Here is a 144,179-nt window from a genome sequence, read left to right as displayed (position 1 = left end):
CCAGAACCACATTGGCTCCTCCAGGTATGTGCAAACATACATTTGTGCAGTACTATATAGGTGTCCAATATTTTAGTCTCTATTTTTAACTCCTAATTCCCAACATACGCTTTGCCTTTTTACCACAATCTGTTGTTGGGCTGAGGTGTTTGTGGTACTGTATGTGTACCCCCAGACCTTGCTGCTGAGTGATGATGGTCAGCCCAGAGCCCCTTACTTTGTATGCGAAGTTCAGATTGTTTATCCTGTTGTACATGTATCTACATTGCTTTTAGCTGCCATTCCATTGCTAGGCATCCCCAGGTCCTCCTACAATCCCAATCTGCCCTCAGTCTCACTACTCTGAACAACTTTATGTCATCATCAAACATTGCCATTGCCCTGTTTACTTTCTTTCCAGGTCACGTATGACCATGCGGAACAGCAGAGCTCCAGCGCACACCCACGTGTAACTCCACCAGCAATCTCACTCTGCCTTCTATTTCTGCCTTTCATTCCTCTCTATTAACCATTAATTTTGTCCTGTGAAGACTTTGTCTCATATGCCATAGCTGTTTAATTCTCTCAGAGACATTTGGAAAGGGACTTTGATAAGACTTCTTTAGAAATCCAAGTAAACTCTATAAATTTAGGTAATGTTGGTACCCAGTCTCCACAGAACTCCCCAAGAGAAGCTAGCGTTATGCTTCCAGCATGGGGCACCCCACTGCCTACAGCCACTTTGCTCTTCCAGCTGCCCCTTTGACTTCTCTGTGTGCCTTGCTCCACTGGTAAGGACACCAAACCTAAGTACGTTACCTCTAAGTACAACCTCTCAGGAAGTTCTGTTGCTTTTGATTAATTATGAACATCAGCAGTTTTCAATGCTGTGTTTCAGGTCAATGGGGGAAAAAAACCCCACCACCAGAGATTGATTGCACTAAGGGGATTTACAAATCTTTTGTCACAAAGCAAGACTGAGCCAATGAGTCAGATAACCAGAAAAGTAGCAAGCACAGAGGCTTATTTTTGTCTTAGCCCTGAAAGCCTCTTTTCTACAGTGGAAGCTTCTATATGATAATGATGAGCCTATAATATCTTGTGATCCAATTTGCTTAGAGTTTGACCTAGAAGAAATCACTGTAACCATGTAGGATATCTTTGCAGTATGGACATGTTTCTTGTCTACAGCTCAGTAGGTCTAGGCTGCATAAGACTGTTTCAATTTTTCATGAAAGACCCCTAGAGATGAAATATTTAACACCTCTTTCTGTGAAGTCCAACTCCCCTTACTACCACTATTAACACTGTGAAGGGCAGCAATACTGCTCATTGCTCTAAGTGTTTTAGAGCAACAGATGAAAAGAAAGGTTTTATTTTAAAAGTTGGATATAGTTTGCAAAGATGGCTAACTTTGAACTGAATCCTTACTTACTAAGGTCAGTGGGAATTTCAATTAATAGGAAGATTTTAATCAAGTGAGAACTGGGCTGAACTTTATTTACTCTTTTTTGAGAGAAATCCTTTAAAATTCAAAAGCCCCCCCCCCCCCCCCAAGATTGCATGGTATATATAGAGAGATTCTTTAAGCCATTTGAAGGGGAAATTAATTGTTGTACAGTCTGCCCAGAGGCAACAACAATTAGAGACAACCTCTTCTTTTGAATAATTTTAAATTTCTCTGTTCATTTCTGGGTCAAATCTTTAAAGAAATCCATCTCTTACAGTGTGCATTTTCCCTCCTGGGAGCTGGAAATGTTTCTGCCGTATAAATGGGAAACTGTAGTTCAGAACAAGAAACTTTAGACAAGGGTTGGCTCCAGTAGAAACCCACAGAAGCTGGTAATCTGTGCGCATTACGGCGCTGGCTGATCAATAGTAATTCAGGGACAGAGTGGCATATTGTCAACTGCGAAGTATTTCAAGGGTTGATTAGTTGTGCTCCTTTTCCATTGGGAATGTAGTGCAAGCTTCATTTATAAAGACATGTGATCTGAAAGCCCGAGGCAGAGCAACCCTTGTTTTCACAGGAGAAGCTTTTCTAGGATGCAAAAGCTTTTACAACCTCATCCTCATTTCTAAAAGCTGTGTCTTCTCCACAAAATTAAAAAAAAAAGAAAAAAAAAAAAGAGTAAGCTTAGGATGGCATCAACATCACAGCCTCTGCGAGGTAAAAGGGCATGTAAAAAAATATTTTGGGCAGTATTTCCTCATGCCTGCTTCATTCTGTCTCTTGTCATCTATGCTTTTCTTGGGGCTTTCATGTTTTCCCACATTGAAGGTAACCGGAAGGTCAATTCAAGTGAAGAATATAGAAAATTTCTGCAGAATCTGTGGTACATCTCCAGAAATTTATCAGGTATGTACTGGAATTTCAAAATGACTTAACTGTACAGAGAGTTACTCATTCTTTTGCTTTTTGAATGAGACTTTTGAAGGCATTCTTCAAAATACTGACAGCTGAACCTGCAAACAGAATTTTCCCTCTGCCTAGCTGATGACTGCTGTTGTTTGCTTGTCTTCCTTAGCTGTGATTTTTGGCTGCAAGCTTCCCTGGTCCCTGTGTTCTTGCCTGCAAAGACTTTTCCTGAGGTGCCTGTGTTCTCCCTTTTGCCCAAGTTCCCTAAGGTCCTTAAAGAGCAGCTGAGATTCCCATGCTATTTCCCACTGACTGCTGGGGACCGACTCCTCTGTCGCAGGTCTGTTCCAGCTCCCTCTTCCCAGCTCCAGGCTTCCCTACCAGCCCTCTGGCGATGGGATGCTCAGAGGGATGCAGGTGCAGTGCTGCGTCCCAGACTCAGTGGTGCTGATGGAGAGGGTAGAGGGGAGGAGAAGGGGTAGAAAACTTCCTGGATCTGTGCTGGGGCTCATACACAGGCTTGGAATTTCACTCAGGTAGCTGTGCTAACACGATGATCTGCCTGGGGCAAGCATCCCTGTAGATAATGTCCCCTCCAGCAGGGTTCAACCATGGGGAGGAGGAAGGAGGGACAGGCTCTGGGATCCACAGCAGGGTGCTGAGCACACCCACCCAAGCAGCTCAGGCTCTGGGATCCACAGCAGGGTGCTGAGCACACCCAACCCAAGCAGCTCGTACCAGTCACCTACCGGCTCTGCATTTCAAGTGTTTTTTGATCAAAAGAAGACTAATCTCCTGGGGAGTCCAAAATAAAACAGGATGTTCAGGCTGGAAGCTGCATATCCAATGTTCCTGCCCTGCTTCTTTATGTTTATCTTTGTGTCATATTTTTACTTTGTTGGAGCATAGCTTGTTTATTTGTTCCTCGTTTTTTTGCTCACCAAAGCCACTGGACTCACCTGATTTGTTCTTGGTGCTGGGGGGTGGGGTGGGGGGTTGGGGCGGGGAGGAGGGGGAGGTGAATATTTTTAGCTTCTAAAAGAGTACGAGCAGATTGTCAGCTGGAGAAAACTTGGCTGGAGCAACAGGCTGGCTGCTCTCTGAGTGGCGGTCTGCAAACACTCACCCTATCTCCTGTTGTTACTGTAACAGATAACATGACAGAAAATGAGGAGATGTTTAAGCAAAAAATCCATAAATTGCTCAGCGAAGCTGAACGAGACTGGTTTGTCAATCCAAAAGAGAAATGGACTTTTTTTGGGTCTCTCTTTTTCTGCTGCACAGTCTTCACAACCGTGGGTAAGTTCAGAGGTAAAGTAACCCCCCTGCAGGATCAAGTGCTATTGCTGCTTTCTGCAATGTATTTCTTCTGGGGAATGAAAAAACCCAAACCAACCAAACACAAACCCCAAATCCTTTTGAATTTTTCTCCTGAGTATTGGTGATGGGTCTGAAGGTGGTTTTGCCAACACAAATGGCAGAGACAAAGCTGAGTCTCCGAAGCAAGTCAGGATCTAGTAACTCATGATAGTAACACTAATTAGCTGCATCATTACATGCATACTATAACATGTACTCATATATGACATGTACACAAAACTATTGTATTAAAGTAAAAAGAAAGCTCCATTTTTCAGTCAAACCTTATCCCTCCTGTTATTGTGCAGTATGTTGGGTAATTTATTATTAAATACCTCTATTATAATAGTAAGTACCTCTTATTAAAGAGGTAATTCATTATGCACATATTGTTTTTCAGTTGTTTCCCTCTTATTTATGTCTAACCCAGCTTTGTAAATCTGTAGCTCTATACTTAACCATGCAGCTGCCATTCACACTTCTCTGGGTTAACAGCACATGGCCATGTTTAAGTCACATTTCTGAAATCTTTCATTCTGACTTCACATTTCAGAAGAGGACCCAGATGAAATAGAAACATCTGCTTTGGTTTTGGCTCCCCCTGCATTGCTAAATACAAGTCCTCGTGCCCATTCCCAAAGCTACTTTTGTCCCTTTGCTAACCTTCCTCAAATGCTGGCAAGTACAGACACTGACTATCTGGATTTTTCAGCATCAAAGCTGGATGGGAAATATTCCCACAGCGTTGTATCAAATTGCAAAGGCATTAGGACATACTCAAAATCCCCGCGTGGATATGCATCTTAATGTAAAAGAAAAACCAAACCTTGAATACTTTATATATTAATAATATATTTAATATAGATCTATTTAATATATATATGGGAGTTAATATACTCCCTTGGAGCTTGTAGGACACGCTTGCGTGCTGTTTAAGTCACGGCGGAGGCTTGGCCCTCAGACTGATGGCTTAGGTGACTGTTCAAACTCAGCTTCTTGCAGCCCCTGAGTTTGAAGACAGAGGCAGAGCCTGGAGGTGCAGACCTGAATCCTCACCCCAGTGAGTATTTCCTAGTATAAACACAACAGCTAGGAACGTTTGGAAGAGGACAATTTACCAGAAAGCTTTGACTTCAGCAAACTGATGGAAAACCATATTGTTGAAAACTTCTTGCTGAGGTATATTTACCCATCTCCCTTAACATGGGACTTTACAAATAAACAGTGACCTAACATATTTATTTCTAAACTGTCATTATTTCTGGCCTTTGTAGCACTGAGCATTAACACAGCTTCCTCAGGTTTTGAGCTGAGTTTTGGGATCAGTTAGAAGCCTGGAATATTTGTTGCTAGTAGGAGGCTATTTACATCGCGGTGGGTTTGCTTTTCTGTTTGTTTGTTATTTGCAGTAATAGGAACTGATAAATCACTTCAGGTTAGAGCCAATTTGGCTACCTTTAATTATCTAGGAGAAGTGAGGCATCTAGTCTGAAGATCAGTTGGCTGAACTGCCGTCTCTTTGCCTGTAGAGGTTGCCTAGTGGTCAGCTGGGCTAGAATTCTGCATGGCTAAATTTAAGCTCAGGATAAATTTTAGCCCTTGAAACTGCACTAGGTATTTTTAGTGCCTGGGAATGGAGGAAAAAACCACCCCAAAACTCCATACAATAACTACAATAATTAATCTTCCCCAATTGCTTCAGCAGTAAGGATCAGCATTCCCAGTTAGCCAGTGGGGAGCAGAGTGACAGGGAATAAATGTTTTTTCAGTGCCTCACAGCAAAGGGGGACTCAGGCTGGATGCAGACCAAAAGCCTATGGCAGCTATTAGTGAAAACAAATATGAATGGACAAAGAAATTGAAGGAAACCATGCCTCAGCATATGAGCTAATAGTCTTACAGGCTAAGTACCTCGCCTGGAAGATCATCTAGAAAAGAAAAATGTTTCTGAAGGGAGAGAAGAAAGGCTTTATGTCTTTTCGGAGCATGAGAAGAAAAATGGTTGTTAAAATTTAATACAATTAATATAATGCTGATGTTTTCTCCCACTGTAATGGAAAAGCACTAATTTACAATTTAAGTTTCATCCGCAGTATGTTAGAGGAAGGAAATACAAACACCCAAATGGAATTTAGGGAAAGGGCATATCTTCTGCTACGTTTTATATATCATAAAGGCCATGTGCCTAGTAGTACCTCCCTATTCATTGTAATTGATATTTGTAAGCTTTAGTACTCTAGAATAAACATGCATTTCCTCATGTGATAAACAACGCTTCCTCACTTGACCCTTTGTTTCTCTAGGTGCATTTAAGAATCTCTGAAAACTATGAAGCTGGTCAAACATGCTGTCAGTACAGCAAGAAATGGCGCTAGAGCTCGGCTTGAGGGACTAGGGGCAATCTCACATTCTGTGACCAGCACACCATGTGCCACAAGTAGTTTGGGCAAAGAAATGAAGTTTGAGGTATGGCTGTCACTGTCCCAGCCTGATCCATAGTTTCAAGATTCAGACGGTCATCTGGATCTGAATCTTCCCAGAGCTCAGGGAGCTTCATTCCCAGAAATCCTCCAGTGGTCCTGTGAGGTCTTGGAGGCTGGCCGGGAGGCGATCCCCCACCTCCTGGTGCACAGCCTTCCCCCAGTGCCAGCTGCTGGTCCAGCTCAGCCCTCAGCTCCACCACATGCAGGGACCCAGGGGCCCAACACCTCTCTTGCTTTCTTGCCTTTTGGATCCTTCTTAACCCAGATCCCCAGGTCAGGAAATCTCCCTGATAATACCGTTCTCTCCGGCAGGACAGAGGCTGCACACCAGGCTTGGGCTGGCCCAAACCTTTGGTTTCTCCTCCCTAAACAGCCTCTTGTTGTCAGATGGTTAAGTCAAATGGTCGGTAAGGTGCAGATAAAGCAGGGAGAGTTAATTCAGCAGGACTGGCAGAATCCAAGCCTCCATGTGCTTGAAGAGGTAGGATGCCTGCATTAGTAACGAGCATTTAAGCCTCCAAAATTTTGCTAACTTCAAAGCAAAGGCAAAAAGAACAGTATGCTCTAGACTAAAAATTTACTTTTACAATTGACAGCAACCAAAAGCTCAGAGGACATGAATACCTAATAAATCACAATGTTCTCTCTCTCCTTTTCTCTTCCTCTTCTTATTTTTGTTCAAGGTTATGGTAACACCTACCCTGTGACACGGACTGGAAAATACCTCTGTATGTTGTATGCTTTATTTGGCATCCCTCTGATGTTCTTGGTCCTGACAGACATGGGAGACATCCTTGCAACTGTCTTATCCAAATCTTACAATGAATTCAGAAAACTACAGTCAAAAATTCTAGCCTCTAAACTCTGTTCTGGATCCACATGTAACAAAGAGGTTGAGCTGAAACCCAGGGCGCAGTCTAAAGTAGTCATCAGTGAGCCCTTGACTATTATGGAGGTGCTGAGAAGTCAGCCAGGTGTTAAAAGAAAGCCAATCAAGTACCACAATGCTGAAATTTTTGAAATGTTAATTGCCAGAGAAAATGAACACACAAAACTGACAAGAAATAAAAGCATTGAGAGATGGAGTTCATGTCCTGAACTAGCCAGGGGAAAGACAATGTCCAGGGTAATTGAGAATTTTGACAAGATAGGGAAACAGTTAGAAAAATTAGATGTGCCAATTGTATTAATGGTGCTAGTTATCTTTGTGTACATCTCCTGTGCAGCTGCTATTCTCCCACACTGGGAAACCAGGTTAGATTTTCAGGAAGCTTTTTATTTCTGCTTTATCACCTTGACAACTATTGGATTTGGAGACACACAACTGGAACACCCCAAGTTTTTCTTGTTTTTTTCCCTCTATATTATTATTGGCATGGAAATTGTCTTCATCGCTTTTAAGCTGGGCCAAGACCGCTTGATTGCTTTGTATAAAAAGGTCATTTCATTTTGTGGGGAGAAAAAGATGCCATCAAAGAAGATATATCCAAAATAAGAGCAATCATTTCTCCTTCGCTTGTAAGCACTGGCCACTGCAATGAGATTAAACTGCTCCTGTGCATTTCTGACTTGGGCTGGCAGGAGGCATATTTTATTCTGATTTCCTCTGAGAATCCACTGTAAAATGGCTGAACACCTCAGGAGACACTTGGTGAAGGCATCTCCAGGGAGTACTTCCCAACAAGGTCCCATCTCCTAAATAAAAGAAGATGACACATGATGAAAAAGCAGAAGGCTTTCCCTGCCAGTGCTCCCTAGCACCTTTTGCAAAGCTCTGACTTTCAGCAGCCTTTCTGTCTTCTCTCCCACAGCAAGCCAGTTTAGGATTTTTTATTTTTTATTTTTTCAGCATTTGTCCAAGCAAGGTCCAGATCACTGCCTTGTTCTACCTTGTCTGCAGCCAGGGACAGCTTGGCTGTGGCTGTTGGTACTGAACAGGGACAGCATGCTACTGCAATATGATACATCATCTGAGAGAGCTGAGGAGGAGGAGCATGAACCCAGCTGCCCTTCCATCATGACTGCATGTATTGCAAAAACAGCACCTTTGTGCAAGCCAAAGGAATTTGAAAATTAAAGGAAGGAACACCAAATTGTCCCCTCTTTCTCTGTCCCCTGTCCAGAAATCGGTCAGATATTTGTTCATCTGTTCAGGGCTGAAGCCACTGCTTTCCCATCGTGATTTATCATATCTGTACTCAGCCCAGAGTCGGTATGCATCTCATCGTGCCCAGCTGGAGAAGTGCTTATGACAAGTTCTGCTCTGGAGATGGCCACCTGGGTGAAGGCACACAGTGACCCTGAAGCTGGGACACCAATCCCACAGTCCTCACTCCTAACCCATGTTTTGCTCTGCACAGACTGCTTGACTTCTTGGAGTTCCTTGATGCACTCACAGAAAGAAAGGCCGACCTGTTTCACTGGGGTGTGGTGAGGATCCTGTATTTTTGGAGCACATTAATATGTGAATAACGCTGTTTCTTCAAGATTTTGCTTATATTATTCATAATCTAATTCAAGCTAGCAGTGATAATTTTTTTCTGTCAAAAAAACCCCGTCTATAAAAGAAACCACTGAGTTTAATTAACCACTTCTTAACTTGCAAATGATATGCATGCCCACTGGATGTGGATGACATCTCTAGATATTAACGCATGCTTGGTTATGACAGCTTGTCATTATTCTCCATAGCAAATTTGCCATTTGAAGCTGAGATTTTATATAGCATCTTACCTCTGTTACACTCCATGTACATGGTAATGTGTGTGCAGTCCTTATTAACAATTAGTTATGATTAAGCACTGATGATATGCAAAATATATAATAAATGATGGTATATAGAAAAGTGTTTAATGAGCATAACAATAAAGAATACAGCAGCTGGAAGGATCTCCGGTTAATTTTTTCATGTTTACCACAACTTTGGCTTCACGTACAAAGTCCCTCTGTACAGACTACTCTCATATTACTATATTTCATGCCTTTGGATTAAAATCAGTGTAGAGCTTTGGATCCATGCCAGAGTTTTAAAAATCAATGAAAGGACTCGGATGATTTAAAGGGCTTTGGATCAGAGAACTTCCTGCTCCTCAGGGTTTTCCCTTGTGATATGCCTGACGCTGCCAGCATCAGTCAGAAATAGTCCTTATATCCTTTGACTTGTTACTCTTATATCAGTGAGAACTCATTTATGGAGAGAGATTAATCCTGAATTCATCCCCTATCGATTTTGCATTGACATGGTACCTTGATACCTTCACATTTACTTTATGGACTTAGGGAATTTTGGCTGGACTTGCAATAAGCATTCTGCACCAAATCATTCTAGTTCTGGCCAAGGGATGGCAGTAAACAGCTTTCCTTCATACAGAACCTGTCAGCTGTGGGGGGTGAAAATGTGTTTTATAGAAGGAGAGAGAACAAATCACATCACCATGACCCTCTGTAAAATGACAATGCACCTGCCTCTTGAATACAATGCACAGCTCTTGTCCTTCACATGCCAAAGAATATGCAAAACTGGAAAAAGTTTATAGGCCAGCGTAAAGGATAAATAAAGATAGGGAGCAACTTCCGTATGAGACACAGAGTAGCTCTCCAGTCTGGAAAGAGGCAAGAGACTGAAGGAGAGATGTGCAACACTAGAAGGGCACAAGGAGGGGAAATAGGGAATGATGGAATGATTGTTAAATGTCTTTCATTTTGAGAGCTAAGGCTGCCAAATGAAACTTGCATGTGGCAGGTTTAAGAAAAGAAACAGAAAGAAGAGAAAATGGTACTTCACGCAACATATAATGCAGCTGTGAGTACTCCCTGGCATGGGAGGATGTTGTGGTTGAAAGTTCACACTAGATCCCATGGGAGATGGGACAAAATCATGAAAGATAAATTTGAAAAGCAATTAAATACAAAGATAACACTTCTGGCTCAATAATCACTGACTCCCAAACTGGCAGATGAGGAGGAAGGCTCTCTACAAACTTTCCTGTCCTTGTGTTCTCCCTTTGCAACCCACCGTCTGCACCGCCTTGTGCTGACCTGATTCCAGTGCCTGTAGTGCGTCACAACAGGTTGTGATACAGCTAACAAAATATTCCGTAAATCTAATTTCTGAAGAGATATTTAATTTCAGATTTGCGTGCAAGGTAGACAAATGAGCACATTCTGATTCTGCAAAACGTATCACCAAAAAAATGCGATTTAGCAACACTACACACCCAGCCTGAAGCAAATATAACGTGGTCATTTGTCTTGTGAACCTAAAGGAGGGTGGATAGCTGGACACACACCCAAGTGTCAGGGATAAGAAGGCATTTATGTCTTCTGCTCAGTTGCACTGAAACATTCATCCCACACAAACAGGAATATCTGGCCCTAATTTTCTTATTCCCGAAGCTGGAAGCCAGTTTCCCAGAGGACAGGGCAGTGTGCCGCAGCCTTGCGCTGACAGCGACAGCAGCGCTTTTGTCTGTGCAGCAGGATCAGTAAATTTATTTAAGTATATTTATTTACTGTAGCTCAACAAATACAGCAACAGAGTTAATGAAAATGAAACAAGGTAGTGAGTAGCAGCTCATTTAGTGAGCCTCAGGCATAAATATTTATGAGTTGACTGCTCTTGTCATGGTCTAAATCCTAGAAGAATTCACCACCTCTGCCCCCAGAAGATTTTATTCAACAAAATTAAGATGGAAATCAGCTTGTTTGCATCAAAGCAGCACAAAATACTGCTTTTCATAAGTTTTTTTCCATCACATGCTGCATGAGGTGGTGGATTAGCTGTGAAGGGTTTCATGGAGGAGCTTTTCTATCAGGAAAGACGTGACTGATGGGGAAAGAGTTGCTTGATGTGTAACCCACAAAGGATATGAGTTATTACAGACCCAGCTGGAGAGCTTTACAGATCAAATGCGCTTGGTGCTGAAGGATGCTGGATCAATCACTCCTGATTGGGCCAAGATGGCAGCTGTCACGAGCACTTGGGAGCAGAGAGGAGGGTATTCCTGGTTTGGGAATTTCAGAGGGAGGGATGGAGGAATGAGTGGAGGGGACAGAAAATCATCTTTGGGCAGAAGGGTTAGAGGGAGAAAATTATAGCAATGGCAGTGGAAGGAGCCATTTACTGTATAGACTTAAATATGGTGAAGAGATGCCTGAAAGACCAAAAAGATGGTGAGGGCTGGTGCCTGTGGCCTGGGGAAGGTTTGTGCAGCCAGCCCACGGTTGGAGAGCCCTTTCTCAAACCAGCACAGTGGTCATGGTTGTTGGGCTCCAGCACAGGTGTCACCATCAGGAGCCACGGGGAGGGCAGAAGCAAGGAAGCCTCCTGAGAGATAAAACAGTGGCAGAAAGAAGATACAGGGACTAGACTGAAAAGCCATTAATGAAACCGTCAGAACTGTTCCTCTTATCCTCTGCTTTGTCGTTTAAAGAATGACAACCCATTCAGAAGCATCTTTTGCACAAGCAATATGTCTGAGGACTCAGGAAATTCTTAATGGGCTTTAGGACTTGTCATCTGTGTGCCAGTAGTTCAGATGTAGTCCAGATTTTAGCGGGCTCAATGTTAATAACATCTGATAGCACTTTGATGGCCTTTATGCTTTTTCAACTCGTTCCAGGTGGAGATGCATCCACATCACAAAAACACTCTCATATAATGAATGCTAATAGCATGCACGGTGGTGGGCTCAGCACAGGCAAAGGCTGAGACTCCAGCTGAGAGGGGTCCCTGCAGCCCCCTCTGCTTCCAGGTTCCAAACATACCTTGTGACCCTAATTCTTAGACCACAGGGTGCATCAAATAGAGCATGTGTGGCTGTTGCATGCAATGTGAGTGTTTTGTGAAGCCAGAATGATGGCTCTTAATATTTTCCCTGGCTTTCACAAACAAAACATTTTTATTTAGTTGTTGTTTTTGTTATTATTATTATTAAGCACTTCCACAGGCTGTAGTCATCTGTTCTACCAGGACGTATTTTATTCTGAAAGCAACTTAAAGTATTTAGTTAGGCTACCTTTCCCTTTCTTCCTTACCTTATGCACCACATACATATAGAAAAAATATTGGTCAAGCCATCCAAAACAATAGCCTGGATTACATGTAAAGCAAGAGAGATCAGGTTGCTTAGGATAAGTTTCCATTATCTTTGTGGAAGTACATAAGAACAGATGGTGACAGAAATACTGGGAATTTGCTCCATCACTCATAGCAAGTAATAGCTGTGTGAAGACAACAGATCTCTCATATATGACTCCAATATTTTTAGGATAGCAGCCTGAGGTCTAAGTGCAAACCTTCACGGACAAGGAAGTCCATGAATGCGCTGTTTGTGCGTGCCAATAGCTGGTTGTCTGCACGTGGTACTCATTACAGAGTTCTAGGAAATGCTTGGACAAATGTTTGCCGGCTTGTGCACTCAGTATTGCATGTGAATCTGAGCTTTTTTTTTCCCTTCTTTTTTTTCCCTTTGAGTTAAAAAGTCAGTCTCTCACTAGATAAAATCTAGTTCTTTTGAGGCTGGTTCAGACTTTGTCAAGCTGATGAAGCTCTCAGAGTCTGGGCACAGCCAGAATCCTCCTGACACAGAACTTGTACATAAAACTCCATGTCTGTGTATTTTCAGGATGTACCAATATCCAGAGGAAGTGGAAAGAAATGGGCAAGATGGAAGGGAAGGGAAAGGAAAGCAAAGCAAGAAGAAAAGAGTAGACATCTGACAGTGAAAAATGAGCTGCTGTGTTAAGCATCTACTGATGAGAAATCAGTGTAACGATGTTGTCTAACAACATTGACTCACTACATTATCTGCTTCTACAAAGTCCTGTGTGAACAGGGGAACTGAGAGAGAGAAGACACCACAAAATCAGCATGTAAAATTGCCAACATACTTGATGCGCTGCTGGAAGAGAGTTACTTGACCTGCAGATTGATGCAGACTGTCATTGTGCTCTCTGATCAGTGCCCTGGGGGGGAAAGCCACCCGTTCACTGTCTTCTGTCACATGTGACGAAAAGATTTGGGAAGCAGTGCCAGAGTTGGAGGCTGGGTCCCTGGGTGTGGGTATAAGATGCTCACATTCTACAGTTTCCCCAGTTTGCACTTTTCCTGAGGCAAGTAATAGAAGTTGTGGCTGCTAAAGGACTTTGGGGGTGTGGGGAATTCAGTGTATATATAAAGCCTTCTGCCCACCAGCTTGATAATACACTCGGGTTTAGGCTATTTTTCCCTGCACACAACTATACAAAGCCTCAGGAGAACGTCGACTGCCTAGATTTCACTGATGCTTAATGGATGGTTTTCCAAATACACTTGCCAGCCACAAGCAGAGGGCTGCCATGCCTCCTGGATGATAGAACTGGCTGATGCCTGGATGAGAACTTCTAATGACACTTAAAAGAAGTTTGAAGAAAACAGAATTTTTGAATAGATCATAGCGGCATTTTCATAAAATGTTTTCAAAGCAAGTCTGAATTTCTAGGAGGATTTTTAGCTGAACTGCAAAACGGTGGGTTTTAGCCATTTCATCTTTGAATGACCCCCTGACATGAACATGTTCACATGAGACAGAAGGGAAGGACCTGAAATATCAAGCTCTTTGTGGTCCCCCCACGCTGTCACTGTAACTCCAGCTTCTCGCACAGAGACGGCAACAGGTCAGGTCACTCTGCTGATGAAAGAGGACTGGCTTTCTCCAGGGCTGATTCCAAGTTTTTTCATATCTCCTGGGAGAACACCAAACTTTGGTATGATCCACTTCAGACCAGGAAATACTTGGTGTTCTTGGTAAAAGATGTTTCTCAAACAGTTTAAATAGTCTTACGTTAAGACAGTTTTGTAGTTACTGGAAAGGGTAAAAAAAGAGCAAATGAAGGTTCATGAACTTTCCTTAGAGTTTAAGAGCAGGACATGATTTGCTGTACTAAGAAGTTTGATTTACTGCCTGGATCTGTAAATAAAAAGTGCATGCTTGGGCTAACATTAGACAGCCAAGAGCACTTTTTTTGTATCTGCTCTGCAAGAAAAGTTATGCTACCAAATGGCTTTTTGCTATGCTGATGAAACAAACACACTTTGTGTTCAAAAAGATTAAAGACTGGCAGGTATACGTGTTTTTACATTATAGAAAAGCCACCTCCAAATGCTACGTAAGAAGCAAAGGGCTGAATGCTGATCTTGAAATCCATGGCAAAGCTGACAACGCCTTTAGCAAAACCAGGTTTGGAAACAAGGGACAAATGAAACATGTTTTGCCATTAATCCCTTTGATCCTGGTTTTAGAAGAGTTGTTTCATGCCTAAACTGCCATCTCATGGAAAAGGTTTTTTCTACACACAAACTAGCTAAATTCCTGGTGGTTGTTGCTTGTCTTTTCTTTTTCTCATGAAAAGGCTGGCTATTTGTCTTTGCTATCAGCAGTGACCTGCAATCAGGATATGATCACAGACTCTGGAGACAGGGAAACTTCTCCATGAAATAAACCCAAGTTCTTCTTGGTCAAAAATAGAAAAGTATTAGGATGCATCTTCTACTTAGATCAAGCACTCTGTGGTTATTAATTTTTTTCTGTGGCCATGTTTTGGGCAGAGCTCCCCATCTCAGTTCCCATCAGTGGCCCAGCACATCCCTGAACCCTCAGGCAGAACCTGAGACATGTGACGTGCCCCATGGGACATCGAGGCTCACCCCATGATGGGGCAAAGGTTGAATTCTTCCTTGGAGAAGCATGGAGATTTCCTGTTAGCCTTGTTTTCCATTAAAAGAGAATAAGGAGACAGAAGCACCAAAATTAGCAATGCTATAAACTCAGCAACTAAGGAAGTAACTCAGTCTCCAGGTGATTTTAAAATAGGGTTTAGGGTGGATGTTCACTGTTCTCAGTATTTCTATTGTTGGGGAAAAGGTGTCACAAATAAACATTAGGAGGTTTGCTCCGGTAAAAGTCTCCAGCCTGCCACTTCAGATGGAAGGATTTGAAGTTGTTGACTTTGGTAAAAGCTCTTTTGATCTACAAATCTCACCTGCTTTTTAGTCTGAAAAGCATCACCGAGGAGCTATGCAACCTTTCAGAGCAGCTCCATTATAAATGAGGTCAAAAGATTTGGGCCCTGATTCTGATTTAACTTTCAGCAGTTTCAGAGGGAAGCACCTCTGTCAAAGTCAGCAAAACCATTAAATTATAAACCCAGAAGGGGATTAGGGTCAGACTCCTTGAATTCTGTTAATAATTATTATGGCTGGTGTTTATTATTTTTATTATGGCAGCTCTTCGGAGCATCTTAGATAAGGACCTTAAGTAACCATACTTTATCGAAGAGTTTCTAGCTGCCTGCCTGCCACAGCATGCATCTCTGTAACTAAAGCAGACCTTATCACTTCCTGCCCGTGCTGGCGAAGCAAGAAAGCAAAAATCTTCGTGGCAAGTGCACAAATATGTGTCACTGGGTGATTGAGTAGATCTGTGAAGCAGCTGCGGTGTATTTCAAAAAGGCAGAAACCTAGTGAAATAGGAGCCGTGAATGCAGAAGCCTCATGCAACACAAATTTCATTACAAGGAAAGTGTGTGCATTGCCTGCTTGTCCTGTTCCAGCTGTGTCACTTCACCCTGCCAGCTGTGTTCCAGCTCATGGGCACTTGACCTGACCAATCAATCAGTCAATGCCTGACCAACATAGTAGTTTAGGATGTTAGTATTTGTAAGTATTTATGGTGATCACTGCATAAACCTCTTGGATGAGGTTTAAAACCTCCTCTGGATATTGGGAAAAGCATGAATTTGTCAGTCTTCAGTAGTTAATTTAACATTCAGCAACGATCTGGATAGCTCTCATTCAAGGTGCTTGCAGCTGCCTGGAAAGCTGGAAGAGTGGGGTCATCAAACACAGCAAGAATTTGACAAGCAAAGAATGAATAAAACACTTCTCACCTCTCCAGAGTGGGGAAAGAGAAATGCGATAGACTTGCAAAATCTCAAATCATCAAGCACATTTTATGTGCTTCATTTTATGAAACTAGACTAGAAGGCATGTATGTCAGACAAGTGTTTATATAGAAGTGTTTATGGTTGTATTATTATATCTTCAAGATTACGTGATTTACAGTAGAAGATTCTGTATTCATGAGTCCATGAGCATCACTTGTTCACAGACAAGAGCTGCCTTTGAACCAAGCTGGAACAGGTGCAGAAAAGAGATCAGTCGGAAGAGCAACCACACTTGAACGCTTGTTATTTGGCGAGAAGGGGCCGAGAGAGACTGGTAGATGCTCAGAGGAAAAGGCATGTTTAAATTCAGAGCCTGCCTGGCTCACTCTCTGAAACATTTGTTGAAACTGGGCAGAAATACACTAAGCTGGGAGACAGCTTCACAGCAAAAAGGGTTTGAAACAACAGGATTTAAAGAAAAGGAAAGGAAAGCAAAGCAGATTGCAATGTCTGAGAGAGAGCTAGGCAAATGCACAAACTGTCTGATGGGTTGTAACTGCCCAGTCTGGCTGGGCAATGAGCTCCTGGGCCTCAGATAGCTCTTACTTCTGCAGTCCCATATAGATCTCTGGAGCACAGCAAGATGTAGCCTGTAGAGGAATGAAGCTGGGTTAATTAGCATTGATAATACACAGCTGTGGGTTGGCTTTAGGGGCAGCGGGTTGGCCGATGTAGACAAGGTGCAGCTGTGGCTGGTTAAGTTAAGTGGTTGAGAGCCAGTGAAGAGAGAGCAGCCGAGGAGGAAGCAAGACAAGGGAGAGTGTGCACTGGATGAGGTGAGGAGAAGGCAGCAGATGGATTGTATGAAGAGTATGACGGTTGAGATGGTGAAAGACCTTGTTGCAGCTGGCTAGCTTGGAGAGTGCTGCGACAGTAGCCTTGCAGTCTGTTAGTTCTACAGAGGTCTCTGGGTCCTTGCAATCTGGAGAATACACCCCAATCCTTCCTGCAAGATTAACGAAGAGATAACCTCTCTGGACTTACTGCCTATTTTAATTTAATTTTTAGTCCCAGTGAGTGAAGGAAAGTTAAACTTGTAGTGCAGCTGGAAAGCCACATACACAAAATATTGCCCACTTGAGTGGAAGTTCTCTTAAAGTCCCAGAGCCTTTTAAACTGAATCTGCTCCTTACTACCTCCTACTTGTACAAGATAAAGAGAAGCCAAAATGCCAATAGAAGAGCAAAACAGAGAAGCTGGCCACAGCCTTAGTCTGCCTGGGCCCTGAGGCACTAACAGGCCATAATGCCCCTGACCAGCCCGCTCGGGGCTTACCCCCACCCTGCCCAGGAGAAGCCCAGGGCCACCAGCAGTTGCCCCAGTGATGGCATATGATGCCAATCTCTGGCTCCCTACAGCCCTGCCCAACCATGGACCTGCTGAGCCAGGCTCCCCAGAGGCTGACATCCCAGCCTGGCTTCTAGTGCTCATGATCTCAGCAATTTCTGTATCTACATGCTAAGTGTATGTTCTACACTCTTGTAGACTTGTGGTCATTATTATATTGGGGGTACTTCCTAATGATTTATCAGCACCCTGTCCTTGTGGGTGCAGGAACTCCTGTCTCTGGTCCATGGAGAAGAAACAGAGGAGCGGAGAGATGAAATGATCTTGCTTAAGGTTTGATGCTAAATGTGGCAGGTGTTCATGCAGGTTTTTCATCATGATGTTCTGAGAGGGGAAGCCTACATGTGTAAATACTCTACAGGAGTATGTGCCTCTGGATCTGGGGTCTTTGATTAGAGGAGGATGCTACTTGCCTGGCGGATGAGTTGCTTCCACACCTTGCCATCACACTCATCTTCATGTGAACTCTGTGAGTCCCCCTGCTTCTGGACATGCAGGGTTTAACTTCTCTGCCCATGGCAATAAAAGCTGAGGTGTCATAATGTACTGTTGATCTATCAAAATATTTCAGCAATGTCAGATTTATTATTCTTTCAGCTGAGAGTCTGTTAGCATGCATGTGCTCTGTTGCCTTTGCTAGGCATAGGGCAGTGTTCAGGACGGTCAGAATAAATAGGTTATGGCAACTAGTTTAAGTGCTTAAATTCCTAGAAAGGCTCTCGAAGTCATTGTGTACTTATGTTTTGGTATGACTCAAAGGCTATTCTGAGTGAAGGCCTATCATTGGCAAAGAATTCCGGCCAGGTGGTTTAGCAGGTCATGTATTTAGCTTGTAAAATAAATGGAGTCATAAATATTAATAAGTACCCTGAGTCCTTACCTAACAACAGTGTGCTAGGAACAATTTTTCTGACTTCAGCTTTTCTTTCTGTTCTGGAGCCAAAGGCCTTTGGCGGAGGCAAACGGCTAGGTGAGGCAGGTAGGCTCTTTGGGGTACCAGGGACCCCGACAGGCTGACAGTGTGCTTGTGTTCATTGGCTACACTTCCAGTCTGATGCCTGGTTCTTGGAAACTCATCTACATGTGGTCATCGTCAAGATGCAAATCACAGCTACTGCATCTGCCCCCTCCCTGCCAAGTTTTTCATATCTAATTGTCCTGAGGGGCATGAACTGTTTCCTAAAGGGTGAAGCTCTATTTTCTATATATGCTACGCTGTCCTGATGGGTGAGTAATTTGTATTTGTGGAAGTATGCAGGCATCCACTAAATATAACCTGGAACTTCACAGCCGAGTGACTGTCTCAATGCTTCCTGGATGCTTTACATCCTCTGACATGATTCAGATGGATCTCTGTGGTGAGAGGACAAGGCACTGCTTGCATAGCTCAAGTAAACTCCCAAACCTGCAGTGACTGACACCAACTGCAAAACTTATTTTCTTCAAACGAAAAGCAAAGACCTTAAATGTGACCCTATCCCTGAATAATGCAGCTCCTGCTATTTTAGTTGCACTGCTAAAGTCCTGGGAGATGCCTCAGTGCATTTCAAAGACAATACCCTCACTCCAGCCAAAGGAAGCATTGACTCAGTAACGCCTGTGGAGTCAAGGCCTTTAATTGCCCTCTTCTCTGTAATTCTGGGTGCAGAAGCTTCCTGGTGATTCCCAGCTGTGGGCACTCCCCACATCTGCCTCAGCATCTATTGCAACAGTAATACGGGAAGTCATTCACTGGGAAAAAATATGTAATGATAATACCCTATATTTCATACAAAGTATAGAAATAATGCTCTATATTTCATGAGTAGATTTCTAAACCTCCTTCTCAGGGCTTGTGCCCATAACAAATCTACATCTTCACTGCTTCTCTTTGGCAGCACTGACATGACAAAGGTGTGAAGCCAGCACTGACATCAGTGAAATACAGAATTTTTTACACTGTGACAGCACATTTGGAATGGGAAAATGCCCTGGATTTGTGCTAGGCACTTGCTTTTTGTGTGGTGTTACAGGGCAAACTGTGCTGACACAAGGTAGCACTGATTAGTGTCATGTTCCCTACACAGCAGCAGACTTTGAAGGAGCAGAGCTGGGAATTTCTAAAATGCCTTGAGGAGCCCATGGGAAAGAGCTTAGCCAGCTAGAACATCTTGTGTAATGGTCAGATTTTCAGACAACCTCACGGTGGGGGTTAAACATCAAAGGGGTGCATGGGGTGCTTCTTCCTATATCACACAAAAACTCATCTCTCTGGCATAGGGCTGGTCCAGACTGCTCCAGTGGTCCCACTGATGCCAGGACCTGTGATGCCATGCTATGACATGTGCCTCTGGCAGGTCATGCTCTGCCTGTCTGAATGCAGTTGAAGGTTTATAGCTCAGCCAGTGAAGCTTGCAGAAATAAGAGTGAAAGGCTCAGACGTATTTACTTCTGGGAATAATTAGGAAAAAAGCCCAAGTTCTTCGATCACAACACAAGCCATCCTGGGTTTGGATTGTGGTTTTCAACATTATGGTTGCCACTGAAAAATAGTAGAAATGTATTTATGGAAAACAATATTTTTCTTTACCGTTTCTTCCTAGAAACATCCCTTTCCATTCTTCACTCAGCAGAAGCGATGAGATACTTGCTCCAGCGCATCCCTTTCATAGCTCTGCCTCTCCCTGGAGAGAAGTAAAGTTGTTCTTAAGCAACTGCAGAGTGAAGGATGTATGATAACGCTTATGGTCTGACCTCCGTGATCTAGATCCTTGAAGTGAGGTTGGACTTCTTATTTTCTTTCTTATGGTTTCCGCTTCTGGTGTTTTTAATGGTGACAGCACGAAATAGAAATTGGAAAAAAAGAGAAAAACTTATGGTTAAAAAATTCTCACTGTATTAGCGTGAAGTTTGTTTTTTGCATTTGCTATATTCCCTGAGAGTTACCAGTAAGTGCAAATGCCTTGCCTTTATTTTTACTCTTCGGGCTGGGTCGCTCGGAGCACGGCAGACCCCTGTCGCTCGGTACCCGAAGCCACTAGATGGCGCCACGGGACCTGGTTCCTGCGGGGCCGGGCGCCAGCAGGCGGCACGGGCAGGCACAGGGATGCGCTCCCCTTCCCAGCTGATCCAGCACGGACGGACGCCTGACAGCGCCTGGGGATGTGGTCCTGCACGGCTAGCGGGCATCGGCTTTGGTAACCAGAGAATGAGTTAGCAAATGTTACGCAGCTGTGGTTAGGAACAAGGTTCTTTGCGTAGGAATAGTGCATTTGTGAGGACTTCAGAAGCAGATGAATAAAGTTTAGAAAGGAAAGAATAACAAAATACGTAAACTTTACATAGAAAACCCCATTTGTTATTACTTTTAAAGCAAGAAGGGACCACAAAGATCGTTTAGTGTGATGCCCTACCTTTACCTACACAAAGAAAGCATAGATTTTTAGGACGCTTCTCAATCAATTGTTATTTTAACCTTTCTTTTAGACAAAAAATACATAGAATGTATGGAAACATCACAAGTTTCTTAACCACAGCCATATGAATGGGTAAATTGAGGCACAGAAGTCTTCAAGCCATACAGCAGCTCAGGGCCAGAGCCAGAAACAGCAGCTGGGTCTGCTGGCTGTGCCGTGGTGCTGTTCCCCTGCCTCTCTCCAGTTCCTCTCTTGGTCCCCAGGAGGTGAAAGAGAGTTTCCTCCAGTGCTGGCTGCACATTACTGCCCAACGCAGGGACAGAGGAGGTGATGAAATGCCAGTCCCTAAGCCAGAGCCACCCAAACCCATAGGGGAGCCAAAGAAGCTTGAGGTCTCTGCGACCCTCGCTCACGTGCAAGTGCAAAGGGGCACAACCCCTGCCTGTGCAGCTGTGTGTGCCGCTAGGCAGGAGCATGGGCTGCTGGCAGGAGACCATAATCTGGAACTGGGCACATTCTGCTCTGTTTTTTATTTTGTTTTGCTTTGGCTGAATGACCTAAAACAAATTACAACTTTCCTTGGCTTCATTTGCCCTCTTCCATTGAAAAAATAATATCTTTGAGGACTGTGGCAAAGCTTAATATGTTGTTTGTTCAGCAGAGGATAAAAGAGTTAATTAATGCCAAAGGAGGGACTGGATTCTGATTCTTTGTTCTCAGAACTGATCTGTACAGGCCTTTCCAGCATTAGAAAATGAACATATGAAACACCCCAGACAGAAACACTGATTTTGAAGTTTTTCAGTCTTAAAATGCAAAAAAATCACTGGTCAAAAAAAAAAAAAAGGATATAAAAAAGGCAAAAAAACCCCATCACCCATCACACTAAAATTAAAATAATGGTCAACACGAACCTTAACCTAATCAGAACAGTGTTGACTTCAGAGTGTGTTGGAAGGCAGGGGAGCTCTTGGGAGTCATGTCACAAAGCAGATCCCATGTGCAACTGGTGGTGGAAGATGGGTAATCACTTTGGGAGTTCAGTGGGAAGTGTTTGTTACCATTTCAGCATTAGGAACAGAGCAAGAAAGAAGAAATAAATCCTTTGATACTTGATTTTCTTTGAGCAATATCTTTCTTAAAATAAAGAAGTTGCAGGAGCTCTCCCTTTCTGCTTTCTGGAAATAGCTGAGCAACAAGAGCAATGTGAGGTGGGTAGGAGTATAGCTACTCCAGGTGTCTGTGGACCAGGAGTGCATTTGGAAGTGAATCTCTTGCTTGTCCCCACTTGCTGCACTTGGATTTGCACTCCAGAGTGGGCACATGGATCCCTGGGAAACTGCAGGGTGCTCACCAGGAATGTGCCCCAAGCACTTCCATTGCTGATGACTGCTGGGTTGACAGGAGCAAACTAGAGCTAATCCAAAGTAAAAACCCCGAAACACAGATGGTGTGGACAGGAGTCCCCGCTGCCAGCTGTGCCACCCTGCAGGTATGCTCTTACTGTGCTGCTTTGCTTGCTAATGTAGATATGTAGTAACTGATACGAAATCCTCTTGGAGGAAAGGTCCAGGAAACTGCTGAAGGTGATTGTAACTGGTGATATTCATCCTACCTAACTGGAGCTGCTGGAGACAGACAGGCATGCAGTCTGAGTCGTATCAAGACCTCCTCTGTGGTGGGAGAAGAGAAACTGGCATTCCCAACCCATCTCTCAGCACTGATGAGGGAGAGAGCCCAGACATCTTCCTTCTTAATGGATGAAGCCACACAAGTTATTTCTGTGCACACATTCTAGCAACCAGCTATGCTAAGACTTAAGTGGTGAGCATTGATATCATGGCACTTATGGTCTTGCCCTTGCCTTCCTTGTCTTTTCCTCCCTTTCCCTTTCTCCCCATGGACCATCCAGCCCATCCATGCCCTATGCTACCCCACACCACTTGTCATGGCACTTCTGCTTGCGTGGCTTTCCTGGGAGCTGGGTTAGGGAACGGATCCCGCTGAGCGATACCCTGCACACACAGATTTTCTTTCCAGGCAGATCAGTTTCCCCCATCCATTTCACATCATGCCCATGAAAACAGCGTGGGGGAGGATGTTCTCACCACCATTCTTTAAGGCTGTTGTTACCACTGAGCACTTCTAAATATCACCTAGCAGCCTGGGGTGAAATCTGTGTCTCCACCCAGATTTCACACCGAAACAGCATCCCTGAGATAGCCCCCTCAATGCACACAGTGCTTTTTTTCTGCTTTGGAGTTCCAGCCTTTGTTGGAAGCCTCCAAACACCGTTTTTGCTTTACGGGTTATCTCTGAAGCAAACTCCGCCATTTCCATCCCACTGCAAGCAGTGATTTTCCTATTCTGTAGCCAGTCAATATTTGAATTGGCAAGAAGGTGGGTGTTTCAAAGGACAGATAATCTTTTGTTTGTTCTCTTCCAACCTTGCTCATACTCAGCCCAGACTTCTGCTTAAATGTCGCCGGTTTCTCTTATTATTGCTATTTTTAGTGGAATTTATGTTGCAATGGTAGAGGCCATGGGGCTTGAATCATTCCAGCTTATAGCCTTGGTAGCATCGCTGATTATAACTGCATGAGGCAGATCTGATGTAAATACGCCAAATGTCAGCTGCTGCACTGCAGCCCCATCCTGGAATAACACCGACCTTACCAGCCCTTTGAATGCTGCTCCAGCCACTGAACTTTCCCTTTCCTGAACACAGGAGGAAATATAATGCATGGGGAAATAGAACGGCTGCCAGCAACAACAATAAACACACTGTGGGTGAATCTGCTGTAACTGGGAAGGAGAAGGAGATGTTAACCACTGGCGACATGCTCCTGAGTGTCATTCCCAGGCCATGGAGCACAGCGTGTGACCTTGGGGTACCTTTCAGCCAGGAGGGGGGCAGCGGGCGCAGATCCTGCTGCCGGCCCCATGCTGCCTCCTTCACCTTCCCCACAGCCCGCCCGTGCCAGGTGCTCGCAGGGGTTTCTCGGTGTTTGCTTTGGAAGGAGGGGAGCGGGCAGATGCTGAGCGTGCAGAGCAAACACAGCAGCCCCCATGCCCTCCCCCTGCACCCGTCCCCCCCCGCCTGCCTTCCCCCCTGTCCCCCCCGCCTTCCCTGGAGCAAATCTCATGGTTCAGACAGAAACCTGGGCGGCAATGGACATTGCTCAGAGCAATGGGGACTTCGGAGAGAGGGAGAGCGGCAGAGACCAGGCAGCATTAGCTGGGTCTGCACCCCAGGCCTGCACAGAAGGGTGGAAACGGACCCAAATTCACCCCCCTGACACAGATTTATCACTGGTCTCCATCACCGGCCCCATTTACATTTGCGCAAGCCGTATCTGTGACTCCATGACTCAGAGCTGCAACAGGCCGTATTTTCCCAGGCGGTGGTTATTGTCAGATAAGGGTAAGAGAAAGCAAAAGTGCAGTTCATACGCAGAGGGATGTGCTGGGTCTGTCTGTACAGAAAATAAGTCCAAGTATTAATTTTGTTATCTGCCCAACGAATGCTGCTTCTTTTATTAGAAAGGAATGACTGGCAATCCCTAAAAAAATGCTCAAGAATTATACTGGAGCAAGCAAATTATTTTGGTGAGTATTTGTTAACATTTGTCAATTAATCTGTTTTGGAGAAACACAGATTTTAAAAAGAGCAAGATCTGTTCCCTAAGGGTACCATCTGAACACCTATCATCAAAGCATTGTGCTTTAAATAATATCATATATCCATAGGAAATTACTGGAAAGACTATGCGACCGAGAATGTAAATGTTTAAGACAAGATATCTTTGCTTCTGTTTATTGATCTCCTCTGTACACTTCAGACCTGGTTCTCTTTCTGATTCCACAAGTTCTGCTTATAGAACTGACAAATAGAAACAGAAACATGTTATCTGTGTAATCTAATAGAATTATACCACACAGGAAACAGTTTCTAATATTACGAGCCATTTACACTGAGTTGCTTGTTGTCTCATAAAGAAATACAAATGAGTTACAACATTTGATAAATACCAAGAAGGTATGCTCTGCTTGTGCAATATCCACAAAGAGAAGTTTCAGCTACAGAATATTGCATCTGCTTTTGTAAAAATTTTAAATTTGGAACTGCTGAATGGTTAATAGAAGTGCTGTTTGGACTTGGGCAGTTGCGTTCAGTCTGCAAAGGAACAAACTGCTCAGCTCGGTGCTAACAGAGGGGTGGTGTTAATAGTAATGATAAATCCCTATTGATGTGTTAGTGTCTGTTTGGAGGCAGCTTGTAGTCCCGGGCCAGGAGTAGAAGCCCTTGATTCTATGCACTGTGTACCTAAATAATATAAAGGTAACGCCTGCCCTGAGTAGCATATAATCTACATCAAAGAGAGGAGAGGCAGGGAGAGCTGCATTACAGAGCACAAAGAGAAAAAAGGCATCACCTAATGATCAATTTCTATGTGCCAGCTGTCCATCTGCTGGCCAAGATTGCTGTACTCTTCATGGGCTGAGGGAGGACAGCAAAATTTCTTTAATTCTCTGGAGAATGCCTTCGGTGTCAAGAATAACAGGAGAAAAAGCACAAGGTATTTTTTAAAAACACAACAGAGTTTGAGCAGTAGCAGCAGCAGAGTGGAAGCATTCTGGTAGCATAGAAGCACCCAAGGACACACCTTCAGGGAGGCTCTGTGTTTATTTGTAGCATCCTGCTTTACTTTGGTATTCATGGACACAGCAACCGCACTTTCCAGCAGGTGCAGTAAGTGCAATTAGTTACTATGGATATTGATCCTGCCTTTAAAGTCTAACTTTGAAGTTATTTTGGGTTATCTAAAAAACAAAGATGTAGCATAATGCTTTGCCTTAACTCTGATTGCGAATTTCTTTTATCCTTGATTCCCCCCTTTATTACTTTGCTTTCTCTGTTTTATTTATCCTTGTGAAGGGAAAGTCTATGCAAATATTATGATTTGAAAACACAGGTGATGGAGGTAGCCTATTGAAAGCCCCTTTCATGTCGATGCAGGCTCTAGCAGAGCTAAATTACAGGTCATTGTTTCCAAAAAGTGGAAGTTGGAGTACCTGATTATTTTTGACAAAAAGAAAGCACATGGAAGCAAAACACAGAGCCTTCAACAATAGGTGAAATCAGAGAAATGTTCAAGCTATGTTTGGATTCAGAATGAGACCGGGATCAGCCCAGAATTCAGAGATGTCCAGCTCATACCAGAAACAAAGGTTATTTACGAGTACCTAGATGTGAGTTTTGAATTTCCAGAACTCCTGAAGGTTACAGGAGCTTGATTCTTAGACCCTTGCCTTGGGTGTCCTCCCTCTGAAAGTACATGGGATCTCCTACAATATACTTACGCAGCAATCTAAGAAGATACAGAAAGAAAACAAAGCTTCTAGATAACAGAGGAGTACTTGTTATGTTAATGGAAGAGGAGATGCAGTGCTCCATGAGACAATTTTGCACTGAACGGCCAGGCCTGCGTTTGAATGACTGCAATCCAAACAAATTTCATTTCACTGTAGCCGGCTGGCTGACAGTGTGTTGTTTAATATTTAACACAAGATATGGCAGAAGGATGTGAGGCCTCTTGCAGTTACAAAAAGGGAAGGAACTTCCAGTGTTTGCTCCAGGCCTGATATATGGTCCTCTAGAAAAAAAGGAAAGCCTCCTCAGAAATTATGCTGCTTCAGGTTTCATCTGATGTACCTCTGTAGGAGTCAATCAGTGGTGTTCAGTAGATAGAAAACGTTTTAAAAATCAATATTTAATTTTGGAAAATTATCAGTTACAGATATACAGTGTTCAACAACTATGTTCTGTTAATATTTTGGTGCTTCTTACTTTTTATCAGAAGCTTCTTCTTATGGTGATTGTTCACAATGTACTATTTCAAGCATCCTTCATTTCCCCAAAAAAGGATTTTTAATAAGACTACCAGGAAAAGTTATTGGGAAATACATCATTATGCAGAAGCCAATTAGCACCTTCATCAGTTCTTCACCTTCTGTACTGGAGGCAATCTAGATAGTTAATTATAATTATAATTACAGTTACAGATACAATATGCAGCCTTCAGCTTTCTAACCTGGATTTGTCATGAAAAAGGCACAGAAAGAGAAGGAAAAAATGAATGAATATATGGACTCCTGTTAAAATCCAGAACCCTTTGTCCCCACGTCGAGGACTTAAATAATGAGCTAGACCAGACTGGGAGAGAAGATATTAATCTGTAGTACAAGTCAGTGTGCTGCTCTGTCCATTTCCATTTAAATCCTGAGTATGCCCTCAAAATGGACAAAATGGGATTTATGCTTTAAATCTGCATACAACTCTGGTGTGAAGTAGCTGTAATGCCTGGATTTCATCCCACTAACTGTAGTAATTTCTGAAAACACAAAGTCTGCTTTCTTTATGTAACAACTTCCTTTGATAATAACCAAAGAAATGCAGCCTCTAAATCTGCAAGGCTATTGTCCATAACTTCACGAATATGATGGGATCCCCTAGAAGCCAAAAATCAAGTGCGTGCAAATATTCACCCATAAAGCTCATTAAAGGGCCTGAAAGTTGAAGAGGTTATGAAAATGATTCTCCCTTAATTTCACCAAATGAAGCAAACAAACCTTTTGAAAATGAAAATGAGGACATCAGATAATGAATAACTATAAAGGCTTATTGGAACTTAGATGTGCTCCCCTCAAATATAATTATGCTTAATATGATTTCATCAAATGTCACTGAAGAGCTGGAAACTCATCATGATGAAACACTTTTCGCTTCTTCTGCCCTTCAGTGAGAAGGTCTCATCGGGCTTTATAAATATTGACAGTGACTGACTGTCCCTGCAGGGAAAATCTGGTGACTAGAGAATGTGGATGCTTAATCTAATACACAGCCCAGCCAGCGTCACACGCCGGGTGCGAGATCGAGCCTCTTGGCCCCGTGCTGCACGGCGCAGCCGTGGTGCCCACGTCCCACACATCTGCAGAAAGCTGCTGCTGCCTGGCTCCTGCTCCATCACCCCACGTCAGCCATAGATGTCTGCAGGTTGACCTGCTATACCTGGCACATGAGGTCCTGGAGCAGAAGAGGGGCAGTGATGCTGCCCTGTGCCTCAGGTAACATGCTGCTGGCAAGCAGTTCAGCAGGTGGGGCCTCTGATGATGCTCAGAGGTGGGAAGGTATGTCACCTCCACTCACATCTCGTGTATCAGGATCCTAAGTGTTTGTTAGATCTGAAGAGCTAACTGTGGAACTTCCCTCCCCTAAAACATCTAAACTTTTCAGCAATGAACTAACCTGTATTGGATCAATATTTCAATTGTAGTGAGTTGCCATGGAAAGCAGAGGAACAAGAGCGATTTGTGAATATTGAAGAGCTGGCCCCACATATTTCATATGTGATTGGCTTTCTTCACACAGAAAAGCTGAAGGAAAAATTATATAAAATTATACAGATTATATAAAGTTATATAAAGCCATTTCATATATGTATATTGTATGACAAAGAAGATATTCCATGTCACAGAATCATGATTTTACATAACTCCTCTCTTTCCTTTTCAGAAAGGTAGAAGTCTTATACAGCAAAAATTTAATACCCTTGACATCATGCACTGAGGAATCCCTTCACCCCCTTTGCAGAAACACTCTCCTACTCACAGGCTCGTCCCTGGATGAAGACAGATGTACTGCAGGTTTTTAAATGCATCATTCAGCAAATCACATTTTTCTATTTCATGGCTTCTGTGGTCTTATCTATTATGTTGCATTCTGCTATATTAAAGGAAAAATCTCTGGTTGCCAAACTGAGCCTTTTTAAGGTTTTGAGGGAAAACTCTTGGGCTCAGCTTAGATTTTACAGTTCATGGCTTCGCAGTTCGAATGAATGCATCTTTTGACTCAGCAGTAGCTCCGTTACTTATAGTTAACTTCTCAGCATAAGAAGGGTGAATCACTCCGTTCCCTGACTCTGTGAAGAAGCTTGGCACCACGCGGCTCCCAATGACTGAATGGGGTCTCTTCTGAGAGATGCTGCAAATTCCCTTCTCCATGAGGCCCCTTCCTCAACTCTTTTCCCACCTGCATTAGGGCTGACAGCATTTTGCTCTCTTGATGCCACCTGCTTCACATCTACACCCCCCTCCTTTCCTACATGCCAGACACAAGTAGTCATGATTCCTTGCCATTATGTCAGTTAATTACTGGTTTGTTAACCATCTGACACCATGCCAGCTCACTTCTCTGTTGTGTTAGTATCAATATTTGAATAAAATGGTAAAAAGAAAGGCATATAAGAAAATACAAGCATAAGAAAGCACTTTATTAAACTGCTTTCCCCTGGAAGATCCATGGAAATCCTCTAGCCCATGTACCACTGAGAGAGCTCATCTCAGGACTCCTGCGGCCCTGAGAAGCTGTCACTGACAGGGGATCTAACACCCTGGGAAAGATATGGTCCTTAAAAGAGGAATCTCACATGAAAACGTGCTGCAAGTTCACCAACAGCCAGAACTTTCTTTACTGCTTGGAACCTTCTGGCTCATATTTCCTTCCTCTTTTCCTGACTGCATTTAACATAGCTTCTGCTCAGTCAGAATCAGAGTCCATTAATACTTTTGCTATTTGTGTCCCCATAGAGAATATCAATAAAGACATCAGGGGAAGCTCAGTCCAATATGCTCCAACAGAAATATGCAGTTGCAGAGCACACATATAAGGCTTCACATCTCTTTGTTAAGTAGGGTTGAAAATAAAACTACAGAGCACACCTGAAGTATCTAATGTACCCACACATACACATACCTATGTTTACATATAAATGTGACATTACATGTCCATGCTCATGGACTCCTGCATGTACAAGGCAAAATTACCTCCCACGTTCAGACTGCACAAGGCTTCCAAAAGCTCAAAACACTGACAGAAAATAGGAAGCAGCACAGCCGATTTTGATGGCTTCCAACATGAAATGACAACCTTTGTTCATGAGTATGGGCAAGCCCTGCTATAGCTAATGGAAATACATCCATTAGCAGCACCGATTTATTCTCTTTTCATTTTTTGGTTCTACCAAGCAAAATAAAATAAGAAGCAAAGCAGGCTTTATGCTAAGGGAAATGCAATTTTGAATTTGAATGCATGGAATACATTTTGGGTACTGATTGGGAAAGAATCATTTGCTCAGTGTTTTGGGGGTCATTAGTCTGTAAGACAGCACAGTCCAATCCAGCACAGACTAAGTTTGCTAGTGATGGCTCTCGTACAGTGTGGAGCTAATTAGCCCCTCTGAAATTTGTGCTCAATCCCTTGTGGATTTCTTTCTGGAAAACCCGTTTTAAAATTCCTTTTAATGCTTTACATCTCCAGCTCACTCTTTCATTTTTCAGTGTAGGACCAGGGAGAGTATGTCAGTCTTGGAGATTATTCACAGCTCATCACACTTGTAAACAGGCACACTGTTCTGATCTGTAGCATTGCTATCATTAATAAGAAAAAAAGTAAAGGGGTTGTCCTGCTTTGATTTTCTATTGCTGAAGTCAATGCTGAAGAAAAGAGGCCGTGAAAGAACCCCAGCACTTGTACCTTCAGGTCCAGGCTGTAAGCACTACCAAGCACATGAACTCCAGCGATGAAAACACCATGGATTTTAGTGGAACTTCAGGGAAACCAACAGCTCTGCCTATGAAAGAGCTAATGGTTAAACATCAGAGTCCTATTTTCTGCTGTTTCCTTCACTTATCACTTCTTCCTTTCCTCCATTCACCTCCTAGCCTGCCCTGCTTGCAACATCCATCGTTTATTTCTGCCCCCACAAAGGCTTTCCGTTAACAACCTGTATGAGATGCCCTCTGCCAAGTGTAGCCCAGGGGTGCTGTCTCACTATCGAGTCCTGTGCCCATGTTATAAAGTCAGACTCCCACAATGATTTTCTCAGCAGACTGACAACATGTTTTCTCTTTGGCTGAGCAGTACCATCAAGCAGCTGCAAAAAATTACAGGCTGTGAAATCTCTCTGTATTGTTCCTTCTGTTAGCAGTAAGGATCTGTTGGAGCTGAGTTTCCATCCAAATGTGTAAACACTGCTTCCCAGGAATACTCCAGCTAACTCTGCTCTAACCAGCCACTGTTGGATTATTTCTAGGCATTAAAGAGATTTTCTTCAAACAAACACATTTAGGATTTTCTAATAGCAATTTAAACCTAATCTGAGAATGTCTGGAAGTGGAAAATGACTTCTACATGCAGAGGAAAGTGTTCCATTACCAGTAATTTATTGTCTTTAAGAGCATCACTGGAACATTTATTGACACAACAAAACACAGACATTTCTGGTTTATTGTAAAATCTCATTGCACTCAGCCATTTGTGACTAAGCACAGCAGTGCAATTTATATTCCTGGCCAGGGCTTCCTATTTTTTCAAGTGCGTTTAGACTCCTGTGAAGATTGTATGATACAAGCAACAAAAAATATCTCATTGAAAATAAATGCAAAAACATAAGCACTCTTGGTGGAAGAAAATTGAGTAAGGTTTTTAAAAAAGAATTTGGCTGAAGACATTTCCTACAGCATTTCCAGTAGTGCATGCAGGTATCTAAGAGATTTTGACAGATTTGATGAAGCAAAGATTTCAGTCATTCTAGATCATAGATCACATTTCTCTGCGTTAAGAATTCAACAAGCTCATGTAAGATATAAACTTGGTTTGTGTCTATTTACTTGACTCTGGAACAGATATTCCAGCGAAACATAATTTCTATCAAAAGGTTACACAAAGAGCACTGTTCAGAGAGCATTTTTTTTAAAAAAAATACTTAAATGGTTATTATTATTGCTAGCACATTTTAGGATCCAGTCTTAGAGTAGAAATCTTCCTTGATTTTCATCCATTAACAAAGGGTGAGGATGGTTTTAAGCTACTCTGGATGCCCTACAACAACCAAGGTTTTGTTCCAGGTGTCTAAGGAGATCTTGAATGAGTTATACGTGTAGCAGAGAGGTAGAGCTCATGCACCCCACATTTCACTGGTATTCTACTGCAACATTCAGAACAAACTCAGAAATTTTGCAAGAATTCAGAGCTGTCCAATGTCAATTTTTAACCTTCAGATCTTTCAGACCTGTGTATTTATGTTGAATGTATTTATTTCTTGGTACTTTTGACCAATTTATCCTTCAACTTGACCTGTATCACCTTTCAAAAGGAAATTGAATTGACATTGCAGGTTTGTCTGGGAAAGCCCCATGGCTCCTACTTGCAGGGTTGCACCTCCCTTGTTTTTTGCTGATATTCATTAGAAATCTTTTGTTGCATTTGTGGCAGATTGTTTTAAATAAAAAAACCCAAGCTGGTTATTTGATGACATCCTTCATGGAAGACTCTCAAACATAACATATATGTTAATGAACAAGACTGTGTGAAGCTACTGGTGATCAGGTAAAGAGCGTTACACACATTATACTGAGGCAGCAAGTGATTATACTGAGGGTTTGTCTCTTCTCCCAAGTCAGATGGGTTAGCACAGAGAGGCAGCTGCAGAGGGCAGTTCAGACTGCAGCAAGGGCAGCCACCCTTGAAAGCGCCAATCACCCTTCCCTGAGCTCTCAGGGAGCTCAGAAGGGAAAGAAGTAGGTGGTACAAAGCTCTCCTCTTCTTCTGTCATCTCACCTTTCCCAAACAAACAGGATATTTTATGTAAGGCCTTTTCCTTTTGCAAAACCATAGCAACTCCCTCCATACCCATGAACTTCTCATTGACTGCATTTATATATAACATATTACATACAGGTCTGAAGAGATTTTATTTACACCAGCAATATAAATAAGGCCACACAAAAGCTTTTCATCTCCAGCTAATCTAGTATCTTTGTTCCTGCATTGCAGTTGTTGGTTTTCTTGCAAGCTCTGAACGTTTCTTTGTGCTATTATCCCATAATTATTTCATTAGGAACCGTAAGGCTGTTGCATCAGCACAGCACATTCAGCCCAGGTGCTGCTAAAATTATAATCTATGGGAAGCAATCACAGCATGCAGCAGTCTGCAAGTCACACCTGCTCTGCATGGTTGGCTTGTTTTTCATTATGAATTTTCCACAGGGTTTAATCCAGGATAATATACTTAGGTGTAGGTCTGACAGGCAATTCAAGGATTTTAGAGTGGATTCACTTTCCACAATAGATGGGATTTGCTCTTAAATGTTAGCAAAGTAAGCCAACTTTTTGGAGCCACTTCCACTAATGATGATTCTGTATTTGGGGGATTCTATTGTAAACTCTTAAACATGTCAAACAAAACATTGTTTTATTTTATTGACACTCAACTCATCCTTTAGAAAGACAAAGTTACAGCTTGGTTTAACCTTTTCACATAAGCAGAAGCCAGCTGTGCTAAAACTGTGTTAAAGAACAAGGAATGACTTCACAAGAAGTCCGAGGCATCCCCCTGCTCGGCACGGCAGCCCTGGCGTGACTGCTGTGCCCTCGTGATGTGGTGCCATCAGGTGCCAACAGCACCCACCCACCACGTAGGTTCCTTTACCGCAGTGCATGGCTATGGCTGAGCCAGCCAGGAGGTCCTGAAACAGTCCACTATGCTCACGTTGTGGGGTTTGCAGTAAGCAGGCTGTCAGCAATCATGGAAATCCTGGACAGGAGAGATCCTGGACAGGAGAACCCTAACAACTACCTGGACAAGAGTTCAGGTAAGTCAGGACTTGTGGTATGACTTTCAGGGTCTGGGAACACAATGCTTTGTCATGACGGGCCAGCAACTCACCTGAAATGCAACCAAGAGGTAGAAGTGCTTCTTCATGTTTTACCCATTTTTGTCTCTTGGTTTGCACTTCTTTCTTTGTGCTAAACGAAGGTTTACAGATCTACGGGAGGCATGGAGCCACCTCTTCACTGCTGGCTGTTCTGAAAGTGCACAGAAAAAGGAGAGCCTGCCCTGGCCTCCAGCTGCTTCCTCCTATTGGAGGCAAACATTTCCCCCTTCACTAACTCTTGAGTTGTGTCTTGAATGTACAGAGCTACTCGGGTTGAGTTCAAGGAGGATATTCCCCATAACTGATTCAAGACCTGGAAAAAGTATTCCCCTGCCCAGCAGTCCTGCTTTGTATGTTTCCGCCTCTGAAGTTCCGCTTCGTGAACTTTTTTGGCTTCATGACTCTCACTGTCTCTGAGCCTTTCCTTTCTCCTACCATAGCACAGCTGACAGTGAGTGCATGTCATACTTCAAACTCGCCTTGCCTCACTTTCAGGATCTCTTTTGCTGGGGACACCCCTGCATTCATGCACGCAGCGTCGGCCGGTTTCTGCAAAACTCATCAGTGTGAATGCAGGCAGTGTGTTGCACACCAGCAGAAAGAAGAGGCTGAATCCAGTTTTTGATGCACAGCTATGCTGTGGCAAAGGGCTTATGATGCGCACAAACCCCGGCTAATCTTTTAACCAGTCGGCAAATGTTAAAGGTGAACAAGTACTTAAACCAAACGGACCTCAAAGCTTCCTGTACGCTCCAAGTCAGTGCACAGGCTGACGCCTGGGCTAAAGAAGCAGGAAAGTATTTGCCTCTGAAGCCCAGCCACTGAAGGAAAAGCTGTTGCTTCATTTCCCCACAACCTGCTCACCCTCTGCTTTGCCCTTCAGACTTCCCAGGGCATGTGGCTTGTGCACCATTACCTGAGTAACTGATGCACAGTGGCATCTTACACGCATGCACATGCACACATGCAACCATTTATGTGCCTATGTCTGTGTGGGTATAAATACAAACACATACTATATCCTTATTACCAACCATATTTCTTAATACATGGAGAACATGGTTTGTGTCTGGAGGGGACTCTGCTTTCTTGCAAAGACACCTAAAAGGTACCAGTTTAAAAAACCATGTAAGCGGTCAATATAAACACAATTTACATGAAATGACTGAATTCCTCTAAGCTCCAGGGACAGGAGAGGTTTTGTTGTCAGATGCCTTTTAGTTTCAGACAGATTTCTGAAGAAAATAATTAGGTTTGTAAAACTGAGGCCAGCATGTCTTCCCATTGATCGTGAAGCTAACAGTGGGCTGCCCTCAGGGTTCTGTTCAATGCAAACAGAATACCAGCTTGGAAAGAACAGATAAAACAAGGTGTTATTTAGCCTAGTTACTTTCCAGCTTTTAATGTGCTTGGCAGACCCTTTTTTCTTGTCAGAGCAATGAAACGTGTCAGAGCTAGACCTCACCATCACCAACCTGTGGTCAGTAATAATAGTGGCTAGAAAAAGTCTGCCATGGAAAAGGCTAAAAATTGCTTCCCTGGACATCTTGCAGCACGATGGCTCTCCTGACAGAGCCCAAGGACAGGCACACTATATCCTGAGGGTAACGCGGCTCTCAGCGTTCTAGCACTGATATTCTGGGTGCAGCGCGGAAGCGATGGTGTTCTGGGGTGTGGGACCGGAGGGGCTGCCCTTCCCTCCTCTCATGTTGTGGGCAGGCAATAGCAGCATAGTACTGGAAGACAGGAGGAGAAATCAGGGCCAGTGCTGATATGTGGCCCCTCCTCTATCAGTTTTGGGTTTCTTTAGTCTAAATTTTCAAGCACGTCTAAAAGGTGAGGTTATACACCTGAGGCATACCGGGAAACCATTGCACGGATCAAGCATTACTGGTGTTCATTCTACCATTGCTTTAACTACTGTTCCCTTATGTAGCTAAATATTTTCCAATATACAGCTAAATACTGTTTTCATGCTACAACATTTCAGGCTATAAGTTTTCTTCAGGCATTTAAATAGGGAGCAGGGTAAGCAGTGAGTTTCTGCTTAACCACTTCCCCAACTCCAGAGTAGCCAAATATTTTTTCTCATTGTGAATAGCAAAATAGTTTAAAAAGTCAATTTTAGTGGAAAGATGTTGCGCTGTAGAATAAAATTTCCTAGTTCTGAAACACTCTGAAAATTTCAAACCCTCATGGAAACTCTTACAATACTGTTTCCCAACCATATCAGCTTTTGATGGGTTTTTTTTCAGTGTGAATGGTACGGAGAAAACCTGAAGAGATCGCACCTCAGACTGCTGCTACTACTTTGGGTCAAGACTATGTGTGAACAATATTTTAGAATAAGTGCCCTAACTTGAAAAACTTTGCTTTTTAATATGTTAAATTCTTTAGTGCATAGAGATAGCTTATGCCATAATGTATTGTGATCTAGAGTTTTCTCCACGACACACCTGTATGCTGATGTCTATCACTTCCCATGAACATCACAACAGAGCATCAGCTATGTATCTTCATTTCTCCTTCTACTCTTCTTCCACTGCAGCCTTCCTACATCTCTAAAACACGCCTGCACCTCCTGCCACAGTTTCTTGGTGCATGGGGAAATGGCTGCCCTACGTTCCTACGTTAAAATTAATATTGCTGTTTCTGTGCAGAGGGCAGCAAGTGATGTTTTCCTTCTTCTTAGCAGACAGATGAGTTGTGTAATACGCCACCTTCTCCCCATACACCCTTTCTCCACCTGGAGCCTTTCTAGCTTTAAAAATGAACCCCTCACAGTCTCAGACCCGCTTATCACACGCACAGTCGTTCAGCTAAATGTTTAGCATTACAGATTAATTGATAAGTGACCCTCTTAAAAGCAAAATTTCTGCTTTTTTTCCTCTCTCCTCTGAACATTGCATGCCACGGTGAACAATCATATATTGTGTAATCAATCATATATTATATATTTACATATATCTATAAAAATATACACATTCACACATATATTTACTGTAGGCTATATGGCAGAAAATTAAAATACAATGCATATCCTCAATGCCTGCATAAGAGGAGATGCATTATTCAGTGGAACTAACTACCACACAGTCTTACTACCGAGTAATTAGTAGCATGACTGTCGGGCACGAAGAAAAAAAGTCTTGAAAGAGCTACAAAGGTTGAAAAAGCTGACTAAGTATATTACTTGTTATTAGTAAAACATAAGCTGCCAGGTATGTCTTCCAACTTAAATGGTAAGAATTATTTATAGCAGGAATTTTCCCCAATAGCAATAACTGCAAGTGATTAATTCATACAGAAAGCTGAGATAACTATGAATTATTGCAAATTAAACTCCAAGCACTAAAAATAAATGTAAATCTTAAAAAGAGACAGCTTTAAAAGGAATTACTTTTCCCAAAGAAGCCAGCAAGGTAGTGCATTTCTCAGCTTGGATGGTGAGAACCAGAAGTGCTTTTTTCTAAATTTCATCACTTCAGGAACCTGTAGGCAAACCAGCAAAATGTCACTTTTCCCCTGGGCTTGTAAAGACATGGTGCCACTTCCCATGACAGCAGCCAGGACACACTGCCACAGAGGAATTTTTGGCTGGGGTAAAAATTTTGACTGCTAGTAAGTGCTGTTCTCCAACATCATGTCCAGACTGGTGATCATTTGCAGTATCCCTGCCTGTGTGTTTACGGCTATTTTATTTGTCTGCATAGCTCATTTGGTTATGCAGGCCCTATGGCAGAGGTGATTCAGGAGAGTCTACCATTCAGTCTGCCAAAGCCTGAGAGTCAGATACCACATTAAAACATCTTTTATCATCCAGCTTTATGATGCCCTGTGCCTTTAAGCCCATGCCCTAATGACTTAAGGGTGTTTCATTAGGAGAGAAGTATTTATAAGTCCTCGCAATTTTGATTCCTAAATAAATATATGCTTTTGGAACTAATTTCAGAGATTATAATTATTTCTTATTAAAATTAATAAAGTGATAATATGATTAAATATCGGTATAATAAGCACATGTATATTTTAAAGGATAGTTAAAGAAAATAAAAGGTAGAGACTTAACAAAAGAGATGGAGCTGACCAGCATTTCTCAAAGCATGAAATTTTGCTCAATCATTTGGTTGAAACCTCAAATAACACCTGGCAAAAATCCCACAGCTTTTCTTCCCTCCTTTTTGGCCAGTCTTAATTAACAGTTACATAATAGTAAAAAGTTCAATAAGAAAACCAAATCAGCAACAGGTTCCCAAGAGTAACTGCTGATTTGGCTGTGGTCCTACTAGTTTTCTGTTTGTACTCCAGTAGACACAGGTCACAGATTAAAGATAAAGATTAGTGAAAGAATCATTACTTGTTTGAATGCAGTTTACACCTGCAGAGCAGCAAACCTAGCAGGTTCCTGACCTGCTCACTTCCTAGAGGTAACCACAATTTCATCGGCCAGATTAGTAAAGCAATAGTATCTGTGCACGTGTAGGCATCTTTACATGCAAATAAAGGGTTCAAATGCTCTCATGCTTATCCACGCTAATAGTGCAGGCATGATTTTGCATATATATTGTAGCATTACTTATCAATCAATTGGCTGAAGGCGAGAGAAATTAGGACAGCAGGAAGAGTGATGTACAGTCCAGCAGAGCACAATGGCCAGATGCTGTCAGTGTGGGTGTCACTGATAGACGGGTGGAGAGGAGAAATATTCTAGAAGAAAGGCCTGGGAGGGGAGGCGGGGGGAAGGAGACATTCACCTTGTCGTATAGATGATACCGAGAGAGAGGCAAGGCATTTCTACAATCATGTCCCTCATCAGAAATGGCTGGAAAAGCATCTTATTCCTCTCCACATCTGTTTTCTGACAGGTGACAGTCCCAGCAGCACCAATGTCAGTTAACTCCTGTGAACTGCCAGGAATACACAATACTCAAACCCATGTTTTCCTGGCAGAGTTTTGCTATTGGCATTTCACTGACATGCATCCCTTATTAATGCTGCTTCTGTTGCTACCCAGAGCCAGTGCTCCCCATCTCCCACTGCACTCCACACAAGTTCTCAACGAAATGATGTAATTTGCTGTCTAAGTGCCTTCAGGATCTGATACTTGGAGGATAAAGCATTTCTCACCGACCCAGTCCAGTAGGTCGTATTTTTCTGTTTCCTCTGAGTACAGGAGCAGATGCTTCATTTTGGAAATTCAAACACAAATGTGCCCTACTCCTGAAGTTGCCAGTTAAAAAAATTGGAAAATAAAAACCCGTTTATAAGCCATCATTCAAGAATAAATAGCTTATTAATAGCCTTGGGTGATATTTGCCATGTACCAGTGCAATAGGTCCCATATAAAAATAATGGATGGCGGACACATCAAATAAAATCAAAGCTCCTGCATGCAAGCAGAAGAGATGTGTTATCAGCATATCCTCTCCCACTTTCCATTATTTTTAGAAAAACCTGTATAGAGCAAATAACACACTGTGCTGAAAATTTACTCTCATGCCTGAGGCCTGTTAAACTTCATCCAGAGAGGGATTAGGACCTAAGAGAGCAATTTAGACAGTAACCATTTAGCTTCTACTGTTACGTTGGCAAAACTCCACAGTGGAAATGCCTTTTGTTATTCCTGAACCTGGGTGTTTACAGCACGCAACGCCTGCTGCCGCAGCAGCACCAGCCCAAGTTTGGGCACCGCTTCCTAAGCAAGCTGCCCTGGCAATGGGATCACGTTGCGTTGGAAGTGGGCACCACCAGGCTGGTCAGCATGCACAAGGCGTTTAAAGTGGGAGAGGATTTGCATAGTCACGATATCACCAGCTTCAGTCTGATATTTGCTTCTGGGGCCGTGACGCTCATTAAAAGACATCCCCCAGTTCAGTGGGCTTTACCTCGAGCGAAGCTCGGTGAGGACAGCCAAGCAAAGAGCAGCTCGCAAGGTTCAGCACTGGGTGACGAAAGGAAAGCAGTGTGTTACGTGATAGGAAAGATAATGGTTTTTAAAAAATGCAAATCTTGGTCGCTTCAACGCAGTTAATCTCTTGTTGAACATAGACTGGGAAGAAAAGAAATTCATAAAGATGACACCCGGGTCCCAAGGCTGGGTGCAACACTTGGGATTCAGTGCAGGGCAGGCAAGAAAAATGAGCAATTGAAAGGCCAAGCAGTGGAAATTCCTGCTTGTAGGAAAACAGTGAGTGGGTCAGCGCACTGGCGTGTTGGGCCGGCCCGTGGGGCACCCTGCTCGCGTGTTGAGGCACAGAAGCAGTGACATTTTCCCCCGCGGTGTCTGGTTGGGCCCATCTTCGCGGGCACGCAGGGGTTCTGGCGTGACCCAGAGGGGCAAGCAGGAGCTCTGCCTGCAGCCCCCTGCCCACAGCCCCGCTGCCCCCTGCCCACAGTCCCCTACCCACAGCCCACAGCCCCCTGCCCACAGCCCCGCAGCCCCGCTGCCCGCTGCCCGCTGCCCGCAGCCCGGGGAGGCAGAGGACGGGACCCCCCCCTTCCCCCGGGCCGCTTCCCGCGCTCCCCGCGCTCACACGGGGACCAGCGGTGCCGCCTCCTCCTCCTCCCCCTCTTCGTCCTCCTCCTCTTCCTCCCCGCTCTGCGCTGCCGGCTGGCAGCGTGCGGCTGGACGGGGACCTGCGCCCGGAGCCGGGCCGGGCTGTCGGCGGCCGGGTGCGGGGCGGCGGTGGGCTGCGGGGCGGGGGGCTGCGGGCTGGGGGCTGCGGGGCCGGGGGGCTGCGAGCTGGGGGCTGCGGGCTGCGGGGGCTGCCGGGCTGGGGGGCTCCCGCTGCCGGGGAGTCGCCGGAGCTGCCGCCCGCGGTGCCCCGGTGCCGTCCCCTGACCCGTTGTCCCTGGGCAGGCAGAGCCGGCGGCGCGGGGCCGGGCGGCGGGACCATGGCGTGGGGCGAGCTCAGCCTCCTCCGCTGGCTCCGGGAGAGCCGGCAGTCCAGGAAACTGATCCTGCTGATCGTGTTCATCGCCTTGCTGCTGGACAACATGCTCCTGACCGTGGTCGGTAGGTACAATGGGGTCTGGGTGGGCTTTTTTCCCCTCCTCCCGATTGATGCCAGGAATAACCTCCGGTGACAGCTGCACTCCCTGCCCGCACGATTAACGCTCTCGAAAACATTTTCAAGCACTTATTTTGTTGTTTTTTTTTTTTTTTAAACACGAATGATTTTCTAGGTATGGCAAACACCCAGCTGTACACGTCAAAGTCTCGCTTTATTTCTATGTTCATTGCAGGATAAAAAGGTCTTAATAATTTATTTTTTTTTCTGCTAATACTGATACTTTGCAGAACAACAATATTTTTAGCTCATCATCGTTTCTTCTCCTGTGGTCATGCAACTGAAACAGCAGGCTAGATAACATTGGAGATGCCTGTTTCCTTGTGATAGTTCCTCCTTCCCCCACACTGGCCATAAAATGGGGGGTTAAGAAGAAACCCATCTAACTGGGTTTTAAGAAAAGCACTTCTGTGAGCTGGTTTAATAAAATTTTTCAAGTTTTGATCAAAGTCGTAGATGCAGCTTCTACTGGCATCAGTGGCTTAGTGTCAAGTGAGGAATCTACTCAGATCAGGGGCTTGAATATTTTTCACTGGTAGTTTTAGGAGCCCTCATCTTCAGATGTTTATAGGAGTTGAAAGAAAAGGCTTCAGAGAGGCTGCAGCCGGCGGCTGTGTGGGCACACGCGTGAAGGCACATGCTGCTGGCGGCGACGAGCCAGGCTGTGCAGAGCCAGCGCCCGGACCATGCTGCAGCCTCAGCTTCTGAATCACTCCTGAATGTCTGGGGGGACTTCGGCTTAAAAGCTACTGCCATAGGGTAGACCTCAGTTAAACACAGATGTATTTTTAGCAAGTAGATTTTGGATGGTTTTTACATGAATATATTTTCTTAGGAAGTTATTAACATTTAATTATTCAGTGCTAGAAGCCCTAGAAATTATGATAGTTCTCAGACTTACTGAAAGAGTGGCTTTTTCAGGAAGAGATGCAAGATGAGGAAGGGTGGTTCTGTCACTAAGTGTTAAATTGAATGAACCTGACATCTGTTTTGACAAATTCTGAAATGCTGATTTCTGAGATACATATTAATGTAATTAAAATTCATCTATGATTCTAAATAATACAAAGAAAATCCCTTTTGGATGATCTATTCAATGTACATTTTTTAAAAAAATGAGATATGCAAACACCACCACCACACATTAGTTCTGATTACTTAATATAGGAGTGTTATGCTTTTTTCCTTCTTATGGCTGTTATTTGTTGATATTTTTGTGGTTTATTTTAGAAATGTGTTTTATTAGATTTTTTAATATTTTGGTTTAATAATTGTTTCAATGCTTTTCTTATCTTTCATGTTTTCACAATCTAATAAATAGATTTGTGCAGTCAAGTGTAACAGAGACTCTTCAGACATGGGCTTTGATGCTTATATTTTGCTTTCTGGATGATGCCTGTGTAGAAAATCACATATGTGAAAACTGGCAAAAAATAAAAACTAACATAAAAGGATTTGTTTTAAACTGTACTTCTGAGTTACGGGTGTGTTTTTTCCCCTGAGAAAACTTCTATTTCAGTTCTGTGCTTCCATGTTTTAAAATCCTTACTAATGTGCTCTGTAGGAAAGCCTTGCATTTCCTAATCAATGGCAAAGCAAACAAGAAAATTTGGTGACTCCATTTACAAACAACCTGATAGTAAGATGACGATATATTCTATTTGTTTTTCCAGTGCCAATAATTCCCAGTTACCTTTACAGCATCAAACATGCGAAAAATGACACAGAAATCCAGACTACTAAGCCTAACGTAGTCTCAACAACGATGGACAATTTTCAGAGCATCTTCTCCTACTACGATAACTTGACGATGGTTACTGGAAATGAATCTGATCAGACAGGACCCGGCGAGCTGCCTCGTGCTCAGACAGAACAAATGACAGTAAATGTGACTCCTTCCCCGGCTGACTGCCCCAAGGAAGATAAGGACCTGCTGAATGAAAACGTTCAAGTCGGTCTCTTGTTCGCTTCCAAAGCAACAGTGCAGCTCATCACTAACCCCTTCATAGGGCCGCTGACAAACAGGTATGTTATTTCTGCTGCGTTACTCTGTTAGGATCCTGTAGTGATGTTTTAGTCCGGACTGGTATTTCAACAAAGTATTTTTAATTCTATTGTGGCTCTGGCTTACTGGCCTTCTCACTTTATCTGGAGGAAAATTTTAGTGAAATACATTTGGTGAACACTTCTAAACACCTACATCCTTTCCAAAATAAATGGGTAAGCTGCACATGAACCATCTGATACATTCAGTATTGTACGCTTTTCCTCCAGCTCCTCAAACCTCAGGTTCTTATAGAAACTTTTGCTGAAAAAAGTGTCGAAACATCTTCAATAGTTATATGGGGACAAAAGACACTACGATGTACTATTTACGAAGCACTGTAAATTGATGATATGTCTCTTACACCTATATTAGGCAAACATGATATTGAAACTGTAGGTGGGATTCAGATCCCTCCCTTGCTCTCCTAGAGATGCCCAGCTCTTGGTGTGATTTGGTATGCAGTGATCTGGAGTTGCCCAAGGTAAGAATTGGTGGGAAATTGTGTGGACTTCAGTGAAAAATGAACAAGTGTCAAACTTTGCGGATACCATGTTCATCACCAAGTTCAGTGGATCATGGATTTCCATCAGTACGTGATCTAGCCCAGCCTTCAAACTGTTCTTTCTGTCTCTTTGCATATATATGATGTCTGGCATGAAATATGCTTAATTGGTACTTCATGGAAAATCTGTCTGAGCCAGGATCAAGGGTGTAAGCAGCGATATCAATGACTTAGAACACACATACCCCCAAATCTGAGCACTGATGTTTACATTGAGATGTAAAAGTATTTATAATATCATTTCAATTTTTGATCTTTATTTGATTTTATTGGTAGCATTTTGTGTGACCGTTCCCCACAGAAGCAGCTGCAGTCCTCCTAAACAGTATGAGATCAATCTCTGCAGGAAATAAAATCCAAATTGTATTTAGTCAGATCACTAATTTTCATATTTCTTATTTGAGTTGTTTTTATAAAGAAGAATTACTGCTTTCAGACAATATGTGGCAGAAATTTGTCCTTGTAAAACATTTTTAAGTAGTCAATGCCTATTGTATGTGATGATACCCAAAACAACTAACACACTTTAATGTTAGATTTTTGAGGTTTTCAAGCCAAAACTACCTTTCTTAGGTTTTACAGCTTATATATATATATATACACTATCCAACTGAGGGCTAAGCAGTGGTTTGACTCATAGTGTAACGAATTCAAAAGCTGTATTAAATTGGTGGAATTGATCTAAACACAAAAGCTCTAAATGAGACAGACAGTTTCATGTCTCTCTGATTTCACCTTATCTCCTACTGCACACCCCTACACAGATATAAGTATGCCATTGCAAAATCACTTTTCCACAAATACTGCTGCAAGTTGAGGAGGAAAACAGATTTTTGTTGCTTGGATTTTCTGTATTTTGTGAGGCTGTAATAACTTATCCACAGGTAACAATGTCAAGTAATATTTATATAATAGTTCTTTAGGTATTCTTCTAGATTTTCCTAAATGTCTAAATGATTGCCTAATTGATATTTACTTTTCTATGTTAGTATCATCATTCCCACAACCTGCCAAACCAGGAGAAAGGCAATAATACACTCCACATTGCTGATGACTTTTTCAATAGCATGGTTATATCATTCTGTAGATACTATCTCAGACATCTCCTGAGTGAGAGGGCGTGTGTCCCTGCCGATGCCACACTGTGTGCCGGAACATCTCAGGACTGGAGCCTGGTGCTGCTGGTGCCAAGGCATGGGGTAACACCCCTCCCCTGGAGCTGGCTGTGGGATATGCCTGATATATCCTTAGGTCTGTCAATGGGGCAGCGATGTTCCCATACCATCTCCCTTTGCTGTCAGGAGCAGGGCTGGCAACACACCAGTGCCAACATTACTGCAGGGACCTGAGATTTCCTCCCAGAAACATCCTAGAGGTGCTTGCACAGGGCTGAGTGTGTGACTGCAATCACAGGAACAGGTTTGGGGGCTCAGGTGCCCATCCAGTGTGAGAAGAAAAATCAAGGACCGCATCATCCCAGTGTCCTGTGTGACAAAATCTTCTCTCATACAGCAGAAATGAGTACCTAAGTGGCAAAGTGGCCCCAAATTAGATTTAAGGATTACTGGTTTTCTTTCATGCATTATTTGTATCTTGGTACCAGTATCTGCCTTTCTTCTGAGAAATGTTTAGTGGGAAATATTAGTTAACATCAATAGAAGTCATTGGCAAAAAAAAACCCCAAAACAACTAAATTTGAGATTTCCTAATAATAGGGTTTATGATCACATAAAAAGCAGTGTGAAAACTGTGATTATTATAAATGAAGCAGAAAATATCTGGGTTATCGTTATAAAGAGTCTTCCTTACCACTGACAAGCTGTTTAGTGAAAATTGTTACTGCCATTATTACATTTGCAAAACATCACAGCTTAAGGAGAATTGGTTGCTTAGTTCAGTATTAGTGTGCGCAGTTTGTTAAGATGTGAAGTAAGTTTCCTTTCCAAATAGGTAGCGCACTCTGTTCATGGTTTTTATTTTTAAGTCAAACAAATGTTCAAGAGTGGTTTGGATTTTTAATCGAGTATGGCGTTACTGGCTTTTAGTAGGCTCTGGCTTGGAGTGCTTGAGTTTGTACAGGATGCAACAGGATGTTCTGTTTGTGACTCTGCCAATAATTAACTTGGGCTTTTTGGAAGTTTTGTAACTTCCCTTTTTCTGTTCTTCCTTCTGTTCTTCCCTTTTTCTGTAACTACTGGAGGTATAGCTTTTTAAAAAGAAATTTCAAAATTGGTTTTACTCAAGAAGCAAGTTCTGCTAGAAATACTTATTTAAAGCCCAGCTCTTTCCGTTGAGTACCAGAGAAAACCACACCTGGCTTAGTGAACTGGTTTGCAGTCCATGAGACAATACAAGTTACCTTCGGTCTAGCGAAGTCCTAGCGCAGGAAGCGCTCAGTGATGGCTTTGCCGTGGGATGTCAACAACACACTTCCCACCGTGGCATGCTCTTAGAGCAGAGCTGATAACATTTTATGGCTCAGATGGACGTTGTGGTTTTCCTTGTAGGAAATTGGTAAGGAATGATCCAGATAGCACAGCACCTGATACAGGGCATTCGCGAGGAGGGTGCCCTGGCGAGGGGAGGCTGAAGGCTCTGCCTAAGCCTTTCCTGTGAAGGGAGTGGGCAGAAGGCTGCTGTGCCTTCTGTAACTAACTGATTTGCTCTGTTATTTTTTTTAACAAACAGGCATTTTCATCATTTTTACACCAGCCTGGCTACAGCTTTGAACTTAATTGCATGAAAGAATGAGTGGCTAGGAGCATGACATGTTCACAGCCAAGACATATGCAAAGAATAACACAGAGAAATAAATATCACTTGTAACTGCTTAGTTACAGCTCGGTTCCTATGTAAGCTTTCCTCTCAGATTTTGGCAGGTGATTGAAATGCCCAGTTCTGCAGGGTGGACGAAGCCCCTCTGCCTGCCCTATGCTCCACCATGGAGATGGAGAGGTCATGGACCATGCTCCCTGCCCCTGCATGTGTTTCCTTACCTTGACACACATTCAGTGGTTCATAACCTTGAGGAAAATACTCTCTTGCCATATGTCCTCCCCAGTCTGTGAGGAAGCCAGCCAGGACAGACTTAACAAGGGGTGCTCACAGTGGTACCAGTGTAGCTGTATGACAACAAGGCTGAAGTCAGTGGATCTGCAGCACCTTAATGGATCGATAATTAGGCTCTAATCATCCACAGCTGCTAACCTGGTCAGTGTAACCTTTATTTTACTGCTGCACAGGACCCATCGATCAGTTGTCTTATTGTGGGGTAACCTTGTTAATGGGTATAATCCACTTCTAAGCTGTCCTGCAGTCTGGGGCTAATATAAGACTGAAATGGGGTAATTTAGGTGTTCTCTATCAGTGGCAGCCTTTCCTCGCTCTCCTTTGGCTAACGACTCCAGCTTTTTCAGAGGTCAGAAATACTTGCAGGAAGTATTTTTAGCTGCAGGTAGCCTCGGTGAAACATGTTGGACTCTGCTTCAGACAGATTCTCTTAGAGGGTTTTGAAAGGAGTGTCTAAGAAAATTACATGCTTGAGCATGGTAACAAGAAAAAAGAAGAGGGAAGACAGGCTGTAATATTCTTGTTTTGTACACAGAGGAACAAAATGTAGAGATAACTGTCACGGAGTATGCCGTGCCATGACTGAGAAGTAGAAACTGCCTATTCACAGGTTTTTGCATGGCAAGAACATGAATGGCCCAGGACAAAATCACAGACTAGTTGGCTGCTATAGGCAATGCCTCTCCTTTTTGTGATTATTTATGTTGTACAGTTTAACTGTTCAGTAGTGCTTCTGCTTTTTATGATTATTTATGTTATACAGAGTAATTGTTCAGCAAAACTCACAGCCAGCGCTCCCTGATATCTGTTGGATAGATCAGGGAGTGCAGCTGCAGATTAGACAATTGTGGTAGCACAACTGCCAGCTAATTAGTGCTGCTATTTCAGGAGGAGGCAGGGTTTGCTAAGAGGCAGAGTTTGCTAAGATTATGCAGAAAAGGACAATCTGCCTATCTAACTGACAGCTGGGTGTGGGTAAGACTGTCCCCTGAGCAAGAGCAAGCATGACTTCTAGATGCTCAACAGCCTCGTCCAGGGGCAGCACACCAGTGTTGTGCATCTCCAAATGATGGGTGAAGTGCCAGGTAATTTTAGGTTTTTCAGGGGATTATAATGATTTGTTTAATTCAGCACAAAGGCATGTTCGGTGCTGACCTGTATACCTTTGCATCATATTGTATGATGGGTCACTGGCAATGCAGACTTTGGCTGAAATGACTAACTGTGCCCACACAGAGTCTAGTCCAGAAATGATTAATTGCTGTGTGGAGCAAAAGGCAAAAGGTATGTGTTAGACCTTGGTATGTGTGATAAAGCATCGTGGTCAGCTGGGTAGCAAGAGTAGGGCTGAGTTCTGCTCCAGTTCTGCCTTCATCACCCTCTGCTATGTAGCACTTCACAGCTTGCTGTGACCCCCGTTTGTCCAAGATAAAGGAAGAATGGTATCTGTGACTGCAAAACCTAAGAACAATTCTTGAATGGTATTTCATTGAGCATTAAAAGTGATTCCAAAGCACTTGTTTTCTTACAGCTTTCAACCACCAGAAACACTCCACGTATAGGAAGCCTATGGGAAGAATTGAAATCTGCTTTAGCTTGGGAGAGTATCGTTTAGAACTAGTATGATAGCCCTTCTCTTTAACTTATTAATGTTTATGGAAGGTCTCACAGCTTATGTCTGTGATCTAGTGATGGAAATGTGAATGTGGGAGCCAATCCGAATGGATTTGTCTTCATGCAAGTAACCGATTTTTAATTCGGTGTACTGGCAGCACAAATTGCTGTTTCATGGCCCCTGTGTCAAGTCTAAGAATTGCTTGATTTCTGTACTGAAATCTGACTTCTCCCCCTCAGTGTCCATCCTAGATGCCTCTGGGATGTCCTTGACAGACACAACCCTACTTTACTTTGCAGTGGAAGGGGACATAAGGACATTCAACTTTTGCTTTCCTTCCACAGGGGAAGATGATATTGCTCACTATAACTGCAGGTTTGGGGGAATTTTTTTTCTGTACTTCCATTAGTGCTTTCTTCAATTTAAAATTCAAACTTGAAGCAATTATGGTCCTATTCTCTGTGGCCTGTTCTACCCGAGCTCACTGGGAAGTTAAGAGCCCACTTCAGCTCTAAGGCAGGCAAGACGCTGGTAACAGGTAATTTTTTAATTTCTTCATATACACAGAAACACCAGTGGAGATTAGCATCCCATTGTATAGTATCTGCTATACACACAGCAAGAGAAAGGCTTAGGAAAACCATCCATTTTAAGTAAAGCAGACAAAAAAAGGTAGTATTATTCTCTTACAGGCCAGGTATCAAGGTGCTGAGAGATTAAAATTATTATCATAAGTCCACATATAAGCCTGTGACAGTGCCAGGGATTTAATTTGCTTTGGAAACACCAGTCTAGTTAAGTACTCCATGAGTAACTAGCCTCTGCTGGATATTTGCAACACCTACTTACAAATTTCCACTATAAGAATCTGCACACTATGTTTTTGTCGTATTTTAATGTAGTGATGATATTTAAGGCAAAATTATTCTGCATTAGAGATCTCTCTGTTGTGTAGAAATGCGCATGCTAGATTTCTTTCATTCAGAAAACTCAAACAAGTGTTACAATGAGATATATAATGAATGTTGAACCCTACACTTCAGAGAGTTTTCCATTATCCGAGGTCCTTAATCATATAGAAATTACATAAACAAACGAAGCTCAGAATAATTATTTTAGTTTACCTATGTCACAACTGCTACTATTAAAAATTAAAAGGGCCATTATAGACTCTTCCATTATTTGATTGACTACTTTAGCCAATGCTGCCAATATAAATGCCCAATACTGTCAAATCATCGGAAGCTGAAGTCAGTCAGTACTCCTTGAAAAGTATTACCCATTGTTGAAGAATTTGGCCATTAAATAATGTCTTTGCACATACATTTGAAATGTACAATCCTACAAAAAAAGAAGCCGTGAATAAAGTGTGCTGAATAGAACATATAGACTGACTTCGGAGCTACCTGGGTAGAGCTTTTGATTCTAGGGCAGATTTTTAATGGTGTGAAAAAGAGTTTATTGTGAATTTTTTGGGTTTTTTTTTCAGTTTTAGTTGCTCAAAAATGTATTTACTTTCCAGACAGAAAATTATTTATTTCCTGGAAACTTGAAAATACTTCTAGCAACCAGGCATTTCTACAGACTGTTCTGAGTCCTAATGAAGAAGTGGGCTGATGAAGAAGGCTTTGATCAGCTCCATTTTTACTCCTAAACCCATGGAAAGCAAAAATATTATTCTCAAGCTCTTTGGGATTCTTCCAGTGCTCCTGGCTGAGGCAGAACTCCCAACAAAGCTGACGACAAATTTTTCCAGTAAAAAAGCCACTGGCATGATTGTGTCTCATTATAGTCATTGTCTCATGAGGATGGAAACAGATGAGCATTAAAACACTACTGGGATATTTCAAAAGTTCAGCATGCTCAGGCAGATCTTTCCCTTCTCATATCCTTGGCAACCCCATGGGGGCCCAGAGGGGCTTTATTGGGAACAATTATGGTGGAACAAGAACAAGGCAATCACATTCTAACGAAAGAAGGATTTCTTCCAGGGATTTCAGATACAAAGTCTGCTGTGCCAGATGAAAAGGCATTTTAACATGGACAGCTTTGACCATGTAGTCTACAGCAAATAGTTCAAAGCCTACCAAGGGGCTACAAGTTGGGTTTTTGCAGTGTGTGCACTCACGTGAGTTAGTCTAACTCAAAATCTCAGTGAGACAATCCCAGAAATGTGAATATTCATTTTGTTTTCCAGAATAGGCTACCAGATCCCACTGTTTGCTGGCTTCTGCATCATGTTTGTGTCAACAATCAGTAAGTGTCCACATCTTATTTGGTCTGGCCCAGATGCAACTTTTAAATAAATTATCTATAATAATTACCACTATGAATTATTCTTGTTGATGTAGAGAGACTGATTTCCAAGGAAAATGTAAGAGTGGCTGCTCCATGTGGATGGCAGTGCTGATGGGATTTGACAAGTGCACTCTTAGGAATGTGCTCTAAGGAATTCACAACCTTCCATCCCACCTCAGCGGGTCTCTTCCTCAGCTGTCCCTCCGGTTCTTGTACTCTGAAGTGGTGCTCAGACAGTTTTAAGCAGATTATCAGCCATGAGAGGGCTATCTTGCAGGCTTCTTAACAGCTGTCTATGTAGGGGCTTATCAGAAAGATTGTGAGTCTGCAGTGGTTCATGAGTAGAATGTGAGTGAACTGTATCGTAGCGTTACTAACATCGCTGTGGGATGTGGAAACAGGGGCATAGCATGCAAGTCAGCTGAGATAATTTGTCTGCTCTAATGGGATTGATAAGTCTTTAGCTGCTGTTTTATGTTTGGTTTTGGCATGGTGGTTAAAGTAGTGGCCCAGATGACAAGAGTATGGAGGAGAATATTAAGGATTGTTAGAAGCCTGTGAGGAATGGTGAAAGAACTGGGTTTGCCTCAGAAGGCAAATGTCAGAGTTTGATATCGGAGCTGATGATGAAAAGGAAGGGAACAAACAGTTTTCCATGTTCACTGTACATAAGAGAAGGACCAACAAGCTTAAAACTATCCTCAAGGGGACTGAAGCACTGGAGAGGATTACCTGCTCTTAGAGTCTCTGCATTTTAGGAACATGTTAAACAAACTTTGGCTGAGATGAAGATAAGAGTAGTGAGCCTAATTCAAGGCAGAGGGGACTGCTGTTTGTCTACTGACATCCTTCCTTCTTTTATTTTTCTGGATTTTTCACTGTCCATGTAGATAGGGATTTTTGTAAGACCTAGTGAAAAGCCCAAAAGGCACAATGCCACAGGGTGGGTGGGAGAAGTGCATGTGGGATCTTGTGTTCAGTTTGTGCGTTACACCTTCCCACAGCTACAACCAGCCTGGCAAAATTCCTCAGGTGGCCAACAGATAGGAGCTGAAAACAGTTTTTAAAATCTCAGTGCAGATTTAACAACATTGACCGTAACACAGGCTCTACAAGCAGAGATGTGCTTGGGTTACTGGGACACTCCTGCTTCCCCGTGCTGTGGATGGGGTATTGAGCTGGACGGATGAGTGCAGCAGCCAGGGGCTCTGTCCTGAAAGGCAGATAGTGGCCAAGAGTGGGACCTGAGGTTAAATCTCTTGGGGAGATAGAGAGAAGCACCTTCTCTAGTGCAATTTCTCTGGTGCTCTGCTGTTGGGAGGATGAGGAAGGTGCTACAGCCCTGGCATGGGTGCAGCTGGCTTCCCTGCCCCTTCAGCCAGCTGTGCTGCACAGCACCTGGTGTGGAGCTGGCACCACCTGGGTAAAACCTCTGTCCACCCATTTACTTACTGGAGGAAACACCGGTGCATGCATGCAGCTGCGTGAGTTAAAGCTTGGTTTCCCCAAATGCTTGGAGCTTTGGACCGAGCAGCCTTAAAAGAAGCAGCATGGAGAGGCAGGCTGGAAAGAAAGATCTTGTTACTCCTGTGTGCAGCTGAATCAGAGCAGGATGTAATCAAATCCTATGTAATTAGTTAAAACTGCTTGTGCGCTTGCATTCTGTGTCACCAGGAGGCTTAGACAACTGAGAGCAATTCAACACTGACACATCTAAATGCAATAAGAGAAAATAATGCAGTTAGCATTGAAAGCAGCACAAGTCACTGTAAATGCTTGACTCAATTGTATGAAGTTTTTGTGATAGTTTCAAGAAATCTAACTTTTTAACCCAGTTAGAGTTAACCTAATTTTACCTCCGTTTTTTCTGTAGTGTTTGCCTTCTCTGGAAGCTACACATTGCTGTTTATTGCCAGGTCTCTTCAAGGAGTGGGTTCCTCTTGTTCTTCGGTGGCAGGTAAGAGAAGAGACGATAGAGTAAAATGCAGATCACCAATTCTGTCGGTTTTAGTCATTTTCTGAATTGTATTTTGTCTGCAGTTTCAATAATTAATACAAAAATATTCAATTAAATCAATTTCACTTTTTTCCTGTCCCTTTCATATATAGTAGCTCAAAAGCAAATGTCTTTTCAGACTTCCATGGTATTTGGGTTGCAGTAAGGTAGAGCACTAAATGAAGTGCACTCTCCCTGGGATTTCCGCATCTGTGCCTTCAAGATTTTAAATTCATTTTTAGCCATTTTAAAGGTCAGCAGGAACTTATGGTGGTACTTACTATAGCAGAGATAGAGCTCTGTCTGTTACTGAAATTTCTGTTATAAAATGTTGTTTCCAAGGACTTGCCATGCTATCTGCCAGCTTGGACTCAGGTTAGCTGTACCAGATTTCCAATGCAAGATTACAAGTTTTAAATGAGTGGGTGAAATGGAGTATGGGTTTTCACCCCAAATTTTTCAACCATTTCTGAGACTGGAGAAAATAGGTCATGCTCGTTTTGCAGTCTTGTCTTGGAAAAATTTCCCGTGGTGGCAGCAGAAATATAGATTTGGCTTGGGAAGGGAGGTGAATCCAGTGTTTTGTCAAGAATGTGTGTTTTGGCTTCCTCAGAAAAATTCCCCCTTCCAAGCTGGACTGTCCTATAAGCAGGGTTCACATACACTCCATAGAAACTTAACAAGAATTTCTCAGCCTGAGCATTTGAATGGGAGCAAGAGGCACCTGATGCTTCAGATGGGTTTGAAGCTGCACAACAAGCATTAGTTACAGCGAGATTTAAACCTGGATGAGCAGTGGGACGAGTGAGGATGTGGCTGGGGGGCAGGCAGTGGCTGGTGTGAGGAGCCGGGATGGTGAAGGCAAAGACAAGCAGGAGGGGCAGAGACAAGAAAATCCACCTTTTCTCCTCATACCAGTTGAGGTTCCAAGTCAAGCTTTCCAAAGGGAAGATGTGCCAGAACCAAAATTATTGTTCAGCTTTAACTTGGTCCCTGTGCAAGTGTGCACCTTGAGGTATGGCTCTTAGACAAGTACGTGACTTTTTTTCACAGACAACCTACAAAATAGAGCAGAAAAGGCCAGGAGACCACCTCCTTCACCTCCTTCCTGAAGGCAGGACAGCTTTGTATCTGTCATTCCTCATGAGCACTTGGCAGGCATGTTCTTGGAAGCCTCCAGAAATGCCCTCAGCGTCTAGCTTCGTACTTAAGTACCTTTACTGTCAGGAAGCTTTTTCTGACGGCTCATCTAAAGCCTCCTTACTGCCATGTAAACCTGTTTCTGCTTCCAGTGCTTGAGAGAACAGGAAGAACAGTTCCTTTGCTTTATCTTGGTGGCACTTTTTCATATTGCAAGACTACTGCCACATCTCACATCAGTTTTCTCCTCTCTGGTTTTAAATTGCAAGTCCTGCAGTTGTGCTTCAGATATTTTTCTAAGCCTTTGCTCACCCTCATTGCCCTTCTCTGGATGGTCTCCAGTCACCCCTGCCTTTCCTCCTGTGAACACCAGCCCCAGCGCCCAGGAGCAGATCTGACTCCTCACAAGGGCCAGTGGCAGCGAGGGTCACTTCATGGATCTCACAGGCAAAGGAAGTTTTTTGCGGTGTTGCTACCAACCAGTCATTTACTGCCCTGCGTTTGTGCACGTAATCATGCCTACCTACGTGTAACACTTTGTATCATCATCTTTGTATTCCCTCCTATTTTTTTCCAGAATATTTCTCCAAATCTCACAGAATCATTGTGAATTCAGTTATTGTTCTCTAATTTACTCTTCAAGTGTTCATGCAAACAATTTGATATCATCCACAGTCTTCAATAAGCAGGTTAATCCACACAGGACCTCTGCTCTTTCGATGCACATGATGGGTGGTATTCACTCAGTGATCAATCATGCAGTTTTTTGTCTTCTTTTTCTGTGTAGCCATGGACTTTATTTACTGAGTCCTACTTAAACCTTGATTTGAAAACAGAATTATTCATTTCTGTGAGGACTCTCCTGCAGCATTTACGTCTGCAGTGTCTGAGTGCTTTACAAAACCACAGATGATTTAGGCTTCGTGTTTCCTTTTGTGTAATGAAGGTTCCTCATCAAACGCAGCAGAAGTGAGGCACGTGAAGATAAAGGTCAAAATGATCCTTTAATTTTGGAAGCTGAACTTGAAATACTCATTTCCAAAGGAATCAGCTCTGCATAACACCTCATGCCCAGAGCACAGCTCGCACTGCACACGGTTCTAGCTGTGAGTGGTCGCCAGACCTTTGTGTCAAGTGCCCACAGTACCGATAACACATAGCGAATACTTACCAAAAGCTTTGTTTCTGCTGGGTGAAATGCATCGAAAAGCTCTGTGACAAAGACAGGGATAAAGAATCTAGCAAATCAAGCCGTCATTAAATTACCTGAGCAAGGCTGTACAGTAGAACACGGTCTTGGAGATCATTTACATTGCCAAACCCCCTTTTTGCTTCAAAGTGAATTCTATGGGGAGGAAATGTTTGTATCTATATTTATTTTTATTTATTTACATACATATATATATGTAACTGCTGTCATCTCTGTATAACATTTAGTAGTGCTGGCAAATGATGTCCATAAACTGTAGTACACAGATGCTTAATTTTGTGTTGTGCATTTTGCTTTTTTCTTTCTTTTTTTAATTTTTTTTCGTTTTAGGGATGGGTATGCTCGCCAGTGTCTATACAGATGATGAAGAGAGAGGCAACGCGATGGGAATTGCACTGGGAGGCCTTGCTATGGGAGTATTAGGTCAGTGAGTTGGAGGCTCTGCTGGCAGGAGATACCACCACCCAGCTTTCCCAGAGCATGTCCTTGTGATCTATGAAAGCAGCAGCAGAGTCCCATCGAGTGTAACGTTATTGTGCTGTCTCCAAATTACGTTCATGATGCATGTTAAGAACAGTTTTTCCCACAGCAGCACGTTTCTTATACAGATACACGTGCCAGATACGTGTCTCAACCTCTGAGATGTCTGGGGTTTGTTTGTATGGAAGAGTATTTTGGGGAGTAAAGAATATGGTTATTGTCATGAGCAATGAGCTTTGTTGGGATTTTTAAATGGAGCTTTGGGTCCCTGAGTGCCAGTAGCAGGATGCCCAAATGCTTGCAGGGCTGTGGCTTCACCACTGTGTCCTTTCTCTCCCCCTGGCAGTGGGCCCACCTTTTGGGAGCGTCATGTATGAGTTTGTGGGGAAGAGTTCTCCCTTCCTGGTGCTGGCAGCGCTAGCTCTGTTAGATGGAGGTCAGTAAATACAAAGAGTCAATATCACCATGCAGTATCTCCCTTTCCTATTACTACCATCTAACACCCTTCTTGAAGAAATATTACAGTATTGATTTCTTTTTGCAGCTGTTCAATTATTTGTTCTGCAGCCATCCAGAGCACAAGCAGAAGTAAGTATTAAGGTAAAACCGTCTAGGCGATGGATGACACTTTGTCTTTCCTAATCCCAAGCTTTTGTTTCATAGAGTCAGAAGGGGACACCGTTACTGACACTTTTGAAGGACCCATATATCATTATTGCAGCAGGTACCAGACCCTTCCCCCCCCCCCCTTTAAATCAACTGTTGGTGTTATACATGGCATCCTGGAACGCCTCAGGCTGAGCTGGTTTAACAATATTGTCATTTGCTGGTTTCGTTTGCATTGAATTACTGTTGGTGATACAGGATGAATCTACTAGTAGAAGCATAACAGGCAGAAGGTTTGAAATGTAGATGTCTTTCCAGCTGAGAGGACACTTGTGACTTGTGGTTGCTTGCTAAGGCGATGAAGTGTGGCTGTGAAACTCTCTGTGAGGCAAGTGAATAGGACCAAGGCTTTTGGAGGGAGGTGTTGCCAGCATATCATGGGCAGGCACCAGGAATAATGCTGAGATTGGTTTCTGTTTGAAGAGGGAGTGAGCTCGGTCCCTAGAGCGTGGATTCTATTTCAGAAAAGGTCTGGGCTGACTGGTGGATGGCATTTGGTATTACCTGTATCGTTTGTCTAAGGAGTCGCACTGTCTTGAGGGAAGTTTGCTTTCTTGCATTGCATTTTGTTGAATGTTTATTCTGAAGTCTGTAATCAAGCCTGGCCGTTTTTAATATTGATAAAATAAATGGAAACAGATAATTATTTTTGCAGTTTTGTTTCTTAGTCTTAACCTGTCCCTCAACGCACTTCTTCCAGGCATTTCTCAGATTCTTTGTTTCTTGGTGATCTCAGGGAATTATCGTAACCGTAACTCTGTGGCTGGACGCTCGGTCAAGCTGTGACTGAAGCTATACAAACACTTCTACTTGAGAAGTTCTTGGAGCGTTAGAAGACCTTTCCATAGAGTAAAAGTATTTGAGGGGAAAAGAGTAGCAAAGACAGTACCTGCCATAAGAGGTCAGATCTCTCATTCATCTAATTCAATACCTTGTCTCTCACAGTGGTTAAAGCAGGTGCTGCAAGGTGAGGGTCATCTAACATTATTCTCTAGCTAATCTACTTTGTATGCAATCCCTGCCAAGGTCTAATATGTAACAGAACTTGGTTTACACTGCAAAATATGACCAGGGGACTGAATTTAAGGGGTACTTTGCTTGACTAAGACTTAACTACTCCTGCCAAGCTTAGTCTTAGCCAACAAAAAGGTAGCAAGGACCATGGATCTCACTATTCTGACCGTGTCCAACGTCTGTGAAGAGCAGGGATGGACTTTGTTCCGATATTCTAACACATTTGCATGGCATTCAATTTCTGCAGCTATTCTCTCCTCTGTAGCTGGTTCAGCTGATGTTTTGGGGCTCTGTAAATCAGGACTGTGCAGGGTTAGAGCCCCAAAGTGGCCAAGAAAACTCAAGGACTGGTAGGCTGGCATTGGGGCAGTGTGCGTTGGAGAGACCTTCCCTTTATTGCCCTGGCTCTCTTTGCCTCTTGCTTCCCTGCACGTGCTTGCAGGCACTGCCAGTGCCTCCTGTTTCCCCTTTCCACCTGCGATCCAGTGCAGCTGGACGCAGCAGGAGGCAGGGAAAGGAAGGATATACAGAGGGGTAGAGACATAAAGACCCTCTCTGTTCTGATCCCTCCTGCTCGCCAGCTGCTCTGGATGACCTGTCCTGCTCCCAGCAGGAATCAGCACCCAGGGTAGGAGAAAGTCCCCCCGGCGGGCTGCCGGCAGGGTTAGGTACAGCACCCAGGGGCTCTGCCCCCCGGGATGGAGAAGCCCAGAGCTTTGACAGTACAGTTTGATGATGTTCTCTAACCTCAGCCTCTTCTCCTCCTGCTTTATTTCCCTTGCAGACCAAATCTGGTTTTGTCAGAGCTCAGCACCAAATACCAGCTATAAATTCAGCCAACCTTTTCTCTGGCCTCAGTTTATCCACACCTCAGTCCAAATGCAGCTTTCTTGATGCACCAGGAATACACTGCTTAAATGTTAATTGCTTCAGTTCTGAAGCTGTTGCTTTTTTGCAGTAAAAAGGGTCTGAAAGTTTCATTTGCTCACCCTTACCCCAAGGAGTTCAGTATTTTCCTTGGTTTATTTTCTAAGCTGGGAACTTCTGATCCTGATGCTAACAGGGAAGGGTGGCTAATTGGTTGGTTGGGACGGCGGAGCTGATCTCCCCATGATCTGACACCTTGGGGCTATCAGCCAAGGCACCATGCCACACTGAGGATAATATGTCTTCTCCTTTACCAAGATGCTGTGGATGTAGATGGCGCACACTGTGCATGACATTCAGATACAACAATTAGAGAGGAGAAGGGTAAAAGTCCCACCAGGTTTGCACTGCTCAGGGAGATTAGAGGTTTTGAATGGCTTTTAAGGCAGCTGACTACCTCGTTAAAAAATTGACTGCCTCTCTAGTGGGCTGACTTGGTAACCACCAGTGAAAAGCAGGGACATGCTGCAAACGGGCTAGCAGTTTTGGTGTTTCTTGCACTCTTGATTTAGGTAAACTAATTTCATGCTACAAATTCAGATTCAATCTCCTGAGTGTGCATCATACACTTGAGACATAATTGTCTGTATTCTCAAAGTACAAGCACTTTCTGACCAATTTGGCTTATCTATAGCACAGTATTCCTCTTCAACACAAGGTGTCTTGAACTCTAAGTGTGGAGTTCTTCTCTTTTCTTTGTGAAAGCATAATTTTCTCCCTTGATAAAGCCATGTTGCCTGTGAGTTAATAACATTGACTGTTGCTACAGACAGGAGGCCAGTGCTGTCATTCACTCACTGTCTGTCGCAGTCCCTGTGGCCAGCCCTACTGCCTGGCCAGTGCCAGCAGCAGCTATTGCAGTGTGGGCTGTGGTCATTTCTGCTGAACATGCACTCACCAGTCCAGGTGGGGAGGTCACAAAGATGTGGGCATCAGAGGGATGGGACCAGATGAAGCTGCTCACATGAAAACCCCTGTAGGAGAAAGGAAACGTGAGCAAATACAGATTCTGCCTCCTGTGTGGATTGTGTCAGAGGTGATGCTTCAAAGTCAGTGCCATCAGTGCTCAGTGACCCAGGCAAAAGAAACATTACTGGCATGTTCTGTCAGTGCTAGTAGGAGCTCAGTGAATGATGTCAACAGCATTCTTGCAGCCAGACCTCACTGACAGGGATTAAAGAAACAGGTGCTACTGGCTGACAAAATTGCATGGACAGACACATGAGTTTAAATTACCAAATCCAAAAACCAAAGCTGAGACAAGTATCATCATGACCACATGGGTTCTTGAGAAGGTGTGTGACAGCTTTTCACTGGGTACTCGCTTTTTCACAGAAAAGTACCAGTGATGTCTACAGCACTCAGCCAAAAGCTGAGTGGGATTCTCAGCTGCAGAGATGGAATCCAGCTGGAAGGTTGCAATTTCACACCTTCTGGCCAGTGCAGGATGTTTAATTTAATTTAAAGAAGAAATGATGTAGAATTTATGCCCTTGAGACATGGCTTTTTAGGGAGAGGTCAGCTCCATGCAAGACAGAGGAGGCAAAAAAGGTATCTTCTGGGGAAGCTTTGCTAAGGCGGCAGAGTCTTTGTTGGATTTTGCCCTGAGCTCGCAGAGCACCAGCTCAGGCTCTCACTTTTCTTTTGGGGTACATCCTAAAGATCTGAAGTACCTTTGTCACTATACACTTTGGTAAGCTCTGGTGATGCTTCCTGACCCAATGAGAAGATGCCTCACACATGTGCATGCACACCTGTTTCTCATTTCTTTGTGAAGTTTGTTAAAAGTAGAGTGAGATCTTTGCTATTTAAGCCATCTCTGTTAGAGTGGCCCTCCTTCCTCTGGCTGTGCTTTGTGTGGTCTGAAACGTTTTTCCAGCACCAAGGAAGTTGCTTAAGCGTGGCTGATTTTGGCTTAGAAGAGGGCAGCCCTGAGGTGTTTAACTGTGGCTCCTTGCAGATGCTACGCTAGTGGGAGCTTGCACCGGAGTGGAAAGGTTAGCTTTGCATCTAACCTTTTGTCCTCAGGGTAAAGCACTGCTGAACTGTGGCTCCTTGCCCCGAGAAGGGAGTGAGCCAGCTAGCCTGCAAGTTCATTTGAGGAATGTTGGATACACAGCCTGATATATTCTGACAGGTTTGAGCAAAGAATGACATCAGTGCTCATTTTGTTTTGAACTGTATGATGAGGACCTTGTTCCAGGAGAAATGTTTCTCTGGCCTCAGACAAATTAAGCTTTTTTTTTTTAATTAAAAAAAAAAGTAAAATTTGAATGGTAAACAACTGTAAGAGTCTAGAATATTCTCCTGAATTTCAGGGACTGTAAATATTAGGAAGAAAAGTGGGAACATGTGTTTGAGGTTATCACTTGTAGGAATGACTTCCAAACTCCCTTGAAAGCCATTCTGTAATGGATTAGCACAGAGGACGTGTCCTGTTGCCCTGTGTTAGGCTTTGACTGCCTTGGGGTCTTTTGAGTAAGTGGGAAAGGCATTTTGAATTCAAAGAAATACCATGGGGTTTAATAACCCCTGTGCTAAAGCTCAAGTGCACTACTGAGGCTAGATGAACTTGACACAAACCCACCAGAGCCTGGATCTGCAGGCAGTGGTGCAGGGCAGAGCAGAGCCGGTGGGCAAGACTGAATCAGCACTTCCACCGCTTGTTATCCTTTGCATCTGGGTGACTGAAGGTCCAGAAATTCAAAAGAGATTTGGAAGCATTTGAAATTCATAGGGCTGGGCAAGCTCAGCCAGACTCATGCTTTGCTGCACAGGCTTACTGGCTGCTAGCTATAGGATCTTGACACACAATCCCCTTTTGTAGGGGTCGGACATCTCTGTGGCTGTCTCTTGGTATTTTTAGGCTCAAGACCTCCACATCCCATCATAGTTGTCCTCAGATGATGGAGGCACAGGGTCAGAACAGGGCTCCAGTTTTGCCCCGGGAGACTAGATGAAGACCAAAAGACTGTAGTTTTAGCTAATCATTTGTACAACAGTCAGACCTCATGAACTTTCTAAATGTCATCAAGCTCACTGCAAACTTTCACATTATGAAAATAGCTTAACCTTTATTGTAGAATTTCTAGGAGATAGAAACATATAGAAAGTTAGTCTTCACTGATTTTTACATTCTGTTCTACTTAACATTAATCAACATCTGATGCATGGCAAATAGGACTGTAAAAAGCACAATGTTTTATGTAAAAGCATCCATTCTTTGCATGGCTTTTTATTCACAGTCAAAAGAAATAATTGCTACTATTTTTTTCCCTCCCCCTCTTTCTCTAAGGATCAATCTGCTTTGCAAACATGGCTATTGCTATGCTTGAACCAGCTTTACCCATCTGGATGATGGAGACCATGTGTTCAAAAAAATGGCAGCTTGGTAAAGTACAGTATATTATTTACATCTCTATATTTTGTCTAATGACTGTCTCAGTTCTGGTCCTGCTAATGATGCTTTCCTTATATGCTTCAGGGTAATTTTTTTTTTTTCTGTCTTTAAATTGTCAGAATTATACCTGCACAATTCCAAACATTGATCTGTAAGAAAAATAAGCAGTGGATTGATGTTATTGCAATAGAGGCTCCAGTAAGGGGCAACACTCCCACTGCAAGGAGAAACAGATGCAGGCAGCCAGGGCACTGTGCTTGTCCCAGCTCCTTGGGGTGGCCCAGCAGCACCTCTGCCAGCGAGTGTTGGCTGGGCCAGCTGCAAGATGCCCATTGAGCTGCAGAGCCAGGCCAGCAGAGAAAAACAGTTTGTTTGGTTTTTTTTTTTCAGAGGGAATCCATCCTCGGTTACTAGTTTGAATTGCTGGGAGCAGGCAGCCCCAGAAATGTGCAGCCTGTGCGCTGTGTTTGGCGCAGAGCATGCTCATGCCAACACATACACCTGCAGGGGCTGCTCCTGGTAACATGTGGAAGAAGGATTGACTTGACTTAAAATGTGGTCACCAAGGACATGAGCACTTGTCCTTGAATTTGATAGATCTGGCACCCTTTTAGTGGTGGCTTAGTCATCCCATTCAACAGAAAGCAATGGGAGAGCCCCATCTTGGACCACAGTATAATATGCACCAGGGACACAGTCTCAGAAAACCAGTGTCCACAGGCAAACTGGAACTGTGTCCCATGGATCAGGTTAGATTAGAGAGTAAAAGTGGGGCAGTTACTTTCTCTTTGAGGTGAGCAGGAGGGAAAAAGAAAAGAAAATGGACTAATTTGCAGCGAGTGCCAAACTGCGCGTAGGAGGCTGATGCAAATCCTCTCGGGTGGGGGATGTCTGCCCTCCATGTGCCACGACGGATCGTGCTGGTCCTCCGCATCAGCCTGGCCTTTGTGTTAGCTTGTAGGAAAGAGTTACCATTACAAATGCAACATGTATCTATTTGATAAAGTTAATTAAGTATTCTGTGCTGGGACATTTCACAAGGGTATTTTTTTAATATCAATATTGGGTATTTGAAAGGAAAAGAAAAATTCTTTATGAAAATTATGTTCAGCTAGCATCTGACTACTCTATGTTAATGTAAGCATCCCTACACCATACAGAAAGCACAAACCTTAGTTCTAATCATTGCAACTCAGATCTAGGGTGGCCACAGGGAGCAGTCCTTCATGTGCTGCTGTACTGTTGAACACTGCTAGCCTGTGATATAGCAAAGTTATCACACAAACTTAGACATTTTGAACCTCATGAAGAAAAAGAAAGATTGCTTATCTGCCTCCCTCGCTAGTTTCATATTATTGGTGCAACACAAATGAGATTTACAAATCTCTTAGTTGAATAGAGGTTCCTAGAAGGAAAATATCCATTTTAAATTAAGACTAATTTTACCCCTTAATGATATAAGTAATTGACTCCATTACGCTTTGTCTGATTTGACAGCATTAATTAAAGTTTTTAAGCCTCTTAAATTATATCTTGAGCTGCAGGGTTTTAAGCAAATTATTATCTTACGCAATTTGGAGATCCAGCTGTTTGAAGCATTATCTGAAGAAGGTATAAAGAACCTTGATTTGATCAATTAATGTTACTGTGCATAAAAAGCTTATTTAGAAAATTACAGTTCTGCTTCAGTATACCACAGCTTACACACCAACCTGCAAGTCTTATTTAACAAGCCTTTGCAGTATTATTATTTTATTTTTTTTTACATCTGTCAAGGTCTGCTACACATGACCGTTTGGTGCAAGCAGATAGCTCCAGGTGGTACTGAAGCAGCTGCGGTTACGCAGGTGAAAACGTTTCCCCAGCTTCACCATTGTAACCTGCAAGGATTTTAATCACAGGATATTGCTGTGCTAAAAATTACCTCTTGATTTTTTTTTTTTTTTCTTATGAATATCAGAGAGATAGGAAGGAAGATGGATAGGCAGGAAATGAGAAAATCTATGTTGTCTTGGTGAAGGATGAGAAGCGTATACACTTAAAGGAAATGGTATGATTCTGTACCATAATGTCACAGCTGCTTTCTAAATCCAAATTACCTGGCTTAACAGTGACCAAACGTGGTGGCATGCGCTCATTTGTCAGGCTTTCCCAGTTTTGTCAGGTTTCCCAGTTTTATTTTTCTTAAGATGATGCAAAATCTAACAGGAACAGAAAAAAAGTGTAATTTCTTCCAGGATACATGAACCATCCAACACCGTTGCACAAGGATCCAGCTTTAGGCACAGCCACCCTGTTCCTTTGCCTCTCGGATATTTTTTCATACAATGCCTTCCCCTCAAGGGCAGCCCCTGCTCCCACAGCATCCTGCCTGGTGCTCTCCAGGCAGCCGAGGCAATGGCACGCCGCACTCGGCGTTGGTGTTTCTTCCTTTGACATCTCCCCTCCGGCTGGGTCCTGCCCTGCGACTTACGTGTAGGGAGAGGATGAATCCTCAAGTACAGGCTGTAACTGGCTTTTAAATCAGAGGTATTTCTGGCCAGCATGCAGGCAGCACCTGCTTCAGGTACAGCTGCTGCTGTGGAAACCTCGAGACTAGAAACAATTGCTGGTCCCAACAGTATGTTTTTCCTAGTGGATGTGTGGGAGATGGAAGGGTCTGGGTACCCTCCCATCAGGGTCAGAAGGAATTTGCTTGGGTGCCCTCATCTGCAAGTTGCTACAGATAGATTTTTAATTTAAAACAATAACTGGTTTTCTTTAATTAACTTTTACTGTAAATATATTGGCTAAATAATTTCCAAACCATGTATTTAAGGGTTTTCCCCCTTTGCATTATTGATACATGCTTAACTTCAGTGGCTGCTTGACCAAGGACCATATCCCGGCATTGCAAACTTGCCTGTACCCTGAGGCCTCACGGCATTCACAGGCTTGGAAGGGGCCTGTGACTTGCAAAGCCACCGCAGCAGTGCTGTTCCCCCCTCCAGGGAGGGCTTCACCCACCCCTGACCGCTCCAGGCTTGCTGCACGTGTGGAGCATATGCTCCATAAGCCATGCAAGAGCTGCTTTCCTTGACCTATCCCAAAGCTTATTATAGTTAGATATAAACTTTTTGCTCTTTGTTGTTCCATCCCCTCTCCCATACCAGTTCTTTTAGCTGATGCTGAAAAAGTCTTTCCAAAGGCGTCACATCACTCCCGCGTGTCATAGATGGTGCCCTTAGATTTCATGAGAAGGCTGCAACAAACCGGATATTTGATTCTCTGGGCTAGGCACAAAGGCTCTGTGAGATGCATTCAGAACAAAATTGCAGTGTCTGGAATTTATTAGTTTCTTTGAACACTTCACTAAAATCTGTGCTGATAACAGATCTCATTCATATTTTTCAGGCGTTGCTTTTCTTCCAGCCAGTATCTCTTATCTCATTGGGACTAATCTTTTTGGGATACTTGCGCACAAAGTAGGAAGGTATGCTAGATTTAAAAATACTAATAATCTTCCAGCTTGTTCCTGTACCATTTCTAGTGTTTCCCAGGGTAGTTTATTGATAGCAGAAATTATTAAAGTTTTCTCTACAGTAACAGAATCGTTTTTTTGAACATGTTGCGACTTTGGTTGTGTAACTCGGCACTTTAGACGTAACTTTGAAACGTTCAGGATCAGCTCTACCCTCTCCGTATCACTGATTTCTGAATGATGTTTCTTCTTTGATAGGTGGCTTTGTGCTTTGCTTGGGATGCTAATCGTGGGAATAAGTATTTTATGCGTAAGTAGAAGATTATGTATCTTTCAAACCATGTAAATGTTCATCTGTTCATCTTCAAATACGTGCTTTCCCCGTGAGATTTTGCTGAAGTTTCTGCTTTATGATACATTATTAAACAATGTATAGTTAATAGGTTCCAGATCAGAGTTTTGAGTGCTTTCAAATTTCAGTGCTTCAGTTATTTTAAGGAAGAATGGCTCTGAAAGGAGGGTGATCAACATTTTATTCTAAGTGTGTTAGTGGTTTAATGGCACAGGTGTCTGAAACAGTAGCCCAATGCAAGGATCAGACTCCGTAACATCTGTACAAATTGTGCTGTAACTACTTGGAGAATTTATCTTGCAAAAAGAAAACTAACTTCATTAGCATGTGCAGTGTGACATAATTAGCTGCCTGAAATTTCCTTTGCAGGTACCGTTTGCTAAAAACATTTATGGGCTCATAGCACCAAATTTTGGAGTTGGATTTGCCATTGGTAAGACTTCTTACAGTCTGTTGTTTGTGTAAAAATTATTTTATATGAAGTTACGTGGAAAATCAGTTGCGTTACCATTCTGGTCTGACAGTAGTGAAGCCTAAGCTGTGGCCCAAACTGGTAGGTAGAGCAAGAAGGATTAGAGAACGGTGCTCTGGCAGATTGAACCAGGCTGCTGTTAGACAAGCTGGATTCTGAAGTCTGTCCAGAATTGCTCCATCGACCTAAACAGATCTTTCAAATTGTCTAGGAATGCATACGTTGTTTTCACAAATAAAGCCACACATGGCCAAAGCCCCAGTGTTCCCCATCGTGGAAAAAAATTATATAGCCATTTTCATAAAAAGAAGAAAAAACAGTCTTAAATTTTTGTTCATCAGATAGGAATCCCCAAGCCCATGTGCAAGTAGTCTTCTTCAAGTAGAACTTTGCTCATGCTGGACTACGCAGCCAGCCTGGAGTGGGAACCATGGCTTGGTGCCTAGCACTTGGCTGGTCAGCCGATGCTCTGGGGCATCTTCACGCATGAAGGATGTGTAGTTCGGACAGAAGTACAGGCACAACTACAGATCCACAGTATCTCAGCAGTTTTTTCATCTGCCTTGTGCGTGTTTCTTGCTAGTGATGACAGTGTGGCTCAAAAGGCATGTTAAAATCACCATAATAATTTTGATTGACTGGAAGCTAATGCAATCTTTTAGGCCTGCAGTACTTCCCATAAGGGAAAGCTGCTTGGCTGGTAATGGGAGGTGGGAGCCTTTGCATGCACAGTTGCAGGCAAGTGGTTGGTACCGCCTAAGCTTGTATATCTCTTGTCCTCTGACAAGTGTCACCTACACATCTACACATGCCCATACATGACCTCAGACACAGTAAAGTCCATACAAAGCATGAATAATACAGTCTATTTTTATGCAAATCTTTTGCTTATTGAAGAACAAGTATCCTTTTAGTTGCTTTTGCATCTCTTCTTAGCACGTAGTTGGCAAAGACATTAAAATAATTTAAAAAGGCAGTATTTTCCTGAAATATGTTTCCCTCCCTCACAACCAGGAATGGTGGACTCATCCATGATGCCAATTATGGGCTACCTCGTAGATCTGCGTCACGTATCTGTCTATGGCAGTGTGTACGCAATAGCCGATGTTGCCTTTTGCATGGGCTTTGCCATAGGTAAGTCCAGCTTTTTCCTGCCTACAATGCACAGTTAAAAAAAGAGAATATGCTACAATGCCAGGTGTGAATCCCAGTGGCATTCGCAGGCTTTACGAGCAGGGGTTTCTTATTTTCTAATATTTCTAAGAAATAAAAGCAGAGGGAATTGTTTGGCATCTGTTCCCCTCCTCTGCTGTGATGCCATGCTCAGCTTCATCAGCTGTAAGAGGCCTGAAGGTGTCAGGCACTGAACGCAGATAGGATATCGGTAGGAAAGAGGAACATTTGAAACTGCTACTATAGCTATGCTCCTAATAGTCTGCGAGGGGAATAACTCCCCACTGACCCCCTGCCTCCCTGAGCACATGATACAGATGCCTCTAGGAACATTTTTGATTTCTTCAATGAATGTGGAGTATGGAACCAGGAGAGGTTTATGTTATAATTACAAAGATGTCTTTATATTCCTCAAATCAGTTTGTAAAGTGGGATTTTTGTATATAAAATTACTGTTGTCTAAATTGAGTGCTGCAGATTTTGTGTCTGAATGATCTTCAGAAAAGGTTTTTTATTAATATAAGGTCCTTCTGCTGGTGGTGCCATTGCAAAGGCCATTGGATTTCCATGGCTCATGACGATTATAGGGATTGTGGATATCCTCTTTGCTCCCCTGTGCTTTTTCCTTCGAAGTCCACCTGCCAAAGAGGAGAAAATGGTAAGCATAATGTGGTTTCTTTCTTTTGGTTTCAGTTTTCTTTTTTTTTGTGTGGTGGTTTTTTTGTTGTTGTTGTTTTTGTTGTGGGTTTGTGTTTTTTTTTGTGGTGAATCAAATTATAACTTTTTTCTGCATCTTTGTCTCTAATGTCCCCAAAAGGGGACCAGCATAGTTTATTTCCCCCTCATGCATCATTTTTGGAATGAACTCCCCTTTCTTTTTATGTCCAAGATGTATAAAGAAAAGCTTTTTATTACTCACATGTTACAAAGTCACAAATTTTATTATCAGAAAACAGGGTCAGCAGGCATGCATCTGCAACAGCATATGCTGTGGTGCAGGCAGTATGAAAGCTACTTTTGTCTTCCTTGAAGTGTCAGAATTGGCACCCAATTTTGATTTATTCCTTTGTGTGCCTCAACCTGTTTTTTTCCCACAGTCCTCAACAGTGTATTTTTGCACCATATTTTTTCCTACTCCTTCTCCCTCCATACAGATCACTTGCCCTTGCAAACTAATGGCTTCTCTTACCCTATCTGTACCATGGGTCTTATCCTGAATTATTTTTTTTAATATAAATTTGCCAATGACTTAATTTTCTAGAGCAGTCAGTGTTCCCCAGCTGCTGTATGGTGTCTAAGAGTGGTGCTTGGCCAAATCAGCACCTTGCCCAGTCCCCTGCAGCCTGCAGTGGCTATCTAGGGATGAGTCTCAGGGCAGGCAGTAATACAGCTCTAAAATTACGGGCTAAGAGACCAGAGTATAAAATGACCTGTGATTAATAGCCTTTAACAGGCTTTTCCCCTGTTGATGTTCACATTTGCTGAGTAAATGTAAATATCTACTTTCCACAAGACCTGAAGTGAGGAGTTCCCCTACTTAATCCATCAGTTCTACGCCAAGACACCCATGAATGTGCCTGCAGGAATGTTTCTCTCCTTCACTCCCATTGCTCACTGTTTGCTTAGCCTGTCACTCAGAAAAAGATAGATTCCTGCTTTGGTCCTTTCCTTTGTTACCCCGCCTACACCATTCTCCTCCCTTCCTTTCCCATTTCTGTAGCTCATTCTACCCTTTCATATAATGTCATTTATCTGCTCCCCTATGCTGCTGTTGCAGTTGCTGTTCCTACAGATTTATACTGGATCAGGGTCAAAAGCCCTCTTACTGCAGGAGGGGGTCCATTGCCTTGCTCACTAGGCGTCTTCAGCTCCGCAAAAAGACAGGAAGCTCCCAAAGGAATCACAAGGCAGTGCAGTCAGTATACTGAACAATCCCTGTTGTGATTCCAGGGCTGGGAAAATCCTGGAAAACATGTACCAGTCTTTGCTGCAACATCTGTCACCATCTCTGGGTCGAGTCCTCCACCCTTTTTCTTGCTGAACAAGGTTGACCTGGGGCCAAAATGTAGTTGCTAGCTTTTTACTCAGGTGAAAAGAAAATGTAATTTTGCATGGCCACGGTCATGCTATGCAGCATCACATCTCTGCAAGGTAAGGAGAGAATGAGCTGTGTGTGCTGCTCATGCTTTGTACTGGCATGAGCAGAACAGAAGGCAGAGAAATTAATCTTGATGAAAGAGCAGCATACGTGGGGCCAGAGACCTTTCATTTTGCACATATTTGGACTGCAGAATCCTGGAGATTTCAGTTAATACCTTGTCATGACCTTTGCAGACTGCATTGATGTTTTGGGGTTTTTTTGGTTGGGTTTTTTTTTTTTTTTTTTTCAGTGGCCAAGGAATAGAAAGACCAAAGGAAAAAAAAAAAGCTGCTAGTGCTATGAAGTTTATCATGTGCTTCCCTGGTCACTGCCAGGGTTTCACTTGTAGCATGGTAATCACTGAAGGAACAGGATCTCTCCCCTCAGCTTAAGCATTTCCACTGCCTGCCCCCCACACCATGCCTGTAAATGCAAAGGGACATCTGTTCCCAAAGTAGCTTGTGGCAATGACAGATGTGCTGCCACCTCTGGGGCTGGAGAGAGGCAAAGGAAAGCTCCTGCTTTGTGGTCTTGGTGTGATTAATCAAAAAACCAAACTCAATCACCTTCAGCATGAAATGTGCTACACAACTGCTTCAAGGACAGAGACTGATTGATTGTCCTAGGAAAAATTCATCCCAAAGAATGTAGTATTGTAGCTGGCCCTTACATATGATAGCCACTCAGCTTGCCATGGCTGTCAGGTCACAATATTATGGCCACCACTCCCGGCAGAGCCTGGTGATGCTGCTCTGGAGCTCCACAGAAAGGGGTGGGAAAAGAAAAGCCAGTAAGGAAGACTCGGCTGGAGGCAGTAAGGCTTCTCTGGCTCAGCCATCCAGATTTTAATGGATGGAGATTAAATATAGGAGAGGCAAAAAAGTGGAGAGCAGGCAGAAGCATTTCAGTTTAATACATGTGCTGAAATACCAGTTCCAGTACCAGAAATGTGCTGGTGATGCCTTCAGGGCCAAGCTCCCACCTCACACAGAGCTGTGGACTTGACTGGCTCTGAAATCACTCCGGGTTCTGCTTTCAGGGAGGGGAGGCGAATCCCGGACCGATGGACGCAGCAGCATGGCTGTGAGGCAGAGGCAGCTAAGCAGGAACACTTAACAGCTGTACTGTTTTCTTTTAGGCAATACTCATGGATCACAACTGTCCTGTGAAAACAAAAATGTATACCCAGAACAACACCCAGTCCTACCCCATAGGCGATGAAGAAGAATACGAAAGCGATGAGTAACATGAAAAAGCCATATAACATATTTTGGTGTACAAAATGCAGTGTTTCATGTGAAACATCTCATCCTCATAGTTGTACTGTACATCTAATAGTGAAATGGTCAAAAAAACCAAAGCTATATTATTAATCGCCCATGGTTATAAAGCAGACTGCTAACCGCCTTATGGGGGGGTGGGGAAGCTTTTATAGAGGGTTTGTATAGCGTTAATCTTTATTTTGTGTATTTAATTTTATTGAATATTACACTATATTTTTTATTAAATGTGTAGTATAAATCTGTATAAATGTCAGTTTTAACTATTTGGTTTTTAAAGCCAACTCATTGACATACAATGTTTCTTACTTTGGAGTCATAAGTTACTGCCACGAACTCGGATCTTTCTTATTTAATTGGAAGGGGGTAAAAAAGTAGCAAAGCTCAAAGAAAACCTATCTAATTTGCATCCTTTTAAATTGCACCCTTGTAAGTACACTGAGAGGAGCCAACGGCTGGAATTTAGTGTGGACGTCACTATCACTTTTTTGATCAACTTTAGGTCATAATAATATACATAATAAATAAAAGGCACAACTTCATTGCCAATTTAGAAAAAACGAGTTCTCCCTGAAACACTCATGGAATATTGTGGAAAACAGTATTTTAAACAGATGAGTGCATTGCTGTTAGTCAGCAGTATTTAATGAAGTTTTGTTAACCAGTTGTGCAATATGAAGCCCCGAAAACACACTACACCAGGTAAACAAGTAGATACAAATGTGCACTGTTCCCTTCCCTTAAAGGGAATATGAACAGCATAAAGGTACTTTTTATATTTCTATATTTTTAATCTTTTGAGTTTTAACATATCCCAACTTTATTTTAGATGCCTCTTCAGTGACTGGTTAAGAAAAGCTGCAGTATCATAGTATTTAACTTTAGCATGTACCAAAAGTAAGCTAGCAACTTCAGCAGTTCCAACAAAAATCTATTCTGTATTTGCATACACACCTTCAACTTTGCTAAAAATAATGAAAAAAATGACCAGTTTATTGCCAATAGCTCTTACCATTTGGGAATACAGTATAATGCAGGTAAAGCACTGTATTAGGCAGCCCCTTTCTGCAGTGAGAAAAATCAGACTTTGAGAGAACATTTTAAACCAATCCCCATGTCCTCATTAGCAGTGGTGTATCTTTTCATCCATAAAATTAAAATCTTTATGTGCCTTCTTTCATGTACGTGCAGATGTTTTATGTACGACAGCATAGATACTATGTTTACATATAGTTTTGTAAAGCATATATACTATGGTCAGAAAATATGAAAAATATAGTGGACCAGACTTCAAGTATTGCTTTGTCAATAATTATGCGTTCAGACTGCATTAAAATAGTTATCTGAAAGAAGTTCATGATCTATTGTAATAAAGTAAAAATAATAAAGAAAGAAAGAATCCCCCTCATCATTTGCCTTATGCATTCTGTTTTACTGTATCCTGGGGGGAAAAAAAAAAAAACAACAAATATTTTAGGTCTTGGGAAAAACACTTCTCATTTCCAGTCCATTTGTAACTCAGGACAAACGTTTTCACTCCAGGTCATAAATACATGCAACTTGTTTAAGTAACTGCAATAGCTTCCACAGATCAGTCCTGGGCTGCTGCTCAGATTTAGCTTTTGGGAAACAGCTACGGCCAAAATGTGCAGTACCAGCACCACCCCTGTATGTTCCTTAAATAAGGGTGAAGATTCTGAGAAAACATCACAAGCAAGAGGCTTAAATGGTGTGAAAGGCCAAGCAAGACATCCTATGGTTGATTTGAAAACTCCACGTAAAGATTTTTTGTGATGGTGTATTTTCAGTCGCATTCCTTTGAGTACGTAACAGATGGACATCCTTCCTTCAAAGCAGAGAGGTGTTTGGAGACAGACATTAGACAGCATAAACCAAGGTTCTGTCATATGTTGAGTACTTCTCTGCCACTGAATAAGTAACGCTTGTGCAGACTGATGAGTATTTACATTAGGTTCAGATTTTAACACTGTAGATCATTTAGATACTCAAAACTTTGCTCCAAGAGAAGTTATTTTACTTAGCTTCATTGACCTGTTTTGGTCAACACCAAAAATTGTTAATTCAATTAAATTTGAAATTAACATACCAATGTTAGAATTCTAAATTATCATATATGTTCATTTATTTGCCAGATTAACAAAATGTATTGCTTAAATTCACAAGTATGAAAGAAATGCAAAGGTAGCAACCTATATATATACTTTAAAGAAAGCACAGAATGGCTTGCTTTATACTTCATGGCTTGGTTTTACACTTTTGAGAACATCAAAATTAAGGAAAAGTTCACATTAATCTGCAACACAATCGAGTATGAGGGGGAGAGATTAATGGATCACATTCCTCTAATGCAGATAAAGGCAAGTTCCTACTGGGGCATCATGAACCAGCATCTTACCAGTTTGCTCAGCAGATCCACACAGCTCAGTCTGGTTTCCCACGCTCTTCCTCTGCTCCCAGTCCACCAGAAGAAGTTAGAGGAAGGCAGAGTTAAGAGCCACCCAGACATCCATGTTTCCCCCCTAGAAGAGATACTTAGCAGTTGTTCTAAATTTTGGACTTTTGGAGGAGTAAGTAACCAAACCCTTTTTGCTGAGACTCAGGAAGGAACTTTAGTCACAGAAAACATACAAAAACCCCATTCTGTCCTGGAATAGTTTGGGTTCTTTCATATTTTGTATATTTTGATCTGTGTCAATTTAAGTGTGATAAAGTCACTTGGTTAATTCGCTCCCACTACAGAGCCCTTCCCTGTAGTTGTAAACTTCCATACATGTTTCATTTCATATTTAAGGGGAAAAAAAAACAAGGACAGAGAGTTACACAGAAAAGCTGATTAGATAAAAATGAGCTAGTAAACAGTAAGCATTTGTTTAGTTGTTATCCATTAACATTTTCTGAAAGACAGGGCAAGTCAGAAGAATTTTTCTCAGACAATTTTTTCCCCCTAATGTAACTCTGGTGGTAGTCACTATCACCAATGCTGCCACTGTAATTATTATTTGTGCAGTGCTTGGAGGTCTTAAACAGCCATAAACATCCGTAACATTTTATAAGATTCTCTAGCTATACAAAGAATCAGCTGGAAACACCACTTTTAAAAGAAATTTACTATTAAACTGTGAGTAAAACCACATGCATATGCAAATAGAAAGAATACATAAAAGCCCAATTAATCCAGCCATCAGTATTTTATTTAATGCAAAATGTGTTTTTCTCCCAGAGATCTTTCCTTTTAGTGGCTTCAGATGATAAACTGCAATACAAATGTTTAAAAAATATTAACACAATGCAAAGAAGTTGATAATTTAGCAAAACTATTTTATTAAAGCTTATTCTCATGATAAAATAATAGCCAACAAAATCATATTTGGCAGATCTTCTGCAAATGTGTGTAGCTGCCACCTATTCAGATATCATTAAGTCCAGATATTCTTGTTTTCTGTGGTATTCTTTATTTTCAGCTATTTACAGTCAAGCATGAAGCACAGATTACATCAGGAATGTACTATTACAATTTTCCCCTCGAGATTCACCGTTTATTATAATTAATGCCAGATAGGAATTTATGTTTTCCTTCTTATCACTAAAATACAACTGTTTTGCCCTTTTCCCATTCGGTATATTTAAAAATATTGCACTACGTTTAATTTCTCTCTTACAATCATCATTAGCAATACTATATGAGGAAAACTGTATCCAGCTTTTCTTACCCGCTATATTATGCAAGTCAATTTAAAACCATGGATGTGTTTTTGAAATCGGTATTTGCATTGTTCTCACAGCTCCTTCACGTGTACCAGGGTTTAAGTGAAGTACTTGGCTATGTTTGAAAATCTCTATAGTAGTCCCTAAGAGCAAACACTGATGGAGATTGAACGCAGATCACCACCAATGGTAAGCCACCAAGAAAATGGAGTGGGCAAGTCTTAATATACATCTCAAGCAAGTACAGGTTAAATAACTTTTAGTCAATAAGGGAAGCTAATTTTGTGCGATTATTTGCTGAAGCTTAATTTCAGAAGTGTGTCACATGCCTATCGTAGCATGGATAGTGTTTTCCATACATCAGCTAAGTAAGTATCAACTGCCCAGAACTCACAAAAAAGTGCAAGTAGTTGCAAGAGCGGAAGTAACCGTTTTGTTTAGAAGTTACAAGTATGCATTTCCATCTGTGAAAGCCACTGCTTCTTAATTTTGCCCATCACAAAAATAAACTGAGAAGCAAATCTAACGGAGAGGTCCATTACAGACTGCCTGAAAATTTAAAGGCGTTATTTTACCATCTTAGATTCAACTCCATTTCCAAAAGCGTATTTTTTTTTCTACTACCAGTGATGATGATACCAGTACCTAACACAGTACCTAAACCAAAGATGATATTTTATATGGCATTTCAATACACAGAAGATGAAACAAAGACATGTTTACAGGGAAATAAATAACAACAGCCTTAGCCACGCAATGCTAAGATTCACAGTTAACACATAGCACAAAACCAGATTGTTCTTTTCAAAAGCTGCTGGCTGAAATTCTTCCTCATCTCTACTGGACTCACTTATTTTGACTCAAATAAAACATGTTATATACACTCCAGGATATTTTTCTGACAAAGGTGATCCTTCTGCTCCGACTGTCTCTTCTGGCTGAGAAGCTGGATGTAACTTACCACTATATGATTACTGAGAACAGCTGAGAGAACACGTTTACTTATTTTGTAAAGTGTTTTGTACCTTAAGCTTTCTGAAATGATAGTCAGCAGCAAAATATTAATTCATTTTTTAAAAATTACTTAAACCATCATTACATGCTTTTTCATAGAATGCAATGAAACCTCCAACTCTTGTGAAGAACAATCTTCCTCTATCAGGTTATCAGATAATACAACAATACTTAAACATAGAATTTTGTTCTGGAAGGCAACCAGCCTCTTACCTCAAAGATATTCCCAATTAAATTATCACAAGATACTGGTATGTATTTTGATATCTAATATTACCCAATCAGGATACAATAGCCCAAAGTTCTAAGGAAGATTTTTTTTAGGATAGCATTACTATATTTTATGTTAATTACAGACTATGAAAAGTTCTTGTATTTAACAAAAACATGGAAAACAAATGATACGCAACGTTCACTTCAGTAAATATTAATAACAGACAAAACAAAAGACCTTTTGTTTGCTTTCATGATATGTTTGGCCGAAAAAAAAAAAAAATGCAACTACTTAGAAGACATACAATAAAACTGTGATCAACATTTTAAAGCCTGGTCCCTCAGTGACTTCTGTGTCAGTCATCAGCTTAGGCATGCAACAAGCTTATAGTTTTTTCATCATACAATGGAAACTACACATTTTGAAAATCTTGCCAGTTTCCTGTTGAAAACACTAGCTCAAAAAAGAAACAACCCCAAACAATCCGGGGAGGGTAGGGGGGCAAGTAATCCATTGGACACCACACACATTAATGTGAAATGGTAAGGTTACATAATTAGAAAAAATAAAAATAAGTTATTAAAAATAAATTTCCAATATAAACCCCAAAATGTAGTTTTAACCAGCCTGTTTAACAAAATGATGGTGCTGTAGCTGGAGAAGAACCATTATTACCTGTACTCTTACACAGGCAAGTAACTGTGGAGAAGCAGGACACGTTATGCCAGTGTTCTAATTTAATTTTTGTGTGTTTTTAATTAAGTGCAAAGTATTCTTTTAGCCCATTCCTGCAAAGACTAAACATGTAAATATCAGTCTGCTGATAGAGGTGGATCAACTGGTTCTTCTGATATGATGTTGAATGTTGGAGCCTCCATCAGACTGACATCTTCATTATCCATTTCTTCTGCTGTACTGGGTTCCTCCGAATCTTTAGTCACCCTTTTGGCCTGCCGCTCTAATGACATGCTCTCCAAAGACTCTATGTCCTCAATGCCTGCCCTGTAGTGGATCATCAGCAGTGTAAGGGCCTGCAGTCTTTCACCCGACTTAGCCAGTGCAGCAGAAATCAAGGCTTTTTTCCTTGCATCGGTTGTCTCCTTTTCTTCTTTAACCAGTGAATTGTTATTTTCCAGCTCCTGGTCTATTTCGTTCTGCAGCTTATCCAACATAAATTCTAATTTCTGAAAACGCTCCTCTGTGGGTAAACTTCTGTAAAGATCACGTCCAATTTCTTTAACAGCAATGAAGACACTGTCATCTAGACCACCCTCTTTTCGGACCAGTTTTATCCCAGTACCTGCTGCACGTTTTGAAGGACTGCTGGGCCCACTGATTTCAGTATCACTGCTTTCATTATCCGAAGTGTTTGGTGTGTGCTTTGGCGAAGGTTCTACCACCTCTGTTCCTTGCTCAGAGAGGCGAGCTTTGGGGACTTGACGAAGGTTTAACAAACGGGTGCTTGTATTGATGATATGCCTGGTCAAACCTGTAGTTCTGTTACCAGATTTAGATTCTGAATCCACACGAGAGGATGCAGCTTGGGGAGCTTCCTGCCCTTCTGCTCTACAACCTCCCGCAGTTCGATCAAGTCGCTTTTCAGCTCCCACACAAAAGGGCGTCTCAGTTAGACATTTTTCTTGACATTTTTTATGGCAAACGTAAGCGCAGAGCATGCACTGCGAAGCCGCTTTAGTCCATACTTTCTTTTTGCAGTAATCACACCAAGTTGGATTCTGAAACTGAGTGTCTTGAAAATTATGCTTGTTCTCTGTAAAAACAACCTGTCCCAAGTAAGGATCCTCTTTCTGAAGTGCACGAGCTTCCTCTTCCAAGTGACATTCCTTTTCTTTCTCCAGGAGAAGATTTGAATCATCTATTTCACCTTCTTTTAAATATTTGAAGTGTAAAGTTACATCGCCATAACAAAATTTTTCATTGAATCCCTTATGGGTTGTCAAATTCCGCAATGCTGTTCTGGTGACTGCTGCTTTAGGTGCAGGAGCATCCAGTTTAAATGTTCTAATATATTCCATTGAGGATGTAGCTATACAATCTAAAGCAATTTCTTCAAGTTTTATGCTTACATATCCTAAGCAGATAAACCCACCTGCTTTAAAAGGGTCTCTGCACCACAGTGCAACATTAAGGTACTTATGGTATCCTTCTACTTCAAATAGACAGGAGGATGTTCTCGTCCTTGGCCATCGACCTTGCCGGACTTTGTAAGGAATTTCTGGCGATTCCCATGTTTGATGATCATCTCCACTATCTTTGTAACTACGTGTATTTTCTGAAAGTCCATCTTTTAATGTATCTTGTTTTGGTGCTGTTATTACTTTTGATACCGCTGGATCTTCTATTTGATCGTTATTCTTTATTACCTTCTCTGTACATTTTTCTCCATTATTTGTAGGTGGAGGCGGCCTCTCTGGTTTTTCAGAAGACACACCTCCAGTTTCTAACAGATTCTGAGTTTCACTAGTAGTTAAAACAGGCTTACTTTGTGGCCTAGGTGGCACAGGAGGCTTCGTACCAGATCCTTGTGATTGTTTACCCAATTGCTGCGATGCATCTGAACTCTCAATAGCTTTGGGTGTTGCCACTTTAGCTCCATCTTTTTGTTGTGTTTTTGATGTTGTCTGATAACTTCCTAAATGTAGCTTTCGATTCAGAATCGGAGATATAGTTCCAAGGGGTTTAGCAGCAAGTATTACTACTGAACGTTTGGGAGACTGAGTTGTTGGCAGATCTTCCTTTTGGTCAGGTGATTCGCAAGCTAAGTCCTCAAATTCTGAATCAAAATCTCTGTTATCAACATCAGCTGATAAACTAGCTTGGTCATCTTCTGGCTGTGTCAAGAAAGCAGTGTCTTCCAATTGTCCAAACCCATCCTGCAGTGCTGAACCATGCTGGTTGTACCCAACGGGCCTTTCATAGAAGACTAAAACTCTGTCCCCAGCCTGTCTAATAAGCTTCAGCACCTGGACAGTTGATGTGATTTTAACACCTAATAAAAAAAAAAAAGGACAAAGTTGTTAAATTTTAATTATGATAACAACCTAAATGGTCAAAAATAGTCAACAAACATGTTTAGCTCTTTAATAGTGGCAATACTGTTGTTGCTCACTAGCAGAGGAAGTCAATTATGACAGAAAAGCTTAATTGAAATGTAACAGATGGACCCTTTCCATTTTATTCATACAAATATATCACTTCAGGAGCTGGAAAAGATACTAACATAAATACTCCAGTTTGCTGTTTGTTATTAATGCTGTAATCTTATAGAATAATGTTGATGTTACATGCTAACTTTTTTAACTTTGGTCTTACTGTAACTTTGGACTTAGTGGCAGGCATTTAACAAATTATTCAAAAGAGAGACATCTCTTTAAACATAGTTTTAATTAAAACAGAAGCAAGCTAACAAACAAAATAGTTCCAATACGTTAATAAAATATAGGCATGACGCTACATTCTCAGTGTGGCTGAACAGTGAACTCAATCACCTTTCTCATCAGAACTTTCAGAGCCATTTGACAGTATTTCCAGCCTATGGTAAGATTCAACAAATTACGCGCAAGCTAAAATATCTTTAATGAGCACATAATCCAAATAAAGTCATGTAGGGTGTCAGGTAAAAATAATCTCTTGTTCTAGAGGAATCACCAATTGCCTGTTCAACGCAAGTCAAAACCCTTTTAAATCACTGGTGCAATGCAATGGGGATTTTGGGCGGTACCTAATCACAATAACTCATTATAGTGGTTAAGCTCTGCTCTGTAAAACCTCTCAGGCAAAAACTTGAAAAAAAAACAAACAAAAAACCAAACACCCACCAATTAATACAACTGTGCTAGCAGGGAGTTTAAGCAGTTCATGTCGTAAATGTATAAAGTTCTATCTTCATAGTATTTTACCACAGTAATTCTGCTATAGCGTATTAATGACAGAAGAACCAAATATAACATTTATTTATCTCTTATTTATATGGTTAATGTTTGGAGAAGACATGTATGCTGTCACATGCAGGGATATCTGGGATACCATATATAGCTCAGAATTATGCAGCTCTCTGCATTTCTTTTTCTACCGACTACATGATGGAGAATATCCAAATTTCACAATATAACCCTAACATAATTTCTTCTACCATTTTCCCCCCCTAGCATGATTTCAGTTTACATTCTATTTTATCAGTGGTACCTATACTTATTTCTAAATTTTTATTAATATACAGTGATATTCCAACTCCTTTTTGGTCTTTATAAATCCCTGGACAGTACACAACCCCCAACAACTTTAAACTACACTACTTATGATTCCTACTTCATAATGTTTTTAGTCACACAACATCCACTGGAAAACATAGCGTTATTTCTTAATTATTAACAGGTTCCTATCTGCTTCTTCCACTAAGTTGACCAGCCACTTTTCTTGCTAATGGTTTACTTGTCCTTCAGTCCATTGCCACATTCTGTAGGTCCCCTCCAATTCTCAAGTTTATAGCAGTAAGATTTTCAGTATCAGTTTCTGATCATGGTTTAGATTATGATCTAGTTCTCTGTTGGCGACAGGGTCCATATAAACTAGAAGTATTCAAGCTATTACCTGGAGATGGTCTAGTTTAAAATTGTAGAATATAAACTGGTATCAATCCAATTCATAATGCCCAGGGATTTCAACAGAATCTTTATTATAAAAAAAACAACCAAACAACCAAAAAACCCACAACAAAAAAACCACAGTGCCCTCCTCCACAAAAGTCAAGGGTAACTGTTTCAACAGAGCACTTATCTGCCAGTTATATTTGAGAACTTTGGACAAATTGTAAGAACTGTAGAATTGATTTCTAAATAATACTTAAGGCTCCTACATGTCAGAGCTAACAAAAATTTATACTACAAGTATAAGAATACTATCAAATGCTCATCAGGTCTTCTTGGGTCATCTTGACATTTCAGACAACTACTCTAAGTCAAAAATATGTTTATGCTACTTGTTCCATACTCTGTTTAGTACTTTTAAGGTTCAAAGCTGAGTATGCAGGCGTAAGGTGTACAATTCTATGATTTTCTTTGTAAACTAAGCACATTTTATAACATCACTGGAAGAGACTAAGTAGAGAACCTCACAGGATCACTGTCAGTTAGAATATATTTATATTCAAATGTTTATTCAACTTCATTTTGAATTTACCTAGCAAAGAGTAAATAAACTGCAAGGAAATTAATCAAGTGCATTATATCGTTAAATGGCCATAAATACATGCGTTAATTTTTATGACTGCCAAGCATAACCGTACTTGTTGAGAAAGGCAGTCTAGTTGAACCATATGCAGACACGTCCTCCCACTTTGCAAGACAACACTTATTTTGAAAGCTGACATATTACTCACTGCCAATGGCTAGAAGTCTGTCTCCCCTCTGTAGATCAGCAGCTGCAGCAGGTGAGTTTGGAGTCACAGTTGCAATGACAACATGCCCTGCATCTTCTTCCTTGGACTGTACAAGGCGGAGCGTGAGCCCAACACTTTGCAGATTGCCTTTCACTAGTTCTGCCTGGAGAGAAAGACGTTAGGAGTATGTTGATTAAGCAGACTGCAAGGATTCATGGTTACTAATGGTTACTAATGGTCATTTAAATGAAATTATACAACTGATATTATTTTTTTAATTACATTAGGACATCCAGTGACTTCATTAAGCAGATATTCACGTCATAGATTAACTGCCTGCTAATCCAGTTTACACCTTTGGAGAAACATGGAACCAAATGTCACCAGTGCTGAAGAGCCAAATATGCCAAAACTAGAGAGCAGTGCAAGAAACTGTCAGCAAAATAATAAAAAAAGCCACAAGTGTGTATGTGTACACATCTATTCAATAGTTTATATATAATTAGTAACATACCGAGATAACCTACGCAAATACAAATCAGCAAGAAAGGCAACACATGGCTCATCTTCACAAAAAGCGCCAGTCCCAACAGAGCTACATCTAAACACAACCTCATCATCGGTTTTATTGGGAAGAAGTTATTATAGAGCACTGTACCTTCAATCTAAGTATCACTTTGAATATACCACGTTTGTGTTCTGCAAGTAGCTCTTCAGTCGTCTATACAAGAATGTGTTTGGAGTAAGAAAACTTATGTACTTCTACATTGCTAAAGCATATTTAGAATAAATCTAAATTAACAATAGCCTAAGATGTTTCTTCAAAGACTCAGAACCCTTTTCTCATATTTATGCTGCAAGATAAATAAAAGATAAGACTTAACACAATCCCAGATATCCTTAAAAAGATAATTACTTAGGTGCAATCTCTGCAGTAAAGTTTCATCCCACATGCACGCACAGATGTCTTATATTCTTCAATGGGGACTTCCAAATTATATCTAGGTAGTAGTCAATTGTTTACATACCTTAGTATCTGAAATATTTGAGAACTTTTATCTTAATGAAGACTGTCCTTTATGAATTTAAAAATATACCTTTTTTTCCCCTAAAGCACATTCTTTCTATACTGTTTCAAATGATCGTCTACAATCATTCCACCAATGCATGTTGTGTCTGTTTGAAAGGGGAACTCATAGTCTATGTTTCAGCTCCAAGGACAAATATGTAATTCGCTTTTTTTGATTCCTAAGAACAGAGACAGACATTGTTTGTAGAAAACCTCCACAGGAAATTTTCTATTTGGTTTCAATTTACTGGGTTTTGGTAGACAGTCTTCTCGTCCATCCTTCTGCATTTACTTTGTTGCTATTCAATTGTCAATGTTTGAACTGTCTGCAGTTGATCCTTCTCTTCTGAGGATGTGTTAGTTTGCTTAATTTTGTACAATGGCTTTCCACAGATGAAGTGGATTACTGAGCTTCAGTACATGACTCTCATTGGCTGCATGGCTTTCACTCCTTTCCTATAGTCTTAATAGCAGCACATCTTGGGTTTTGTATTAATTGTTCAGTTCTTTGTAGAAATAAAAACGCTACAGTATGCAACAATTTGCTTCAGTACAGTATTGAGTTTGAAGGAGCAGACTTGAATTAACTTTCCAAGCTTTGTCAATAATTTTCTGCATTTCTCGCAGTCACTTAAAGATAATTTTCTATCAAACTTTGTTAACATCTATTGTGAATATCCAGTAATGTATATGACAACACAAAATGACATTTACAAAAATGTAAGCTTAATTGCAGTTCCAAGTTTCAAGGTTCTTCTATACAAACAAACAAGTAGTTCCCTGCAGAAACAACTGTGGTAGGGTTTTTGCCTTTTTTTTTTCCCCTGTTGCTTTTAATTAAGGCCTTTCCCATTTACACCAATGAAACTCTCATACTTTTTCTTTGTTTCTTAACTCTTAAGAGGTTTTTTTTAAAATTTAATTACGTATCAGAAATACCTGCAGAAGAAGAGAGAAACATTTTCTAAAGAAAAGAATTACTCTTCTGCTTTAGTCCTTATATATAATATGGCTTTAAGTTAGCAATTCACAAATGTTGCATGTGCTGCAAAGAAACAACGTGAACAATTACTAGAATTTCAAACAACACTAGTTGAACATTTTAACTGTCAAAAAACTACAAGTGACATTAATTTGCTGTGCCGGCATACAAACCTCCAACAAAAGCTCCTTCCAGAAATCACTCCCCTATGCTATGTAGCTCTGCATATTATTATCAAATAACAAGGCGATCACTATTTCTGAGATTTGCCACAGAGTCTAAGTAATCAAATATCTTTTCTTATGATGGCTCCTTTGAAAATCTTACTCTAAATGACTATGTAAGCTATCCTAATGAAGATCAGAAAGTTAAACTTCCACTTAAGGAACACCAGCAAACATGAACCACACAAAAGACTGAAAAGCAAGCTATAACTATTTTTTGCCCTTATTTTTGTTAGTCCACTGAAATTTAAAGCTCTTTAGTGATAGAATTTCAGGAAAGAAATGGATGCTTAGACAGAATGATGGAGGGAAAAAAATCCAAAACAGAATAATTTTCCTCTTAACACTAAGTTGTTCTGGACATTTAATTATACTCCTTTATGGACACATCTATTTTGTTGACATATTAGTTCTGGATCTTAATGCCGAGAACTGGAGTTAATTTATAAGATAATACGTTTTAAAGTCATGGCTCATCCAAGATGGACAGTCTGTTAGTTTTGCATCATTGCAGAAGAAACATTGCTGTAAGTTTGTTTGCATGAGAACTCCTCTGCAATCAAGTCTTTGTGCAGATCAGAAAAACATCCAACTTCAGAGGGACACTGGCCTTTGTAACACTTTTACAGGAGTTACATGCAAATTTTTTTTTCTTTTTTACAGTCCAATATTTTCTCATCCATTCAAACAGTGGCACAAACAAGTGATAAAGTTTTGAAAGACCCTTCCTTCAGAATGCAACAAGCCTTATTTGAAAGGGAATGTCAGAAGGGAAACAAGAGCTAGTACTACAACATCTAGTGTTCTGAAGAAAGGCAGCAATGACCTCTAACCACTATTAGTACTTGCAATCACGGCAAACCATGAGGAGCAGACATGGGGAAGGGCATAATTAGACAATAAAAAGGAAAAAGTGTTACCAAAAGCTCCTTCTTACAGAGTTTGTCAGTACCAACCCTCATCCTCTTGAGCTTCTTTTGAATCCAAGGACGACTCTGAGCAGATCTCAACAGTGGATGACTTAACAGTGAAAATATTCTCTACTGGAAAAGACTAGAAACCTCTGAGGTGATTCCCAGCATTACAGGCTTCCCTCCTCCCCCAGGGTGAGACCACATAAAAGAAACTAGGGACAGCTGGGACCAAAGACACTTAGGTATCTCTGAACATTTGGCTCCCATGCAGGGACACCAACCGCAGATTACAACGCGTATGACTCACTGATGGAGACTTCCAATATTCTAGCAGTATCTGATGGAAAGCTGTTTTTGGAAGGGGAGCGCCTTTGAACATAACAAGCAAAGTTCATCTCAACTTTTTATTAACTTTGGCACAGTCACAAGCTTTCTCACGAAGTAAACTGTTTTTATTTATCAACCCAAAGCAGATGAATAGTTTCCTTGATTTTTCTTTCTGGCAGCTCCCACGTTTCATCAAGTAAGCCCACAATATCTCAGGCTAGCTGCAGTGCAGGTAACCCCTGCTTCGAGTTCTCAAACACCCCCCACCCCACAAGTACCTTCACAAACCCAAGCATCTTCATATACCCAGCACAGCTCCTTCATGCCTTTCTGCCTCTCCCTCAAATTGAAACTTGATAATAAATGTGAAGAGACAAGGGTGTCCCAGAACACGAAACATCAGAAGGACAAAAATCAGCTAAATCACACAGAAAAAAACCCACCTCTGCTGATAATGAAAGGACATTTACTATTAAGGAAGCTCACTGCAATGCAGAAAAATTAACAGCTGTACCTAGGAGAAAGGGAAATTTTAACCAACTAGCTATACCATATTAAAGCAAGTTTATTTAAATTTGACCTAATAGCTCTGTTTTACTAGTTCCTGCAACACTTTGTAGTTATTAAATTAGAAGCAATACAAAGCAAATGATACTACTTGCTTGTTAGTGACAGGCATACATTTAGAGAGTTTATATTGAAAAATTTAAATTGTGTCACTGAACTTAGAAAATGTACCTTTTTAAAAAAAAAAAGGTAAGCAACCCTCAGATTATTTATGAAATACTTGTTGAGACTAAGATGCAACAGAGCAGGAATGGCTATCCTGGGAAAAAAGAAAAGTCATTTCCTTAATGTTTTATTATTGAAGAAAAAAAAACCACCAAGAAGAGGGCACAAGATGTCCATTGACTTTCAAATTAATAAAACATTTTGATGTGAGGCTGTGGATGCCTGACTTTTCCAGGACAAAGTCTATAGGCATTGATTTCACAGTACAAACTTTAGTTCATTTATATGCATCAGTGTATGAGAAACTGCGGAGCACAACCCCATCACTACTTTCAGTTCAATATTGGAAGCATGCTCTGCAAATACAATGGAGCAGAAAATTATGTTGTGCCTTACAGCCTTTCCTTACCTCAGCCTCATCATTCTGAAGGCATAGCAGATGTTAGACATCAGTGAAAATCAATTTTTCCAAGCTTTTTTAACACACAGATACTGAACTTCACAGCCACACAGTGATCATTCAGAAGTTTATAGCTTGCTAATATCATTTAAATGCCCAAATATTTACGTGAGTGTTAATACAGGATACAGTTTTAGGCTTCAAATGCTTCATTAAATTATCAGTTTGAAAGAATTTACAAGTGCAAAGGGATAATAAATATCCCTCTTATGGCCAACAGACAAATGTGATGCCATCTCATTTTCTTCCAAAACCATGCCTAAAAAGTCCGGTTATTTTTGAATACAGAAGTAAGAATGTAGTCTCGTAACTACAATGGAAGTTAACGTTAGATACAGCATTTCTAGTCACACTTGCGAAGACATAATAAATAATGTCCATTAATATATATGGAGATTACAACATCTGTAAAAGTATGTATGACAACCTATTACTAGCAGTGCAACATCATTCAGCTAAACACTTTAAAAACTATTTGATGAATACAAAAATAAAAAGTCACAGAATTAAGCCACAGCATGATAATTTAGAGCATGAGAATTTTTTTCCTTTTTAAACAAATCACTTATTTTCAGGAACTGAAAAGGAAATTTTTTTTTTAAAGCTTAATTTTTACTCTAATATTCCACATTTGCTTAACTATTGTAAGCATTAACACAATAAAGCTTTATTAGAGTTTAGTAAGCATGTCAGTTTTGAGTAAATGCCAAGAAAAGCTTGATCACCCAAGCACATGTAAGAAATCTTATTTCATTGACTTTACATCAACTAAAAAATAGTATCTTGAAAATATTTCTTATTCACTATCAGTGGTGTGTAATACGCTATTATGTATCACAAACTGACATCACATCAATGCTGTACTGTAGATAAAAACTTAATTTTTTTTCCAACCTGTCACGGTTGCTACAGTGGATCTTAGGTATTCTTGCTAGGTATGGTCTAATGTGTTTCACGCAAAAATAAGAGATAATGTCTATGAATGTGCCTGTAAAGTATTACGTTCTCCTAGACAACTCTGCATGCTGAGAGGAAAGGAAGGAATATTTCATGTCAATAAAAAAATACCCCACCAACATTAAAGTACAAAACTAGGAAGCAGTTCCTTCTATTCTGAAGACTCAGATATTTGCATTATTAAAAAAAGGGGGTTGGCATATATCTTTAAAATATGGACTTTAGCATTATTGCTTTTTTCAACTTTATTATTTATTATACAGTCATCATATATGACCTGCACAGTGAAATGATTGCCAGATTATTTATACCGGCTAAAGACAGTGAAAAGAAACAGGTATCGCCAGTCTTACAACACACTCCTTAGTAACATTAGACTCAAAGGAAAAAAAGAATTATTTTTTTTAATGTTCTGAGAGGATTTCCATCTATGTTTTAACAAAGGAGTAGATGTTTTTCTTCTCCTTGTGACAGCCCTGAAGCCCAAAACTACATGGCCAGAGCAGCAGGAGCCTTTTCCACCCTACCCTCCAGCCCTCCTGTCCACATGGCAGGATAACCCCTGGAAGCATTCTGGGGAAACTGTCAGGAAAACAATCTTGCACGGAAAGTGTCTGATGTAGACCCTGAGCAAGCAGTCTGTGATGACAAAAACACTTTAATTCTCTCAGGCATAGAGAAAACTCCCAATGGACAGAGAAGAAAGTTTTCTGAGCATTTGAGAGCTAGCCTTATTCTTGGGATGCTTAAATAGTTCAATAGGCAATAAAGAATGTACTGATTATAAACGGCGTTCACTATTACTTCTTATACTCACACTGTTGCACAAAAATCCACTAAAAATTTGGTTCAAAAACTTGTCAAACAGATTGGGTTTCCCAAGCAACTCCCTGGTTAGTATGCATTAAAATATACTGTAAAAACATACAGACCCAAGAAGAACAAACTCAGGAGCTGGCTACCTAAAACTGGACATGTGCATTCATCTCCTTAATCTTTATATTTCCTTTAGCAAGTTCAGATGTGTGAAAACATGCTGACAGAAGATTTTAAAAAAGGAAAAATAGATCAAAAGCTACATTCATATTTAACAGAGTAACTAGACTACACCATGTGACAAACTATATAAAGAAAGTAAATAATCTCTGTAATAAAGTTAACTCTACATAGAAAATTGACTCTTCAGTATTTATTTTCCTCCCCACCAGAAACAAGCATTACTTACAAACCACTATTAAGAAAAAGACTGAAGGTAATTAATGCAAAAGATAATATACTGATTCTGAAAACATAAGTATATATCACAGCTAGAAGCAATACTGTACTCCAAGAAACCAACATGTAGCAGAAAACACATTTACAAACTTGGAAGTTTATTTCACCGATTTGTGAATTATTTTTCAAACTTTTTAAAAATGCATTTCCTAAGATAGCTTGAATAAAAATCTGACTTTCATTGTTTCTGTAATTGAAGCTAAATCTTTAAAGTCGTTACTGTTCTAAAACCTGTATCAGTACTTCTACAACAATAATTCACATACTTCCTTGCTATGTGATGCTTCCTCTATACTAAAGAAACATACACCTTTCAGTCGACAAAGTCGATTGAAAATTTTCATAATTTTTTCCTCCCGTTCCCAAGTTTACATTGATTCAGCTAATTTCAAAACATGCCGATTTGGTTTTCCTCCCCAATTTTCTTAAATATGTTGCCCAAATGTACCAGACATATGTTGAATTAACATGTATTTGTTCTAGACATACTAGAATGGGGGTGGGGTGTTTGTTTTTTCAAACTAACATAATATATAAATATATTTAGACCTTTTTAAAATATATATGAATAAAATTTCAATAAGAAATTAAAAAGGAAAATATCATCTACTGCTTATGAAAAAAATAAAATCTTTTGTCAAACAGCAATCCTGAATATCCAAATTATTGTTCTCGCACAATTCATTTTACAGTATACAACTGAGCAATTGCCAAAAAAGATATTCTTCTGCCCATTTTGCTTGGAAGAAGAAATTTGATAGAACAGTTAAAAATTTAACAGACAAAACCAAAAAAAGGACAAGCTAGTAACTACAGAATGAGCTTACAGCATAAGTAGATACCACCAATAAAAATAAGACTTCATGGCAAACAGGACTGAGTTACAGTGACTATAAAAATATGAAAGTTTTATCAGAAATCTGTCTCCACAGGGATATTATGGAATTTATTTAAGTACATAACCTCATTTTCTTCAACTGTCCTATACCACTTAGTTTGACAGTTAATCCCATGCCTCTACCCAGTGTTCACCATAGTGTTTGCAGTGGGTTTCTGGACAAGGCGGATCCTTCAAGTTTTTAAACAATTTTCATTACTTGATTTTTGCTTTGGTGTTCTGCTTTCCTCCACTGCAGCTTACTCTGCTCTGAAAACCCATGACTCTGTAGAGGTTTTCCTGTACTCACACAGCTGTCCTCAGCAGCTGTTCACTTGCCTAGTCTGTTGTCCCCTAAAAAAGTCAACCTTTCACATTGATCACCTCTCACACCAAAAAAACTGAATAATGCACTCTGTCTTGAAAACAGTCTTCATCAGTAAAACAAAGGACTCAGCCAACGCTCAAAGTCATATGAGAATGAATATTCAAACAATTTTTCCAGCACAAGTATCTGCAGTATCAGAAAATATGTTTATCACCTTGTTTAGTTTTGTTCAGTATTGTCAGTCCTGCAATTACAGCATTGATATATAAATATATATATATATTTTGCATTCCATATCATATAAGCTGAAAATGTTTGCAGATTGGAGCACACATAACCAACTGAAACACCAATGTTTAACAGGCAAATCAGGTACCAATAGCACTACTGATCATTCACACTATATGTAACTTTATGGGACTGGCTACACTGTTGTGCCTTTTTGGGTGTCACTGAACAGATACTAAATTATTAGCTTGTGGATTCCTCATTTTTCCTTCAAAGGGATTTTATAAAATTACCCACTTCTAATGTAATGGAATGACTCATGTTCAGCCACCATCACAAAGTATCTCTGCAAGTTTCATGTGACTGCCACTAACTTCTCAAAGGGAGCTCCAAGCACTGATTAAAGCAGACGAATTACATAGCCATTTCAAAAGGACCAGTTTAAGTTCAAACACTAGAAAAGATAGCACTCAATGTTAGGGGAAAAACCCTGCGGTCCTAATAGCACTGGACCATTTAAAGACCTTTTTTAAATTGTGAAAAGCTCAGCTCCAGAAAAATTTTTTTTTTTTTTCTTAAATTGTTGTTACTGTTCTCTCAGTCAGCAGATGATGCATATGACCTACACACCACTTTCCCATTTCTTCTTGCCTTTGCTAAGAGCAATAAAACCCCAAAACAACCAACCACCCAACACACACACCCCCCCCGCCCCGAACACACACATGAAACACCTTTGCCTTCAAAAGACTTGTTACATTTACCGGCATCTGGAAACCGCCAGTAAGTAATCAGTTCTCACACTCTCCTGTGACTAAAACATCAAAATGTATATGATGACTTTAAACCGGTTAGTCTGTATTCTGATGTCAAAGTAGCACAAGATTAATTAGCCCATTCTGAGTTTGATGTTGAGACAGCACTACATCTTAGTACAGATAAGTTGGTACTGCTGAGTTATTTCAGGTATATCAATATTACAGTGCTCTACTGCAGTGTGCACCACCATCGGTTGCTTTGAGAGTGTCTAAGATTTTATTATTCTCCACCATTTTTAACCTCCTCTTGTCCATTTCAAGTATCTTTAAGCGTAACAGATTTTTTTCCAAGCTATACTGAAAGCAGTTTTTAAGGGGCAGGTTTCCCCATTAATGGGTATATCACATTTCAGCCACTCTAATAAAATTTAAAAAATTTTAAAGTGCTGTCTACACTTTCATCAATAATGCTATTTGATTGTTTAAATAGAAAGTCTGTAAAGCAAATGGGTCACAGAAAGAAATGAGGCTTATAAACAATGGACTCGCTACCTCTTCTTTCTTAGTAAGGTCTGGAATAGTCACCAGCTTTGCTTTTTGTGGAATATTAGGAGCAACAGATTTTTAATGACAATAAAACAGTGAAAAAATGGAAGTAGGATGGTAGACATTTTGCTGTTAGTTTTTCCAGCTCTGTGACTCGTGGTCTGTGCATGGCGAGACACAACTATCTCAGATGAAGGCTGCAGTTTTCATGCTTGTTTGTTCGGGTTTTTGAAGTGTTAGGAAGAAGCATATTTATGGATAAGTTTCTTGAGATTTTTTTTACTAGTTGTCTTATACACCAAGCTAGTAAGCCTCATTGTTTTCTGTTCTACAGGACATCTTATAAAAACCAAAAAATGTCAGTTACAAAATATGATGGTAATTTCATTCTGAAGTGACTTACATATTGGACCAAGATCATAAAGTAATAATTCATTAATGCCACAATACTGCAAATGTTATGCACATGTCTAATTTCATCATCATGCGCAATTTGTCTGAAATAAATGTGACAATTCATGGTAGTAAAGTCAAACATCTGCATGTCTGCTTGATGAGCACTAAAAACATTTGACATCAGCAAAATCCAGAACAAGCTAGTTACTGAACAAAATAAGGAGCTACATCGTTTTTTCCTCAGTACTTCTGAGACATTGCAGGTACTCTTTGACTAAGCAACTGCTAAAAAAGTGTACCTTCCAACTGTATGGTGAAACAGGTTATGTGACACACAAGAAGTAAACTGTTTAGCAATCATCATGAATTGCTGAGGCATTCTTATTAAACAGCAATTACAGGAGCTGAATGGAGGAGTTAGACAAACAAGGCAGCAGAAAACCTGCATTTAACTTCAAAGTGTCAGAAGCAGGTAAAATGCAGACCTTCGGTTTTACGCAGACCTCTTTGGAGAACAATTTAGTACAAACACCAATGTAGCTCTTCTTTAAGTGCTCTTATTCACTGACATCCTTTTAGCCTTTATTAAACCCAACTGTGACGATTTCCTTTGGCCCTGAAAATATAGAAAAGATTGATTTTTTTTTTTTCTTCCAAATCTTATATCACCATTTATGTCTTTGATAGAAGAAAGGCTTCCTCCAATATTGCTTAAGGATGACTTGGTTATCATACAAGTATTTTGTAAAAACACTCAGGTAGGCTAACAGTAAATACTGAAATAAGGTTACTGAAATCGGGTATTACACAGAACAGATTAAGTTTATAAATAATACCATGTGTGACACCAATAAAAAGTTTACCCAGTTAACAGTTTTCTTTGTATAATTTTATGAATCACTGCAATGCAAATTACAGATAAAGGAGATTAATGAGAACATAAAGAGTTTATGCACTATGAATATGTGCACATGAGAGAGGCCAGCCAAGGGTTTTGTTCATCTCTGAGACGGAAGCAAAAAAGATGAAAGACATTCAAATGTACACAGTAAACGCAAACCCTCTAAACCAGCTAGTATTTATATTTATCCTAGAAGTACCTAATTTATAGTGATAAACCAGCTACTATTAATCTTCATGCAATAAATTCAAAATACTGGACTATCAGATAAAAGTTCTTTATAATGGAAATAATATTAATGGTAAAGGGTCCTCTCCACACAAAGAGACTGCCTGGCGGTTTTGGCTATCACACCCAACAGCATTAACCATCTGATTATTGACATGTATATTGCCATTAAAACAAAATTATGAAAAGTTATTATCCACTATAGTTATGGTAACATCCATCACAGAGGCTAGTTTCCATGGAAATAAAATATGCAATACTATTTTCTAATGCATATAAATCATAACTCTTAGATCTCCTAATGGGCTTAAAAGTCATATTTTAAAGGGCTTAAAAGTTCTATTTCTGATGGAAAGAATAAGCGTATTATTTATAGGCTGATTGTATTCTGGAGCAGAAGTGTTTTCTTTAGAGCAACAGCAATGCTAACTGCAGCTACATCTGGAGTACAGTGAATCATCTGAAATGAGCAGCAGCTCCATAAATCCTTGCCTGGGAATCTTCAGCAAAAGCCCTGGGTTTGGGATGGGAGCAGAATTCCTGCTGCAGCTTTGCTCTGAGGAAAAGGTCAGTGCTGCCAGAGGCAGGGGCAGGGCCAGGGAGCACCAGCAGTGCCAGGAGAGGCCAAAGCACCAGGCACAGCACTGGGCTTCCCAGCTCTCCCACAGCCCCACAGCCGGGCTGACCCCTTCCACTATCCTCAACCCTTAACAAGATTATCAGATTAAGCTTTGTACCAAAGTTGAGGAAATCAAGCAGTGTCATTCGACTTATTAAAGATGCAACATATTTAAAGAGTTACTTACACAAGAATGTGCAGAAAAAAAGAAGTAAAAAACCCTATTCTCTTATAAATAAACCATTACAATTCTGGGTAATACAAATTACACTCTTATCAATAACACAGTCAAAGCCAACAGGGACCCCACATGTACCTAGAACCAACATAATTCTACAATCTGACATATCACAGCACTTAAATGAACAGTGTTTTTATTTCTGCACTGCATAAACATACCATCTTCTTGACAACTGTTGTATTTCTCATCAGCATTAATGGCTAGATGGCTATCAAAGCAAAGCACAAGCCTGAATAATAAATATCCTGCTTGACCCAATCAGTGCTCAGGCTCCTGCATTCCCACAGAACTAGCTAAACCCAAAGGAACTAAAGCAGATGTAGTGAAATGATTCATCATCGTAACAGCTCTTCAGAGATTAAATAGAAGTTCCATCTGAATCAAAACGAAGTTCCTGTTGCATACAACCTCCCAATCCCACCCTTTGCCTGCTAAAAACAGATCACTTTTCTTCTGAAATTCTACGTTACCAAGGTCGGAAGAGACAAGGATTTATATCTAGCTTATTCTGAATAACTGCTGTAAAAAGACCAAGGTTTTGTATACATATATAATAATCTTTCTCTATGTAGAAAGGCACCCAAACCACACTGAGTTGTTTTCAATTAAGTTCTGGACAAAACACTGCAGTATAAACACACAACTATATAACCAGTAAAGTTTTCCACAAACACACATCTATTTCTGGTTATTTTGTTGAGCACAAATCACATCAAATCCATTTGTTTATGGTGATAGGGCGCAAGTCGCTGCCAGGCATTGAAACAGCAGCTCAGTGTCACATCTGATTAATAGCACCAAGACAACAGCACACCTAGAAGCCAGATTTTCATACTTTTACCGTTCATCACTTATAAAGATTGTCACAACTATTAAAATGAAAAAGATCTTAAGACCAACCATCAAATGCTGACAATTCACTTTGCAATAGAGATCAATATCCAGCTATATTTGCTTTGCACTTGAAAATATTCTAGATGTTTCCCCCCCCCAAAACATGCATAAGAATCACTTCCCAATATATCCAAAGAATGATTTAGAAACTGAACATTAGCTGTAAACTAAAATCAACATGCTATCCAACTTTGCAACCTTGCCTCTACAAATGCTTCAAGAAAATCCAAAGGCTGGAATTTAGGTTGGAATTTTTCATAGAATAGTTTGGCTTGGAAGGGACCTTCATGTTGCAGCTTTCTCTCCACATAATCAATATGTTCATAACTGACTAACAAAAAATGGGATTATTTTTTTCCCCCCTGTAGTTAGATATCTGAATGACAAGAAAACAGAATTGGTATAACTACTTAAACAAAGAGTCGAATATCCTCTATTTCAGGCTATGAAAAAGCATTATGAGAATGAACAACAAAAAAACCCAAAACAAGCAAAACCCACTTAGCTATGCCACAAGGATTTCTGTTAAACTTTTGAGACCAGGATTGTGCATTATCACAAGATTTAGTCATGACTCTGGCAGAAATCTATCTCATAATTTACCTCCCTTCATTATTTCTGGAGGTAGCAGAACATACGAGTTCTCCAGAAAACAGTTTTAGACCTCAAACCACTAACACTGAAGCATGCAAAAGTGCTGAAAGAAAAAAAAGTCTTCCGGAAACAGTAAAAAAAGAAAAAAAAATATGTATGTAATTACAAAAGAAGCAGGACACTACCCATAATAGAAATAAAGAGTTCATGCATTTTGACAAGAGGTTTTTTTGTTTGTGTTGAAGGATTTTCTGGTTCAGGGAAGTAATATACCAATTCTTCAGCTCCCTGTTGTAAGGTAGATTAAAGAATGGATAGGAAATTACGTCAAGCCTAAAAACTTCTTTTACTTCAGCTCTCACTATAACTTCATATGCTCTATTATTTTTAAATTAGCAACAGATATTATCAGTAGCTGGTGAGATATACAAGAAAAATACCCAGCAGATTTCATAATGCAAGACCTTTCTACTTCTCTTTCTCCTTTCTTCCACCACCAGAAGCAGGACTTGCTTGGGACTGCAACCCAACTACCTTCCCCAAAAAATTTACAGTTCAGTCATTTAAAAACAAACACAGAATTAGTTAACACCTCAGAATTCTTAAGAAATACAAATATCTAAAAAAATAAGTCATACTGAACAATGGCGGGGGGCGAAGACTGGCAAATGCACATGTGACAGAAGCTGTCCTTAAGTAGATCAATACTTGTGTCCTTAAAAGTGGTAATTATTTGTAAGGTGGTAAATATCTTTCCACATATTACAAGGATAGAATCTGCATCAGTAGCAAAACTAAAAAGTTATTTGATTCTTTGACTTCTTAAGTATGAATAATTCAGTTTACTTAATCATTTGAATGAGCTTTATCTAACAAAAAAATTGAAAATTGCATCCAAAAAGTTGATGAAAACATTTTATGTGATATAATTTGGATACTTGATATCAAGCCATGGTACTATACTTTCTTGACCATCACTGTAAGGCTGTGATGACAAAAAAGACACTGTTCATAAATGGCACATTCAGTATTAAATATGTAGCCTAAGGTTTCTCTTTAAACTTACATATTTTTAAATATTTTATTTGAAAACCTACGTGTTTAAGAGATTAGAATTGTACAGAAAAACCAACCGTGCAATTTGATGAATGATGAAATACCTTACAGTAAAAAAAAAAAAGTAAAAAAGATTAAATATCTTGTAGCAAAGCTTCAGAATACAAAATTACAAATTTAATCATCAACTTGCTCGTGATTTGTTATACACTTAACTCCCACCATAGTTCATGAAAGTAAGAGATGTGTTAACTCTAAAAATTTATTTGCTTTTATAACCTCTGCAACACCCTAAAAAGCCTAAGAAAAAAGTACCTGAAAAATTACTAAGAAAAAAGTACCTAAAAAATTACAATAAGTCGGGGGGAGGGGGGGTGGGTGGGAAGAAAAAAAAAAGTAAAAACATGAGTATATAGAATTGGGCAAGGAAAGGAAGATGGAGAGAAAACAGAATTAGATCTGGATTGGAGGACTGCAGTCTGCAAGTCCGTGGGTGCGGCACCATGGCAAAACATTCCTAATTTTCCTGTTCCCAGGAAATAACCTCTGATTATTAGAACTTCACTAATGTACATCAATTACCAAGAAACCCATAGCTTAAATTCAGATTTTCAGCTACCTATTTGTGTACCATGTCACACTTCGGCAGAGACTGCCATGTGTGTACTACAATGTATTCAGAGAAAAGTATGAAGAATTGTTGTCTTTGTGAGAGAAAAATGACGACAATTTGGAGAGCTAAAAACCCAAACCTATCAGTGCAGTGTTTTATTTATTTATTATTTTTTTTTTTACTTAGGAGTCTGTTAGCCTGCAATGCCAGAAGGAAATCATAATGAATAAACATGTGTGTTCATCATGCACAGCTTGCCCTTCTTGAACTCTTGAAGTTCACAAAAATAGCCTTTGACTTACATACTTTAATACCATTTGAACAAGAGCACTGCAAGATAATTAAGCCTGAGGTAATTCTACCCTGCCAAGTCATACAAATACCCAAATGAACTGTAATTTATATATTTTCAGCAGAAGCATCATTGATTTTTTTTGCCATTTTCATACAAGGACACACTTGAGTAGAACTGGAAACAGTATTTTGCATACAAAGCAGTCCAAGGTCAAAAGCAGTGTGCAAAGATCATAACTTGTATATAATGATGACATCAAGTAATATGGTGCTTATAATTATTGGAAGAGCTATGGTTTTATTACATAGAGAGAGAACATGCTTGCTTCCACGGAGAATATGTATGGTTTTTAGTAATGGCCCTTCTCCATGGCAGCTGACAGCACTGTGGTTCACAGGGATAAACATGGTCCTGATGGGAAGGTGGCAAGATCCACCCCAGCTCAAAGGTGAGGGGAGAAGGGCAGGGGTGGTCCCACAGCCCTTGGCACTCCCATGGCAGCAGGACCTTCTCAGTGGCCAGGCTGGGTGTCCCTGCTGTGGTGTGGGGCCTGAGAGCCAATGCACCCCTACAGAAAACTAGATTTTTTTCACCTGGGCATGTTGCAGCTCTGTGTTGTTTGGGGAACGCAACCAGCGAGGCTTTAATGAGGACACAGGGCTAAGGGAGGGACTAGAGCCAAACTGAGCCGCCTCCTTGGTTTAAGTCTCTGCCTAGTTAAATACTCACATTTTTTTCAACAGAAGTTCATGCTCACAGATTTTACAAATTAATTTTCTTTTTTTTCTTTTCTTTTTACTTTACTACTTCTTAAAAAAAAAGCACTATACAGGTATACAGATGCTCATCAGGATATACGATGGAAGACATATCCAAATTAATATGAAGGCGAGACCTTCTGAATGAATAACGAGACACTTTGAAATTGACATCAAACTTGTGTCTCCAGACTTGAGTGATGCTTGCTCAGTTGATGTAACTGCCTTAACACAGCATAACTAAGTATGACTTTCTAAAATTGTTAAATAATGAAAAAATGCCATACTAACAATAACCAATTAAAAATTACTCCTTACACTACATAAGACACCTAACCAACAGTCACGTTATGCCAAGTATTCAAGATAAATGGCAGCAATACTCAGAGAATGGAACTAAAGATATGTGGAGAAAGGGCGAAGTGATAGATACTAAAAAAAAAAGTGCATGTCTGCATGTACAGTGCACTCATTCAAGTTTTGTGTATCAGCCATACTCTCTCTTAGAGAAGGCACTGCTTTAAAGTGTTTCTGGACAACTGGTAGTTACTAGCTGCCTGCCATTCAGCATTCTCAACTGCTTTTATTTCCTTAATTAACGACAGGCAGAAATGTGTGATACCTATAGACAGATAAAAGAATGACTATAAGCTTCAAGCTCATGCTCTATTTGCAGAATCTTCTCTCCAGTAAATGGCAGGTTAACCACTGCTCTCCTATTTTGAGTTTATGCTGTTGCCTCAATAGAAATACCACCTTTAAAAAAAAATTAAAATCTATTCTATTGACAATAGAACTTATACTCCTGCACTTTGCATTTAACAATACGTAATACTTGAAGCTTACCTAGTAATCTGTAGGACTACTAGACACCAGCTACCAGGAAGCACATAGCAAGAAAAAAGAAAAATAGTCTAACTTTCAAAAGGATGAAGAGGAATAATTCCTTTCAGAAGTTGGTAGCTACTCCCCAATAAAAAGTAAAAATAAAAAATGAGTGCCAAGTTTCAATGTCAAAGATTTATTTTCTGATAGAGACAGAAAAGCAGTAAGAGGAAGGAATTAGCTTTCACCTCTCCTGTTCTACTACTGCGTTGATGAAAAGGAGGCCCAGGCCACAATCAGTCAAGACTCATACAGCATCCTTCCCTAAACTCTTCTTCCTGCAGCCACAGGAACATTCCTTGCTTCTCTTCTACTGTAGCTTTAAAAATATTTATTTCAACATTTGGAGAGTTATACAGTGGATTGGGGGTTTGGCAATATCAAAAGAGATCTCTTTGTTCTACTAAATTATTTGTTTGACATGCAGAAGAGAGTCTGTTCTGTCCAGGATGCATTTCCAGTGCCTTTATAGGTTTCTACTTCCAGCTGTCAAAACAGATCCAGAAATGAAACTAACTTCTGTAAAAGTAAATAGTGTGTTCTTAAGATAGAATCAGATTCTTTACTTTCTAGTAAATCTCGTTTACTTTTATTCCAATTATTAGATGAGAGAATATTGCTTTAATAACCTTTCATAAAATTACTTCCTCCCAGCAGTTATTTTTAAAGCTTAGGAATTAATGGCAATTCTTGGTTACCTCAGTCATATGTAACCAAGACTGCGGTTCCTAATGCACTTCTGCACATCAGTTGGCAAGAACCTGAATGCGTTTGCTCACAACGGTGGCCAAAAGTTTGTTCCTAGCTATTACAAGTATATTTTTAGAATATATGTTATTTCAGATTCTCTTCCAATAGCTAAAGTTTCAAGAACAGTAGTGAAAATAGAAACATTTATCAAGCCCAGGAAACAACTGTGTTTAAACAAAGAATTCTTTGCTCAAATATTGTTTGCAAGGAATAAAAACCCATCATAGACATACCCGTGTTGTAGCTAAACACCCTTCGTAGCCAAACTGCAAAAGTTCAATAAATGAAACAAAAACGTTACGTATTTACTACTCTCTCCAGCAGGACTGTAAGCTCAGTCATAGCCTTGAAAGCAGTTTCATAGCCTTGATGCAGAGTTTTAGGCTAAATTAAGACTGCCTACAACACAAAGAAACATAAGAGAGCATATGAGCACCAAGTGCCACCACCTCACTTTTTTAACAAGGATTTTTACTCACAGCCATGGACCCCTTTTACTAGACTTACTACCCACCTCCAGGTTTTCTCTCTTTGTGTTGTTACCACCTAGAAAACACATTTTTATTCAGTAATTAAACATCCAAATGCAGGCTTCCTTCTTCATTATTTTGGGAGATTAAACTGTGCACCAATGGAAGGAAACAGTTTTCCATGTGCCCAACAGTTTACTTGGTGAGGTCCTGATTTGGCAGTGAAACATTACTAAAACCCATACAAATGAGTACATTAGTTTCAACCCAGTTACTACCTCTTCGTAGGAAAAGATCCCAGTCTCTCAACTTGAAAAAAGAAAAGTCTAGTACATTAAGAAGAGGTTGACTTTTATAAGCATGCTCTAAGAAAATGCATTTTAAAAGTAAATTAGAAGACCAAAGATTAAAACATACTACAAATGAACAAGAATCAAAACAGCTTGTTTTTCCAAAGGTGGCTGCGGATATCTGTGTTTTAACAGGTTCCTCCCCTTCCACTCCAACCACGTGCAACAGCCTCCAGCATGAGCTGCTGGCTCATCTGGACATACAACTTTGCAATAGGATGTAATAAAATAGTTTAGAAAGTCATTCCAGAAATATACTGAATTACCCAGAAACCACATTGTTTACTCTGGTTAATAAAACACTGTTATCTCTCTTACAATAAGCCATACTGTTCATACAAACAAGTTAGCTTTCATGCATCAACCATCTATTTATTTAGCAAGATCAGCTATCATTGTAAATCAACCTTTGTAAATGAGAAATACAGCTGCTGTAACACCTACTTAAACTCTTTCCTGCATCCAACATTTGGACATGCAGCAGAACAGATAAGAATAGGGGGGGGGGAAAAAAAAGAAAAAGAAAAAAGGTCATCATCACCACAACTACTAACACACTAAAATTGTGTGCCCACCTTAGTTTTTACAAGCATTTTTAAGGAAAAGATACAAAACCATTAAGTAAACACTGTTATATTTTAAATGCAAAGTTGTAATTTAAAAAGTATGACAAGAGCTTACCATTGCTATTCAAACTGGGAACTATAAGGAGGATATGGAAGATAGGCAACTAAAAGGTAACTCAAAGAATCTGTACTACAGGCTGGTGGTTATATGAGTAAACTGCAAGCAAAAAACACAGCAAAAATGAATGTTGTTCATCGGCTCTATAAAAAGCATCAAAAGAACAGAACTAGTTTCTGATCAAGCTTGAAGTTTTATGTAATTTTTGTCCTAGAACAGCCATGCAGAGAGGTCTTAGGTAGGTGAGTTCACCCAACATAGCTATCTAAAAGACTTGTGTCTCTTCCTGATGAATCAGGAGGTCACTACCACGCTTTCAGAGAATACAACACCCTGCAAAACACCAGCGTGGAAGACCCCAACTGAACAGACAGTATCACCACTGGCACCTGCAATATAACTTGGTTACAAAACCTAGTAGTGATTTAGACTAGAATTAAGCGGCTCCAAACCAGACTTATTTCACTATATGAGACAAGTATCTGGCTGCAGAAGAACTTCTCTTCATAAGTATAAGTACCACGGACAAGTTTCACTGTCAGCTCTTGAAGTACGAGTTGGGGATAGGGAAGTGCAAGCACACACAGAGCATTAAGCCCTACTCACTTCAGATTCTTCCCACTCAAGTTATTTTATCTGTTGATCTTTTATCTGGTACATAAAATCTGAAACTCAGCAAGTCAGATTCATTGCAAGAAGTCAATCTCTGCAGCACTCCAAGGGAGGCTAGGAAGGATCATAAATCCAGGCTTGGACGTAAAAAGAAAGAAGGTGCGTGTAAGGGAAGCTACGGACTTGGCCGCACACAATGCATTTAGTAGTGTCTGCCACCAAATGCACAAGTGTAGCAAGCTCTGCTTTCTCCCTGTCCGTCCCAGGCGAGGGTACGCATGACAGAGGATGCAGTGCATGATAGATACTGAATGATTTATAAGCAGGCAAGAAGTATCAGGTCACACTGTGACTAGAGCGATGACATTCGGTTCTAAACATCTATCTGAATATACACAAACTATAAAATAAAAAATTAATCTAAAAAAGCTGTTAGTGGTTTGGGGTTTTTTAATGTTCATATTCAATAGTCTTGGAGCAGCCAAGATGTACAGTGCATTTTCACAGGTCTCTCATTAAAACACAGAAAAGCTTTCTGAAGCTGCACGTCAAAAGGCTTAAATGTTTAGGATGAGACCAAAAAAATCCTGATGGCCTTCAAGTTTATTTGAAAAACGGATTACAGAATATTATGTAAGGTACAAATCTCAGAACTATTCCCCATTGTATTTACAAATATCAAATTTTACAAGATCATGAATTTTCATAAAAAGTGACATTTTCAAAAAGCTTCTCTTGCTTTAATCTGCCTCCTTTCTTTTGATAGGATTAAATGCTGAAATGGCAGGCTGTTAAATAAGCACACTGAAATGCCAACTGGAAGGCATTTAACTCCATGTATTTACAAATTAACGTTTCACAGTTGCTTTAAATTTTGACATTATTGTTTAGTATCTTCAGGCAACTCATTTCAGAAAGTGCTGGATTTGATTTACTGTATTTCTTACTTTACATTCATATGTTACAGTACTGGAATACCTTTTAAGTTTCCCTTAATCCCTGATAAAGGAAATTCAGTTTTACAAAGGCTGAGAAATATTACTTGGTTTTGATGAACAGGTGCCAACCAGCCTGCCTACAGCAATTTCAAAGTTACCATTAAATTTGCCTACAAAAGGCCATATCCATCAAGATATCCTCACCAAAAGGCCTGGAGATTGTGGCCTACATATGTGAATGTATATACATCCACAAATTCAGAGTGCAAGATTGAAAAGACAGTGTCACTGGTCTTCCCCTTCAGTTACTGCAGTGCTGACCACAATGTTCAGAATGAACTGGAGAAAACATCAGGCAGAATTCCTAAAAAAGTGGTGGGATGTTTAATCTTAAAATTCTTTAATTCTTTCTTTCTATTATTAGTTTACTTCAGAGGATATTTGTGTGCTCAGCTGTTACAAAAGTGAATCCTATGGGCTACTAGATGTGGTGTTTTAGATGGAAATTTTTACTTTGCAGAATATGAAATGCAGTTCCTGTATTGCTAAAGTATTCACAGAAGGGGTTTCCAAAATTAAAAGAAAAACACGCCAACAACAAACATGCCCCAACACTTACTACCTTTAGGAATACAAACTTGTGGCTATTCCTGTAGTACTACCTATTAGTTGAAACCAGACTTTCAAGGTGTTTCCTCATATCTTCTTGGATTATCTAACTTTATTATTTCAAGATCGATAATGAATCTCTTGTACCTCTGAATTTCTATAAAAAAAGAAAGACTTAAGAGAAAACTTGGAACGGATACATTTTGTCATAGTTGAGCACCTCTTCCCCACTACTTCACATTCATACAACCAATAAAAAGCACAAACCATTTAGCGTGTGTACACACTTGCTGGGTATAAGTTTATCTAGGATAGCAATCTATTTGCAATAGTATCTACAACTTGTAGAAAACTAACTTTGTCAGAAAAATCAGTACCTAAAGAAAGGCAATATGACTACTAAAATACACAGAGCAGTTCATAAGAAATAAGATTCAGACCAGCTGAGCACCCATACAGCACTCAAGGCATTGCATGGTCAACGTAAGGGGTACTTCCAGCTGCAAAGCTCCCTCAAGTCTCTGTTACTAATATTTCAAGATCATTTCTATGTCCATTCTTCTGCCACTTTTAAGGCAGACAGATTATATTTTCCTTTTATTCATAAAAGCAAATTCAGTTTCTGGTGAAAAATTAAGTTATTCTTCTACAACACTATGCACAAAGTGCTGGCACAGGTAAAGTCAGCAGCAGGATTCTCACCAAGTGTAACAGGCCAGGGGTCCACTCACTCTCAATAGATGTGCTCCAAGGAGAAACAGAACTATTCTTTTTGTTTGTAGAAATCAATCTGGTATTGTTAACTGGCAGTTCAGTAGATATAACCCCATTTATGGCACAGCCTCCATTTAATAACTACAAACATATATATAATTATTTAGACAACTAATTATTTAGCCACACAACACCTGGCTAGTAATCCAGTGCTGTTAATGCTAATTACTACATCCTATCCATACATAAAGAAGTTTTACATATCAGTGCAGTGATTAATGTTAATTCCAGCTGCATGTACTACTAATTAAGATATTTAGGAATGTTCACATGTCACGTGAGAACATGCCAAATCACCTCTCTGAAGTCTTATTGGTGTTTCAGACTGATTTGATAAAACAGAAGCCTGACATACCTTTGTATTATAACAGACACTTCAATAATGCTCTAGATATGTTCAATAACACAGCATCTTTTTTCAAAACCAATGCTGACACCTACTAATATTCCATAAGTAATATGATCAGATTAAATCCTTGCCAAAATTCATTATGAAGTATTAAATCTGTCTAATCTTTTATCACAACTAACATAATAAAGAATGAAAACACTAGGAAGTATAGGAAGTTATGAGAACTTTCCTCAGGAGTGTTGTAGAACAGTCACAACAATACATCCTCCGATTCAGACTGTGAGACTCTTAGACTTTAGAGCTTTTAAACCAGAACATATCGTTCTACTTTTCACTGCAACTTAGTCTATCATTTCTTCTCCATAGTTTCTGAAGTTGTTATTAATTCTGACTTCATCTCAAATAATTATTGCACATACAAGCATTAAAAGAAGGATTTAATATTAGAAAGATACAAAGTACTGCAGTCAGCTGCCTTGTGGCTAACGCTGCATTAGAGCTAGAAATCACAAAGATACAAGTAAACTTTTTGTTTGAAAATTATCACTTTTTTTCTTTATAACTTCCTATTCCACTATTCACACAGTTACAATTTCTGAGAAAGATAACTAAGTTCATGTTAAGTGTGTCAGCAACACTTCTTACATTGTTGAGGATCTTTGGCAATACTCTTGCCACTCAGTGAAATGTTCTAACATTTTGTAACTTAACTTGCATATTTAACCTGATTTCCTAAGGAAAAGGGACTTCCATGATTTCCCTGCACCTGCTGAATATAAGCAAAAGGTAGTACTGTTAATTTCCAGTTTCCATGTTCTATGATATCAAGATTTTCAAAAGCAGGACCTTAAAATTAGGCCACCTACCTAGTGGCCTTAAGTTCAAGGTAGCTGAGCACAATGAATTCTTCATATTGACAGCAGAGCTAGAGATGCAACAACTCAGATCAAGGAGTCCCCGCACTCCGGCACACACAGTGTTTGAATGATGCTTAATGAAGGACTGCAACATTGATGGACAGAAAACCCTTCTGTACATCACAAGGCCTGACTTCCAAAAGCTTACGAAATTTGAAAAACCTGCCATTTCATTTTAGATGCTGAAAGAGATGATGAGTTCTTGAGAGTTTCACCCCGAGTACTTTTCTGTAGTTTTAAAAACGAGCCATTCCACCCACCATCAGTTTAGTCTTACTGCCATCTGCTGTCACAAACTCACCAGTGCCACACTGACTGTGGAAAGTTGGGGGTTTTTTTCCCCTCTTCTGTTAAGAGTGTAAAAGAATATTCTCCAATATTACTACTCAAAATTATCTAAAAATAACCAAACTCATTTGTCCAGAGAAACGTAATGGTAAATCAGTGTACTGACACCTTCATTGCCAGACCACCAACCCTGCAGTTCTGTGCAAGCTTTCACACACTGTTTATCCCAACAAAAGGGTCATGCCCATGAGTAAGTATTAGCATTATCAGGTCCAGAAGATCCTAAAACTGTTTGGGGTTTTGGGTTTGTTGGTTTTTGGGGGGTTGGTTTTGTTTTGTTTTTGAATGCTAGAAGTATTGCTTGTTTCTTTAAAATTTTGAAATATTTATTATTATTAGGAAGGGGTTAAGACCATAAACTGGCTAGACTACTAAGGCCAAATTGCTCCTACCTTTATGTATCCTTATGCAATCATGCAAAGAGGCTTAAACCTTTAGATTAAAACAAATTTAAAAAGTTTAACACAACTAAAAACTACTGCATAAACCAGATTAAACAAATAGGTCTACAAAAACCACTCAGATCTACCTCCTGCCTCGTGCTTCAAGGAATCTATAGCAACCTCTAGAGTTAAGCAAACCATAATTCTTTCAGGACCACTGGAACACTTCATGCCATCACCTCTGGTGGTGCTGTGCTTCAGCAGCTTAAACTAGCTGAAGTTACTGCCATCCCACACTTCTTTCTCCTTTCCACCAGCACTGGAGCCATCACCCAGCAAGCCAACTCAGGGAGTTGACATGGCTAACTCACAAGCACATAAACACCACTGACTGCATTAGGAGTGAGTAGAGAGGGGGCCAAGACAGAGACAACTCTGGAGAATGTAGTCCCTAGCTGCCATCAGTTTCTATATGATGTCTGGCTGCTGAACCACAGTTCTCTGAAGAGTCTCAGCCTGTGCTGCAGCTGCAGGCTCCCTGCTTGTCATTTCCCGGACGCACTCAGACAGCCATCCAGTATTAGAGGCTACCCTAAGAAAACATAGGTGAACCTGTACCCTTCCTTCAAGTTTTTCAGTTGACTAAGAATACAGCAGCTAAGACAACAAAAAAAAAAAAAAAAGGCTTTCTGTCTGTTGCTCAGCCACATAGGGTTTTTTTGCAAACCATAATATACAGTAAGTCAAAAATAAGAATCATAGCATTTGTCACAAGGAGTTTTAAAAACAATGCAAAGTGGAATTTAATTGTCTGAATGAGATGATGAAATTCTGGATTCTTGCTGCTCCAGTGGAAAAACGACACTGCTGTCCAAACACCACCAGTCAGATGTAACAAAAGCACAGAGCTTAAGCTAATGGCACTCAGCAGAAGATAAAATGCAGGATTTTTGTTCCAGTGATTTCTTTGCATGACATCAATTGTTAACATAAAGTCTTTTTAAAGCCTCTGTAGATTGTTCTTCTTTTGATTTGCTTTGGTTTTTAATAAGCACATTACTTACTGCTCACTATAAGCCTAATTCAATTTGATAACTACCACAATATTGCTCTAATGTGAAACTGAAAGGCTCTTGCATACATTGTACCTCTTGTTCAAGGGGCCAGGGAGGAGGTAACTCATTCTCATACACACACACACACAAAAAAAAGGCTATTTGTACGGTGAATGCTCCTAAACTAATGTTACTAAGTATGTTAATTAGTAAAATATTGACTTACAATACCACCAATACTACTACTTTCTGTATTTGCAGACACTTGTAAAAGTATTTTTCTTTAGCAGAGAGGGTAGGATTCATAAGCTGTAAAAAAAGTCAGGGATCTCTGGCAATTGCCTGTATTTTCACAAAATGCAGGGGAAAAGAAGGAAGTCAGTCACATGAGCTGCTCTCTGAGCACACGTGTCTTCAGCCCTCACACCAGAAGGGAACACACTCCTGGCCAGTGAAAGACAGGTGTATCTTACTCAGCATTTTCTGAACACTACCCCACCCAAATATAACAGGGCTATAAAAATGCTTACTTCACACTATTTGTTTTAATGCAGATGGACAGTTGGCAATGTATTCAAACCAGGAACATTTTAAGCATAGTTGTGACAATAGAACATGATATAATCCATACATGTCAGTTTGACAGTGAAATACTTTGGATCAAAAAAAACCCCAATCCCCAAACCAAACCAAAACACTGGTCTATTACGTTTTGGGTTGGTTTTTTCCCCACTATATCACCCATTTGATTGTCCAAAAATACACTCTTTCTAGACAATGTATTAAGAACACAAGATATACTGGAATAGGCAAAGATTATACCCTTTTTTACCATTTTAATAGAACTTCTTGATTTTTCTTCCCAAACATTACTGCTCAGCTCCATTGTGCAATGAACATTTGTTTCTCTTTCATAGGATCCAAACATAAGTAACCTGAAATAGAAAAGCCTATGGTAAGAATTGTCATACTATTACATATATCCCAGATACCATATTATCTTTACCACATTAAACTTACCAATCTTCATTTATACACTCTATTATTATTATCAATGTGTACACCCAGAGAAGTCCATACAGCTTCACACCAAAGGAAAGGCACTGCCACCCTCTAGTGGAAGAACTCCATAAATATCAAATACAACAAAATTTTTAGCTAGGGGTCTTTTTTTTGGTTTTTTTTTTCGTTGGTTGGGCTTGGGTTTTTTTGTTATTGTGTTTCCCTTTTCTTAAATAAAGTGGTCGATTGGCAGACTAGTATTTTTCCAAAAATTTTTTCTTTTTAAAAAAGCAGTAACAGCCACAAGTCTTCCATCTGAGTCTTGAACTTCACAATATACTGGAGCTCTTCTTGGTTCAAGAGAATGTCACTATAGGCTAAGTCAGTTTACTACTGCTTACGTTCCTGTTCCCCTAAACTGGGATCCTCTTATAACTGTAATTTTTTGTAATACTCATAACAAATGAAAGAGCCATTCCTGCATAACTCCCTATTCCAGAAGGCTACAAAGCTTTTCAGATAGGTATCAGTACTGCTATAAAAGAAAACCCAATAACTTTTAAGCTATAAAACAGCAATAAAGTTGTACACAGCTACTCACAGTAGCTGGAAGCAGATAAATATTTTGGAATAAAACTTCAAACAAATCTCACTCTTTCAAAAGAGCTGTTCGAATTTAACACACAAACTTTTCACATACATTTGACAAGGACAGTTTTTAAGCTTTCATCGAAAGCATCTTATTTATGATTCTGATATGTTAAACAACTCTTTAGACGATAAAGACAAAAGCTGACAGAAACCCACGTCAATTTCCTCTGTTTATCTTGTTGTTAAACAATGTTTCTAGGTTAAATATTTATGATCAAAAAGTGCCTAGCCTACCAGGTGGGGAGATATAAAGTAAACATACTTTGAAAAGTAAGTTTCAAGTAAAGCTACTGAAAACTTTCTCCAACAATCCGAAATGGTAAACTAAAGCCAATCCCCAAGGGAAAACACCTCCCTGGCTGCAACAGCTCTCTAGCTTGCACTGCAGCAAGAAGAGGTAAAAAAAAAATATTTCTTCTGTATGTCTCTCTGAAGAATTGTTTAACAGGTCTTTAACTGAGTACATGAATGCATGGAGGAGATGCTAGGGGAAGATCACATTTGGGTTAGTGTCCAGCTTGACCACCAGCACTTGTTTGTCTAGACGCTCTTGATATGATCACCGTAAGCAGAAATCCAGCCTCAGAATCAACTGATTAGGTACTTTGTGAGGACAAGACTAAGTTTGTTCAAGGTTACTTGAACAGATGAACTCACGCCACCTTTGCTTATTTTTAAGCCATCCCTGCCAGCTCGCTGTGGCTTTTCTGTTCTGCTTTTAGTAGTTGCTTTAGAGTAACGCAGGGTTTCATCAGTGCCTCACTGATACCAGACAGTTCATCAAAGCTTTTCCACAGCTGATCACTGGTTGCATACATTTTAGGTTCTGGTCACCTAGACACACCCTCAGGAATTTCCCAGGGGTAATAACTGTCTCTCTAAAATATCAGTACAGTAGCCATTTAGCTGTCCTGTACTAGTGGCAACTAAGAACAACAACAGGAGATACCTCAAAATGGGAATAAAACATAATTTCCAGCCAGAACCGTAACATATGGTTATATGGAAACAATGGAAAAATAACAAGGAAAACAATGAGCCATAACAGGATTTCAGCTTACGATAGGTTACCAATACACAACTTAAAGAATGTATCACAGGACAGCAAAACCACACATTTAAGTTTTAAAGAGCATTTCATGCTGGAGTTTGGAATTCAATTTCCAACTTCAGAAAGACAATGGGGAAATTTTAACAGCTAGTACACTAAGTAAATTTTTGTTTGAATAATACCTCCATTAGCATGCAGAGGTACTGTATTCTGTGACACAGGTGAAGATAAAGGCTGACATTAAGATTGTGTCACAACACATTCAACCAAAACAACCGGACGTTAAGGGGATCTATCCTACAGATTGAAAGTTTATAAAATCTGTATGAAAGACAGCCAGAAACAAAGTTTATAACTCCAGCTATAATTAAATCAATAAATGAACGTGATTAAATTACCACCTGAGTGATTAAAATATGCATACAGAAAATGAATTTCTACTCCTCCTCCAAGTGCAAAATGGATGATTCCCTGAAGCAAGCATGAGGCAGAAGAACGTAATTCAACAGAGTATCTATCTACAGATATGAACACAGTTGTTTGTAGCTGTCCTACTTAGCCTGAGCACTACAAGAACTTCAAGACATGAAGTGTTTGCCCACTGATACAAAACAATTGAAGTGCATGGAGGCTGTGGGTCACCACAACTCTCGAGCTGAGAGCTTAAAGCGAGTCTTTATAGTCTTCCAGAAAGAAGGATGAATAACAAAGGCTATCAAGTTTCTGCTTTTTGTAGGATGATGATGAATTACTGATCTGCAAATTAACAAGAATCTGGTACAGGCAAAGTACTCACCAACCTTTACGTATGTTTTACATACAACCAGGTACGTAAAAGCAAACGATTTATTTCCTTTACAATCCTCTCCTAAATTTTTAATTTCAACTGTGGCCTTTGTATTTGCAAGTATTCCAGGAGCTAAAAATAAGCAGAATTTTCCCCCAAATTTTAGGAATGTCAAAAGCAGATTCAATATTCACATACTTAAAGGTGACACTGCTGCACACTAAAGTCCACTTGAAGATAAAAGTAAAAGAACACATAAAATTGCAAACTGGAGTCTCAGGTACACTCTATTCTACTAAATAACTATTCTATAATGTTATTCTATTAAATAACTAAAGAAAATTTCCTTGTTCACAACGGTTACCTATTGAAACAAATGCTAATCTAGAAAGCCCACCTGATAAACTCTGATTATATTAGGCGAGAATACTCTTCCAAAACTGTTAAATGCTTTAAGACTTTTTTCACAGTGTATCTTCTCAAAGCAATTAATATAGCAAAATTTAACAGCATGTCACTTTATTTTTCCATTTTCCTTAATAATTTAAGGTAAATGACAGATAACTGCACTTTTGCAATGACTGAATTCTGTGAGGGCATTGCACTTGTTGAAAATACAAGTTTTCTTGTACAGGTCAGATAAAAATTTGCAAAACATATTCCTTATTATTTACACCAAAGTTCCATCTTTTCATTAATTTCATTTTAAATATGTGCAAAATTTAATTTTTCTTTCAATAGCATGACAGCAAGGAAATTAATATGGTCAAGCCTGCAATTAGAAAAGGAAGTAGTGCAAGAAGTGCAGATATTTAGTCATGTGAAGACTATGATGATATTTAAACAGATATTTACAACATTAAAAAAATGTTTGCTAAATGTTTTATTACTATAGTTTCACCACTGTTTTTCAGACCTAAGCAGGAGAAGTAGCAGAACTCTGTTACCAGACTAGACTGGTAGCAGTCAAGAATCCTATTCCAAATTCTGTACAGAATCCAAGGAATGGCTACTGTACTGACAGGGAATATAAAAGCCTTCTGGTGCACTAAGCAAAACTGAAAAAACACACAGAAATGAAAGTAATCTTTCATTCTGCAACAAGAATGATCACCAAGAAAAATTTTCAGGTCCCTGTGGCAGATACGAATGAAAAAGTTCTGTATTTCAGCACGCAGTGCTGCACTGCAAAAGAGCCATTGCGAATGGTCCCAGGCAACCCTCACACCAGCTCACGTATGTACAGTGGTGATTAAAAAGGGAAATTTTGTCATTGTTACTTTTGTATATATGGCATATTTCTTCTTTTACAACAAAAATCCTCTGTGTCTTTCAGCTTCTACCTCATCAGTATCTGCCAATGCAAAGTAATCAAGAATATTTACTCACAGGGGGACTGTACAAACAGCAGTTGTAGTTTAGTTCAAAAAAGGATGAGACACCTGGAAGATCTGAGGAATTACTATGGAACCAAGAGTCAGACATCTAAATTGAGAGGTGTTTGTTCAGACATAATTTTCAACTGTGTGTTGAGAAATTCCAAGCTGCATAAACCAGTCTGATTAAGTCAGACCTGAAGCTTAAAAGACCTGACAAGCCAGTGACTGCATCCTCTCCCAGCCATCTGATAAGCATCTGTGACAGCTGAAAACACTTGAGTGGTCAGAGGATGATATCAAACTGAGCAATCTGGCTTCTAAATGTAGTGGAAAGAAACAACACTAGTGATATGTTGGTGATGTTATACAGCATTTCAGATTCAGGAAAGACATAGTATCTAAAAGATTTCTTTCCAAACCAAGAACCACTGCATACAACTTAAAGTAGTTATTTTGGGCCCTCTTACAACAAAAATGAACACACTGCTGGACTGAAATTGGAGACTGCCTATGAAGAGAGATCATGAGTGCCCTTAGTATGGGTAAAGAGGAAAGGAGCCAAGGATGCAGAGTCACTTAGTGTTCTTGGATCCTTCAACAGAAAACATATCAACAAAGCTAGGCAGACAGGTAAGCAGCAATTGTATTACAAAAAATAACCACTGCTGTGGCCCACACAATCCTCAGAAGCAGAAAAATATCTTCTGGAAATCCATGGCATGGATAAACAATGTTAGTACAGCAAACAGTTCAGACAGTTGTACAAGGCTACAGAAAGAAGTGCAAAGAGGGGCTCATATGGTAGTATAAGCAATGAAAAGAACAAGTTTTTTAAAAAAACGGTCTTGCTGCAAACCAGAACAGAACGACACATGACTAGATCAAAACCTGAGCACTACTTGGATAAGATCCAACATAAACCAAGAACTAAAGTCTGACACACAAAAAAAAACCCAACACACCACACCAAAAAACAAACAAGCAAATGAAGAGTCCACACACCTTTTCTTCAGCTTTCATGAGAATAATTTTCTCTTCAATGAGTGAAGGAAGTAGATTTTATTCCTTCCCATTATTTTGTTCAAAACAAAGGCAACAAATAATGCCTTATAAAAGTTATGTGGATTAATTTAAGTAAGACTGAGTGAAACAATTATTTCCCTTCACTTACAACATAATACAATAGGATAATTACAACACTTATACTGTCCTGGAAAGAGTGTGCTGAACAAAACCAAAAAAACTCAACCACCAAATAACAGGAGGCATAGATTAACTTGTAACCAGGCAAAATTCAGCAGAAAGGCAAATGCACACACCCACACAAAACACAGAAGTGCCTCAGAAACTTACTGCAACTTCATTTGACCATTTTTACTTAAAAAAAATACATTTCCTGATTAGAGTGCAATCACGACACAAAGTTGCTATTTCATGAATCAGAACATGCCTACAGCTAGCAAAAGACCACAAAACATACCTTGTACATTCAATTAATGTGACTTTTAGTCGCCCTTCTGTCAATAGAGAATCCTGTATACAGAGGTCTCTATCTTCATATTCATCGGGTGGCACTACTTGAAATGGAAAAAATGGCTTGAACCTGAAAAATGTAGAACAGACTTATCTTAATTCACATTACATAAATAACACTAACACACAGAAATAAAAAAAAAAGTAACAGGATTACAAAGAATCTTTAAACACACCTAGAGAGAAATACTACCATTCCTACATATTTGTTAGTCAAAAGTCACAAGCAGAAACTACTGAAGATTTTTGAATGCTGAAGACTGGAGAATATATAACAAAGATTACTTCACAGGAATAGATTATTTGAGTTATAGTTCATAGTACTGGTAATTTTGAGAAAGCAGGAAGCTGATCAAGTCACAGAGTGTGTCTACAATTGCAAACGTGATTTAACACAAGAGTCCTTTTGTAGTAGATATCTTACCAGGTTTTTAAACCCATCTGCATAAAACATCACAGCATTGAAAGACAAAAACATACTATGACCCTAAAGTGTAAATTTTTATGACACCGCTGTACTTGGAGAACTGATGCATCAATAAACAGTACACTTTAGTTACACAGGTTGATACTTCTCTCATTTTATGAAAAACATTCAGTTGCTGTTTTCAGCCAGTCTTCTTCAATTAAAATAAAGATACAGGTATTCTAAATATTTGCCCCGAGCTTTATTTCCCTCATCACAGCATGTGATTTACAGGAAAAGCAGTTCATGTTCAAGATACTAAGTGTTTTACACACATTATCTCACCACATAATTCTCTCTCTTTGATTAGAATATGCAGAGTTATAAATACCGATTTCATTTTTAAGTGATAGTGCTTCAGTGTCAGACACAGCCATGATCTGAGGGAAGGAAGGAGGGGGAGAGGCTGCACAGCTGCTGGCCCACCACATGGCAGACACACACATGCAATCCTAACAGTAAGGGCCACAACCCTGCAAATAGAACGATAACATGGGATCTGCGTGAGCATTTTATATAAAAGTATATGAAAAAGCACTTGCAGGGTATTCCTTATTTCTGTTTTCCTGTATTGCTGTCATTTCCAAGCACTGCCCTGTGCCTTGGTTTCCATGCTCCGTTACTGACACGGCCTCCCAATGACTATTTCTGTTGAGAAGACTCAGAAACAGCAGGACACGAGCACCACTGCCTGCAGGATGTATCTGCCATTTCATGAGAAAGAAGTCTTTCATAAGTACTGTTTGCTCAGAGGCATCTGCTTGTCACATTCGGAGATCGCAATATGTTCAGGAAACAGTCACATGGACCTGAACTGAAGAGTTTCAGAAATTCAAATAAATAATTAAGTGCCCTTTAACTGTCAGCACACTCTCTGGGAGGGAGCTCAACACTCTGATTCAAGACACTTCGTTTCTGTATGAGCACCAGCCTCGTACAGAGCCATGAGAAAGACATTTCTTTTGTTCTCCTTGTGAATAAATACAACTCAACACGCCAGCCATTTTCCTGAAATCCAATTCAACTTCTAACTTTCATTTGGTTCCAAGTTTCTCCCTCATTAACTCCTTCAGGAAGGAAACTGTTTTGATATTGGTCAAGTTAAAAAAAAATAAAGAATCAATTTTGAATACTTCATTTTTTTTATTTTTTTTATATCTGTATATGAGAAATATGAAGCTTTTAAGTCACACTGGCCATGGTTTAGGCTTATGAGTATACCATGAACAACCAACTCAAAATATGCCTTTTGCATATACTATCTGGTCTGATATTTTACTCTTAATTTTCCTTTATATTTCTTGAATTATTAAAGAAATAGTAAGCATCACAAGGGTGGGGAAAATAGCACCAAGACAACCCACTGTCTTCACTCCCCAAGACTTACTGCCATCACAGTGCACACCACCCCATGTGTTCCTCACTTTAAGCACAAGCGAGGGTACTCTGTTCCTTTCAGGAATTATTTTACCACCTCAGAGTACAGATTTAGCTCAGATTTTGTTAGGCAAAAATGAGTTAGGCAAGCACACTGGAAAATAATGCCAAATTCTGAATTAAAAAGTACTTGCAGGTTTGGGTTTTTTTCAGCACAAATACACAACTTCTCAATTAATACCAGCAGCTACCCATATACCTTCTCTCAAAATCTATTTTAAAAAAAAAAATATAGTCTTCCACAGGAACCTCAAACTAATGACCACCATCAGAAGCCTCAGTGAGCTACTGTTTCAGTATTTCTGGGAGGCAAGAACAGGCAAAGAGAGAAGATCCAATAGGTTGCCATCATCTCTTTGAATTTCTGCAAATGCCAGGCTTAGAAGTGTTGGTATTGATAAGGTCTTTCCCATATATGTACACCATAAAACAGCCTGCAGGCTATTTAACAAAAAACAAACCTGGACAAATTATTTTCAACACTGAAAATAAGAAAGGAAAAAAAAAAAGCAAAATAACAAGACTAAGATACGTCTGCATCCTTATTGGAATATCTACCTACATACCCAAAACAAGTTTCATCTCTCAAGACTTCGGAACAAAGTCGTAAGTACAACACACACTGCAATTTTTTGCTGCAGCACAGAATGATGAGATAATCCTCAGACAAGCTGTTTGTCTTGGTGAAGACAATGTTTACTATAATTTTGAATTCTATTTTCAAAACAGACTTTTTAATTAATACAACAATGAATAAAAGAGGAAAAAATCCAAAATACTGATGTAGTTATAGACAAGAATATGCAAAGCACTTAAGAGTGTATGCTGGACTTCGTGCTGCACTAGTTAAATTTTCTACAAATATGGGATTAAAAAGCAGTCTCAACATAATTTTTAATTTACAAGCACTTATGTTCAAATTCTTATCACTGCAACTCATTTGCAAAATCCTTAGCAAAAAACTTAACGTGTTACCTGTTTCCATTGGCATTAGCAATATACAAAGAGCTAAATATCCCACGGTAAATGCATTTTTAATATTTAAGTGCTGCTCTGAAGCTTTCTAATTTTTTAACACAGCACTTATCTATTTAAGGTAATTTACTAAGTTTGTACATTTCCAAAATTGAACATCCCACAAATTACTATTTCAAGCAGATTTTAATTACCTATTAGGTAAGTGAACTGTTGACAGACTACTTAAGTACAAGATAACCCAAATTTATTTGGAAAGACTTTTCCACCAGGAACTGGTGAATTAATACAGGCTCAGATGGCAACAGCTGGTAACATGGCGAGACTCTGTTCCCTTGTGTTCTAAACCCACATACAGGCAACGTGCAATCCACAGACATAACCAAGTCAGGCATCACAGGTTCTACCATCTTCCTCCCTGTGGCAGGGAAAGCCTATGAGCTACCCTATCTTTTAAACAAACACAGTCACCAATAACAAACAGCACTCTGAGAACTGCATTCTTAGAGCTACCGCTGCTGCAGTTCTGTTCAGTCTAGCAGAGTGCTGCAGAACAGTGATGGATGTTCTCTGCTCTGCGGAGAGCCAGACTCCCCACCTCTGCAATGTCTGATTTTCCTGCTTGAAAACAATCATGTTGCTAGACAAAATGGAATCGTGAAGTATTTACAGTAGGGACAATAAAACACACTTTTAGTATGAAAGCAGGACTGTATTTCATCATATTAAAGTACCAAAAGTAGGCTTTTACCTAATAGTGCCAACAACACAATTCAGTGAATGAGATTCAAACTCTATTCCCAAGCTCTGCAGACTATGGTACCTTTGATGATTCAGAATCTTCCTGTCCCAAACTTTCCTACGTAAAGGAGAGATAAGTATCCTATCATCTTGGGTTCATCATTATAATGTAGAACTTTATTGTAAATATTGTATAAATAACATTGCTGCAACTTCTGTAATAGCTTTAAGAGTGTATTTTGTTACCCTCTGTTTAGTCCATCTTCAAAAAGCAAAGTCCACCAATAAATGGCTTAGAGAAATTCATGACACTGATGAAGAAAGAAAAGATCGTGTAGCCTACCAGTAAGCCTCTATTCACAAAGTCAACAAAGAAACCTTGAGAGCAAACTTAATCCCTCAGTTAATCTCCACTGGTCTCTGCCCTCATCACAAGAGCCATCCCAGGATCTGGCCAGTTCTGGTAGGTTGCTCTTGTGAATCCAGGGCTCTCACTTTGGAAACCCTGAACAAGAAAAAAAAATAAATGTGGTTTCTATTTGGCAGTCTAGCTCTTTAAACACTCACCCACTATTCTCAGCTACCTTTCTTAACTTCAGCTGGGAACCAAAAAAGTTAGTGGGCCTCCACCAGTGGAGAACAACTGCTTTGCAGTGGGTCCACTCACCCTGCTACAGCCTGAGAAAAAGATTTTAAGCCAGGGCAATGATGTGGGGATATTGAGGAGCTGCTCCTGACAGTACAACAGTTGAGAAAGTGTTACTAAAAAGGTACTTAAAAGAAATATGGTGTCTTTCTAAACACTGCTGAGCTGTTAGGTTCTCCAAGCCAGATTTTCATTGGACCTATATTAGACACCTTTCAAGTGGGGTCTAATGCTGCCATCTCCTTTCATTCAGCAAGGTCAAAAGACCAAAATTCATGTTCATGTCACAGGATCTTAAGCTGCAATGCAGGATTATACCAACTCAATCCATATATCCAAAAGCTTCCTTTGCAATTCCAAACCTGTGAAATGATACCAAACAACTATCAAAATTAAAGGCAGATTCTGTGCGGGACAGATATTACTGTCTTTAAACTGTATTTGTTAAGCCTTTGTAAACGTTTCATCTTTTCCAAAGGAACATCATTGCTATACAAGAAAACAGACACCTTACACCCCCTGCCCCAAAACCCTGCTTGGATATGGCATGGTATTAAAAAAAAAAGTGGTCTTTAGAAGTGCCTTATGTTAGATGCTTATAGTGTGTTTTCAATTAATTTTTAAGTTACCAGTCTCGCCACTAGAATTTTTCATCTTATTTGTCCAGAAATCTAAAATTCAGATAGCACACTTAGAGAAAATTATAGTTAAAACTGAACATTTTAACTTAATAATATGAAGAGGAATATTCAACAAACTTCATGTGAAATTTTAGCAAGTGAAAAAAAAAAACTATAAAAACAATATTTAAAAAGCTGTTAAGTAGCAAAAGTGTTTCTCAAGAAATACCACAAGACACAAATACAAAAAAAAAAAAAAAAGTAATTTCACATGAGGAATTAGGTCAGATGACTACACTGAAAGATAATTAAGATAGTCAATTAATACACAGGATTAAAGTTATACTCTAAAATAGCTTAATACTGAGCTCTTACACATAAAAAGCACAACAAAAATGTTTCCAGACACTGCACAGAGTCAGTATGTCTCCTTCACATAAAAGACTTCTACACCCTATTCATGCTACGACTCACGAGCCACTTCGGTGGCTCATTTGCTCTCATCTCATCATTACCTCACTCAAAGTCCAGATCAAAACTGCATCTAAAAAAAAAAAAAAAAACCAACACAAACGAAAACACACCAAACAAATCAATTTTCTTCCCTTCATTTTGGGTGTTTTCAGTGCCTGAATAATGCTATTCTTCCTTCCCGTTACCACTTCTATGGGGGAGGAACTCACCTACTTGGAACAAGACTGCAGTTCAGTCGTTTAGTTTTAGAAATGTCTGACCTATATTCCTATTATATTGTATTCACTGTTCTGTGATGACTGTTTTGTGGTCCTTTAGCCAAATTTTAACAGAGAAGAGGACAGAAGTTAAATTAACCTATTACCTAAATTAACAGCTCCCACCACTACCTACTTAACTACAACATTTTTAGTTGCATGAGGAACTCTATTTAGTGGGGAAGAAAAATCAATTTACCTGGCCAAAGATAACCATGCGCTTACATGTTTCTGTTCATTGCAGCAGTTAAGAATATCCAGAATGAGTGTAAAAACCAAAAAAAACCCCCAAATTTGTTGAAGAGCTAAACACAGACAGGCACAAACTTCAAAAGCTCTCAGTACTCCATCTCATACTTGAAGAAGCACAAAGACTTACAGCTTCATTTCTAAATGCAGGAGCCTAGGATTTTGCAGAGCTTTTGCCAAGGAGCAAGAACACTTCTCTAGAATAAGTTCTGAGAAAAGTTTTAAATTATTCTCTGGTTTTATAAAGGAAGATTGGTATCTAAAACAGTGGTGTAAAAATTAGTGGCTATCTGTTTAAGACTAGATTAATCACTTGTATTATATGAATTCCAGCACTAATCTACTGCCATAAAGATTAAATATTGTCAGGTTTATAAATTTTTTAATCGTGTTATATTAATTGGGCATTAAATCTTAATAAACAAGGCACAGAGACCTTAAATCTCAGAAGAGCCCAACAGCTAAAAATGCAAATCTCTTTAGCATTGCTAATTTTGTTTACCACTTTAAGCAAAAATTAAGCCAAATCTGAAGTCAGACTGCATTTAGTAAACCATCAGTTTACTTTTGTAAATGCTACTGTATCTGAAGATTCTAGTATCTAAAGTATTTTTGAAGAAGTAACCGCTGAATTTATTTTCAGTTTTGGGAGTACTCAAAAGGTTCAACTATAGAACGGAATTCAGTCATTTTTAGATTTCCTTTATAATCAGATTCACAGAAATACAAGCCAAGCACTTGTAAAGAGTGTATATTTCAAAAAGAGTGATTGACAGCAGATATTTTAAGTCATAGAAAAGTCCTCTACTCTTATATTCTGTGTATTTAAGATGAAGTTTACTTCCACAAAAAGTCTAAAATATTACAATCCACTCCTAAAAAGGTATGACCACATTAGTAAGATTTTAAAAGTATTTATCAGCTAACGTTTAATATTTTTAGCTTTAGGTATTATAATGCAATCTTCATTCTTCACATTAAGATACAAAAATGGAACTCATCTTTATTGTGAAAGAAATCGGTACTTTTTTTTTTTTTTGTAAAAAGAGTGCCTTAAAAAGAAAACTACTGCCACAATAGGTTTTGCTAAAGCAATTCTCCAGCTTCCACTGACTTCACAAGGAACAAAGCTGTAGAACTGTGTCAGTATACATATTCAGGCAAGTTTCATAATTCAAACTATACTCTTATTCACTATAGAAATCTACTGATTTCAGCTTTACACATATCCACGAAAATCTGGCTTACAAACAACCTGAAAAACATTGCAATAAGAGAGTAGATTTATTTTCTAGGAAACGCTATGGAAAACTGCAGATCAGTTCTAGTACTCCACCCACTGCATTACAGGATATTCTGCCACAGGCATGTGGGAGGCTCGTACACATAAGTTCTTAATATATGAACAGTCACTTTTTAAATCAAGACCTCAAAAAAGCGCAAGGATTTTATTATTTGGGTTTTTTCTTCAAAGAAGTTTCACATATTTCCAGATTCTTAAACTACAGTCTTCTTTCTTAGGGTGAAATCAGCACCTCTGAAACATCTCTTGAACCAGACACTCAAGACAAACACTTGTACAATTTTAAGACCCATTCTACAGGAACAAATAAAAAAAACAAATGTAGCTCCTTCCAAAAAGATAGTATTTTTTTCCCTGCTTATATGACAAAAGTAATTGTAAATACAGCTAGGAAAGTCTTAAAGATTTGCCCTTGCTGCCAGTATCAAAATAGCCACAGGTAAAAAAAATCTTGAATCAGGCTTATCAAAACTACTTTCTTATGAGCACAAACAACATCCATTTGACCATGCACAGACTTCTTTGCATTTCAAGAATACTAGTTTCCCTAATTCCAAATTCCATAAGTACTGAAATAGCTTGGTTAACTTAGTGCAGCCAATGCCTTTTTGATCTCCGAATTTTCATGTGTTTTGGCTTTTTTTTTTTTTGTGGGCTGTTTTTTTTTTATATTGTATGTGACCTAGCTAAAGCCAACTGCTGGTTCAAATTGAAAGAGAGATCAAAATCCTACTATATATCAGTCTCAGACAGGATGAAGACAAAACTTCCCTGCCTATCCAGAAAGCCTAAATCGTCATGGCTCTGCTCCAAATGAGACAAGGTGCAGAATATGCTCTTGTTCCATAAAGCTCAAAGAAAAGCAGGTAGGGTTCAACTTTTAGGCATTCAAAGAGAAAAAACACCAAAACCCCAAACAAATAAACCCAAGCCACCTCAAAAATCTACCTTTAGCCAGCTGGATTAGAGATTGGTTCCAGTAACTGATGTTAGCAAAATGCTAGCTTTTTCTCACTTCAGCAATATACTCTCCCATAAAGAGGTCTCAAGTCTCTCTACAGTCCTGATCAGAGGAAAATAATGTTGATTTTCTAATAAAAATGTAAGCTCTGTACACTACTCATTCATTGAACTCAAAAGTTTTAATCCTCTGCTCTAAACCCTAGCTTATGTCCATATGAACACTCATGACATCCTTAGACTGCTTAGACAGAAAATTACTGTCTCACTACTGAAAACAAGTCTCTGACATCTGTAAACCAAAAGTGAAAAAACATTTGTATCTGTTCTAAATTCTAGATATGATAGCTTTCCAAGGTTTATCTTCACTCCTCCAGTCAGGTGTAAAAATGTTCGAACCACAAAGCTCCTCAATCTACATTTATCTGGTCCTTCTGAGAAGACAGAAGATGGTCCAATTCACACGCTTCCAAAGAGGTGGAGCTAGTCCAGCACAGGATTAGTAGTACCATTATCAAAGCTGAGATGACAGTTCACCTTAAAATTGTAAGCAGAAGTAATTTAGGATCTGTTTTTCAGACAGCTCAGCTATTCAGACTGCAGTGGTGGGGAGGGCACTGATGAGAACCGGGGGAAACACTGTGGCATATATTTTCCAACTGTCCCCCAAGCAAAGGTGTCACCGTTTGTGAGTCACAGCAACTTATTAATGGGCTTGTACTGTAAACAAACTGGATCAAATACCACAGAAGCTCAGTATGGATGTGACCTGTGGCACCACTCTCGACAGTCAAATACAGCAGGGGCTTGCAAGATTAATTAGCAGGAAGGATTCCTGCACTTGCAAATCCTGCATCACTGATGGCAAATTACAGTCTGGACTTGTGGTTAGATGTGAAAGAAACAGCTGCTCAAATTACCATAATCTTCTCCCACCACCCCCATAACGAATTTGGGTATTTTCTCTAATTTGCCCTTCTTTCAGAGGAACAGGGGGGAGGAAAAAAAAATAGAAATCTGAGTTTTTGTAGTATTGTTTTAAAACAATACCACTGACTAACATTGCTGTTCCCACCCCACCTCCCCTTGTAATCCACTGGGCTTTTTGCTTGGCAACATTAGAATTTGTTTTGTTTATTCTACCATACTGCATTAAGTTTTGTTAGCAAACATGCAGAGTTATTCTTAAAAAAATAAATACATACAAACTGTTGAAGTTTTCAGAGTTACACTGCATCATTCCCACTGTTTAATTACTTAGGAATTATTCACCAAAGGCAGACCATTCACAGTGGTGATTCAAACACCACCAAGAAGCCTTCTACCATGTCACTGCAAGAGTACGAGCTTCAATTTCTACTCTTCCTATTTTAGCTCAAGCAAAGAGCAACAATAGTTTAAGTAATTTACTACACAAAGTGACACTCATGTAAGCATCCATTTTAATTCTTACTACACAGAGGCTTACATATAAAATACTATATAAAAAATTTATTTGACAGGATATTTCTCAAAGGGTTTAGCATCATTTAAAGTATTTTACATATGTGGTATTAGTTATTTTAAGAATAAGTATCTTCATTTCAGTGACACTGGGAAACAGCACATAATCTTGTACTTAATGTCATCTCACAAGCAGACTAATATTTGTACACATTTCCTTCTGAATGGGCATTTTTCATAACTATGTTGACATTAAAACTGATACAGGAAAATATACTGAAGCTTAGAATTAAGACTAAGTTAAGTCAGGAACAAAGTATGTAAGTATTATGATTTCCATTAGATATCCACAGACAGTTTTAAAATATTGGACAGAAATTAAGCAATAATTTTGTTAATTTACAGCTCAAATTGTAGCAATTTTGTGTTAAGTTAGAGTAAAACTTACAGGGACAAAAAGTATTTCCAAATGATTACCCTAATTTAATTCTATGCTAGTCATATCTGGCAATCAATTACCGTCTTTGCATGTGTGTAACAGTCTGATTAGCTCCATCATCAGCTGATCTCTGTAATACACTCTTTATTGCAGACAGATTTTTATGACATCTGGTTAAGTTTTCAAAAATGTGAAGACTGAATTGCTGTGGCAGAATCCCTGTATTTCCCATTACACGAAATAGCTTTAATGGAAAGGGCTGCTTGCATTGCTTCTCGCAGACCGTTCTGCTGAACTACAGCATAGCTGCAAACTAACAAGGGAATTAAGAAATTATAAAGGTAAATTGTTCCCATTTAGTTTTGAGGCTCAAATGAATTACAACAGCTGGTGAGGAAAAAAATCACAAAGTAGCTCTCCAGAGCCCAACCCAGAGAAAACAATTTCTACCTTTCATCTCACAAAAAAATGAGGTTTTTCCCCTCTTCCTTTTCTTTTCTGCTATACCTAGCACCTCCTTGGCAGTTCTTATAGCTATATATGGCCACAGACAGGTCTAAAATGCTGCTGGGCTCCAGCTGGGTCCTGCAGCAAACAGAGGTGCGCTCCCAAGTCCTGAGAGAGCTTATTAACCCAGACCGGGCTCCACAGGAGTAAGAGTCTTTCCAGAAGGGAGAGTGCTTAGGGAAGCAGATGCACCTAAATGGCTTTGGGCAGGTGTGATGCAGAAGTCTGAGCTATCAAAGCCAACACAGCATATACCCAGCTTGCTGGGTAAAGCAATTCAGGAGCAGCCACATCCAGGCCACCGCATACACAACCATTCCACTGTTGGCTGCGCACTTTGTGCTGTAGGAACTTTTGCAACACAAACCTATCTGTCAACTGAAGTCTTCATTGCAGATTTTTTTTCACTACTTTACTAGATATGCTGCCTGGGATCACTGAACATCTTGGAGGTATGAATTCTAGCCTAGATTTGACTGGCTTGTGACACAACTGTAATTGTTAATAGTTAAACAGGGAAGGTAATTAACAACAGGAAAAAGCTTCCAAAACTTGCGGATCTTACTCGTGTTTCTCAACTAAGATGAGCACCATTCCAAGCAGTAAATTCTTTAGTTTAACCAAAAGCTCAATGACTGCAGCAGAAACTACTCTATAAATTCTGTGTTCAGTGTATTATGTCACAATTAACCTGATAAATGTTTATAAAATAATTACTCCCAAATCTCCTTCACACAAACTGGCATCCACGCTGATTTCCAAAATGAGAATTTATCCACTGTTACAAACAAGCTCTTTTCAACTCTAGAAAATCAAAACAAAGACTTTCAGAAAAGCATTTTTTTCTTAATTGCATAAAATATTGTTATTTGTACATCACACAGAATGGAACCTGCTCAAAAACCTAATTGTTCCCAGCTAACATTTATAATACAGGATCATTGCTTTCTTCTGGACAAAAGCACAGTTTGAGATTGTCATGCAAAGGTTTTCGTAGTTCCACAATTAATGGATTTTAGCAGACTGGGCTGGTACAAGTTATCGATTAAATTAACAAACCACATAGGTATGTAACATTCTCTCCATACTCACTTTAGACAATAAAGCTTATTAATCATAGAAGTTTAAATTGAAAGTCTTTTACTATTCTCTAAACAACAATAACACCAAGAATAACCAAATGTTGAAAAGTTTCAAATCAAACAAGTGTGAACACAAACTGTAAACACAGGAGCATATCTGGTGACTTCAAGCAATCTCTGCAGGAATGCAGAATAAGCAGTTTCCCATAGAAACCCAGTAACATGAAAGGACTAGCTCCAATAGTTAAATCAGCAGCCTGAGACTAAGCTTCACCACCACTGAAGCACCCCACTGTTCTACCACACTGACTACTGAAACCTACTGTCCTTACCCAGGCTGCTTATTTAAGAGCTTTTGATCAAGCATCATTTGCTAATAAAAAGATTATATATATTAAGCATGTGAAATAGTTAAAGTCGGCTCTACAAGAGATTCATACATTCTGATATCAAATGAGCTACTGAGAAATGTATTAGTTACCACTTTACGGGTAAATTCTATGCCTCTGTGCCTTGAAGTAACCTCCTTCAAGGAAAATCCAGTGTTGTTTTGTGTGACAGGTAGGGAACATTAGTCACACTATCTATCCACAAAAACGCAAAAATCATAATACAGCCTGCAGAAGGGGATTCAGAATAGCCTAACTCTAGTGCTTGAACACACCTACCTGCTCCAACAGACAGGCTCAGAGCCAAACAAGACATTTGTTAGATGCCTAGTTTGGTAGTGTGATTAAGTCCTATGTGCCCTGTATTTACTTTTAAATAAGTTACCATTCAAAAACTAAAGAGTACTACTGCTTATTTCATATTTTATTTAAAAGAATTGAAAACTATACAAATTATGACAACTGAATAAAAAAAAGTATTTGTTCCCACTGAACAGACGGATCAGCTTAAATGTTCAAGATCAGAGTTCAGATGAACAGAAATGTGAAATATCAATGCCAGTGCATGCAAAATGCCATGAAGTACTAAATAAATCATTTCAGAGCCTTCATTCACTATCCACATGAAAGAAGTTCACTGCAGGACTCTGATCAAGAAATTTTCAAATACAAAACATCAAAGGTGTTAAATGAGGTAATTTTCATTATTATTGCACAAAGAATCTTTTAAATACTGTTTCAAGTAAGAGAAGTTCAAGGTACTTTCCTGTCAGACCAATTAACCTTAATGCTTATTGTATTGCTATCTGCAGCAAACAAAACCAGCAATCATCAAAACTTATTTTTAGGTCTTTGTCCACCTCTCCCTTCAACTGATATTTTGGGGGGGTTTTGTCCCCAACTATACCTCTGGTCTTCCAGTTTCTTCTCTAATCCATCTCAAGTCAGGGCCATGTTAGTTCCTCACCCTTGCAGATAAGAAAAGAAAATGTAACACTTGTTGACTAATGACAGGAAAAGGCTCACTTCTTAACCTGAAAATAATGCCACATATATTGGGAAATGTCCAATATGTAGCTGGTCATTCATTAAATCTGACTTTGTAATGAACAAGTTTCAAACCAGCATTCTTTCAGAATTAGACTGTCACAGTGTGAAAGCCCACAAAGCGCTGGAGCTGGGGAAGAAGACTAAAAGGTTTCAAAACTTCTAGAACCAATAGGTTTAAAACTTGACATCTACATAAGGATATTTACATACTTTATACCCCATACTTCCATTTATCTGAATGATAACATTTATCTGAAGAAACACGTATGTAGTGACCACCCAGACAAAACGTACGTCTGAGACTGAGCACTCCCAAAATAAAGACAGTAAAAAGCTCTGCACTACAAAAAGCTTCCTTTTACACATATAGCACCCTTGAAAAAAATGAAATAATTTAATGTTCCAAGGTTTGGTATGGTTTACTGTGTGTCAGGTTGCCTACAGATCCATTTATCCAACTCCTGTACGAATAAGAACTACTTGTCCATGCACTACAAAGATAATCTTCCAAGCATGAAATTACTGTCTATGGACAGATCCACTGATTCCAATTATTGCCACTTTGCCATTAGTGGAACAAGTCTTTGTGCTGGCATCATTCAGAGCGTTACTTGTGGAACAGCCTGAAAACTCTCAAGTAACACAGTGCTGGTTTACTATCAAATTTTGCACAGCAGAAAGACTCAGATCCTGGTTTGGTGTTGTTTTGTGTTTTTTTTAATTTATCTGTATACTAGATTATTTTTGCACTTAGAATCGGCATGACATTAAAAAAAAGAAATTGCAAATAAAAGCCTCCTCTTTTTTTTTCAAAAGCAACAGGAATAAGAACTTCAAACAGGAGTGCCTTACAGATGTAACTAGTAGGAGATTCACATCACAACTATGGGAGAAATCCACTCAGGAACAGAATCTTCGTACCCTTTCCCTTTGCAGAAGCTGTAGAGAATGTAGGATCTACTGGCTGCTGATTTCTGAAAGTAAGAAATGCTCACAGTCCCAAACATGACAATTATTTCTGAGTATAACCTCATCATATGAATAATATATACTTTCTTAAATTTTATGCTTTTTCCAATACCTCTACTACCATATTATGAAGTCATTTCTATAATAAAACACGCTTCAAATCAATAGTTACTTACATTACTTCCCAGCCTAAGTTTTGCCAAAAAAAAAAAAAAAAAAAAAAAAAAAGAAACTGCTATGTAACTCTCAAATTGCATTCTATAATGGTAAATTAGAATTGACTTGTCTAATGGTTCTTCCCAGTGAAATTCAATATAGCCTCAGCTTCCAAATAAAGCATAAAACTATTTAACATGACTAACTATATTACGAATTATCAGTTCCAAGGATAATTCTTGTTGGAAGGGAGCTCAGGATGTCATTTAAATATCTGATACAGAAATGTTAGAAGTAATTCTTCGTGAGACTACTCCTGAAGAAAAATGATTCCACTCTGTAGTAGTATGTATTAAAATGAAACAAAGTATAATTTCTCAAACAGCCTAGTATCAATACAAAATATTAGCTTTTTTAAATGTAACAAACTGAGAAACTAAGTGTTCTTAAAATATACAGAACTGACTCACTACTTAGGCAACACCTAATCTGCTTAGAATCTAAACGAATGAACTTGCAAGACCTTAAATTTAGAAAAAAAACCCAGCAGCTATCAGATTTTTTACATCATTGATTACAAAACGCTGGGAAATTAAATTCTGGAAGGAGACTAGACTGCAAGTACTTCCATTTCACCCTTTACATAGGCACAGAGGGCTCTGTATCTTCATTATGGCAAAGTGTATTTTTATTGTCTAGCAAAAGCCCAAAAAACAAAGCTCTCCAAAACCTATGCAAAGCAAGATCAGGATCTGTTCAAAACACCACAACTACAGCTGACCGTTAAAAATAGGCTAGAAAATACAGCATATTTAGTGTACCTATATAATTGACATGATGCAGTTGAATATCAAGGTTGAGACCAATAAGCAACTTACCAATAGGCTAATGATCAAGGTACAGCTCATTAGAGAGCTAACAGACATGAACCAACGACCACTGCAACAGCACAAGCAAGCAAGGAGACAGACATCCGAAACAGTCCTTACTGTGTGTTTTTGAATACTAAACACGCTAAGCCAATGCCGCTAACTACAGCTTAGTGTTAACCACTTTATCCTACTATTAAAAGGACACAATATAGAAAGTTAAAACCAACATAGTGTCTATAGCACTCCTTTTAAAGAACTGTTTGAGTGGACACAATGAAAAACCGAAGGCTGGATTCAGGCTGCTAGATAAACTCCAGTCTGTGCTGCTAATTAGCATCTACCATCCTGCTCTAGTAAATGAAACTTACATGAAAAATACAGTCTCAAGTCAAGCTATGCTGATGGGCAAAACTGACCGCCTATGGTTCCTGAGTGTGCCAGCAGGAGAGATTTCAGGACAGCAAAACACAGCTGGTGGGTCAGTAGCTGCCCTGCAGAACACCAATAGTTGACATCATAACTAACCAATAGGTAAGTCTAGGCTTTCCATGCTCATTCTCAAGCTCCGTACCTGGGCCAACCTGCATTAGAACTAAAGAAAAAGTATTTAAACAACTCATTCAAGTCAAAATAAGAGTTATGAAGTACTTAGAGCCAGATAAATGAAGCCTACAGTTCTTCATGACTTAACTGAGGTTAGGGCTAGTTATAAAAAAGTCCTGACTGACAGTTACCTAGTTTCTCAAGAGTACACCAGAACTCACGTATACTAGAGAAGAAAAAAAACCAAAAAAACCCAAAAAAACAAAAACAAACAAAAAAAAAAACAAAAAAAACCCCCTGCCACTTTAGATCTTCCCCACAACTGAGGAAGAAACTTCTCTGACAGACCACAATGTCTTCAGAAAAGCTGTCTGCATTTCTATTACAAAGCAACAACAAATACATTAAGATTAAAGTTAACTATAAAACAGTAGTAACTCTTGCTACTATTGATTGAATTGCACAAATCCTTTACTAACAATGACTTAAACCAAAAAAGCTTATCATTCACTGAATTTCTACTATGCGAGACAGCAATCACCATTCAATGGCAGAGCGGCTTCAAAATAGGGTGTTTTGCCAGCTGCAAACACATTTCTCAAAGAGCTGAAGAAAAGAGTTTACACACTTTTAGAATAAAACACAAATTACTACTTATTTGTTTAGACAGAGTGCATCCCTCCTTTTTCAATTAGTAGACAATTGCCTTTATGAAGAAAACTGTACATAAAATGCTAGGCAAACTTCAAAATGCACTTACTAGTCTACATTGCCTCTCCTCATAAGAGACTTAAGAGTGCATCAGGAATGCAAGACACCTTCCACTTTCAAGCTACAGTTACACACATCGCACAAAGTCACTCCTAGCAATAGATGATACGGAAGATGATCTCACTAATCACTGCTTTGCTGCATAGAATTATACATGACTGGAAAGAATACAAAAGTATGTGTAGTAATCTGGCTGTACTAACAGATAGTGTACGTGAAGATACAAGACTTTTTTAATACAGTATTTTACAATTAAACAACAAGGGGCGGGCAGGGATCTGCTTTACACAAACTTAGTTATAGGATGTTCAGAACCAGCTATGGGCAAAAGTTCTCTTCTTATGCTATTTTCTAACAAGTAATAACCTCTACAAGTTGCCTAATACACAGACAAAGAAAATGGCACATTTTAATTTTTAATGCTACTTAGCATCTGGAAACAAGATAAAACTCCTTTGTAGGCTTAAATCTGGAAGCTAGTAGGGTAACAAAGTACCCCTTTTAACCAGCTGAAAATAAAACTCTCACACCAAGTGCTTTTGTTCACAAGGTTGTAATTAAGCTATTCAAAGATTTATTTACAAAGTTACTTGAGCAAAAGTAGGGAGACATCAAAAAGGTTTTGAACAACACACAAAAGCAAATACTGACTATGTACTTAAACACAAGGCATATAAGCCATAGGAAAAAGTGGGGAGAGGATAAGCACATTCCCTGGAGATGAGAAATTGCTACGCTTTAAGCAAGGTAACAGGTTATTAAGCAGTTGTGAAACCCTCCTGACTTCTTCCTGTACATTCTTTGCTAAGGAATATATTAACATACCACAATTCCAAAACAATGCATTCTTATAATTTCTATTAAGAATACCAACTTTTGCATCTTATCAGCAGGGGGCTTGATTTCCCAAACCAGCTCTCTATACCATCTAAATGATAACATCTCAATTCTTAACTATGCCATCACGTAAGAGTGATTGTTATTGTTATTGCTCAGCTGTTACCAAGTTTTGCTGTCTAGGGATCTACCTGCATAAAACTCATCTGAGACGTGTTAGTGGAGAAAAAGAGCTTTCAGTCTGTGTTCCACAAAACCTTGGGCAACTGTGGACAGCTGAAGGTTCCCATGCAGGCATCTGTGCTCCCAACTGAAGCTTTAAAGCAAAGGTCTAGACAGTTAGGACACCAGTGACCCAATCTTCCCTTCTTAAGACAGTTTCATTAATTCGCATTAAGCTTAGTGTGCTGCCCTCCTCCTCCACAACTGTGGGTCAGAATGACACATTCAGAACATAGCATAAAACGTAAAGGTCAAAATAATCATATACAGGACTGAATACTGTTTCACTGAACATTTGCCACCCTGTGCTACCAGCCTACTATCTAGTGTGAACACCAGATACAATAGTTTATCTCCCTCTCAAGCATTCAAAAATTCCCAACTCCTTATAACTTAAAGAGAACATTTTAAAATAACAGTTCATTCTTCTTAGTTCTGTAATAATTCATGCTTCCTGTATTGTTCTCTGTGCCAATTACCTTCTGTCCTCACACTTCTACCCATTCCTGTTCCAAACACTATGCTCTGCTTCTTTCTTTATTTTCCCCTCCAGTCCCCTCAGTGTATCAGTGGCTCATACATGGCTCATCCACTACTCCTGGCGCAGAAAGTTTGAGAAATGTGTAGAAAATCCATCACCTCTAACTAAATTACGAGTGTGCCCTACTGCCCAAATGCATCTTCCAGAGGAAAAATGAAGATGTCTGTCTTCATCTGCTGAAGGGGAGGAGCACATCATCACTGGTTCCACAGACACCCTAAAAACTGGTCTAGAGAGTGTGAAGATCACTTGCTCTACTTGCTCTTTCCAGGTATGCCAGAAGTGCTCATCTGCACCACAACTGTGCTATCCCAGCCTATCCTTCCAGCTCTCCTTCACAGCTACAGCTTCAGTCTCTTTCCAACACAGTAAGAGAACAAAAGCAAACTTGCTCTTGACAGCTTCCCTGCCGCCCAGCTGGAAAGCAATTCAGCACCTCAAAATTTGAAAGGGCCACCACATTACTCGAAGAAACTACTTACAGCCCTGTCAGAGCCTTCCAAATCCTGGATATTTTACACATCCACTTTCATGAGAACTCTTATAAATTCAATTGCAGAAAAACCGGCTGAAAAGGCTTTAATAATTACATCACTGCAGAGCTAATTGCACTGCAAAATTCAAATAGGCATTTTCAGTTACTCATCTCCAATGAATTTCAGAGAAAAAGCTTATTGCAAAAGAATGTGGTAAACAAACAAACAAAAAAGTCAAGACAAAAATCCTTACTTAACAATAATACAAGCTACAAAGCATAAACAAAAGAAAAAGGAAACATGGTATCCTAAGAGTGGTGAGACATGACAGAGAGTGAGCATGGTACCTGTACAGTGGTAAGCTATTCAATAGCTTTTCATCAGAAATTAAGGTGGAATCAAACTAAAGACACCACTTGCCATTTCTGCTACACAAGTATCACTAAACATTTCATTGTATTCACTATATCGTGCAGTTTATGCTGTAGCACATGCATCCATATAAGAAAACATGTTATCTTACACAAAAAAAAAACAACCAAAAAACCTTGCGAGGTGCCCCAAAGTTTTATTTACCACAGCAGTGGCAATACTTCTCTTATCAACTTTTAGATTTCCCCCCAGTTATTGAAGAAATTGAGCAAACCCCAAAGGAAGAAGACACCATTTATCATGGGACCTCAAAAATATTCCCTGGAGAATGAACTTTATCCTTTCTCACATTAAATAACAACCACCTTGCCTCTACAGGTAAGCATAAGCCACAAGCCTTGCCCAGGCAGCTCATCAGTGGCAGAAGCTTAAGGACATCCCAAAACCCACATGCTGTCCACAGAGCCATTCATCTACGTTTTCCAAAGGGGGATATCATGGTCCTGTCGTTGGACACCTGACAGGATCCCCAAACTTTTTATACCTACTAATTTGACCATTTAGATATATGTAGTTTGGGACATGTCACTATCTCACTGTGCAATGGTTCTACACCCACTATAAACAGAAAACTTTTGGTATCAGGCAAGATACTGTACAGAACTCTCTCTACCTATTAATAGCAAAACACCAATTCTAAGGCACGTCACCCAAACACTGACAATGCAGGACATCTTACCTGATTTTATAATTGGGTAAGGTGTGCTTGCGCTTAATAACTTTCTTGAACTGGTTCACAATGATGGAGGTGAGCTGAGGCATGGGCCTCCCTTCAAACTGAGATTTCACTTCAAAGAGTATCACAGGGTCATCCATAAAAGAGAAGGACCAGTGAGTAAAGGGCAGGCGCGTGAAGACCAGCTTCAGCTTCCCCATCACCCGGGAGATCTTGACGAAGAGGTAGGCTGACTTGCCAAAGACCAGGTCAGCATCGATGCCCAAGTGGAAGCCACCGTTGTACTCCAGGTCTACCTCAAAGCCCAGCTCCTCAGGGCAGCCCTCATCGTTGCAGGCCACCGGCTGGATGAGCTTGACAGCTTTGAAGACAGGCAGGACGTTGCCGAGGGAGACGTCCCTGAGGCTGAGCCCCTCCAGCACCTTCCCCGTCACCTTGGCCTGGAGCAGCTCCTCAAACTCCACCTTGATCTTCTTGGTGACCCAGTTCCTCACCAGGGCCGTGTCCCTGAGCTCCCTGAAGAGGAAAAGGAAGATAGCATTGAGGAAGTGGCACGTCTCCTGGCGGGAGGAGGGGGCCGGAGGGGGCTCTGGCTGCTGCTGCGGCGGCGGCTGCTTGGTGCTGGGCTCCGGGCCCGGGGAGGCGGCGGCGGTGGGAGCCGCGGCGGCGGCCGGCGCTGAGGCCGGGCCCGGGGCAGGGGCCGGCTCCGGAGACACCTGGCTGCCGGCCGGCTCTGAGCCCTGCAAGTAGTCCCTAAGGCTGTGGTCGGCCGCGACGCGGGCGTAGACGAGGCCGTCGGAGGCTCCGGCCACCCCGGGGGGCTCCGGCTTCTTCCTGTAGAGGAGCAGGAGCTGGAGCAGGAGCGTGAGGAAGCAGCCGGCCAGCGCCGAGAGCAAGATCACGTAGACCAGCAGCATCCTCGCCGCGCCCCGCGCCGCGCCCCGAGCGCGCTGCCCTCACCGCGCCGCCGCCATGGCGGGGGCCGCGCCCGCAGGCCGGCGTTTAACGGCCGCGGCCGCCCGAGGCTGCCTCATCCGGGTCCCCCCTCCGCGGCCGCCGGCAGGGGGCGGGGCCGCCCATTGGCGGAGCCGGGAAGGCGTCGCTGGGTACGTCACAGCGCCGCGCGGCGGGCGCATGCGCAGGAGGAGGGGCCCCTCCCGCGCTGCGGGCTGCCCGGCGGGCTGAGGCGGGGCGGGCGGCGGGGCCGGGCCGGGCCGGCGGGGCTGCCTGTGGCTCCTCTGGGCGGGCCGCTCCCGGGGCACCTGCACAGAGTGTGCGAGCTCCGGAGCGCCGCCCGTAGCCTGTCGCTCGGGAGAGGGCTCCGTGGCGGCTGAGCCGGGCCGGCCTGTGAAGGAGAGGGCCGTGGCGGCGGCTGGGCTCGGGGCTCGGTGCGGCTTGGCAGCAAGCCGGGGGGGGTGGCCTCGGGGCCGTTCGCTGTCGAGGCGAGTGTCAGGGACGGCGGTAGCTACGGCTGAACGGGGGGACGGGGCGGACGAACGCCCGCCTGGGGGAAGGTGACCGGTGTCCCTGGGCGCTTCGTTGCCCGAGGAAGGCGGGAGGCGGGGCGGGAGAGGCGGCGCGCTTGGCCTCGGGGGCAGGCAGGTGGATGCCGGTTGTTTCGGTAAAGCTGCTGTGGAGAGAGAGAGACAAAATCCGTTTCCGTGGGCGTTCTGTGGCCTCTTACAACTTCTCTGTGTCCTGCTGATGAGACATGCTCTCAGCAAATTTTGAAAAGACTACGCTGACAGCATTTTTCAAGCTCTCCTATTATTAGTGATAAGAGACAAGCCTGTTTCCATTTTCTTCACCTGTGTACTAATGCTTAAAAGCTGCCACTGAATAAATGCAGTAAAAAAACCTAACCAAGCATATTCAGGAAAGGAATATGAAGAAAAGAAAGCCGAGACCTTCACGCATCATGATACTTCAGCCTGCAGCGTACGTGAGATAGCTGTTGTGTGTAGGACTGAGCTACTTCGACAAGGACAGCGGTTTCTTTGTGGGACAGGCTGTGGCTTTGCAGAAGTCAGAGAGGTGAGGAGAGGAGGCATCTGGCCTCCCAGACTGCACGTAACCCCTGCAGGGGAGGCAACAGATGTAATCCATGCAGGAGGCAGGGCAAGTGGCAGCTGATCAAACAGGACCAGGAAGAACGGACGTTTATAAAAATTGCTTTAAAAGTAGTGAACAAGGATAGAAGAAATATGACAAGCCAGGACTACAGTGAGTGGGAAGAACATGTGTGGAGACTCCAGAAAGAGTAATTTTGAACATTCTGGGAGTGTTCTTCTCCCAGAAGACTTGTGGTCATCTTTACCCAGAAGACCTATTATATTCAAGTTTGGTTTACAGACATGTCATATAAAATAACCATGTTTTTACTGGAAAATAGAAATATATTTTAAAAAGCCAACACACCTGTCATTCTAATCCAGCAAGCTCATTTAAAGGTCAGATCAAAGCTGTACATAATGCTGGAGAATGTGCTATGACAGCTGCACAATGTTTTTCCAGGTGCTTTCCTCTGTCAGGGGTAGTCTTTTTCTTTCAGTCTTGAAATAGAAGTTTTACAATTTCTGAAAGACAGCCCCAATTAAGACAAAAGTTACCTAAATGATAAAGCTTGTTTTTTACACCTGTTTTCATTTTTAGTTAAATATCTAGCTAAAAGGTTCTTAGATAATTCTTTATTTTAACAGAATAAAAGAAAACTCAGTTAGATGTTGTTTTGTGGTGGGTTTTTTCCAACCTCTAGAACTACTTAAAAATACAAAGAGAAGAAGAAAATGTGAAATTTAAATGCCAGAAAGATAAAAGCCCTCTTTTCCCTCCCCCTTCATAAAGTGTGTGGGGTGGGAGGATTGAAAAGCTCTTAATGATGCAGTGCTGTGGTTTGAAACTAGAGATTCAGAGTATGAATTTTTTATAGGTCTTGTGACTGAAAGTTGAAATGCCTGGGTGTTTAACAAAGCGTTTCTATAGAAATACCAGAGAGGTCATTAGTCCAACATTTGAACTGCTCTGTTACGGGCCTTTACCATGGCTAATACAGGCATATGCGGTAAGAATGGAAAGGTTTTGGATTTGCAACTAAATGGCTTTTCAGATAAGGAGTAATATATTCAGAAAGGCAATAGCAGCCTTGGTTTTGGGTCAGGAGGAACAGCAGGGGAAAAAAAAAAGTCATGTTGCAGATGTCTCAATTGAGTATTTTCTTCTGTTAAACAAGCAGAATAGGAAATGTGGTACATTTTGTGCACCTGATGGCAGCTTAAGAGCCTCTGAAATGTTCAGCTCAGTAATCACTTTTCTGCTCTCCCAGGAACATTTTCAACAGGAGCTGTGTTATCTTAAAGACAGGTTATGAAGCAAGAATCAGGCATGTTTTAGCATTTTCAAGGCGAATGAAAGAATAAAGGGAAATAGCAGCAAATGCGTTAACATGAATACAAAAAGGATGTGCAAAAATGTTACACAACATAAAATAGGATTGAAATAAGAGAGAAAATTATTTAAATTTGTCAGGTAGAGGAATAAGGAAGATTCATCTTAATAGCATCTAAAAAGGGCCTTTAAGAGCATATTTTACTTTGGCTTCAAGTTGCTATTTGCATTTTCTGGAAGTCTGGATAAATAGAATGTGTATGCAATCTCACCAATTTCCACCCTGGTTACATAGAGCTTTGTAAAACTGTGTAGAATATACTCAACTATTTGCACTTTAAACAGCTGGAAATTATTAAATAGGATGCAAGACATGCAAAAAAAAAAAAAAACAAACCCAAAAAACAAAGACCCTATATGTCTATTTTAACTTTTTTTAAAAAAAAAAGCACTAGGGGAGAGTTTATTAAAAGGCATATTTCACCTATATTTAAACAAGGAAAATATTCTTCTTTTGCAAATCAATTTAGAACACGATGACAACAAACCTGTAAGTGTGGAACTTCAAAACCAATTTTCAACAATTTGCAGGAGATTGCAACAGTGCTGGTGTACAAAGATTGCAAAATATGTGGAGCTCAGTAATTTAACAGGTAGCAAGTAGCAAAAATTCACAGAAGGGACATGCGTTTGAGCCAGTACTGCTCTAAGCAAAGAGTAGTGACACCCTGAAAACATTTGTCTTGATTCATCTGATTCATGACTGATCCAAACATCTTTGAGTTTAGGAGCATTTTTAGTTAACCCCAGACCAGATGAAGAGGCATGCTTTAAAGTTCAAGTCATGGCACTGAGGAAAGAAACATCCACGTCACAAGCTTAGAAAAGCAATTACAGGTGGGTTTCTTTTTTTTTTCAAAACTGCAAAGTAGTCTAGATTATTTTTCAAAGCAGGAGGTGCTGGGTTGTTTTGTAATGAATGGGTTGAGTAATTTTCTTCATCACTGGACTGGAGTCATTGTCTGCTTTCGTAATACCTGTTGGCAAAATTATTTCATTCTTTCCTGGGCCTCCTGTTGTGTTTGTGTTACAACTCTTAGAGACCAAAATTAGATTATCATTGTCATGGTGCTGCATGAAACAGGATTTTGAAAGTGATTAGATAAATTCATGAGGAAAAAAAATATAGAAGGCTATTAAATACAAAGGTTGCTGGAAGTCACACTGGTGACAGACTGCTGGGGGTGGGTCCTTTCCGTTTGACTGTCCTTCAGCATCTACAATTTCAGACAGGCTACACTGCACACAGAGCAGCTGATCTGGTCCGCTTCTGAAGATATGTTTAAAAAAAAGAAATGCAGTGATCAGGACTGCTTCCAGTTCTGTACCAAGCAAAATCATCTTATTATCGGGTGATCCTACATTTTATTGGTGTGAACCTCTTTTAAAAACATTGAGGCTTTAGGTCATGTGAGATTTCCTTTGAGGCTTTAGATCATGTGAGATTTCTTTTGATGCCATGTAAATTTATTTTTTATTTTTTTTAATTCTGCCTTTGAAGGGGCAGGTTGCAGTATGAGTCTGTTCCCAGTGCTGGCAGAAAGGGCTCACACCACTTCCAGCTGCTCCCTGGGGAGACTTCTGTTCAAGTCACTTGGAAGGGCTCTTCTGTCGTGACCTGTCTGAGCCTATTCCTTGAACAGAGGACAGCCCATCTCTTGTGGCTCAATATTCATTTCCAAGTACTTCAAGTACATCTCACTGTTAAAAGCTAACTTCCTCCATGCAGAATTGGAGGGGAAAAAGTAGTTTGGGTGACTCAATCATGTTTAGGCTGTATTGGTGCTATAGAGAACTGCCACCCGATTGTGAGCTTGAATAAATTGTTGGATCCATTGAGCTGAATGCATCCATTTATCCTACTGAAAAATCTGACCCCCCCAGCTTTCAGTTACTTTTAAGGATGGTGACTGAGAATTTTTTAGTTTTTATTCCTAGCCTAGAAATGACTCACCATATGAATTCAGAAAAGGAAGATAGACCCATGTTTTCAGGATTGGAATGCATATTAAATGTTGGTTGGATCCTACCTGAGATGCCTAAACCTCAGTTTTTCAAAGCTGATTAGAAAACTAGAGTTTACTTTAGAATCGTGAATACTTTGTGCAGCAGGAGGAAAAAAAACCAACTCGTTTGGATGCACGAAGATGCAGATACCCCAAAATGACATTCACTTCTGAAAAAGAAGAGGTTTTTAACTTTGTGTCTCAATTTACTGATTTATTATGATCTGCCTCACAGCAGGGATACTTTTGCTGTTCATGAACAGTTTTGCAATCTGACATGTAACAAGTAAAGCACTGGAGCTGGTTAGTAATAGTGGCTTAGAGCCCAACAGTTTGGATCAGAACATGTTCAAACAAAAAGGGAGCAAGGGTTTGCATCCAAGGTTTAGTTTGGCCTAAATACAAATCCAGTATTTTGACTGAAGCTCATCTTTAATTATCATCAAAAGTATGTTCTGCTTGTTTAATCAAGGGCTTAACATTTTGGATGTAAAGGTGCTTTGGATACTTATTTCAAGAGGCTCATGTTCAAGCTTAAAGTATCCTGGCTCTTAATTAGGGATTCTGTTACTATCTCACCCAGACCCTGGCTTTTATTATATCATGAAACAAGATCCTTCACTTAGGAACTGCAGCTCTCAGATAGCTATAACAAATTCCGGCTTTTTATATTGCCAGTATCCAAGGCAAAATGAAGATTTCCTTTATGCCCTGCCTGCTGTTACATCTTAAGTCCAGAAAATGTTCTTTAATTTGCAGGCACAAGTGAGGCTTGTCACACATATTTTGCTTCTTCCTGCATTTGCTTCACTGATTTCTGGTATTCATGTAAATGCTAGCTCCTTAAGCTTTAGAAAGTGATATGTTTAGGGTAGTTATTACCACATTTGTCATTTAGTGTTCATTCAAGAACTTCTTCCTTACGTGCTCTGAAGCAGATTCACCATCCCTCATAAGAACTGCAGGCAGCCTCCCTAAGGCCTTCTTGCATGCTCCCAAATCATCTTTTCCAGAGTGGAGATTGTTTTAGCTACTTCCCCTAATACATTTCATGTATGATTACGCTATGATCAATATGTTATAGATGTTCCACAACCTCACATTATTTTTTTTAATACATAGTTCACTTCCTGGATTAGTCCAAAGCAGCCTCTGGCTGATGGAGAGGCTTCAAGAAACTGCGTTAAAAAGCAATTTTGAGTTTGTATAAGTATTCGATGGCTAGAGTTAATACACACTTCAAGGATGAACATAATATTTGAGATGAGGGTCCCTGTGAGTCTTTGTGCTTCACTTGCCCTTGTAATTCCCTGCATCAGTCTGCAGGTAGCTGGTCACTGGGCAGGGGGTTCTGCCTCGGGTCCCGCCAGCAGCTGGTCACAGAGCATCTGCTCAGGCTTGCCAGCCTCCAGCTAAGCTCGGCCGAATCAGGCCATGGCGAGAAGCTGCCTCCCCTCTGCCCGAGGTTAGCACCCTGCGGTCAGGTCAGGGCTGAACACGTGTCTGCGTCTGCGCTGCAGCCATTTCGGTGCAGAGCCCAGACTCTTTATTAGCCTTTATGGCCGTGACGGGGGCTGGGGGGAGCGAAAGGGAGTGGGAAAGAACCGCCTGGCACTTCAGCAATCTGAGCCTGAGATCCCTGTCCTGGTCTCAAGAGAGTGCTTACTTGTGCAAATACTCGGTAATCCAATTTCACCAGCTACAGTCCTGGGATCAGTGACATGCTGTGGCAGGTCTTGGGTTTCCGTAGCAGCTCACAGCTCCCGTGTAGCCTAACGCTGGCTCAGCTGGAAAGGAAAACTAAATAAGGGGACGGTAGGGGCTTTGAGGGAAATGCTCTAATCATCCAAGCTGGAGGGAGTATCTCAGAAATTTTAGCCCAGGTCTGTGAGTTTTCTTGGAAAAGGAAGATTCTGGGATTTCTCCATTATTCACCTTTGCCTCTCTGCTTCAAAGTTTTGTGCGTGGTATCAAGCCACTAAAAGTGGAAATCACTGGTTAGCTCACCTGCTTACTGGGTCTGTGCAAGTACAGTGGGCAGGCACGCCTGGGTACTGCCACTCCGGGACTTGTTGGGGTTCTCAGTGCTTGTAGGCATCCCCATGGGGCTGTACATAAAAGCTGTCCATCTAAGTATACGTAAACTTGTCTGCGGAGCAGAATCGTTCACAAACGTCTGAAGAGGTCCTTTCATTTTCCCTCCTGTTTGGTCAGCCTGCCCTTCTCCTAGCCTAACAGCGTAAACTGAAATGAAAATAACTTGTTTCAGGCAGTCAAAGCTAGACCAGGCATTTTGTTGTAAATAAATCTGGGGGGGGAAAGTATCTATTTTAGAGATGTCTGACAAGCACTAAGCAAAGAAGCAGTTTCCTCAGTTCCCGCTGCAAAGCTGGAAGATGGCCATTTCAGCTCCATTTCTGGTATGAACTCAAGGCCATTTGAGCATGGGAAAGTAGATCAGCTTTTTCTTGCGTGATCTTTTGGGAAAGGTAAATGGAAACACACACTTACATATTCTCATTTCTGTACTCCCTACTAACAGATTTTCACAACAGTCTTCCCATGGCTGTATTGATGCTTCTTTATTCAGAGAACAAAAAGATGCATGTGGACTTTCATGGCTAATCTGTAAACATGTAGTTTTATTTCCTTCATAACATAGTTTTGCACAAACTCAAGTTTTCTTCAGGAGATGGCCCAAAGACCGTTTTAAATGACAAATAATAATCATTGCACACATATCTGAACTACATATTGTAATACATACACGTATGTATGCGTACATAATACATATACATATCAATCTGGGCTACATATTTGTAATAACATGTTACTCTGTTCAACTGCGTAAGACAAATAGCCGTATTACTGAAATCTCTGTAAATACCATTAGTAGCACGTTTCAGCTAAGAAAGCATAACATTACAATTCCCGTCTTTCTTCTGTTAGAGTTTATTTAATAGTCTGGTTTCATACTACGCGGTCTGCGCTGCTTCTGTTCAGAATCTGCTCAGAGCAAGGCAAACACCAGCCAAATTTAAATTCACCCAGAAACATGACCTCATGTTTCACACTCAAAAGGTGACATTTGAAAGGACAGAAGCAACTTTCTGTTTCACAAACATCTTGCAAGTTGAAAAACTGTATTATCTCTGTAGTAACAGAGAGATCAGCCTTATCCTTTGACACTGAGTCTGGGCCATAAGTTTTTCCACACTTTCTACCTTGTTTCTGCATATGACACTGCAGGTGAATGGGCTAAGTAAACTGCCTACGTAAGGAAAGTATCAAAAATAATTAAGAAAAATAATGAGGGAAAATATTAGGAGTGAGGGGTTGTTCTAATGTTTGGATTATCAGTAAAAATAGATGAAAACCTCTGTCAGAAATGTGAGTTAAACCAGTGTTCTTCATGTTCAATTCCAAACTACTGGCAGGGAAAAAAATTCAAATCTCTGTTAACTGAAGAATAATTTCCCCATTTTCAGACAAACTATAATCTTGTAATTTTATTAACCCAGAAGGCAAAACTCATAGATATTCATATACTTCTGGTTCTGTTCAATTTCCATTCTTTTTTTCCCAGGCATTCAGTGATGCTGAGGATACTGGACTGACTGAGAAGGTGAAATTCCAGTCTGCAGGCTAAAAGAAGTGAGGAACTTGTCTGTTGTCCTCGGTATAGCAGCAAATTAGTAATTCCTCCCACTACCAGCCTACAACTTTTCAGTTATTCCAATAATGTTAGAAGCGTGCCTCTAAAACCACAGCTGCCTGAAATGCAGCCTATGTACTTCTATTTGGATTTACTTACTGAGCTCTCCATCTAACAAATGGAAAAACTGAAGTAAATATTTTCAATGTGAAATTTAAAACTTCTCTGAAATAAGCCCTAAAGAAGCTTGACTTCCTGAGTAATTTCTGCTAAAATTTGTCATCTGTACAAGGTTATTTAATCTGAATAAATATTAAAAAAAAAAGCCGGGAAGATGAAAACTGTCATAAAAAGTGAAACTGAAGTTCTGCGAGGGCTGCATTTCCAAATACCGTTATTTTTATTGGAATGGGTAAAGCTTAGAAAATGGTAATGAAAACTTGGAGGTTTGTTGCCAAGATTTTTACTTAACCGCTTTTGATCAGCAACGTTTTCTCAAAAGCATTTTAAAAAAGCAGCCCATGTAACTACATGAGCACCAGCAATACATTTTCTGCCTTCAATAGTGACCTAATCAACTAGGCTTAAAGACAAACAAAATCTTTAATGCAGTCAATACAGTTTTTGTTTGAATGCCATATGTTGAAACTACTCAGGTTTAACTGCAGGAGTTCCAGATGCATGTGCTGCCAGCCATATGAATGACAGCCCTTATTTTTATAATTATTTTATAATTATAAAACCTGTGTTTATCACACCGATTACAGTGATCCTAAGCACTTCTACTTTAGAAAAGGCAGAATGTATTAAACAAGGGATACCTACAAGGGCAAAAAACTGTTAATGGAGTACTAAAACAGCGCATCTACAAATTTTTAGGAATTGAAAAAACAAATAAACCTCCTCTCAACTGTTGTTTTGTTCCACAACCTGCATGCTCCTACACACCATCTCATACAAGTGGGAGTATTGTCAGCCTCTGCTAGTCTGAGAGAGAAATGTTACCTACGTGGAATATAATCAATGCACATCACGTACAATGGCTATAATAAAGGTCTCCGTAGCAACATTAAGAACAGTTATTTTTAACTGTTCTACCTTTGTCTCAGGTTCATGTTTTTTTTAAATAGAACTATTAACTCTTTCCATTGTAGATGCTGCTTTGAGTTAGTCATCCAACAAAACTCCATTGTCGAGGCTTGAAAAGATGATCACTGCCTTGTTTTTCTGCAGATCACTGCAGGCTTGCTTTCCTTTGCAGTCACTAAATATACACTAAATATTGCATAATTATTTATCAACACACAGCAGGTCTGGAAAATGAACCTGTAAGAGCTCTATCTCCTCTTTGGAGGAGGAGGAAGGAGTGCTGGAGTAGAAAGGATCCAGTGAAGAAAACCCAAGCAGGTTGTGGCTGAAGATCCCCCAGATTGGTAGCATACAAACAATGGAAAAAGGGTAGAAAACAAGAGTCTGGGGAGGCACATTATGCTTGGGAATGGGACTGGGGAGGCAGAATTAGCAGGTAAAGTGGTGAGGAGGAGGAAGAGGAGGGAGCAGAAAGCTGGAAGGCACCTCCCCAAGCCCCTGTGAACACTGCCACAGGCACTGCAGTGGGGAGCTGCTGCAGGAGCAGAGAGCTTGGTTAAGAGAGGAAGAACAACAGAAAACGGTTGTGTTTATCTGGGGGATCATAAATGTCTGCCTCTGGAGGAGAAGCAGGAAGAGCAATATTTTTCTGAGAAATGAGGCAGCATGTGGGTTCTTACCACATACCCCTCCTTCTGACCTGTTTCCCCAGAGCTTCATCCTCTGCTGATTCCAGCACAAAGATCGAGTTAAGGATGGTGTGGGTTCCCAGACCTCCTCGTACCCAGCATTTTTCTACGTTATCTCAGGGTACTCCTGTTGCTTTCCCCTGGTTCCTCACCCCTACAGAAGGCAAAGCAGTTTGCGGGAGGAATGCAGATTTCAGGCAGGTAGAACAGGTAGAAAGCAGGCTAAGCTCAGCCTTGTGCGTGGTAGTGGGACTTCACATTTCTGGAAGAAATAGAAAGCTCTTCCTTTTCACTGTTAACTTCTTAAGAGTTAACCATCTTAAGAGATAAAACATCAAGGGCCAATAACAGGAATAATTTATACACAGCTGTACACAGGAATGATATAGGAGGAATAGAGACATATACTGCAAGTCTTGATTTTCATTAATAATATATATGAGTGCATACTGTGTAAAAAAACCAACCCTCTTAAGTTTGTTGATAGACTTCTGAGAAGCTACTCTTCGTTTCATTGGTTTGAATGCTTAAAACATAGTCTGAAAATACTGCTTCTACCATGCAGAAATGATCTGCCTGAGGGGGAGCACAAGCTAAGAAGCATGAGCATGTACTCATCTGTTACCCACTCTATTAATGTACACACACCTCTGCTCGATCTCTGGAGCAGCTTAGGCACAAAGGATGTCAAAGGCAGGGTAAGAGAATCACAGGTAAACATGTCAAAATTACATGGTAGATAGGATGGCAGAAAAAAAATAAGTGGAGTTTTGACAGCAGGTCTTGTCAAGAGTAGGGTGTTCATAGACAGGTAAAAGGAGTGAGCTCTGTCCCATGCTAAATCTCTTCAAGGGAGAGCAGAGGTTTTTAAAAGATACACAAAGAAATGCATTTGTGCCACAGAATTTGCCTAGGGTGCAGTGAGCTGATATATTTGGGGGTTCCTCTCTTTCCCTTCTATTAGGAAGGGAGCAGAGATTTCTTCACCTAATTACAGCTCTGTTCTGGAGACGATTGTCTAGGAAGTTCTCCTGCTTCAGGACTATATCCCCTTTCACTTATACCCTGTGCTGTTTTACTGGGAAAGCCTGGGAGAGAGCCTGTGGATGGCAATTTGGCCGAGTTGCCCATATCTCTAGGAAAACGGCAGCCATCAGCAGCTCTGTGAATGCTTCATTAATCGGTACGGCTTCTAGCCAAGCAGGTGGGGGAGGAGGAAAGTATCTGAAGATTTAGGACCAACTGCAAGGTCTGTTCAGGATCCATGCCAAAGAGCAGCTGGACAGGCTGCTAGCTGAAGCCTGTTACACCACCGTGGTTCATAACCAAGGTAATTGTCTGTGTTTGATTTTACACAGGAGATTTGTGGGCATTAATACTTCCTCCGCACCAGTTGCTCAGCGTATCTGATGCTGTAACATGAGCTTGCCTGCTTTCCCGTTGGTTAAAAGGGCACCATCAAGGACATTTTCAAAGTATATGCCAAGTTATTTGTGAAACTCTCTCAGAACAGTGAAAATATTTCTTTTCCACCAGGCCAAGTTTTTCTTTGCTG

General features: G+C 40.4%; 3 protein-coding genes across 5 annotated transcripts; 2 read left to right on the top strand and 1 right to left on the bottom strand.

Annotated features, from left to right (window-relative positions):
* The first annotated feature begins 2,003 nt into the window (after positions 1–2,003).
* KCNK18 (potassium two pore domain channel subfamily K member 18) lies at positions 2,004–9,052 on the top strand. Its single transcript, XM_005443865.3, has 3 exons — positions 2,004–2,338; positions 3,491–3,637; positions 6,864–9,052. The coding sequence occupies exons 1-3, from the start codon at positions 2,122–2,124 to the stop codon at positions 7,673–7,675; spliced, it is 1,176 nt and encodes a 391-aa protein (XP_005443922.1). The 5' UTR covers positions 2,004–2,121; the 3' UTR covers positions 7,676–9,052.
* A 31,185-nt stretch (positions 9,053–40,237) lies between these two features.
* On the top strand, positions 40,238–73,249 carry SLC18A2 (solute carrier family 18 member A2). 3 transcript variants are annotated; one of them, XM_055720083.1, is made up of 16 exons: positions 40,238–40,368; positions 40,543–40,698; positions 42,427–42,778; positions 50,244–50,302; positions 52,218–52,301; positions 55,021–55,113; positions 55,517–55,606; positions 55,715–55,758; positions 55,834–55,894; positions 61,073–61,168; positions 64,571–64,649; positions 64,896–64,947; positions 65,359–65,422; positions 66,476–66,595; positions 67,159–67,292; positions 69,913–73,249. In XM_055720083.1, exons 2-16 carry the CDS (start codon positions 40,578–40,580, stop codon positions 70,018–70,020), a joined length of 1,557 nt encoding a protein of 518 aa, XP_055576058.1. In that variant the 5' UTR covers positions 40,238–40,368; positions 40,543–40,577; the 3' UTR covers positions 70,021–73,249. The 3 variants fall into 3 exon arrangements, with proteins under 3 accessions (XP_055576058.1, XP_055576057.1, XP_055576059.1); XM_055720082.1 differs by having other exon boundaries at positions 40,241–40,355; XM_055720084.1 differs by lacking the exon at positions 61,073–61,168 and having other exon boundaries at positions 40,241–40,355.
* A 123-nt stretch (positions 73,250–73,372) lies between these two features.
* Positions 73,373–132,814, bottom strand: PDZD8 (PDZ domain containing 8). Its single transcript, XM_005443897.4, has 5 exons — positions 131,745–132,814; positions 112,156–112,278; positions 106,638–106,740; positions 80,407–80,569; positions 73,373–78,018 (listed from the first exon to the last, which is right to left on the bottom strand). The coding sequence occupies exons 1-5, from the start codon at positions 132,656–132,658 to the stop codon at positions 75,821–75,823; spliced, it is 3,501 nt and encodes a 1,166-aa protein (XP_005443954.2). The 5' UTR covers positions 132,659–132,814; the 3' UTR covers positions 73,373–75,820.
* Between the last annotated feature and the right edge of the window lie 11,365 nt (positions 132,815–144,179).

Source organism: Falco cherrug, chromosome 9 (genome assembly GCF_023634085.1).
Source record: "Falco cherrug isolate bFalChe1 chromosome 9, bFalChe1.pri, whole genome shotgun sequence".
Taxonomy (NCBI): Eukaryota; Metazoa; Chordata; class Aves; order Falconiformes; family Falconidae; genus Falco; species Falco cherrug.
The sequence above is the reverse complement of the archived record's forward strand: the minus strand, read 5'-3'. Positions and strand labels throughout refer to the sequence as shown.

Bases quoted from the DNA above. Each gene is read 5' to 3' on its own strand.
- KCNK18 (XM_005443865.3), top strand. From the start codon at position 2,122: ATGGCATCAACATCACAGCCTCTGCGAGGTAAAAGGGCATGTAAAAAA. The intron at 2,339-3,490 runs GTATGTACTGGA...TTACTGTAACAG, and splicing joins CATCTCCAGAAATTTATCAG to ATAACATGACAGAAAATGAG. The intron at 3,638-6,863 runs GTAAGTTCAGAG...TTTTTGTTCAAG, and splicing joins CACAGTCTTCACAACCGTGG to GTTATGGTAACACCTACCCT.
- SLC18A2 (XM_055720083.1), top strand. From the start codon at position 40,578: ATGGCGTGGGGCGAGCTCAGCCTCCTCCGCTGGCTCCGGGAGAGCCGG. The intron at 61,169-64,570 runs GTAAAGTACAGT...CATATTTTTCAG, and splicing joins TTCAAAAAAATGGCAGCTTG to GCGTTGCTTTTCTTCCAGCC. The intron at 64,650-64,895 runs GTATGCTAGATT...CTTCTTTGATAG, and splicing joins CTTGCGCACAAAGTAGGAAG to GTGGCTTTGTGCTTTGCTTG.
- PDZD8 (XM_005443897.4), bottom strand. From the start codon at position 132,658: ATGCTGCTGGTCTACGTGATCTTGCTCTCGGCGCTGGCCGGCTGCTTC. The intron at 106,741-112,155 runs GTATGTTTTGTG...TTTCTATTTCAG, and splicing joins ACATTAATTGAATGTACAAG to GTTACTTATGTTTGGATCCT. The intron at 78,019-80,406 runs GTGAGTAATATG...TTTTTTTATTAG, and splicing joins CAGACTTCTAGCCATTGGCA to GTGTTAAAATCACATCAACT.